Below are 143264 nucleotides of genomic sequence, written 5' to 3'. Positions count from 1 at the left end.
ATGTTTTTTGTCTCTTTGCAAAGAGCATCCATGTTTGGGAATGGATAGGGTCATTTCGCGTCGCCTTAGTGACCCCATGTGGAGAAGACTGTTCTGAGGGTGCTGCGTGAGTGGTCTTGATAGTTCTGAGATGTTAACTTGGTTTAACAAGGGTTGAGAGTCTTTTCTAAGGTCTATTGGCTGCCCAAGTCTGGCATCCATAGACCCAGACATTTGCTGTACAAGCTGGCCAGGAAAGTTGTTGAACCTGTTCTGCTTTCCATCTTTTGATGAGTGTCCTCTGTTGGCTTAGATGAGCAGTCATGTCTTTCATGTGCATCTGGGGATGTACTGCACAGGCATCAGCAACCAAGGAGTTCCGGTCCTGAGACTTGTACTCCAACGTTGGACCACATATCCTTGTGATGTTCTCCGAGAACAGTGTGAACCCAGTGGTCTAGCTGGGGTGTATGTGTGGGAGGGCCGGTCCCTCAAGAAAACTCATCTGGAGAGCCTTCAGACTTGACTCTTGCATGTGCCAGCTAGTGCAGGGTCAGATCTGGTCTGACACCTGCCCCAGCCGATGGACACACTGGTAGATGCAGCTGCCTGGTCAGTTCTGCCCCCGGTCCCATCTACCATGTGAATGAACCATTGGGTGCTGTGGTGTAGCCCAGCCCAGCCTGCCACATGCCTGGCTTTCACACACAGTGGCGGATTCCATGGGTTAATTGGGGTGAGTCCTGCCAGGCCCTCCCCCAGCCAGGACTTCTGCGTGCACTGGCAGGCGCTAGAGCCTAGCCTGTCCTGCCCTGCATCCTGTCCAGTTCTTGTGTGCACCCGTGGGTGTTGTAGGCTAGCTCAGCCTGGCCCGCTCCTAGACCCAGTTCTCATGCTCTCCAGTAGGAGCTGCAGCCTAGCAGAGGAGTCCCTTAAATTTCCCTCTCAAGCCTGCTCCCAAATTCAGATCTTGTGCATGCTGTTGAGTGTTGTGGCCCAGCCCGACCTGGCCTGCGCCAAGTCCCTGTGCTCATCAACAGGTGCTGCAGCCCAGATGGACATTATTTCTGATCTAGCCCCTTCCCTTACCACCCTTTCCCATAAAATCCATTATCTAATCCTATCCTTTGCAGTTCCCTTTCTCTTGTCATCACACTAAACCAAGTTACCTATCTGCCACCTAAACAATGACAGGAGCCTCTTCACGTGCCCCCGTAACCTCCTTCACACCCGCAGCCTACATCTCACTTAACTACCAGAGTGGACTCTTCCAGCAATTCCAGGGCACAGCACTCAAGTGCTATACTCTTATCTTGTATATGTCTCTCCCCACTGGGTGGTAGCACCATGGGAAGGGAATCCTGCTAAGTTTACTGTTGTATCTTTTTTGCCTAGCACAAAGTGAATAAATTCTTTTTTGGGGGGGGAGGGATGAATAACTTTAGAACTGAATCTAGCTGAGTAAGCAATGAGGAACTGTTGCACTTTGCAGAAAGACATCTGATTTAGCGTAGGGTTGGTTCCTGGTGAAAAAATGGAGGAGCTGGATTTAAGTCAAACTCTCAGTTGATAACAGCCTCAGTGGCATACAGTTCTGAAGGAAGGGCTGCAAATCTAGAGAAGGTTTATTCCTCTTAAAGATGTATTTATTTGTTATTTGAAAAGTGGAGATTGAAAACTGGTAGCTTTCTCAAATGGCCTCAGCAGTCAGAGTGAGTCCAGGCTGAATCCAGGAGCCTGAGATTATATCCAGGTCTTGTACATTGTGGCAGGGTGTCCAGGCATTTGGACCACCTTCTGCTGGGTTCCCAGGTGCATTCAGAAGAAGCTGGAATGCATGTGGGATGCCAGCATCACAGGCAGTGACTTAACAACACTGCTACCGAGAGAAGGTTTAAGGGAAGAATCAACAGATGGCTCAATCTTCTTGAATATCTGGAAGAGAAAGGGACATTGATACTGTAAGCCTGGTGGCCCAGAAACATTGCATTTTTTAATCTCTTCAGGAAAAAAAAATAACATGACTTGAAGAGCCTCAGATTTGAGTGGAAGGTGAGCTGAGTGTTTTTATTTGTTGAGTTTGAAATGACTGTACTATTTCCCCTGGGCCATAAAAAAAAAAAGCCAAGTTGGAAAATTTCCGTGACATTTTGGTCAGCCATAAAATAATCCTAGGGTTTATTTGTATTTCCTTTGTCTAGAGGAATAATTTCTGTACTTTTAGCAGAAAGCAAAGAGCTGGACGGGCTCTAAAATTTTTGAATTCTGGGGCTGGCCTGGTGGTGTAGCCCTGTGATGCCAGCATCCCATATGGGCACTGGTTTGTATCCTGGCTGCCCCATTTCTGATCCAATCCCTGCTACCGCACTGGGAAAGCAGTAGAGGATGGCTTAAGTCTTTGGGACCCTGCATCCTGTGGGAGACCTGGCTCCTGGCTTCAGAGTAGTCCAGATCTGACCATTGTGGCTATGTGGGGAGTGAACTGGCAGACAGAGGATCTCTCTCTCTCTCTCTCTAAATCTGCCTTCCGAATAAAAATAAGTAAATCATATAAAGAAATATCAAAATCCTGTCAAACAAATTTTAAAGACACAAAGTTCTTTTGGAATGATGGTATTTTTTTTCTTCCTTTAAATTTTATCTTCTGATATAGTCCCATAGGCTCTGAGATTTCCTTTGCCCTCTCCCCAAATTCTCTCCTCTCTCACTGATCTCCCACATATTACAATAGTACAGTCCTTCATCAAAGATGGCATTTTTTTATATCAGGTGCAACCATTAATGGCATTAATTTATATTGCTTATTGAATAATACTATTTCATGGTAGGAGTATGTGTCGTAACTGATTTAATTTCTATGTGTATTTTTCTGTTTCAAATGTTCTGTGATATGTATTTTTATAAATCAGGAAAATGTGAGACACTTTATAAGAAAAAAATTGAAGATGCACTGTACTGATTTAAAAAAGCATTTATTATTTGAGAATCAAAGTTACAGATAGAGAGGGGAGAGACAGCGTAAAGAAGTTCTTCCATCCGCTGATTCATTCCCCAGATGGCTACGACAGCCAGCACTGGTGGGACCCATCCGAAGCTACATTCAAGTCTTCCACATGCATGTCACGAGCCCAAACACTTACATGATCCTCCACTGTTTTTCCCAGGCCGTTAGCAGAGATCTGAGTCAGAAGCAGAGCAACCAGAACTTGAACCAGCCGGCGCCCATTGGAATGCTGGTGCTGCATGTGGGCTACAGCACTGGCCCCTCATTTCTGTGTCAGTATCTCCTTGGTGTAAGCACTTGCCTTATACTCTCTAAACATATGTAAGCTAAAAGTTGCTAAATGTTCTCAGAAATCCCTGGAAATTTCCCTCCAGGGAATACACACATGTTGCTGTTTCTTGGAATTCACTGCAGCTGGTTTCAGATGACCACAACTACTACACTGGTCCCCAAGATCTCTGGCTGGAATTAGACAGCAAACTCATTGTCCCAGGACTTCTCCCTGGAGGCACATGGAAGGATTTGTGTTGTTTTGTTATTACAACGCCAGACCTAACCATGATCCACTTTTGTCTATGTTGCTTCCAAAGTTGTCTTTTCTGGGCTAGATTTTCTGTGGAGGGATTCTTTTTCCCCCAGCGCCCAGCTTGGGAGACGCTGGAGTTGCAGAGAGCATGGGGAGTAGGTGTAATGCTGAGTTTTCTTGGTTATTAGGCCACACAGGTGGATGAATGAAAAAGAAAATGATTAGGAAGTAATGATGTTGAGAAACAATGCAGACTAGGCATATATTACCAGGAGAAGAGGTAAGATACACGGATGCTGTAGCAGGAGGGGTAAATTTACTTCCATGACCAAGAGTGCTGCAATGAAAAGAGGAGAGAAGACAACTTGAGCAATAAAGAAACACTTTTATGTAGTTCTCAAAAAAGCAAGCGTGTTGTTTCATGTGATGTAAGTCATCTGTCCTGGGTGTGTGTGTGTGTGTGTGTATGCGCGCGTATAGTGAGGCCCTGGGAAGCTAGTCCCTGGGTGTGGTATACAGTTAAGTTGTGAATTGAAAAAGAGTATTGAATCTGATCAACTCTAACATGTCTGGAGCTCTGAAAACCTGTGATCTCTGAATAACCGGTAATTGATATGAAAATTGATATGAATTCCATAGATTGCTCATACTGCGCTTCAGTTGGAGAATTATCACTTGTTATCTTTCGCCTGTCTTTCTCTGCACTGGATCTCAGCTCGCTGGGCAACCGGGTGATGTTGAATATACTTCGCCTTACTATTCAGGAAAGGCCATGTCATGTTATACTAACAAGCAACGCCCATGTTTCTGTAGCTCAAAAGAACTCCAATTTAACTTCTGGAGCTGGGGTTGTGGTACAGCAAGTTAAATCACTACCTGTGGTGACAGTATCCCATCTGGGTGCTGGTCTGAGTCCCAACTGCTCCACTTATGATCCATCTCTCTGCTAAGGTGCCTACAGAGCAGCAGGAGCTAGTCCAAGTGCCTAGGCCCCTGGTACCCATGGATTGAAATTACAGGTTCCTGGCTTCAGCCTGACTCTATTTGACCACTGTGGTCTTTTGGAGAATGAACTAACAGATGGAAGGTAATTCTTTCTCTGTAACTCTGCCTTTCGAATAAATATTTTTTTTCTAGAAAGATTTATCATATAAATAGCCCATTGTTTATAATTAAAAAAAAAGTGAGACTAGAACTTTTGAAATGTTTTCTTGGGCTTGGACATAATTTGGGTTTTGTTCTCTCAGTTACTTTCAACATTATTGCAGGTAGAGAATGGTCCCCTGAGAAGATACGGTTCTAATTCAATAACCACGGCTAGGAAAAGACAGCACTTCTGAGGCCCAAACTAACATAGCACCATGTGTCCAAGATGGAGTTGGTTCTCTAACACCAAGCTTTGCCACAGCATGGATTCCAGGTATGTGGAGATATTAAAGGCCTGATCCTTGGGCCTACAGAGGCTGGGCAGAGGCTTGGGATGTCCACATCAGTGAGCCTGCTGCCTTTAGTCATGAACAGTTCCACCCACTGACCCCAGAAAGCTTGTAAATCTGGTTATTTGATTATCAGTAGTAGAGGGTCATTGGTCAGGGCAATAGCTTCCATATTATGTAGACTGATGCTGGTCTGTGAGTCTTCATCAGCTTAGAGAAATATGAGAAAAACCAGAATATTTAGTGAGGTTTGTGGAGATCTGTTCAATTCAAAGGTCTGTGCTTCATTTCACAATTGTATCATTACTGGTTTTGAGAAGGAAAAAAAAATTGTACAATTACACAAATATATAGGGGCCAGCACTTTGGCCCATCGGTTAAGCTGCCACCTGCGACACAGGCATGCCATACAAGCATTGGTTTGGGTTCTTTCTGCTCCACTTCTGGTCCAGCTCCCCGTTACTAAGCCCGAGAAAGCAGCGGAAGTTGATAAAAGTGCTTGAGCCCCTGCCACCAATGAGAGGGACCTAGGTAGAGTTCCAGGCTCATGGACACTGCAGATATTTGGGGAGTAAACCAGCCGGTAGAGCTCTCTCTGCTCTCCCCCTTTCTCTCTGTAATTCTGCCTTTCAAATAAATCTTTAAAATAAATGAATAAGGGCCCAACATGGTAGCTCAATTGGCTAATCCTCCCTTTGCAAGCACAGGGCAGGGATCCCAAAGGGTGCTGGTTTGTTTCTTGGCTGCTCCACTTCTCATCCAGTTTTCTGCTTGTGGCCTGTGAATACAATAGAGGATGGCCCAAAGCCTTGGGATCCTGCATCCACGTTGAAGACCCAAGAGAAGTTTCAGGTTCCTGGCTTCAGCATTCCCTATGGGCGCCGGTTCTAATCCCGGCGGCCCCACTTCCCATCCAGCTCCCTGCCTGTGGCCTGGGAAAGCAGTTGAGGACAACCCAAGACTTTGGGACCCTGCACCTGCATGGGAGACCCATAAGAGGCTCCTGGCTTCTGATTGGCTCAGCTCTGGCTGTTGCGGCCACCTGGGGAGTGAATCATCGGATGGAAGATCTTCTTCTCTGTCTCTCCTCCTCTCTATAAATCTGACTTTCCAAAAAACCCATATAAATCTTAAAAAAATAGAAGAAGAGAAAAATGAAGGTACTTCTCAGATCTGACCACTGAGAAAGCCTTGAAATAAGGATGAAATAGCGAAGAGAGGGCCCGGCGGCGTGGCCTAGCAGCTAAAGTCCTCGCCTTGAACGCCCCGGGATCCCATATGGGCGCCGGTTCTAATCCCGGCAGCTCCACTTCCCATCCAGCTCCCTGCTTGTGGCCTGGGAAGGCAGTCGAGGACAGCCCAAAGCTTTGGGACCCTGCACCCGCGTGGGAGACCCGGAAGAGGTTCCTGGTTCCCGGCATCAGATCGACGTGCACCGGCCCGTTGCGGCTCACTTGGGGAGTGAAGCGTCGGATGGAGGATCTTCCTCTCTGTCTCTCCTCCTCTCTGTATATCCGGCTTTCCAATAACAACAAAATCTTTAAAGAAAAAGAAAAAGAAATAGCGAAGAGAGCCCAGATTGGACCGCTACCACCTCCCAACAAAAACAATGAAGACTCCTTGGAAATAGGACCGATTCCGGATCAGGGATGGAAAACATGCCTCCTGAGCCTGGAACATTTGTGTCCTCTAGAAGTGCAAAAGGGCTTTTAGGGTGTACTGGAGTCTCGCCAAAGGGCTCAGCAACAGTTTCTGGAGATTCGGAAGAAGCTCCTGGCTCCTGAGTTTGGATCGGCTCAGTTCCAGCCCTTGAGGTAATTTGGGGCGTGGACCAGTGAATGGAAGATCTTTCTGTCTGTAAGTCTGCCTTTCCAGTAAAAATAAATGAATCTTTAACAAATGATTTATTTTCTGTTTAGTTGGAGGGCAGACACATAACCACACACAGATCCAGGGAGGGAGCCATTGAACTTCTGTTTTCTGGTTTACTCCCCCCACAACAACCAGGAGTGGGCCCTCCCTCTCTTCTTCTGAGACTCGCATTACTCGTATATGTTGCTTTGTTGATACACCTTAAAAGAATACCTTTTTTCTCTTACAAAAGCTTTTTTTTTTTTTTACAGTTTTATTGGAAAGACAGATTTACAGAGAGAGAGAAAGAGAGAGAGAGACAAAGATCTTCCATGTGCTGGTTCACTCCCGGAAAGGCTTCAACGGCTAGAACTGAGCTGATTAGAAACCAGCAGCCAGGTCTCCCACATGGGTGCAGGGAGGCTTTGTGCATCCTCTGCTACCTTCCCAGGTCATCAGTAGGGAGCTAGGTAGGAAGTGGAGCAGCCAAAATATGAACCGGCACCGACACAGGGTTCTGGGAGCTTGCAAGATGAGCGTTTAGCCAACTGAGCCATCATACTGGGGTCCCATCTATATTCTTCATAATTCAAATTTTCCATGAACTTTGATGACCCTTCGTCCATACAAGCATACATATTGGTGTTGGTGGGGAGAGAGACTAAGAGAGACAGTTTCTATTCTGGTTCTGCCATTTCCTGGCTATGTCACTTTAAACAGGTTACATGTTTCTGAATCTCACTTCTCAATATTTAAAAGTCAGGATTTATTTTGCAGTTGCCTAGAAGAATACCCAGCGGCAAGAATCTGAGTGCAAGTGGTTTATTTGGAAGTTAATGCTTGCCTGGGACTTTATCAGAAGGAAGTGGGGAAGTGCCAGAGGGAAGGGACAGTTGCCAGAAAGATTCTTAAGCAAGTTCCCACCATGGGCTACCTCCTTGTCAGCCTTTCTTTCCTCAGGGTTTAGGGCAGCTGGAGTATTTGTATATCAATTCCCTTTAATCTCTGGGTTGAAGACTTTGGGGGCCTGAGCCTCCAGGCAGGTGGGAGGGACCCTCAGGTAAAAAGATGTTCCTGCTGGTGGGAGGCAAAGAAGGAGGTTTGCCCTACCAATAGTAACAGCAGAAAGGATACGGTCAGGGCACTGGCCGTGGCTGGGTCTTTAAGCCAACCCAGGCTCCCACTCCCCCACGTCTACCCGACTTCTAGAACTCAGGGTATGACAGCAAGCCTGTCCAAGAATGGCCACTAAGCTCCTGAGACTGTTAAATGTATAGCTGCTTGATAATTCACCGAGCATCTTCGAAGTTTTTTTTTTTTTCTTTATATAGAAGCACGAAATAATTCATCGTAAGGGCAGACGTTGGTGTACCGGGATGGGAAAGAGGGGGGAAAGTGCTGTGGATTGAGGCGCGCCAAGGAGGAGGGCAAACTCCTGGCCTGATGCGCAGACATTGGTCAGCCAGGGGGCAAAGCCAGATGTCTCATAATAAAGTCAACCTGGGTGGCCAAGATTCGGATTCCGCCACAGGCTGTCACTGCCGGCTTCGAGGATTTTTCCCGCTCGCAAGGATGCAGCGAGGCTAAGGGTGTCGCCCCGCTGGCAGCGCGCCTACCTGATGCCCAAGAAGCAGCGTGCGCGCCCACCTGCGTGCCGGCTACTTAGACGAAGGCCGGGGTCGCAGTCAGTGGTGATGCCAGTGCCTGCCCGGTGGGTGGGCACCTAATCGCAGCCGGTCGCCTCCTGCAGCTCCCAAGGCCTTGCGGTGAGGGAAAACCACCTCAGAAATCGGCCTGGAATTTAGCAACTCCCAGAGCTGCCCTCCCGCGGGCGCGCTGTTGCCAGGAAGGCCCGGGCACCGCCCAGCTCCACGACGGACCAATGGCAGCGCGGGGTGGGCACAGTCCAGTTACGGCTTGGGCCCTGGACAGCCCGCGGTGGGCTCCTCCCTCAGTCTGGGCTGACCAATCGCAGCGCGGCCCGGCGCAGGGGCCGCCCCCGAGTCGCGGCGGGGAGGCGGGGAGACAGCCGCAAGCTCCGCCCCGCTCCCCTCTGACCCGGTGTCTTGTCTCTCCGTCTTCCTGTTCCAAACCACGTGGACGCGCCGGGGCCGCGGGGGCCTCAGGACGGCCTCGCGGGCCACCCGCTGCCGCTGTCGCCGCTGCCACCAGGGTCGCGACCCCTTCCTCCTTCCCCTTACTCCCCCGCGCCGGCCTCAAGTCGCTCGCCCCGGGGTGTCTTTCGGCGTGTCTCTGGGAAGGGTGAGCACATGGCGACTCAGACGCACTCCCTCAGCTATGCGGGGTGCAACTTCTTGCGCCAGCGTCTGGTCCTGTCCACCCTGAGCGGGCGCCCCGTGAAAATCCGAAAGATACGGGCCAGAGATGACAACCCGGGCCTCAGAGGTAAGTTGGCGGGGTGGGGATGGGGGGTGTTGGGCAGACGGAGGTGGTGATGCCCCGAGGGCCGGCGCCCGCGCGCGCGAGCCCGGGGAGTTTGGGTGGCGGGGTCCTGAGGAGGGGTTCGGCCGCTCGTCGTCGCTTCCACCCGGGGCTCCGGAGCGCAGAGGGGTGTGTGTGTAGGGGGTGCGCTCGGCGCGCTGCTTGTAAACAGCTACACGTTTTCCAGCATCCCGTATTGGCACAGATGCCAGGCATTGCACCCCGCTCTTCCTCCCGAGCCTCGCTTTCCGAGAGGAAAGGGGTTGGTAGGACCAACTCGGGGGGCGTTTGCGCTCCCACGGGGAGATTTTTGAGGGGTGAAAAGTCCCCCTCAGGTAAGGGGTTCCCGGCACTGTTCTGAGACGCGGTCTCTCCGTCCGTCGCCAAGATTTCTTGGCAGCCCTTGCACCTCTCATTTGGTGTGAATTAGGTTTTTTTTTTTTTTTTTTTTGAAGAAATAATTTATGTGATTTCAGTCTTGGCGGTGGTTGACTTGTGCAGGACGGTCACCGTGGGCCTCAGTGGCTCTGGCCACCGTGGGCCTCAGTGGCTCTGGCTTTCGAAATAGGTTCATGACAAGTGCTAACAGCTATAAGTGTCCCACCTCACTCCTTTTTAATTTATTTATTTAATTTGGTCCCATAGAGGTAGACGGGTTTCATGGTAGGTCCCATGAAAACCCACGTTTAAATGGTGCTGGGTTTTCACCTGGTCCCCTGGCACCAGCCATGCGCTTGTCTTGAATTGGGAGACTCAGAGGAAAAAGGGGGGGGGGGGGGAAACAGCTTTTCTGCAAGTTGAGGGAGAGGGGCTCTAGCTAGTATGGGAAGTTCCTAAGGTCCTTTGGAAAAAGAATATTTGTTTTATTAAATGCAGAGTTAGAAAGGGAGAAAGAGAGCGCTTGAACTGTCTGGTGGTTCGCTCCCCACTTGGCCCAGACTGCTGCATCTGGATCTGTTGGAAGCTAGGAGTCAGGAGAAGCTTCTTCTGGTCTTCTGGGTGGGTGCAGGGGCCCCAGGCTCTCAAGCCTTCTGGGGCATGCGGGCAGGAGCAGGTGGGACATGGCATTGCAGGTGAGGGGTACTGTCACCACTACGGTGATTTCATTTGCACTGGCCCCTGTGTAGGTAGCTGGTCCATTTCATCAGCTGTCGGCATGCCTGCTGTGAACTTGCCTTAAGTGTCTGCCTCTCTTGCACATGTTGGTAGTCGGCAGTGTGATAATACCAAGCCACTGGCGACAGATTTGGATGGCAACACTCAGAAGATCTTACAGGTGCACGGGTAGGGAAAGCTGGCTTCCTTGGCCGCTGCTCTCATTGTCACGCCCAAATGCTGATCGAAGGAAGGGAAGACCACTGCATGCTGCCTGCTGGGGCCCCGCCTCTCAACATCTGTTGCTCTGATCTGGAGCCCAGCCCTTGGGCGATGCTGTTGTTTGGTGGTTCTGGTCTGTGGGGTCCCTCGGTTCTCCCCTTCTTGAAGCCCCAGGGGCGTCTAGGGAGTTTGTCACTAGCTGGCTATGATAAGAGGACGAGTGTCTACTTTTCTATGAACACAGGTCATCATGGTTTTTTTTTTTTTTTTATTTAATTTTCTTTTCTTTTTAAAAGAAAGGGACGCCCTGGAGCTAGGTTTGCTGTCAGTAATAGGAACCGTAAGATCCAGTTCAGATCTTACATCGACAGGATGTCCAAATGCTGCCCCCAGTGCCCCCGACTCCTCATTGGCAAACATTTGTCATTAGCACGACAAATATGAATTTTGTCCAAGAACAGGACTGGACCATCATGCGCTTTCCTGAAGTGGGGGTCGGATCTGGTACCCAGGCAGGGTGGGCTGGGGAAGTAGTGCTGTTTGGCAGATGTGTGGGATTGTATGAGAAGCCCTAGGAGTGTTTTAACCTTACCTCATTAGAATACTTTGTCAGGGCGGGTAGGCCTCCAGTTCAAATCTCCTTGTATGGGCTTGAGGGCCTCAGAAATTGTATAGATGTTCACCTGCTCAGTTCCTTAGGGAATGGAGGTAGATGCTTTTACGGGCATTGGTAGCTGTTTGAGAGGGCTTCCTAAGTGCACAGAAAATTCACGTCCTGCCCGGATTCCATCTTCATCAATTTTTGAAGCCCCTGTGGCCTATGTGAATATATTTTTCTATATATAAAATGTTGACCCATACACACACATACGTGGTCTCTGTGGCCCCTGATGTGTAATTAGCGTTTACTCTCAAGCAGGTGCTTGGCTGCTCTGTGGCAGATGTAGCCAGCAGGCTGTGATATCTATCCCTTATCGGCTGCTTCCTGACTCGGGTGGTGAGAGTTGGAAAAACTGAGTACAGCCAATAAAATCTTGAGCTCAAATGCGAGGAGCACCTTTCCGAAAGGGGCCTGCTTAGAGCTCGCTCCTAAGGTGGTAGGGGAGGCACTCTCCCTCAGGAACTGGATTCTCAAAAGATACAGGGAGCCGCCGTGTATGCATGCTTCTTGGGGCGTGTGACTGTGAGCAGCTGGTGGGCCCTGCTCGGAAGGGGCCTGCCTTATAACCATGAAGGGTTGAAGTGGGCAAGGGCTTGGGGCAGGAGACCTGCCCGAGAGCCGCCAAGACTTTCATGGTCTTCCAAACTGGATTGCTAGAATTTAACATTGGTGGCCATGGTCATCACTGCATGGGAGGGAACAGTTCTCAAATCAAATAAGTCTTCATTTTTTTTTTTATGTTGAGTTAACATTCTGTCTTTTTTGAAGATTATTTCTATTGGACAAACAGATTTATAGAGAGAAGGAGAAACAGAAAGATCTTCCATCCACTGATTCACTCCCCAAATGGCTGCAGTGGTCCCAGCTGAGCTGACGCAAAGTCAGGAGCCAGGAGCTTCTTGCGGGTCTCCCGCGTGGACGCAGGATTCTAAGGCTTTGGGTCAACTTCCACTGCCTTCCCAGGCCACAAGTAGAGAGCTGAGTAGAGCAGGCCACAAGTAGAGCAGCTGCGACATGAACTGGTGCTCTTACGGGATGCTGGTGCCTGCAGGTAGAGGATTAGCTAGTTGAGCCATTGCCTGCAGGGTGCCCCCCCCCCCCTTTTCTTTTTCTAAAAAATTTATTTATTTATTTATTTGCTTCAAGAACAGAGTAATAGGATGGGAGGGAGTTCATCTGCCCACTGGCTGACTCTCCCCAAATGACCACAGCAAGCAGTGCTGAGCCATACAGAACGTGGAGCTACAGACCTCAACCCGCCCTTCCCCGTGGGCGGCAGGGGCCCGAGTGTTGGGACCATCTTCACCTGCTTTCCCAGGCATGGTAGAAGGGTGCTGGGTCTGAAGTTAGAGCACACGGGGCTCTCAGACCATTGCTTTGAGAGGGGATGCTGGTGTCACAAACAGCAGCTCAAACCTGTTGTACCCTGGTGCCCATCCCAAGAGGCAAAATGCTTCCCTGGTCGTGGCTGTAGAAGCTTGGCTGGCTCAGAGTTAGGCCTGTGGTTATTACACCTGATTTCACCTTTTGCTGCTGCTAACTCTTGGGCTTTGGGAAAACTCTTTAACATTTCTGAGCCTCACTGTATTTATTTTGTTCAACTGTAACGTAGGATACCAACACCTGCCTACTAAGGGTTATTCTGAGGACTCTATGGAGTTCTTGAAATGCAATATGAAGCATAAATGTTGCTGTTTTTATTATTATGTGGCTTGAGAGCTGGGTATAGTTCTGCTTTCTGGCAGCCCCAATCTCTTCCTGGTTCTACGTGGACATGTTTCAGGTACTTACGGAGGATTCTGCCGCCTTTTCGTGTTTTCTTTTTGGCCTGAAGTTTTTCTTTGAGGTGATGCTGTCATATGGAGACATGTTTCATAGGTGTGTTTAATGTGGTTCTCATCCAGGGATAGTTTTGCCCTCCAGGGGACGGTGGCGATGTTTGGAGATGGCTTTAGTTGTCAAAACAGTATGGGGCGGGGATGGGCCTGGCATCTGGTGGGTGGGGTCTAAGCAAGCTCCTGACTTTCTGCCAGAAACCCCTGCCACAAAGTGTTACTGCATTCAGAATGTAACCAGTGCTGATGTTGAAAACACCGGTTGCCTTGACTTTAATCATACAACTTTTCCTTCCCCCGGCCTCCCCGAGTCCCTAATGGTTTGAAACAGCAGCGTGTATTTCTTGAGAAAACAGTATAGAGATTCTGAAGTGGATGAGGCATAGATCAGACTCTCTGACTCCAGGCAAATCCCGTCCATAAAATCGACCCTTTCCTTAAGCAGTGGGGCTGTAGAGAATAAGGATTTTAACTTGAGCAAAATACGAGCTGGAAATGGTTTTAATAATTAGGCAGTCACAAACTGTAATTGATGTTTCACTCTTAAGGAGCATGAACAATTCCATTGTCTTTTTCTTCCTCACAGTGAAAAGGAATTAAATTGTAAAAGCTGAGATAACAGCAGCTGGGGAACTTGAGCCTGGCTGAGTGACCGCCAGTTTCAGCCGGGAGGCCTTTCTGCTTCCTGCTGTCCCTAGGCGGACAGCTTTGAGTGTTCCCAAACCTGTGTTTCTGGATTTCGTGAGGGTTGGGACTTGCAGGGTCTGGTGTTTGAATAGCTTCTGCAGGATGGAAAAAGCATCCGAGAGTGAGGAGCCCGTGCAGGAGGACCGGCAGAAGCGAGGGACATTGGGAAGTGTGCTGCTTTAGTGGTGGGAGTGGACAGGATTGCCGTCACACAGGGTCACACGTGACTCAACCTGAGCTCTTGCTCCCTGCACGGTCGGAGTTCTGGTCCCACAAGGGGTTATTCATGGCCTCAGCAAGTTCAGATTCTAAACAGAGAGGGCTAGATGGAGTCTTGATCAAAATATATCCTTGCAGTGTGCGGAGGAAGCCTTCCAGATAGAGGTCCTTTGAAGAATTAACAGCGTGCTTTGGTAAGCAGGTGCATTGTTTGGGAAGGTAAATCTGGCTCTTGGCAAATTGGATCTTAAGGAGGTTGTACCTCCTCAGAATTGTTGATAGACAAATTGTTTTGGGGAAGGCCAGGTGTCTATAATAATGATAAATAGAGGCTGAGTATTGTTGATTAGGAGCCTACCCTCTTGTGCCACTATTCAATTTTTTAAAGTGATTATCTGATTTACTTGACATGAAGGGAGAGGTTTTACATCTGTGCATCTGCTAGCTCACTCCCCAAGTACCTATACCAGCCTGAAGCTGGGAGCTGGGCATTCAGTTGGGCCTCCCGGAGGGTGTCAGGGACCCAAGGGCTGTCATCTGCTGCTTCTCTCAGAGCACCTTACCAGGAGGCCGGATCGGAAGGGGAGCTGGAACCCTGGGGACTTTGGCTTGGCTGCCCCAAAACAAAACTTCCCTTTCTAAAACAAGTGCCAAGAATCCTGTGTCCTACTTTGAGCTCTGCCATTGCTTGAAAGTTGTGAAATATTGCTCCAGGTAGAATTACCCGCCATGTCTATTTTTAAACTGATTTTTCATTTTGAGATCATGGTAGGCTCACATAATACAGAGATCTCATCTCAGTTCTGTCAAGCTTCCTGCAGTGGAAACCCCTGCGAGAACCACAGGAAGTGTGCAGAAGTGTGGATACAGTGAAGACACACGGATGTTCCCAACCTTGCAGGATTCTTCCCACTGCCCTTTTCCAGTCATGCCTACTCTTCCCTTTCCCTGCTTCTCCTGAACTCTTGGCAGCCACTGGTCTGTTTGCTATGGCTGTAATTTGGTTACTTGAAAAAATATCTAATCGATTGGTTCCATATGTAACCTTTTGGGACTGGCTTTTCATTTAGTGTGCTTGATTCTCTGTCCGAGTTGCTTTTTTTTTTTTTTCCTCTTTAAATCAAGTTCATTCCTTTTTTCTTGCAGAGTAGTATTCTGGATATGAAAATACCATTTTTGGAAAGCCATGTAGCTGTTGAGGGATGCCTGGATTGTTTGCGGTTTTTGTCTGTTATTAATAAGGATGCTATAAACGTTTGTGTGCAGATTTTTATGGGAGCAAATCTTCCTTTTCTCTAGAATGAATGAGTGGCCAGAAGTGCCAGTGCAGGAGTGACGTCTTCTGGGATGTCATCTGCGTAGCTTTGCTGATTCGCTAACAGATTGTTTGGATTTTTTTTTTTAACAATCCTTTATGTATTTCAGTCCTCTGCAGGTGATGTGACTTTTAAGATATTTTCCCCTACTCCACAGCATGTCTTTTCATTTTCATGGTTTTTGCAAAGGAAAATAATTTCAGTGAAGTAGCAAGAATCAGTTTTTTATTTCCTGCCGGGAATTTGGTTTCGTATCCGAGAATTCTTGGCCTAGCCTGACAACCTGAAGCTTTTCTGCCATGCGTTCGGCCTCGCGAATCTGAAACCTGAAACACTTCAAAATTTGCAAGTTTTTAGCATTTCTGTGATACCACAAGGAGACAGTTATACAGCTAACTTCATGGCAGGCTGTGGTCATTACACTATTGTAAAATTGCCTTCAGGCTGTGCATAAAGGTGTACACTTATGACTCGAGTCTGCTCCCCAAGACACTTCCTTTTATAAATGTACACGTTCCAAAATCCAACATTATCTGAAACCCAAAGCATTTTGGCCTCCAATGTCTTGAATAAGATACACTGAATCTGTGTGTTTTTACTAAAAGCATTGTATTTTTCGCATTTCAGTTCATTTCTGTGTAAGGGGTGAGATTTAGAGCAAGATAATTTTTCTTCCCGTGGGTGGCTCATTGCTGCAGCATCACTGTACTGAAATTTCAGGCAGCATTTCTTCCATTAATTACTTTTGCACCTTTGTTAAAACAAAACAAAGCCCCCACATTTTTGGGGGGGATCTCTGTTCTCTGTTTTGTTCCAATGATCTCTGTTGTCTGCTGCTGCCATAAAGTCTGGGTTATTGTGGCTGTATAAGTCTTAAGACCAACTAAGCTAATTCCCCTAGTTTTATTCTAGTTTCTTAGATGCATTTCACCTGTTCTGGTTCCCTTGCCTTCCCATGTACGTGTAAGAATAAGCCTGTCTCATCCAAAAGAGAAATGTTGCTGAAATTTTTGCAACAATTATATACATGTATTTTTCTTAAAAGATTTATGTGTTTATTTTTACTTGAAAAATAGAGCAGCAGAGGTAAAAGCAGACAGATCTTCTGTCCACTGGTTCCTTCCCCAAACTGGCCGCAATGGCCGTAGTTGGGCCAGTTGGAAGCTGGAAGTCAGGAGCCAGGAGCTTCTTTCAGGTCTCTGCTGTGGCTGCTGGGACCCAGGGACCTGGACCAACCTCTGTTAACTTTCCCAGGCTACTAGCAGGGAACTAGATTGGAAGTAGAGCAGCTAGGACCTGAAACTGCCATCTATATAGGATGCTGGCACAGCAGGCAGAGGCTTAGCGGGCTATACCACAGTGCCAGCCCAGCACGAATGATGTTAGACCTGTATGTCAGCTTGTCATTATTATGTTGAGTCTTCCGGTTTATGAATATGGTCTGTTTCTTTATTTACTTAAACATTTTAGAGTTTTCTTTCATTAGTGTTACACAGTTTTCAACATATGAGCCCTATATGTTATGTTAAATTTACACCTAATTATGTCATTTTTGAAGCAGTTGAAATGATGTATGATTTTGGATTGTCTGGAGTTCATGTAGAAGTCCCTTGTATTACTTTATTTTTGGTGTATTTTTCTTATATCCTGCATCCTTGCTGAATTTGCTTGTTCATTTTACAAGGGTTTTTTGTTGTTGTTTTATTTTTTGGGATTTAAAGGCTGCAGTCAGAGTGCTGAGAGCATCCAGGCTTGCCTTGTCTTGGACCTTAGGGGAAAAATATCCAGGATTTCACCAACCAAGTGTGTGTGTGTGTGTGTGTGTGTGTGTGTGTTTAAATTATTTTCATTGTGTTTGAAAGAGAGGCAGATAAAAATTTTCCATTCTGACTGGTTCACTCCCCAGGTACCTGTAACAGCTGGGGCTGAGCCAGGCTAAAATCCAGACCCCAGAGCTCAGCCTGTGTCTCCTACTTGTCTGATAGGAACCAAAGCATTTGAGCTGCTACCTGCTGTCCCAGTGTGCGTGTCAGCAGGATGGAAGCCGAGTCAGGAGTTGATTTCAGGACCTCACTCCAGTATGGAGTGTGTGACATCTTTTTTTTTTTTTTTTGTAAGATTTATTTTATTTTTATTGGAAAGTCAGATATACAGAGAGGAGGCGAGACAGAGAGACAGAGAGGAAGATCTTCCGTCCGATGATTCACTCCCCAAGTGATCGCAATGGCTGGTGCTGTGCCGATCCAAAGCCAGGAGCCAGGAACTTCTTCCAGGTCTCCCACACAGGTGCAGGGTCCCAAGGTTTTGGGCCGTCCTGGTCTGCTTTCCCAGGCCACAAGCAGGGAGCTGGATGGGAAGTGGAGCTGCTGGGATTAGAACTGGCGCCCACATGGGATCCTGGCGCGCTCAAGGCAAGGACTCTAGCTGCTAGGTCACGGCGCCGGGCCCAGAAAGTGTGACATCTTAACCACCCTGGGGGATTATCCTCTGTGGGACCAGCATCCCATATGGGCACCAGTTTGAGTCCAGGCTGCTACACTTCTGGTTCAGCTCTCTGTTAATACACCTGGGAAAGCAGCAGAAGGTGGCCCAAGTGTTTGGGCTGTACACCCATGTGGAAGATCCAGAAAGAGCTCCTGGCTCCTGGCTTCTGTCTGGCCCACCCCTAGATATTGTAGCCATTGTGGGAGTGAACCAGTAAATGATAGCTCAACTAAATTGAATAAATCTTTTTTTTAAAAATAAGCAGTTACCCCTGGTTACCTCTGTATATTTCCTTGTATATCATTTTTATCAAGTTGAGAATTTTTTTGACTATTTTTCTAAAACATGCATTCTTTCATTACTTTTTTTAAAAAAGCTTTCATTCATGAATGCTGTATTTTATGATTTTTAAAATACTATTTGATGGTTTGTTTTTAGCTTAACCGGGTGTTTTGTAGATTTCCAGGTATTGAATTGAGTCTTGCATTCTTGGAATATACTTCAGTTGGTCTTTTTTTTTTTTTTTTCAGATTCAGTTATTTATTTGAAAGGTAGAATTATAGAGAGGCAGAGAAAGGAAGATAGACTGTTTAATGTTTTTCTTTTTTCTTTTTTAAGATTTATTTGTATTGGGAAGGCAGATTGATAGTGAGAAGACTTAAAGTAAGTCTTCAACACCCAGCAGCTCATATTGGTTGTTTTTGACTTGTCTCATGGAGTTCCTTTGACTTGTAGCCCAGTGCCCTTTGTTCAGGTTGCAGAATCTCCTCCAACAGGGACAGGCTTAAGTAACAGACCAGGTGGATTGGAATTGCTTGCTTGGTCCGCTCACCCCTTGGGATCGTTCTAGGTGATTGTTGGAGTCTGCGCCGGCCAGCTGTGCTGCTGGCAAGAAAGGAGTGGGGGTCGTGCAGGACGCGCGGACACGCCGGCCGCTTCCGGTGCCCTTCCCTGGCATCCCGGCACAAGGAAGGCTTTGGTGTCAATGCCTGCCCCTGCTTTCAGCTCTTTTTGCATTTGACGTGCTTTCTGGACGGCAGAAGCACAGACCTTTCACGGGCTTTGGGTTGCTGGGTGGAGATCCGTCTGCTGGTAGAGGTGCCGCTTGTGTGCAAGTTGTGTCTGATCATCCTGCTAAGCGTGTGGATCCATCCTTGTTGGATCTCTTTCAACTGCTCATCCCCCCGCCAACTCCGCACCCTTCGAGCCGCCGTCCTGCCTGTTCCTGAGGGAATCCCGGGTGTCAAACAGGAAATGTCCCACCCGTGTCCGCAGTCCCTTCAGCCGACGTGCTTGCTGGGGCTGGTGACCTGACTGGCAGCCAACCTGTTTTCTTTTTTTTCTCACAGATTTTGAAGCCAGCTTCATAAGGCTTTTGGACAAAATAACTAATGGTTCTCGAATTGAAATAAACCAGACAGGTAAGTGAAAGCGCCTACTCACACTGTTGAAATATTCCCGTTTGTCATTCTTTTCCATAGTGTAAATGCCAACGTGTGCTCAACACTACCTGGCAGATTGTGTTCCGTAGGCCTGCATTATGCCAGGGTTTTGGAGTGGTATCTTTGGGAATTACACGAAGAAGCTGACAGTAGAGGTTTAAGTTTGTCATTCTGTATCGTTAAAAAGAATACTACATTGAGTTTAAATGCCCAGTTTCTTGTCTGTGGTGTTGATTGTCCAGAGCTGTGTGTGGGATCACCCAAATGAAGGGGACACGCTTCAGCAAGTTGGAAGGCCGAAAATTTCAGACCAAGCAAGCACTTTTCTTTTTAAACCATAAAAACAGATCATTCCTAACATTTCTATGCACCCTTTCCGGGTCTGTTTACTTTCATTACCACATCAGAGTCTTCTGCCAGACTCTCTGAGGTCGTTTTGCGTAAACTGAATTCTGTTTTATTTTCTCTCTTACAATAAGTTGGCAGGTGGAGAGGCAGAGTGTGAAAATCCCTTCGCCTTTGTCCGTTGCCTCCTGCCCCTGGCGGCCGCGTGGCGGTGTCGACAGGGCCGCTTACACAGCTCAGAGCCACAGTTGTTTCTGTCGCTGTGTGCCATAGTTGCTCATCCATCAGTTGCTCCCCTACTGTAAGCCTGTAGCGGGTTTCTCATCTTCCTTTTTTTTTTCTTTTTTATTGCAAACTGTATCTCCATGGCAGAACTCCTTTGGCCCACCTCAGGCACTCTGCCTTTGCATACACATTTCACGAAGGATTTTGTCCTTTCCTGTGGGTTGGTACTTTACAAAACAAACAAACCCAAGACAGCGGGGCTGGCGCTGTGACAGAGTGAGCTAAGCTTCTGCATATAGTGCCAAGCAGGTGCCCTTCAAGTCCCAGCTGCTCCACTTGGCACCCAGCTCCCTGCTGATGCCTCTGGGAAGGCAGCAGAGCAAGTCCTTGGGCCCCTGCACCCACATGGGAGACCCAGAAGCGGCCCCTGGCTTCCACCTTCCGATCGACTGCGGCCATTGAGGCCATTTGTGGAGTGAACCAGTGGGGTGGAAGATCTCTCGTCTCTCCTTTTCTCTGTAAATGTGCCTTTCAAACAGACAAGCAAAGGAGATCATCGGAGCCATACTTCACCAAGAGCAGGTTTCAAACAACTGGGGAAAATGCCTTAGCCAGCTGGGGGTCCCTTCCTCTCCCATGGTTTGTTTGGTTAGAAATTGCTGCAGGGTTTTTTGTTTTTGAGTTTTTTTTTAAGATTTATTTATTTTTATTGGAAATGCAGATTTCCAGAAACAAGGAGAGACAGAGAGAAAGATCTTCCATCTGCTGGCTCACTCTTCAAGTGGCTGCCACCAGCAGAGCTGAACCGATCCAAAGCCTGGAGCCAGGAACTTCTTCTGGATCTCCCATGCAGGTGCAGAGTCCAAAGGCCTTGGGCCGTTCTTGACTGCTTTCCCAGGCCAGAAGCAGGGAACCGGAAGGGAAATGGAGCAGCCGGGATAGGAACTGGAGTCCATATGGAATCCTGGCGCATGTAAGGTGAGGACTTTAGCCACTAGGCTACAGCGCCGGGCCTGCCGCAGGTTTTTTTTTTGAAGACTTATTCATGTGTTTATGTGTCTCTTATTTGAAAGAGTGACACACACACATTCACACACACAGAGAAAGAGAGAGGAATCTTTTGTTCACTAGTTCATTTTCCACGTGGCCAGAACAGGAGCCAGGACCTCCGTTCGGGGGTCCCCGGCGGGTGCCATGAGCCCAGACACCTGAGCCATCATTTGCTGTCTCGCAGAACTCAACGACAGCAGGAGACTGGGTTGGGAGGAAGCAGAGCAGCTGGGACTCCCACTGGTGCCCCGCTGTGGGGTCGTGGACGTCCCGAGCTGAGCTTAACGCACTGCACCGCAAGCCCAGCTCCTTTCAGCAGCTTTGATCGCTGCTTCAGAGAGCAAATCATTGCTAAACATTTACACGACCCTGCTCCCCTCCCATGTCTTCCTTTTGTGTCTCATCAAAGAGGGATGAAAGCCTGAACAGTTTCACATTTGATCAGTTTGTAGGCGTAAGCAGATGGAATCCAGGATCTTAATGGATATATCATTGTGTTTTTTTTTTTTTAATTTTTATTTTTTTGCCTTTCTGTGCCAATGAGTAATTATAGAACTCAAAACTGTGTAAGAATAACTGACCCAGAGTAATTTGCTTTGACAAGTATTAGTTCTCTTTGATCAAAATACGATCAGGACTGTATTGTTTGGGTTTGGCTTTTCATATAATGAAACTTAAGTTATTTTATGAAACTCCCTAAAGCGGTTTCCCATTTGAAGTGATGGAAACATGTCTCATTCCTTTAAATTAAATTTGGTGTTGGTCAATTGTGCTGGAAGACTTTGCAGAAGATTTTGGGCAACAGATTTACATTAGGTCGTGCCTCCCACGGCGTGTCATGTAGGGGCTTTAACTTTGTTCATTTCCCAGTTTTTCAAGCCCATAAGGAAATCTCTGGAAAAGTATTAAAGAAATAAATAAAGATAATGCAGAGCTTTCACTGAAGACATAAAATAATGTGTATATTTCCATTTGATGGTATGAAAACAGCTACCGTGGACGGCGTTGAATGCCCCAGAGTCTCACCCACGTTGTTTTCAGCGTCTTTTGTGGTGCAGGTGCTGCGTGAGAGCTCTTTCTTCGGGCGATTCAGAGGCGCTGCCTCCTGGGGACATGATTGAAGAGTTGGTGCAGTCTCGGTGTCCCCCGGGGAGGGCAGGCCACCTCTCCTCTCTGCCCTGCTGTGACTTTGGCAACTTCGATGGTTTCGGGAGAGGTTTAATTTATTACGGTTTATTAAATTACACTCCACAGTTTATTATTATTCCGTGGGGCTTGACAGCCATGAGTCAGCGATTCGCAGTGACGTAGGGACTTTTGGAATGACACTTTGAATTGCCTCCCATTCCCGTGTCACATCTTCCCCCTTGGGACTCGACTGCCCTCCTGACACTTGGTGTCTTCCGTGCTGAGTGTGGTTCTGTTTTTCCTCCCCCCCCCCGGTTTAAGGCACAACCTTGTATTACCAGCCCGGCCTCCTGTACGGCGGCTCCCTGGAACATGACTGCAGTGTCCTGCGTGGCATTGGCTATTACCTGGAGAGCCTGCTCTGCCTGGCCCCTTTTATGAAGCACCCACTGAAAATAGTCCTGCGGGGAGTGACCAATGACCAGGTGGACCCTTCGGTGAGTATGAAGGCCAGAAACCTTGGCATGACTTTGCACATTTTGTCTCTTGTCTCGGCTAGGTTTCTGAGACAGAGAGAAAAAAAAAATCCGTCATGCAGTGCGAGTTTTGAGTTACGCCTCTGTGATTTACTTTGCAATTCAGAGGTTAATTCACTTCAGCAGGCAGATGAATCCACACTGGCGGGGATCACCATGGTTAGGACAGCGGCCAGCGTTCGTCAAGGTGACTTTCAGCGTTGTGTAAGCACCTTCAGAGCAGGTGCTTGCAGTGTCAGGGTGCAGTTGACATGTGTATCCTGATGGAGTATCACTCTGTTGGCTGAAGCATGAGTGCGTGGCCATGTGACCCCTGGAGCCAGAGGGCCGCAGGCTGGAATTTTAGGCAGGAAATAGTATCCTCTGGGCATGACCACAACACGATCCTCACTTAGACAGGCTTCAGGCCTACACAGGACGTCTTCCTTCATCTGCGGAGAGCTGGCAGGTTTAGACAAAACGGGCCCTGGGTGCGGAGAAGGAACGTGTGCGCCCCGATGGTTGGGGGATGCTAGCAGGCTCCTTGGGAAAGCATGCGTTTCCCCAAGTGTGTTTATATGAGGGGTGTGGGTTCACATCCAGCTAACACGTTCCTGGTGATCACCACCGGGGTCTTCGTGCCCCCCTTGGACATTCTACAAGGAGGGGAGAGTTCTCTGCTTTGGGCTGCTGTGCCATCTGGACTGTGTCCTCAAGTTGATGGCATGGAATCTTGCCGTGAGCATCCTCAGCTTTGCAGGTACAGTGTGTCAGCGAGCCGCAGCTGGTTGTGTGGTGAGCCGAGAAGTGGAGATTGGTGGTGTCCAGTAAGATGCCAGCCAGGGAATAATCATGGCTTTTGTGCTAGACAGCTGGAATTGCACCCCTCAGTTCTTAAAAACACTGCAGTTACAGAAACTCACTTCTCCTGGGATGCTGAAGAACAGCGCAAGATGTGAAATTCTTTAGTTGTAAAGGTGCAGTGTGTACTCTTTAGAATTTCCAGCCAGGTTAAGTGGTCACCGTTCCCCTTCATTTTCTGGAAGATGCTGGGGAGTGGGCCCTGTGGTCACCAGTGTAAGAGGAGACACTGCACTTTTACATCACCACGGGTAAGATGTCCAGAGATGGGCAAGTGTCCTTCATGTGTGTAGGACTCTGCATGCCTAAGTTTTCACTCTTTCTGTAACTGCTAATAATCTTAGAAGCTGTTCTCACTAGCAGTATTAGAAAAATTTTATACATTAGAAGTGTTCAAGATCAGTTGCTGAATTCTCCAAAAGTAGTACCTGACTCTTTCATGCTATAATATGCTGGGGGATTATCTGCCCCTGCCAGCTGACTAAAACGATGCTGGTTGGCTGGTGCCTGGCTGCGGGCCAGATAAAATAAATTCACTTAATCGTAAATAAAGAGTAACTTCTTCAGCCCATTTTTTTTTTCTTCGTCTTGAGCTTTCTCCTTTCTGTGTGGTTTCCTCGTCAGCTGGTGTTCACATCCATTCTCTGCGTACAAGGATGAATGACAGGCGTGGGCTCCTGGAGGCTGACATGATGGCTGCAGCGAGGGAGGACCGGGAGGCTTAACGCTCCCTCCATCCTATCCTGGTGGAGAGGTGCAAGCCACGTGCCGAGCACTCTGGCGTGTTGGCCTCCTTTACATTGCTATAACAAAACCCCCAAGGAAGGGTTCTTTACCAAGAGTGGACATTGGTTTCGAACTGACACAGAAGCTGTGAAACCTGTGACTGTGGCAGCAGCGTGCTTTTATCTATGTCATAGCATGATGACCTAAAGACATCACGTTCTGAGTCGCAGAGAGAAGTTGGGCCAAGCCTACACGTTCCCATAATGATGGCCTAAATCCATTCATGAGGGTGCGGATGTCGTGATCGGGTCAGGTCTTAAAGGCCTCAGGTTTACAGCGGCAGTTCAATTTCAACCTGAAGTTTGGAAGTTGAGATTCAAACCAGAACACTTGTTTGGGGGACCGTTTCCTTTTTTTTGTTTTGAGAGAAACAGAGATGAGGATAAATAGAGAGGAAGATCTTCCATTTGCTGATTCACTCCCCAAGCTGCCGAAACAGCCAGAGCTGAGTCAATCTGAAGCCAGGAGCCAGGAGCCTCTTCTGGATCTCCCATGTGGGTGCAGAGTCCTAAGGACTTGAGCCATCCTCCACTGCTTTCCCAGCTCACAAGCAGGGAGCTGGATGGGAAGTGGAGCAGCCAGGACACAAGCTGGTACCTATTTGGGATCCTTGGCCCCTGCAAGGTGAGGATTTTAGCCACTTGTCTACTGTGCCAGGCCCAGAAATGAGTTCTTTAGCTCAATATAAGCTTCAGTTGACCTCACTGTTAAAAATCCCTTTCTGATTTCCATAAGCATTAGTGTTTTGTTTGTTTTTTAACATTTGTTGTACTTGGAAGTCAGAGTCGGAGAGAAGGATGGAAGAGATCTTGCATTCATTGGTTCACTCCCCAGGTGACTGTAATAGCCAGGACTGGGCCTGTTGAAAGCTGGGGGCTAGGAGGTTTCTCTGGGTCGCCCATGTGGGTGCAGAGACCCAAGACCTTGGACCGTCCTCCACTGCTTTCCCAGACTATCAGCAGGGAGCTGGAAAGGAAGTTGGGCAGTGGAGACTAGCACTCGCTCCCAGACAGGATGCTGGCACTGCCAGAGGAGGATCAGCCATATGCACCATTGCACCAGCCCCACGTTAGTGTTTTTCTCCCTTGGCCAAAGGGACTGAGACTAGATTGAAGGGGAAGTGAGTGTTTAGGGTGTGAGTAGGAGAGGAGTCGTCAGAGGTATGAATATTCAGCAAAGCCAGGCCTATCCCCTGTGTCCGACGGAGAGGAATCGGGAGACAAGCCTGTGTGTGACGTTACACCTGGGCTCCTGGCTGAGGTTCAGAACAGATGAGAATGGATGAGCCACCAGGGCACAGGGAAATCTGTTTCCTTGTCTCCTCCATTTTTTTTTCAGAATTTGGTGTAGCCTGGTGCCCAGCTGCCCCGAGTTCTGGCCCAGCTAGAATTCCCCTCAGTTCCGGCAGTTGCAATATATCGGGTATTCACGGACTGTGTAACGAGGTTTTCACCTACGACAGAGAGCGTACACCACAGCGGTCTCGTAAAGCTGGAGTGGAACTGGAATATTCTTGGTGTCTCATGATTGTGTACATTGTCAGAAAGCCCCAGTGCAACACAGAGCTCCTAAGCGTGTAGTGATGGAGGTGTAAGAGAGGCTGCTACGCTGCCGGTTGTGCAAAAATGCAGTGATGCGACTGTGTGATGCAGTGAGAGACGGCTGTGTTAGTGCTGTATGTATTTACTTTTTTTTGTTTTAAAAGATTGATTTTACTTATTTGAACGACAGAGAGAGAGGTGGGGGAAGAAACAGAGATCTTCCTTCTGGTAGTTCACGTCCTCATTGGCTGCTCTGCCCAGTGCTAGGCCCACCTGAAGCCATGAGCTTCATCCGGGTCTCTCGTGTGGGTCCAGGGGCTCTGGTGCGTTAGCAGGGAGCTGGATCAGAAGTGGAGCAGTCGGGACTCGAGATGGCGCATTGTAAGGAGCTTGTGTTGTAAACGGCAGCTTAATCCCATTACTTCGTAACACTCGTCTCTTATGTGTTTGCTATCTATATTTTTGTTAAGTTTTTTCTGCTTGTATTTTTCAACCTCAGGTCCTTCAGGAGGCGTCAGAAGCCAGTGTGAGGACAACCCCATGTGGGTCCTTAGCTTTGAGGGTTGCTCAGTGGGTCAGGATGTGGGTGGTGGTAGAAAATAGAAATGTTGGTGATGATCCCAACCATGTGTTGGGCTAGGCTGATATGTGTGTGTCTTAGTTTTTAATAAATTCTATAAAGTAGGGCCCGACGGCGTGGCCTAATGGCTAACGTCCTTGCCTTGAACGCGCCAGGATCCCATATGGGCGCCGGTTCTAACCCCAGCAGCTCCACTTCCCATCCAGCTCCCTGCTTGTGGCCTGGGAAAGCAGACCAGGCCGGCCCAAAACCTTGGGACCCTGCACCCATGTGGGAGACCTGGAAGAAGTTCCTGGCTCTTGGCTCTGGATCGGCACAGCACCGGCCGTTGCAGCTCACTTGGAGAGTGAATCATCGGACGGAAGATCTTCCTCTCTCTCTCTTCTGCTCTCTGTATATCTGACTTTGTAATAAAAATAAATAAATTAAAAAAAATAAATTCTATAAAGTACCAACAGTAACAAAAGTATGCAGTGAACTATACCATATGCACTTCTGTACAGGTCTTTGTAAGTATACTCTGATTTTTGCACAAGCGGAATGACCTAATGTATTTCTCAGAACTGATCCCTGTTGTTATGTGATAGATGACTATATTAAGTTCCTTTTAGATATTTATTTATTTGGAGGCCAGCACAGTGGCTCGATAGGCTAATCCTCAGCCTACAAGTGCCGGCAACTCATATGGGTGCCGGTTCGTGTCCCAGCTGCTCTACCTCCCACTCAGCTCCCTGCTTGTGGCCCTGGAAGGCAGCGTAGGGTGGCTCAAATACTTGGGCCCCTGCACCCAGGAGACCTAGAGGAGGCTCCTGCTCCTGGCTTCAGGTTGGCTCAGCTTTGGCCATTGCAACCAGCGGATGGAAGATCTTTCTGTCTTTCCTTCTCTAAATCTGCCTTTCCAATGCAAAATAAAATACTTTTTAAAAAAAATGCTTTTTTCTTGGAAAGGTAAAGAGAGAAAGGGACAGGTAGGTGGATCTTGCACCTGTTAGTCACTCTGCAGATGTCTGCAACAGCGAGGACTGGGCCATGCCACCCTGGGTGCTTGGCCAACCTTTGCTGCCCTCGCCGATGCCTTCACAGAGAGCTGTGTCAGGGAGTGGAACAAACAGGACTGGCAGTCAGATGGAATCGCGGTTTTGCAGGCAGCGACTCGGCTTCCTGTACCACAACGCTAGCCCCAGCTGTATTTTTAGGTCTGTTTAGCTGTATTATTTAGTCGAAATTAGCTGGTCTTTACTAAAAGTTCTTAAGGTACTGCCCCTGTTGTAGCTGGCGCGTTCTGAACATCTTCTACTTCTGGGTGATTTTCAGGTGTCAGAATGTTTGCTTGGTCCCTGGGAGCCTGGTTAATGCTTTGTCTCTTGATTTGAATCAGCGGATGTTTGGAGACAAGCCTCCGAGAGACGCTCGTCTTAGAGACCAGGACAGTCAGAGAGTTGTGATTTTCTTGCCAGAGACCAGACAGCTGAGTAGGGCTGAGCTGGGACTAGAACTGATGTTTTCACTCCCTGCCATGGCTGTGTCTGCCCTCACTGTCTGCTGGCTCCTGGGTCGAGAAGGGCCTGTCTCTTGTCCTGTAAGATAACTAAGGCAGCATTCACCGACCTGCTAGGTCTGTGCGATGTGGATGTCATCCTGTTAGCTGTGGGGCATCCACAAGGGAGTAAGCGAGCCCTCCCCGCAGCAGCTCTGGGGTGGAGAGATCACAGTAACACTTTGCAAAATCTTGCTAAGCTGTGGATATTGTGGTATTTGCAGTCTGGTGTTGTTGCTGCTTGAGGTGATGATTCTCCAACACTCTACCCACATGGAAGAACCACCAGCATTGGGATTCCTTTGGCCTGCAGTGCCACCAGTTCTAACTCTTAAAAAAAAATCCATATTGGCACAAACTATATATATAGTTGTAACTAAGAGTGATTGTTTCTGCTGTCGTGTTTGTACCTGAGAGCATGGGTTTGTGTTCAGTTTCTCCGTCCCTGCTTTCTGCATGGTGGTAAGTGCTCCACACAATGATTGCCAGGTAGCAGAAGGTCACATTTACTGTACTGTAAGTGAGCATGGCCAAGCTCGGCAGAGTGGCTTATAAGACCCCCATCTGTGAGCCAGCAGCCCTGCTCCGCTTGGCTGACATCTGCAGGCTGCTGGGCCTCGCCTGCTCTGGGCCCTTCCTCCTATCTGCCATAGGCTAATTAAACCTCTTCTTCTCCTTCAAATAACATCTTAGGTTGATGTCCTCAAGGCAACAGCACTTCCCCTGTTGAAGCAGTTTGGAATTGATGGTGAATCATTTGAGCTAAAGGTAAGACTGCATGAACAGCAGCCTGCTGGAAGAGCTGTGTGTGTGTGTGTGTGTGTGTGTGTGTGTGTGCGCGCGCGTGTGTGTATTTGTGTGTGTCTAATCAGAACGTCGACAGGACTCAAGAAGCAACCACGCAGACTTGGAACCGAAAGGGGCCCTTTAGTGATGACAGAATTAGCCAGCACATTGTAGGAGGGGCCTTTGGAGGCAATTTACATAGATACTGGTGTCAACTCCTTTAGTCCTCCTACCAGCTCTGTCCAAGCGGCTAAGTAAGTAGAGCAGGAGTATGCTGGCCTGCAGCATCTCTGACCCAGAGATGCCTTGGAGAGATTTTGGGATTTCTGACATCAAGAAGTAATTCAGCCATCTGTTCCATTTTACTGTCAAAAGGAATTATTAGCAGTCCATTGCCTTAACACTGAATATATTAAACCACTTAGCATCTCTGCCTTGTAAATTAACGTTGTTAAACAGGAGGAAATAACCACATTTTGTTGACCCAGGAGGGAAAAAAGAAGTGGATGATAGTTAAGAAATGGCCAGTTCCTCATTTTGAGGATGAAGAGACGCATCCTGAGGGGGTGAAGAGGAAAGAACCTGCCCGTGGTGACACTGATGGGAGCAGATGCCCCTGGGCAGGTCACTTGGTCTTTGACTGTTGGTCCAGGGGCACCATTCTTCCCGACGCACCCTGGACTGGCTGCCCTGTTAGAGCCAGCAGGAGGTGCCACTGGTCTAGAGGGGTTGGCAGGCTGAGGATAAAGGGATGTCTGTGCTGTTGGCATAAATGCCCCGGGGTTGGACGTCCGGTGATCCAAGGCTTTGCTGCATCCTGGTCTCACTTTCCTCACCTTCTGTGCAGATCCTGCGGCGGGGCATGCCTCCTGGAGGAGGCGGCGAGGTGCTTTTCTCGTGTCCCGTGAAGAAGGTCCTGAAGCCCGTTCAGCTCACAGACCCGGGGAAAATCAAGCGTATCCGAGGGATGGCGTATCCTTTGCTTTGGTGTATGTTTGCTAGTTTTCCTTGCCTCACCGAGGTAAGAATGAGGCCGGAGGCTTCACGTCGTCCCACGTGGCCTTGCATTTCACACAGCCGTCTCAGGAAGGTCTTCGTTGTGAGACATGGTGTTTTATCATCTGCTTCACCATGATTAGATGGGCTGTCTTACTGGTTTTTTTTGTGAGTGATTTTTGGGGATGGGGCATACTATATATCCCTAAAAACGTAGCTCCCTAGCATGGATAGCGTTCCAAGGGCTTTGGTTTTGAGGCTGGGATTGTGCTGCAGCGCCTTCCTGAGACGAGCTCATCACCCAGTAAAGGAAACAAGTGTGCAAGCACATTCATCTTCCGTGTTAAGTTTGGCTTGAATGTGAAATGCGGAGACACAGGAAGGAGATCTTGCTTCCTCTGGTTGACTCCCGAAGTGCTTGGAAACAGCCCTAGTCTAGGCCAGATCAAAGCTAGGAGCCCAGGAAGTCAATCTAGTTTTCCATGTAGATGTCAGGGGGCCAAGCACTTGAGCCATGCCTTGCCCTCCAGAGTGCACGTTGGCTCATGGCCACAGGGTGGAGAGAGCAGTGGCTGAGGTGAGAGATTGAGCTAGGTGTGCTGCCTAAAGTCTGAGGAAGATAGAACAGAGCTTCCCTGGAGGATGGTCTGTGCCCTGCGTGGTTGTCCTGGGACCGTGAAAGGGCCAAGCCTTGTGTATATGAGAACATGTGCAGGCTGGTGAGGCATCCTAGGAGCCTCACTTGCTGATATTTAAGTTAACTAGGGGGTATTCAACTCTGAGGAGTTAGAACAAGGCTATACAGAGCAATGGCAATGCAGTATAACTAGGTTTTGTTGTTAAAACCAAACATGCAGGGTATGTGTTTAACACGGTTGTTAAGGTGTCAGTTGGCATACCCAATATCCACATCAGAGTTCCTGGATTTGAATCCCGGCTCTGCTTCCTGCTAATTCTAGCTTCCTGCTAATTTGCACCATAACCAAGCATCAGATAATGACCCAAGTAGTTGGGTTCTTGCTACTCACACAGGGGATCTGGATTGAATTCCTGATTCCTGGTTTTGTCTTGGCCCAGCTGTGACTGGTATAGACATTTCCGGAGTGAACCAATAGATAGAAGATCTCTATTTCTCTACCCTTGAAACACAATGGAAGTGGACAAATAAATAAAAAAAAATTTTAAAATCTCCATTATTAAAAAAAAAACCCTCCAAAATTTGGCTTTTCTAGTTGATCCCATGTCATTTACTTGGAGATTAATCTCGGTCACTTTGTATTCTGCCTTAGAGAGAACCTCACACATCTCCCTTGCCCTGTTGATGGCCGTCGGGTTGTAGCCTGTGAAATGGAACACACCTTGAGGCCAGGTTGAGGCATTTTCCCTGGTGGTTTGTTTCCCCATGGCTGGATTAGAGCAGGCAGCTCTGCAGGGAGCCCAGGCCCCATAGCTGGGCACTGTGAATCCCAGCAGTATGCTCTGCTTGGTGACACGATCCAGCCATAACAACGTTGAGTTTCCCCGCAGGGTTTCCTCCCTGGGTGCCCCTGGAAGTTTTGTACTGGGAGTGCAGAAGCGTGCTGTCATCCTCTGATGCTGCTAGGAAACACAGAAGGCTCCTGCCTGGGTCTTACAGAGACCTTGCTGCAAGTGCCTGGGGCGCCTTGAGTGTAAATTTTTTTTTCTTCTCTGGTTCCCTGTGTAGTGCTCTTAGAACTTTTCCTCTGTAGCATCTGAGCCAGGAAGATAACTTGTGAGGTCCCAAGTTCCTACTTTTCCATGTGGCAGAGGATGGGACCCCTTCATCATCATCCCGAATAGCTCTCTGTGGGTACAGAGACTCCCTCTGAACCCTGGGGAAAGTGGACACCCACCCCTGGCTCGGATTCCTGGCTGGAACCCTTGCAGCCACTGGGCTGCCAGTGCTGCCCAGTTAGCAAACACCGCAAAGGAATGTGGGTTGCAAAGATCACTTTTTTGCTTGCCAGCTTTGGAGCCTTGGTGGAGAAAGAGCCGCCTTCAGAAAAGGCTGTATTTGGTTTTGCAGTGTTTTACTTGTGAGGTTAGCTGCCTGGCTCGACTGAGCTAGGGGGCTCTGTTTCCCGTGGGAGGGCTCCAGCTGGGAGAACCAGTCCTGTTGTTGTGTGCGTTTGTGGTTTGTACTGGGTTACCTCCAGAGTGCATGTTGGGCCACTTGCTTCCTACACAGTGATGATGCCTGGCCAGGGTCTGGGAGGGAGCTGCTGGGACTCGGGCAGGCGTTACCTGTGCTGGCTGCATTGCCTCTGCTGGCCGGTGTGGTGGTAGACAAAGGGCCACTCCTGTGGTGCGGTCCCAGGGCTTAAACTGGGGTCGAGGTGGAAGAGGTGACTGATTTGGTATTTGTGAGCTGATACAGTCTCCTCTTGGTGACTGTGGGGATGCCCTTTCAGTGTCTGTCTGTCTGTCTGTCTGTCTGTCTCGCTTGCTACCGCACCTCCTGCCACGCACATCTCTGGTTTCTGACCTTGAACATCAGGGAAGGCAAAAGCTGGAGTCCCATATGGCCTGTAGCTATGGACTTGTCTCGAATATTAGGCCTTGCTATGGCGTTCCTAAATGGATTTCAGGATGCCTGCAGAGCTGAATGTGCACCTGTTTCTTGGGAGAGAGGCTGTAGTTTTTCTCAGATCCTCAGAGAGGGCCCGGCTTCCTGAAAAGAGAATCTGTGTTTTAGGATGTGAAGGTTGCAGTCACATAACAGGGCAAGCAGTAACTGACGCTTGACAGTCCAGCCACCAAGCGCTTCACGTGCAGTGTTTCATTTAGGTCTGTAAACTCCAAGGGACGGGTCTTATGGTTCTTCCTTTCCTGGTGAATTGGGAGCCCAGGGAAAGTTCAGGCACTTCAGGCAGCATGTCGGCCCCGGGGGGACCTTGGACTCAGTCTGATTCCACAAGTTGGCACTGGACCATCCCTTAGGAGGGCCTCCCTGTCCAGCCGCACACCCCTAAGTAACTCGGTGCTGCCAGCCTTCATTCTCCTTTGCCCTTTTGTTTTACCGCTCTGACTTTTAGGGTTATCTTCTGTCGGCCCTGAAGTAGTCCATTACCCTCCCATTTTTCTTATCTTTCGAGCTGCAGAGTGAAGCTGTGTCAGTTCTCTGTCCTGGTTGTCCTCCTGGAAGACCCGGAGCTGAGAATTGAGATCCCAGGCACAGGGCTGCTGTGTTGAGAAGGTGTTGGAGGAGACAACTGCAGCCAGTGGCAGATCCCATCCCGTGCCTTCCCCGAGGAGAGTGTGCAGCCTCGGCCCTCAAAGGATGGCACCCATGGGTCCCCAGGCTAGGAGAGCCAGGACTGTTTGTCTGGGCTGCCCGGGGTTAGAATTACATTCTGCACAGGCAACTTGTGATGTCATTGGGCTGTGTGTGTGTGTAATTGAAATCCCTCTTTGCTCCTTCCTCACTTCAGGTTTGTCCTTTGCGTCAAGTCAAATATTTATCGAGCATTTCTGTGTACCAAAGTAGTGTGTTAAAGAGTCGTGAGGGGCAAAGGAAGGAAATGTCTGCCGCTGTGGAGTGTGCAGGCTCACCAGCGAGCAAGAACCACGCGTGTGTATGTCGGAGGGGCGGGGGGCAGCACAGGTGGGTGCTGGCGGCAGGCTGCCTGAGAGCCGGGGAGCTGGGGGCTGGGAGGGTGAGGCCAGGCTGTCCAGGGTGAAGCTTGCGTGGGTAGAGGGTGTCATGGTGCCAGCTGGGGAGGTTGATCGTGGGGTCTGGGATGTTCAGGAATCCCTGGGAGACACGGCTGTGTGAGGCGGAGGTGGTCATCTGGTTTAATGTCCACGTTGGGTCCTAGAGCGGGGACCAGCTGCCAAGTCGAATTCCTTGCAAAATCTCTGAGCGTTTCACTTCTGTTTCTTTCTCACTGATACAGCCTGTTCTTGGTTGTGCATTGGTACGTGGGAAATGCTCAGTATGTATTTACTTTTTCTTTGTGCTGTGGGGTTGGAGAGAAACCCATTTCTGTGGCCAAGTCAACTAACGCGTATCTTCTTTGATTTCCGGGTTCCATGTTGTAGGAATGCAGATTGACAGTATTTTAACCGTAATGTGGGAAATGTGAGGGGTCTCTCACCCACACAGGCAGTGAGTCTTAAATGAAAGAGAGGGTGCTCTGAAAGGTAGAAAGACCTGTTTGGGTCTTGGTTGAATAGCGGCCGTTGTGGGCTTTCACTTAACTTCTCCTGCCAATGTTCCAGGAGGTGGGATCGCCCTTGGCCCGCGTCAGTCCCTGCGCAGTGTCTGTTCTGGACAGGGTCTTAGTGAAAAGCTCATTGTTTGCAGCAGTGGGAATGACAAGGAAATAGAAGGTCCCCCCGGTGTTGCATCTCAGAGGAGCCTGGCGTGTGGCCCTAAGAGGGCAGGTGTTGGGGTTCGGGGCTGGGAGCAGGGTTCAAGGGTTTTAATCTGCTTTTCACTCCGTGTGCTGTTTAGATTTTTTTTGCCCCCTTCTGTCCAACCTTGACTACTTAAGCCTTCAATAATAATAGGTTGAGTTATGGTGCTATGAAATGAAGTAACTGGAGTTAGGAAATTGAACAACTGTGTGTTGGGACAGTTGCACGTGCGGAGCCCCAGCCAGGTGGTGATGTCCTTAACTCGGAGTCGCAGATACTCTGTCCGCGTGTCTCCTCAGATGGCCAACCGGATCGTGGACTCGGCCAGGAGCATCCTCAACAAGTTCATACCTGACATCTACATCTACACGGACCACATGAAAGGAGTCAGCTCGGGCAAGTGAGTGCTCAGGAGGCTGCTGCTGCGGCTGCCCCAGCGGTGTGTCCTCTGTGCCTTTTCTGGTTAAACTTCAGACTGCCAGCTCGGAGGTCAGGCAGCTGGAGGAGGAATGGTTTTGGCTCATGGCAGTTAGGGGTACAAGGTTTAGGGGCCCCATCTGGCAGTGTCCTCTGGCTGGCAGAGTCCCAAGGAGGTGTATAGTATGATGATGGGAAATGGGGAACAAGTATGTTGGTCAGTGTTACATCCCCTTCAAAAGCCACTAGGACTCATTCCTAATGACCAGTTCTAATCCTGATCACTTCCACAATCCTGTTCAAAACCGTAACACACCTCAAAAAAGCTATATGGATGGCAAGAGGGTGAGGTGACAGGCACGTGGAGGGAAGTGGCAGTGGTGGTGGCCCGTGTCCGGGTCTCCCTGCCCTCGTTTTCTGATCTTCGTTAGTGTGTACCACTGCCAACACTGCTGGGCTGGGTGTCCCTTGTTGCCTCCTGACCAGCGACTCAGTGGCAGCTTGGGTTTATGGTGAAGTTTTCCATGTGGTACCATGTCAGTTTATTCCTTATGACTCAGAGTGTCTGGAAAGTTTGCCTGAATGGGCCATGTTGCATGCAACCCTTCCCTTGGTACACACATAGCAAGTAAGGCCACTGCCTGAGATGCCAGCATCAGTTTGTGTCCCTCCCTGCTCTGCTTGCCTTCTAATCCCCTGCTGATGGCCTAGGAAAAGCGCTGTAAGATGGCCCAAGTACTTGGGACCCTGTTACTGCAGTGGAGACCCAGATGGAGCCCCTGCTTCCCTGTTGCGGCCTGATCCAGTTCTGGCCATCGTGGCCACCTGGGGAGTGAAAGCAGTGGGTGGAAAATCTCTCACCTCTCTCTCTCTGTCACTTCCACTTTCAAATATATACTTAAAAAAGAAAAAGATAGGGCCCGGCGGCGTGGCCTAGCGGCTAAAGTCCTCGCCTTGAAAGCCCCGGGATCCCATATGGGCGCCGGTTCTAATCCTGGCAGCTCCACTTCCCATCCAGCTCCCTGCTTGTGGCCTGGGAAAGCAGTTGAGGATGGCCCAATGCGTTGGGACCCTGCACCCGCGTGGGAGACCCGGAAGAGGTTCCAGGTTCCCGGCATCGGATCGGCGCGCATCGGCCCGTTGTGGCTCACTTGGAGAGTGAATCATCGGATGGAAGATCTTCCTCTCTGTCTCTCCTCCTCTGTGTATATCTGGCTGTAATAAAAATGAATAAATCTTTAAAAAAAAAAAAAAAAGAAAAAGATACATTCCATCCTGACTAGATGTAGGATTGAAACATGAGCTTAAAAGAAAGAAGCAAGGACAGACTGATTGCTGTCATTCATCTTGCACAGTGTTTCTCATACAGTGGTTGGGTTAGTCTCCTAGTGGATGCCTGGAAGGTGTTCTCTAAGCACAGCTTGTGTTCGTGGTGACAGGTCTGTGTCACAGTTGCGTGCACAGTGTATTGTCGAAAAGGCTGCCACATCTGATGACATTTCCTTAAGAGAAAACTGAGCCAAGTAGATTTGAATTTTACGGAGAAGTGCATGTTTTTATTTATTTTTTTGTTTGTTTGTGTGTGTGTTTAGTCAGCCTGGTTGACACTAAGCCCCGTGAGGGTAGAAATTCCTGTGCTTACCCACGGCACACCGAAGTTTCTGAGTCCTGCATGCTTTCCCCTAGATGTTGGATGTGTGAGCAAATGAGGCCTTCGTGGTCCTGGTCAAGAAGGGTCTTAAGTTGTGGTTGTTGGGTAATGGAAACACCCTGGGACAAAACACGATGCCATCTGCTTTGTTATATTAATGAAATTCTGAGCTTGGAGCTGTCCCTCAGGTATAAAAATGTCAAGGTTTTTGTTCTCTAGATCGCTTTGGCTTGTGCAGGAAAAAGGCTGCTGTTTCTCCAGAAGATTTAATCCGATGCTCTGTAGGGCCACGTGCCTCTGGGTGTGGTGTGGCGAAGGACTGAGTGAGCACTGGGGTGGAGAACTTGCAAAGGTTTTGGAGTCCAGAAGACCCATGTTTGCAGCTCACCTCTGTGTGTCACTTCCTAGCCCTGTGGCCTCAGCGCAGTTGCTTAATCTCTGCATTCCCTCATTTGTGAAATGAAGATAGTAATATCTGCATTGCAGAGTTGTCGTATCACAGCGTACTGTTTGCAAAACTCCCACCTCGGTAACTTCCAGAAAGCAGGTGCCCAACATGGTCTCGGTAGCTCTTGTTCATGTTATCACATCCTGTTGGTTATTGCCGGCTCCACAGGAGGAGCCTTTTTAGGGCAGGAGGGGAGGGAGAAGAGAAGGGGTAGGACGGCTAATAGGAAAAGCAGCGGGACTTTGTGTGTCTCTTAGGTTCTGTTTGTGAGCCCTCACCACATCGTCTCGCTATGCATCAGTGAGTGGAAACTCCAGTCAGCCTAATGGGACAGGAAGGAAGCCTTAGGACATAGTGCCACCCAGAAGGCTTTCATCTTCTCTGTGTCCTGGAGAGCATGGGCCCCTCGCCATTCGCCCCACTCAGTGTCTGTGCCTTAAATCCCCAGGTCACCAGGCTTTGGCTTGTCTCTGGTTGCCGAGACCACCAACGGGACCTTCCTCGGTGCTGAACTGGCCTCCAACCCCCAGGGCCAGGGGGCAGCTGTGCTTCCGGAGGACCTTGGCAAGAACTGCGCCCGGCTGCTGCTGGAAGAAATCTACAGGGTAAGCCCTCGGCCTGAAGGCTTCTGGGAGAGCAGTGGTCATGAAGCAGTGGGTTGCCATGCTCTCATCCTTGCTCCCTAGAAACATCTCTTCCTCTTCCAAGGGCTGAAGCCAAGAATTAACCAGTTCCCACTGATGGAACGGTTTCCTGTTAACTAGGTGAAACAAGATGAACATGGATCCAGTCCCAGAGCACACTTTCTCCTATGTGTTTGTGAAGGAGCCGGGGGCAGGGCACAGAGAGACAGATGGACCAGTAGAACTTCTGGCTACTGGCTCGCTGTCCAGATGCCTGGACATCCACAACCAGGAAGGAGCTGGGAACTCAGTTAAGATTTGTCAAGTGGTATGGATCCAAGAACTGGAATGATTCTTTCCAGATTCTTCCAGACACAAACTGGTGTCCATATAGGATCCCAGCACTTTCAAGGTGAGGATTTAGCCACTAGGCCATCACACCAGGCCTGGTTGGCAACTTTTAGCTGTGGGTTGAGGAAGCAGCTGGACAGAGTCATAAAAGGGAAAAGGTAAAAGTGAATGATTTCCATAAGATAATGTAGGGACTGGTATGCTACCCTGGCCAAGGAGGATGCTGCCCTCGTGAAAACTGAGGCTGTTGTTTTCAGGTTCTTCATGAGAAGCTGGAAATCTGGATTTGCATACAATAATTAGTTCAAACATGAAGTCGTGCCAGCAGACTAGATTTCTCAGTGTATTCCTGAACACAGAAGTACATTTCAGGAAGGCAGGCCTATGTTACAGCATGGTAGGGAAAACATGGGAACACAGGGTGTTGCAGGATGCGAGCGAGATCACACCAGACATGTCTAAGGTTTATTAAGGAGTCTTTATTAATCAAGCTTGAAGACAACAGAGCACAATAGCAAATTACAAGTCCATACAGCAATCCACCTAATCATAATCCCAAAAGAAACAAATGGTCATCATCCTTAAGTCCATCCATTAAGCTGAAGACCTATGTCGCAGCTTCCCCAACAATATATGTTATCCTAAGAGACATGCAACAAATAACCTGGTCACACACACAAAGAACCTGGACACACTTACAAAGCTGCAGACATTCACCTTTCCCTGGCTTCTCTGCCCACATTCCATCACTGCTAGGCCTCACCTCTCCTGGAACTCCAGATAGTACACATACCATAAACAACATCATTATAACCATTGCCTCACCTAAGCAGCACACAGGGACCATGCTCAGGGGATTACCTGTCCTGGGCCAGCCAAGAGACGAGGTGGCAGAGTAACAGAAGCACCTGGCCAGAAAGAGTGAGAACCCCTGCTTCACAGGCCTTTTAAAGGGGCTTGTGAGGGGAGTGGTTGGTTACACACAACACAATACCGTCCCCTCTCAGTTGATAGGTGAGTCACAGGTGGGCTGGAGGGAATAGCTAAGGGTTGTGGGCTAAAGAGTTGATTAGTGCTCGTTAGGATGGGCAGGAACAGGAACTGGGCTTAGAGCTAAAAACACCTAGACTAATTGGACTTCCAATATCCTGGCTCATTTAGGATGTGGGGGAAGTGGTTGAGGATGCAGTTACTATCCCATTGCTGTTAGGACCCACCTTCAGGACAGAGGTTGGGGGACACAGCCAAATTTCATTTGCCCACTGTCAGTGGGTGCTGGCTATCACAGGCTGCACCCCATAACAAGGGCAGAGAAAGGACGCCCCAGAGCACAGGACACTTGAACCAGCTGCCATTTTACGGGTGCAGCTCTGCTAATGGGATGGGGTGCCACAGCTCACACCAATGCAGCCCGTCGGTTGAACTGTCCGGGAATGTGTGTGCATAGTACACGTGCTTGTGCCGACACACTGATGCTCCCAGTGTGGACGGGACCGAAAGTAAGGAAGAGGGAGAGGGCGGCCAAAGGAATAAGGTCGGTTGCCTGGAGGTGCATGCTCTCAGATCCCACATACGCGCGGGAAGAGGAATGCCCCGCATGTGGTTCTGAGATGTCCGTTTTGCCTGGGACACACACACACATACAAACACACATGCGCGCACGCGGTGGTGAAATCTTCTCCACACACAGATGTTGAGCCAGTCCTGGGGAGGTGGGAATGTCTGCTGTGTGTGTGCCAGGCCGCGTGTGGTGGAACTGAGTGCTGGCCAGCACTGTGCCCCGGATGGGTTGCTGCTGAAGGATGCGGAGTGTTTGTGAAATCTCTCTCTTCTGCCCCAAAGGACACGCGAGGCTTCTCTCTTTGCATTCATCTGGATGTTTCTTCTGAGTTCTTTGTCATCTCTGTGGTCTCCAAGGACATTTTGCACTGTATCAAATCACGAAAATTCTCACTGAGCCCAGGGAAAGGATGTTAGTAATACAGGCAGAGGGATGATTTTTTGTTTTTCTTTTGAAATTTTTTTTTTTTTTTTTTTTTTGCCATTGGGCCAGTCTGTTCGTCACGTGGTAGGTGAAGCTGAGGTCATGGACAGTGCTCCCCACGGTTGACTTAAGCACAGAAGGCAGCTTAGGGGTACCGACTGCTCCCGTTCTGAAACACAGCTCCTCAGCCCTAAATGAGAATCAGCTGTTTCTCAATCCCAAACAACCTGCAGTGACCTCATCCCTGGGGAAATTGTGCAGGTAGGAGCTGGAATCCCGAAGGAGCAGGTTCCCTTTTTGTCAGTCTCCCGCAGCCCCAGTCTGGCCTCCAGTATTTGGTGCGCACTGAATCATTTCAAAGCTTGATGCTAAATTTAGTGGACCCTTGAAAGATGAGTACTGAGTACAAGTGGAGGACTAAGTGATCCCGGAGTTAACCTGCCGGTTACTGCATGCTCCCGTTCAGCCATCTCCTCACGGGGGCTGGAGAAAAAGGCGGCTGTGTCCTCTGTGTGCCCCAGTCCCTTGCTGGCCTCTGCAGGTTTCCCATCCTTTGTCCTGTGGTGGCCTCAAGGCCCTCTTCTGCCCAGAGAGGTACTTTGGGTCCCTTCCTAATAGACCCTTGGGGGGATTGGAAGCATCATGTTACAGAAGGGTCCTGTGGAGCCCACGGGCACAGCTGGAGTGTGGGTTTCTGTCCCTATAAATAGAGTGTAAGCTTCAGGGGCAAAGGGCAGCCCACCAGTCCACCAGATGAAAAACTGCAGCCTGGTTAAGCTATTTTTTTTTCCTTTCCTCTAATTGAGATCTACTTTAGACCATTTTATAGTATCTGGACCAAATTTGTTTGTTTCATTTTAGTCTATTAAGAGAACTTCCTTTGTGTATCTATCATGTTTAATTATTGAAAGGGTGGAATGACTTCATGGTTTTTTTTTGTTTTTTTTTGTTTGAGCAGTTCTGTGCAGATCCGGGATGTGACACGATTTCAAAGAGCATTCAACATGTGTTCCTTTTGGAGAAGCTCTGCCATCTTACTGATCTCATCCCTGCTGTTGGCATTTGTTCCCCACGGGTTGCCAGGCCCTCCTGCTTCTCTCCCCGACGGCTGGAGCTGCCCTCTCTGTGGCTTCCGCCCGACCCGCTCCGTCCACTGCCTCTGCCCTGACTCTTCAAGTCCTCCAACCTCCTTGTCACTCGCAGTCTCGGCTCTTTAACACCTGTCTAACCTCCTAGTTCCTGACCCTCACCACTTCCTCACTGTCCTGAGAGAGGAACCTTGACCTTGTTAGAATGGTGCTACTGCTCTGGCCAACCCACCTCCTTCCTCTGCCTGTCAAATCCCTTTCAGACCTGCCTGCTGGCTGATCCTTACTGGACCCTGGGGTGTTGCTTCCCCTCTTCCTGGTCTTCCCTCCTCTCTCCTGGGCCAATTCCAGCCCCACCCTGCAAAGTCTTCCTTTAGTGTCAGGTGGTCATACCCTCCCCCACTCCCCCTTGGCAGTCATATGGAACGTAGCAAGACCTGTGACACAGGATCCTCATATTTCCCATGGGGATCAAGTTTTTCCTTTTTGTGTGGGGAAAACATTGTTATCTTAAAATCTGCTAATGAGAAAGCTCCTTGTATTCAGCCATTAAGGAAGAGCCAGCAGGAGGCTCACACCCTAAGTTAGGGTAGGGATGTCCTGACTACCACTGTTGGGCCTACTGCGTACAGCCTGACAACCAGAAAACAGGATTGGTGTATTTCCCATCTTGGAGCCATCAAACGGGAGGGAGTGGGGATGCCCACTGACTGGCCTTCTTGTGAGCTCTGCACAAAACAGACAGAAGGTCCTTTTGATTTCCTGTGTAAATGCAAGTCTGCATCACTATAAGTCAGATTATCCTAGAACGATCAGAAGACATTTGTGAAGGCGCGGACATCCGTGTCAGCAGTGTGTGTGAGAAGCCAGAGGGCCGAGTCAGTTGAGAAACTCCAAGAAGGATAGAGGAAGGGCAGCCGCAGCAGGTTGCTGTCCATCACGAGGATGTCGCAGAAGAGGTTTCTGTTGCGCTTACTGAGGAAAAAGGAAGGAGAGAGGCGGAGGATGGGGATGATAACATAGAAGTCTCAAGAATGGAGGGATCTGACCCTACCACGGTGGGGTTTAAGTCATACGGGAAGCGAGCAGGTGGAGGAGGGGGTTCATGTGTCAAGTTGGATTTCAATAGGTTGGTGTAAGACTCTTTTGGGGATTAGTGGTGGTTCAGTTGTGTTAAGTAAATATGAGCACTGTTGGGCCCAGCGCAGTAGCCTAGCAGCTGAAGTCCTCGCCTTGCACTTGCCCGGATCCCATATGGGTGCCAGTTCTAATCCTGGTAGCCCCGCTCCCATCCAGCTCCCTGCTTGTGGCCTGGGAAAGCAGTCAAGGATGGCCCAAAGCCTTGGGATCATATACCCATGGGAAGAAGCCCCTGTTCCTGGCATTGGATCAGCTAAGCTTCGGCCATGGTGGCCACTTGGGGAATGAATTGACGGATGGAAGATCTTCTTCTCTGTCTCTCCTCCTCTCTGTATTATTTGCCTTTCCTATAAAAATAAAGAAATCTTTAAAAATATATATGAACACTGTCTGACCCCTGGGGTAGACTAGCATCTCCCAGGGTGTTCACTGCTTACACTTGATCAAATGCTCTGATTCCGTGGGAGTCACTGGCTTTCCACCACCTCGTCTTGAGGAACTGTGACCGTCTGTGCCTCGTGTCAGCTGCTACGGCTGCTCTGCCTGTCGGTTGTCACGAGGCCTCATCTTCTAGGCTTGTCTTGTTCCATCACCACTCGCCTCTTGACATCTGTTGCTTCTGAGTATGTGTTTCTGATTCTTTTTTTTTCCCCTTCCTGTCTTTTGTTGCTTTGCCCCTTGCAGCTTCTGCAGTGTTTTTAATCATTAAAGTGTTTGTGTTTGCAGGGTGGATGTGTGGATTCGACCAACCAGAGCCTGGCCCTGCTGCTCATGACCCTTGGACAGCAGGATGTTTCCAAAGTCCTCTTGGGGCCACTGTCTCCTTACACGTGAGTCTTCTTCCTTCTCTCTTGTCACCCTGTCCACTTGAATGGCCTGATCGCACAGAGTGACACCGTGTTGCGTGCAGTCAGGCTACGCGATGGCTTGCAGCTGTCACTGTTAATCTAGTATTTTTTTTTTTTATGCAGAAGGAGTTTTTGCCTGCCTTTCTTCCTTCATTCCCACCTCGATTCCCATGCAATAAACATTGCTGCTTATTTCTTGGGCAGTCTTTTTTTTTCCCCTCCTGTCTATGCTTTAGATGTCGTTTCCTTTTGGAGGTAAACTCCTAGTTCTGTACAGCTTGTATTTTATCCCTACCCCCCCTTTTGTTTTAATTCTTCCTTTGTCAGTCTTACTTGCTGTGGAGAAACGGATTTTTTTGTCTGGGATGGTAAGACATGAGTTGGCTAGAAAAGATGAGGCAAGGTAAGGTTGATGGTAATGTTACTGTGCCTGTAGGGAGACTGTGGGGGTGAGTTTGCGTTGTGTCTGTTAGGCAGAAGTTGTCTGCTTAGGTGTGAGAGTAAGCAGTCTGCAAAGCACAGCTCCATCAGAGGATGGGAAGTAGGAACAGGCAGCACAGTGAAAGAAGCTTCCCTCTAGCTGAAACGGACTGCCAAGATCCCCCTTTTGGAGCACCGACATGAGTCCTGTGTGGACACGTGTGCTTCCGTCCGTCCAGATGGCTCTGCAGTCATCTGTGGGTGATCAGCTGGCCGGTAAGAAACACTTGGAGGGATACGGGACTGAACTGTCCTTTTTCGGTTATCATGGTACCGATGCTGTATATCTGAAAGGTACAGTACTGTGATAACTGAAGAATGGTGGTGCCATCACATGGAGAGAGGGACCGGGAGTGCTGGCGCAGCAGTGCAGCTTTTAGCCTGGCTTCCGGGCATGAAAACTAGGAGCCGTAAAGACTCTGCTCCTGGAGGCTTCTTCTTACTCTTACCCCTACCCTCTCCCTCCTACTCCCTGCCCCTTGAGTTGGTAGTGGAAGGTTATTTTGCAACAGGAAAGTGAAAGAGAATCTGTTGTTAGCAGTACAGGAAGGCAGATAAGCCAGAACTTGGTAAGGAACATTGTCTCTTGACGACTTGTGGACAGTGTTCCCCAGGCCAGAAAACCCGGAATTGCATAATCCCTAAGAGGCATGCTGACATCGGTAGCCGACTTGGCTGATACTTCACTTGGTGGTTGGTGAAGCCTTTGGAGAGGCACTAAGAGCTGGGAGTATAGCACCGCAAAACTGCAGAGATGGGCTTCCCGTAGAAGTGGCTGGAAGTGGCTGCCAGCTGTGGGTCTACCTTGGCCCTGCAAGCTCTTCAAGTCCTTTCAATGCTGTTGCTTTCGCCAGCAGCTACTCCAGAGCAGCAGACTGCCTGATCACTCACACAGCAGGAGGCCTTGCTGCTGAATGTGTGTGGTCCTGGGACACAACTTGGGCAGAACATTATGTGAAAAATGGGATATGTGTTTTTATTTTTTAACATTTTTTTTTTTTTAAATTTCAAGTTTCTGGGAAATTTTTCAATTTGGTTCCAAGGTCTTTTATAATCTTTTCCAACCAGCAGCCTTGTTGGAGATGGTGACTGGACATTTTGTAAAGTCCTGTGTTTTCCATAGCAAATCCCTCACCGAACAGTCACTGCTTACCTTACCTAAACTGCCTGCATCGCCCGAGAAAGCAGAATCGTTCACTCTGAATGGAACTTTTAAGGAGTAGGACAGACTGAAGATAATGTGTTTGGCACTGGGGTTCAGAGACCTTCTCCGCCTTCTAGATGACCTGCCCTGCCAGGGCTTTCTTGCTGAGGGACCTGCCCTGAAGTGGGCTTCCCTTCTTTTGGGTTAGCTAACACCAACAGAGGGAGGGGAGTTGTTATTCTCCAGAAAGCTGTATCTATGTCTGAGCAGCCTACAGAAGCAAATGTTGAAGGTGGGCTCCAATTGACAAAGTTCCCGTTGTATTTAGGGGTTCCATCAGTGCTGAAAGGGGACACAGTTATAGCCAGGGTCATCGTGGTGTGTATGGGGGGAGAGCTGGGAGGCTGACAGCTTATTCTAGTTGGATTCAAGAGCTCTGGCAAGCAAACCATCACATTTATTTTTATGAGCATTTAGAATCATAGAAATGTTTTTGTGAAACCTCAAATGTCTAAAGAAAACCAGAAACAAGACCGTCTCTTTTTTTTTTCTTTTTTTCTTTTTTTTTTAATATGTTTCTTCTGGCAATTTGCACATGTGTTGACTTGCATAAATAGCTTTTTTGAATGTCTATTTCCAGAGTTCTGGGATTAAGAGGAAATTGCTGTCCAAGCCCTTTTGGAAAGTAAGAACGTCGAGTTCCTCGCTGTTCTCTTGCCTGGTCTCGCCTCAGTAGGTGGTCGCTGGTGCTCACTTTCAGAAGTGAGTCCCTGTGAAACTCCCCAGCAAAATCAGACTTTTTTTTTTCAGTAGAGTAAATTGCATTGGATAACCTGCTGGTATATGGAGAGTCTATTTCTGTTAAATATCTTTTCTTAAGAGGTTTACGGTTGGTGACGATGGTTCAGTCTTTCCTTCATAAAGCTTAAATTTTCTGCTTGCGAAGTGTTTGCACTTAATTTTTTTGAAGTTGAACTTACAACAAGAAAACGGTCTCTGTTATTAGCTGGCAGCTCCCTTAGCAGGTGCAGAAGTTGTGAAAGGATCCTCTAATGATCAGGGTTCGCTGGGTTCTGCCAGGACACAGACCTTGGGGTCCACGTCTGCCTGGCCCTATCATGGAGCCACCAGGAAGGAGGTCGTGGACTTGACATTTTATGTCTCTGAGCCTTGGTCTCACCTAGAGGACGAGTGAATGCCCTGGAAGTCGTGCTCTTGGCCAAGGTGCAGCCATGCTCGTGAGGCCCTTGGGAAACCAAGTTAGTGTCAGGTGTCCCGGATGCTTTCTGGACACTCCCTTGTTCCCTACTGTAGTCCGCTCTCCCAGACAGATCTCTGACCACCAGGAGGCGTGTTGAACTCACCTAGAGAGATCTTAGGCCTGAGTGAAGAGATGACTAGCTGCTTCTTAGTTCTACAGAAACGACTTGTGTGTGTGTTATGCCCATCGATTCTGTACGAAGAGTGATGTTAGATGCCTCCAGCTTTTCAGCCCTTCAGTGGGTGGACATTGGCATTGTCAGGATGGAGGCCCAGAGTGCTTCAGCCATGTGGGCAGAGAGTAAGTGGGGTTCAGTCACTGATGGTTTCCCAGCAGAGCTTCTGCTTCCCATCACCGTACGAACAGGAATTCCCAGCGACCTTGCCCAAGGCAGGATGCCATGCTACTCTCTGCAGGAGAGCCGGAAGTACCCCATACCGCTGGTTTGTTTTCTAACTCTAGGAAGCTGGAAGCTGCTTGCTTATCACCCGCAGCGCAGGACTTCTGGGCCAGTGGAAGTACAGTCCCATGAAGACGGGACAAGATAACGAACGCTCGGGAGGTTGGTGCTGCTTGTGCACAGATGTCAGTGAGTCCTCCCAGCCTCCCAGCTTGACCTTCAAATCCAGAGCGTGCTGCCAATGCTGCACAGCCCTGTCATCTTTGTTGCGTGTGACCCCAGCATAGACAAGGACACTTCAGAGAGTCCACAGGAAAACTACGGTGAAAGGAAAGTGCCATTTGGGAGCAAGCACATTTTTGTAATCCGCACGTAGTTTTTGCAGAAGGCACATCTTCCAGGCACTTTTTGAAGATGCCTCATATTTGGCATAATCTGGCATGAAGGTGTTACCCAGCTTCTCAGCTGAGGAAGCTCGGTGTGCTGCCTGCAGTGACTTGCTGCTGCAATTGAGCTGGGATTTCCATCTCGCAGGGTTATGACCAGTCTGGTTCCCAGTTTCCAGCTGTCTCTGAAAACGAGTTTAGCAACTGTGAATCAACAGGGCTTTGGGAAAGCACCACCGATGTATTTTAGAGCTGTCAGGTGATGGCTCCAGGGGTCAGAATTGGGGAAGTTCTTCTCTTACCTCGACATATTTACCCTCAAATTCTGGGGGAATCTTGGTGGGGGAAGGAAGTGTAGAACCCTTTGCTGTGGTTTGTATCTGCGGGATTGGCCGCAAGTTATTGCCTCTGTAGTCACTCTCACCCTGCTCTCTAACACGGTGAGAACCTGGTGAGAGGGGCTAGGTCCGGGGGCTGGGGCTCGGCAGTCTCGCCATCAGGAACCCCTGGGCTGCTGGAGTTCGTTGGCCATGAGGCTGATGGTCAGCAGCAGCTAGAACAACCCACCTTTTGAAAATCAAAAGGAAAAATGATCATAGTTGTGCCGCAATTCTCTGAAAACTCCTTGTCAGAGGGACTGGAGGCTTTCATACAAAAGTCAATTGTCGATGTTTTTAATTTGTTTTCTCAAATAAATGACTGTCCTGAAACACAAAGAAGGGTGGGAAGCTCCCTACAAATGCAGTTCTCTAAGTGAGGAGTTACAAATTCTGCATAGGGCATGCGTGGAGCGCCCCCATGGCCTACCTTCAAGCATGCTTGCCTGCCGTGGGTGGAGTCGCCCTCACTGCACCACGCCCTCTGTCCTGGCTGTTTGGTTGTGTGGTCTTACCCAGAAAGTGGGAACTTGCAGACTGTGAAAGAGAAAGGCAAGGATTGTGCACTTAGGAGGTGGTCCCCTGGAGGAGCTGCAGCCATGCGGAACTCTGGGGCTGGAGAGGGTGTGACCTACACTGAGTGAGGCTTCTGTTCAACTCCGCTGGTTCAGCCACCATTCAGGACTCGCATTTGGCAGTGCCTGGGTTCAAGTCCTTCCTCCACTTCTGATCCAGCTTCCCACTCATGTGCATCCTGGGAAACAGCAGGTGGCGGCTCAAGTGCTGGGGTCCCTGCCAATCATTTGGTGGACTCAGATAAAGCTCCTAGCTTCTGACTTTGGCGTGGCCCAGCCCTACTTGAGGTGGGCATATGGGGGACTGCATCAATAGATGGGAGATCTCTCTCTTTCTCTGCCTTTCAAATAAATATATTTAGCAGTTCATTGTAAAACAATTAAAAGATAAGGTTGGGGGCAACTGTTTGGCCTAGTGCTTACAATATGCCCAAGGTGATCACATCCCACATCAGTTGGTATGGGTTTGAGTTCAGGCTCCTCCCTGAATTCTACTTTCCCACTAATATGCACCCTGGCAGGCAAACAGGTGGTAGTTTGAGAAGTTGGATCTCTGTCACTCAACGTGGGAAACCTGGGTTGAATTTCCAGCTCCCAGCTGTGCCCTGGCCATGTGCAGGCGTTCGAGAGTGAATTCGTAAAAGAGAGCTCACTACCTCTCAAATAAATATATATGTTAGTTTGTGGAGAATGCATATTATGAAAAAATGCATGCATTGAAATTTTTCCTGTACCGTAATAAACTTAGCTGCTAGTTTTTTTGTGAACTTTTGAAGCACCCTTGCAGGTATGGGGAGAGTCTTCGGTTTTCATTTTCCTAAAAAGTTGCTCACTGGGATTTTAATACCCATCTGTGGTTATTTCTCAGCTTCTGAGCATTTCTGCTTCTTAATAGCCTTAGCGCCCAGCCACATGGGGAGCGTGACAGCAGGGAAAGGCATTCTGAAATGTACCTTAAGCTCCAGGCTTGTGTACAGCCTTCCACCAGACAACACCGAACGGCTGGCAGAACATTGTGTGCAAAGTGGCCCCGAGTTTGCTTTTTCTGGCTGTTGCAAAGACTACAAACACCCAACAGCTGCAAATATGTAGGCCTGTACACTCACGCCTGTGCTTTTGCCCTTCTGCTTTCTCCACGCGATCACAAGCCAGCCGAGGCCCCTCAGGAGCCCTGCCAGCTGGGAGGGTGTCTGCGTTTCCAGCATAGTGGAGTGATTCAGAAGGAAGTCGCCTGGGTGAAGTTTGGGGGGGGGGCAGAGCGTGCCCGAGGCCTGTGTGAGTTCTAGGCAGCAGCGCCAGGGAACAAACTGTTTCCTCCTCGGAATACAGATGAGTGGGTGAGACGACTGGCTGCTGCTAGCTGCGAGTCTTGCTCACAGATGTGGGCTGTTGATCAAGGGGTTTGATGTGTTTGCTTTCTTCTTTCCTTAAGACAGGTTCTGGGAGGTAGGGGGACAGATGGAGAGAAAAGAAAAAACAAAAAACCAGCAACGGAGCGATTGGTGTATGAGAGTGGAAAGTCAGCAGGGGCAGAAACAACTGACTTCCCTTCATTGCCAAGAGTGTAGGAGCCTCTCCTCCAGCTTACGCCCAGCGCCGAGGCTGATTCAGTGTGTGGTTCCTGAGGGCCTCATAAAGGGCCTCGGGTGCTGAAGGTCACTGCCCTTGAGGTGCTCAGGACTTGCCCATGTGAGGAGTGACAGTGACAAGCATTTACCAGAAGCAGAGGAGGCCATGCAGACCCTTAAGGGAGAGGACTGTCCTGTGGGGTGGGGGATTGGTTGGAAAGGCTCTGAAGAGCTGGCAGATGGGGTGCTGCTCTAAAGGTGAAGTGAAAGAGACGCAGCGCCGGGCCGAGTGCGTGCTGCCCAGGTGGCCCCTGCTAACCTCACAGCCCCAAGAGCCAAGGTGTCAGCCACGCAGGCATGGCACTGGCCTTGCCCGCTGTCGCCCTGCCCCTCCTCTGACTAGCTTAGTACTCTCAGGGCCGAGGGCTGGAGCTTTCAATGCAGGAGACTTTGAGTTTAATAAACAGGGGGAATGCATAGGAACCAGCATCAGGATGTCCTCATTAAGGTCACAAACGCATTGTTAAAATGGTTTTATTGAGCTACAGTTCACATGCCACATCAGTTTATCAGTTTAAGCTAGCACACACGGTTTATCGGTGTATAGTATATCATTTCATGATTTTTTTTTTTTTTTTTTTTGCATCTTCACAGAGTTGTCTGACCAGAGTCGCAAAACAGTTTCTTTACCTTAGAGAGAACTGCCCCCTGCCCATTTTCAGTGGGCATTCCTCCCACAGCCCAAAGCTCCAGGCTCCCACTGACTGGCTTCTGTCACCTCTGCGGTGGATGGCCCATTTTGTGTGATGGGTAAAGCCGTGCAGCACACGGCCCTGACTGGCTCCTGTCACCCAGCATGAACGGCCTCCTTGTTGGCCCATGCTGAGGTTCCATAGTGCTTCCATTGCTTTTATTGCCTGGAGAATCCTTCCTGTACCCGACACACCGCATTTAATTTATCCATCCATCAACTGGTGGTCATTTGGGTTGTTTCTACATTTTTTTTTTAAAAGGTTTATTTATTTATTTGAAAGGCACATTTACAGAGAGAAGGAGAAGCACACACAGAGAGATCTTCTATCCTTTGGTTCACTCTCCAAGTGGCTGTTCTGTTCTTTGGGAACTACCTCATTGGCAGTTGCAGTGGGTCTCCGTTTGGGGGTCGCAGTGGGATTAGTTGGAATGATGCGGAGTCTGGCGGGGCAAGCCAGCGGAAGCCTGTCAACCACCACCTCGGTCCAGAGCATTGCCGTTCCCAAGAGACTCTTGGAAGGATGCCGTCACTGTGAGGAGGGTGGTCAGAAACTGCTAGGTCCACAGTTCTTTCTCATCTGTGCTGTTGGCTTCCTTCACATTTCCAAAGTGTCCTTCAAGAATGTTTAACTTTCAGGTCTTGTTTATACCTCTAGATTGAAATCTTCCTGCGGGCAAGACATTTTAATGATTTTTCTTATCTTTTTGGTTGGCTGCAACACCAAGAGGGATTGGCTGCATGAACAGTGCCTGGCATATACAATAGACACTCAGCAAATATTTGTTGAGTCAATGGAAGATTATTGTTGAAGAGGGCAGGGAGATGCTTTATCAGTTTTGGCCTCAAAACTATCGTTCTGCTGGTTATCTTTGGCTCACACTTTGAGTCATCAGTTATGTTTGTTTGCGCATGGCTACTCAAAAATTACCACTTTAATGAGTGCATAGACTAACCTGTCCCACTAACCTGTAACCTGTTTTTCCTGCTTAAGGAATCTTTCCATATTATATGCATCTCCACAAGCTGTCTGAATCCTCTCCAGCTGGCTGTGAATGAGTGCCGTCTAATCCAATTTAATGAGAGAAATTCTAATTTCAAAATCAGGGTCCTGGGTGGGAGAGGGGGATTTTTTTTTTTGTATAAATGAATTCTTTGTTTGTTTGTTTGCTTCTTTTTTGTTTGTTTGTTTTCTTTTAGGATAGAATTTTTGCGGCATTTGAAGAGCTTTTTCCAGATCATGTTTAAAATTGAAACCAAGGCCTGCGGTGAAGAACTCAAGGGCGGGGATAAAGTACTGCTCACTTGTGTCGGCATTGGCTTCTCCAACCTTAGCAAGACCCTCAAGTGATACTGTCATGAGCTCAGACTCCCTTGCCTGCAGACCAGGCCGAAGCTGCCAAGACCTCAGAAGGGACCAGGCGGGAATGTGCTCATCCAGGACAAGCTAACCACTGCTATTAAGGACTTCCTTAAATTTCCCACCAGGAGGAGAAGCTGTCAGTCTCTACAAATCAGAAGTCTCCATATCCTGTCGTTGCCATTTCTTCAGTCACCATGAGAGCTCCCTGGATTCTCCTGGAGGAGGAGTGTGCCTTCAGGGCAGCCGCTGCTGTTCCAACGGAAACAGGCATGCTCCCGCCGCCGGCAGCCCTGGGCTTCCGTCGCATGGGAATTTTCCAGCTCCATGCAGTCTGTGTCTGTTCTCTCCGCAAGGACTTAACTTATGAAGTCTCCGTGTCTGTTACAAAGATGGAAAGAGATATAATACGTGTGGGAAGCTCTTCATGAGTGGCGCAGTGCAGTGGCAGTGGCAGAAGCTGGGATGTTGAATTACTGGCATTCCAATGAAAGGCTCACAGTCATGGAATAAACACCGTTCCTCTGCACTGTTGACGTCACACATGGGGGATGGTTGGGGGATGGCGATATGGATCCAATTAAAGTTTCTGGACGTTTTCCAGATCCCAGGTGTATTCTGTATTTCCTTTGTTCTCAGTGGCTCTGGTGCAAATGTTACTCTTTGCACAAGAAAATTCAGAAAGTGATATTTTGTTCCTTTGAAGCTTCATAATGCAGAGATATATTAGATCTTCTGATTTAAAGATATAAATTTAGTACAGTTAGGTACTGGGATTTTTTACCCACATTAAACTAAGAAGTTAGATTATTATTGTTTTTCCAGATGCCAGCAGAAAGCATAGGAGTCCTGCCACAGAGGCAGAGCTTAGCAGGCGGCGTGAACTCCATGATGCATTGGTATTTCCTGTTCCCAGGTCCCATGGTGGACGTGGGGGTGCCATTCATGCCATGGATTTGTGGCACAGCCAAGGACCACGGGTGCTGGATGACTCACCTCTTTCATTTTTCAAGATTGTCTACTGCAAGCACAGTTCTGAGAAAGGCCTGCTCAGCTGGTTGCCCCATCAACTAGCGGAGTCTACACTTACCGTGTGAATGGGGTTGGAGTTGTTAGGAGGGGACTGTCTGCTTCGATGTGCCAGGATTCTAAATGGTGTCCCTCGCCCTGGGTAGGCTTTGGAAGTAAGGAGAGGCCTGCTCACCAATCCCTTTTGATACCTTTTCCCTCCCACTGATGTGGGGGTGGGCAGAAAAGGCTGTGCTCTGGTGAGTGAGGGGTGTGAGAGGATTTGGAGTTAGCACATGCACAGGAAAGCCAGGCCACTGTGAACCATGGAGGGTTTATCTCTTACTTGGTGCAAAAGAAATGACCACAACCAAAGCAGCCTGAAACAATATCTGTGAATCACTCCACAGTTCTGTCTATCAGAAGTCCGGGAGGAACTGGGATTGTGTGCTCAGGGACATAGAAGGTTGGTGTCGAGGTGTCAGCTTGTCTGGGCTGTCATCTGAAGCCTGTGGAAAAGAACATGCTTCCAGCTCCTTGGGGTTGTTGACAAAGCTGCCATAGGACTGATAATTCCATGTTCTTGCTTTCAGTGTAGAGATTATGCCCACATTGCCATTCACTTGGTTCCCTGCATCTTGTCAGCCCAGCAATGGTGCTTTGATTCCTTTTCCTGCTTAAAGTCTGACTTCTTATGATGCCCCCTGGGAAACCATTGCGTTTAACTGGGTCGTGTAGCAGTTGTGTGCCCTGGATAATCTCCCTGTCTTCTGAGGTGCTGATGGTAGGAATTCCTAGATTTTGGTGAGGTATCAGGGACTGGGGACTGTGGCTAGCCGTCTTGGATGGTCTGCTGTACATACTGCAGTCTTAGGGTCTCTGAGATCCTTGAATCCATAAGTAAAGGTTCACATTGCTTTGGACGTGCCAAGTACTGTTGGAGGTCTTCACTGTCCTTTAGGACCAGCTCTGGAAAGGGTACTGTGGGTAAAGTTAGAGTGGCAGGTAGAGGCCAGGCAGATTGTTGCAGGCGAGAGAGGCCACGCGCTGTTGTCTGCTGCAAGCCTGGTCGTATCTGCTAAGGTTCCAGCCCTCCATCTGGCACAGCTGTTTCAGGAATGGGAACATCTGGCTGGCAGTAGGGGGGTGATGATATTGCTGAAAGAGGGTACAGATCTATTATTTTAACAGCCTGCTCCCAGTCCCATCTCCAGTTCCCAGGAGAGAGAGACATGCCATACCATTCCTTGGGCACAAGTCACCCTTTTCTGGTTGCTAGAACAACTTGTGTTAGTGACACATGCATTCAACTCTTGCAAGCTCAACCTCTTTCCCAGCTCTGCTTCTGTGTGGTCCGGCTACTGTCTGGGATGGGTGGTGAGGGATTCTGGCATCTTGAGGCTTAGTTTTCTGACTTGTCCTGTTTGTTCTTCTCTGCTGACAGACTACTCTTGTGCCAGTGGGACAAGTGAATTTTGTAGGCAGATAACCTGGTGAATGCCATGGCAGAGTCATCATCTGCCTTGGTGCCATCTTCCAAGTCCCGCTTCTGCCTTTAACACACGTCAGCTATGCTCGGATGACTCACCAAAGCTGTTGGAAAAGACCACAGAGCCACCTGCTGACTCCAGGTTGTCCTCACAGGGCAGGTAATCCTTGAAGACTCTGATTTGCATTGTTTTTGCGTCATCACTGATAACAAAGCAGTGAAAGACAATCCAATGACAGTTGTTACCTAAAAAGTCAGAAACAGAGACCTGGGTTGCACCGTGGAGCCTGTCCTAACCATCATGCCTACCGGTTTGAGACCATGATGTGGATGCTTCCCTCAGGACCTTATTGCTAGGAAGCCCCATGTGTGGCAGTTCCTGAGTGTAAGAGTTGATGGTACTGAGGGCAGAGAAGGAAGTAAGCAGGGTAGATTGGAAAAGGCCCTAAAGCAATGGGGAAACAGACTACAGAGATTCTGCAGTGCCTTAACTGGAGGTGGGGAATCAAGGGGGGCTGAAGAAATGGCTTGCTGGGGGCTTTGGTGAAGGGTGTGGAGATTGGAATGTGGGGTTCCATTGCCTTATCTTGTTGACATTGGGTTGGTGACCCAGGCAGGTTTAAGGGGGTAGCTCTGGTTATTTTGAGATGATTAGGAATGTAGCACTTGGGCTACATTCCTGCATCTCCAAAGTGGAACAGAAGTAACTTGCATTTAGAGACCCTACAAGTGACTCAGTATTAGTGGGAATGTCAACAGGCCTTCCCCTATCCTTATCAACCACATGTGAGAATCCATTTGAGTTGAACAGTTTACCAAGGCCTGGCAACGACAGAGGCCAAACCATATCACTTCTTTAGTCAAGCAAATAAAGGCTGTCGTTTTGTGGGGGTCATCTGTCACCCATTTTTTGTCATCTGTCAACCATGCCTGGTAGATAATTTGGTCCCCAACCCTAAACACAGCTCTTGGGGACAGAAACTGCTCTAAAACATCCTAAGTGGTTTTTTCTTTTTCTTTCTCTCTCTCTTTTTTTTATTACAATTTTGAATTTCTGAGTTTCAGTGTTCATTCTTCTGCATTTTCTCCCCATTCCCAACCCTCTAAACTTGGAGGAACCTTGCATCCAGAACTACTTAGATCAGTTTATTGATAATCTCCCTCTGGGGCAGTTTGGGAAGTAATGTATTCAAACAGATGAAGGTAGGTGAATGTATAGAAATCAGAGGCTGGCTTAAGAACAGAAGATAACGGACCAGCCCAAGAATGACACCTGTGGTGACCGGGTATGTCTGTTCTTCGAACTTCCTGGCACCCCCAACTCTGATATTGGGGTGCACTGTTGCCAGACACACGGTCGCCATCTGGGCTGCAGGGCTGCACGTTGTGAGCACGTGTGGTTCAGAGGGAAGTGGTGGAGGCAACTGCCTCTTCCTACTCCATCCAGGGATGTGGAAGCATTACTATTGTCAAGGTAAGTGGGGAGAGGTACATCTGTTTTGAAATGGGGCCTGGCTTACCACCTGGAAAGCTCCAACTTGGGCTGCCATAAGTGCCAACCGCACCTCGCATCTGGCCCCTCCCTTGTCCTCCTCCTTAGATCCCACATCTGTGTGATTCCCTTCCATTTTATCTTATCTGCTGGAATTAGCTAGTGGCATCACACCTCTGCTCTGTAAGCTTTGAAGGACCTATGAGAGTGTTTGCAAGGAACCAGGCAAAACAGTACTGGCTGCAAATTATGCAAGAAGAGAGTAAACATGGTTAAATAACCACAAAGTGAAATGTGTTCCAGTTTAACTATTATATTGAAAATTTGTTTTCTTTTTTTCTTTTTATATTCTCTACCTCCCCAATGGTAAACAAGGTAAGACAGCAAGGTTTAGTAAGTCTTTCCTAGGAACTGAGGCACACACCGTGATTGCCAAAGAGTCATGGCTAATTGTTGGCCGATTTCCTGTTTGAGACTGCCTAGCATAGAAAGAACTCTAGTTTATTTAGTTCAGTTTTGGGGATTCAAGGGTGATTGTGATGAAAGAGGGTGTGTGTATCACCTCTGATCTCTTTTCTTTTAAGCATCAGCATTCAACCAGGGCTCATCCGCTTTGATGCCTTTAATCCAGTCCTAATCATAACCCATCACCTCCCCACCCTAGATGCTCTCCCTCTAAACATCATGCTTAGACTCACCTCTTAATACAAATGCCATCTGTGAGGCCTAAAAAGTAAAATTGCCTGGGACCCGGCATGATAGCTCAGTGGCTAAATTCTCACCTTGCAAGCACCAGAAACCCATGTGGACACTGGTTCATGTCCTGGCTGCTCCACTTCCCATCCAGCTCCCTGCTTGTGGCCTGGGAAAGCAGTAGAGGATGACGTAAAGCCTTAGGACCCTGCATCCGTGTGGGAGACCCGGAACAAGCTCCTGGCTGCTGGCTTTGGATTGGCTCATTTCTGACCATTGTGGCCACCTGGGGAGAGTGAACCAGTGAATCAAAGATCTCTCTGTCCTCTCCGTAAATCGGCCTTTTCAATAGAAATAAATAAATCTTGGGAAAAAAATAAAATCGTCTATCATTGGTAGTAAGGACCAGCTCCATCATTGAAGAAACCTTCAAGATCCTACAACATTAAAGGCTTTCTTTTCTTTGTTTCTTTTTCTTTCTTTTCTTTTTTTTTTTTTTTTTACATATTTTAGTATGTTTTTGAGGACTTACATACTTGGCTGAATTGGAGTGTTCTATTTGTAGCAGAGGCTGTAGCTGCATCATTTTCATTCTTTGATGGTCTACATGGCTGCATTATTTCTATGACAAATGGGCTCAGTCATGGGCAGAGTGACCCACCCATCTGTGCAAGCAGCAGTGATTGCATTACACTCCTCTAGCTAGGCTGCTTCCATTCAAACCTCTGATTTCACAGATCACTAACTGGACGAGGAACCAAGCCAGTGTGGCCTCTGACATCTGTGTGAGCCGTTCTGTACAGTTGCTATCTTAGTGGACCCTCTGAAAAGGTCACTGTGGAGGAGCACCATCTGTTGTGACTTTTAACCAGACAGCTTTCCCCAAAACCCTTTGGCCAAGAACTCTTCACTTGTGAAAGGCCCCAGTGAGCCATCAGAATCTGTCCTGTCACAGCTTGGCAGTCACAGAGGCAGGCCCGTGTCATCCTTGAATTCTGCTGTGTTGTGCAGCTCACAGACAGTTTTGAAATTGTAATGTTTACTGCCATGCTTAAGAACCTGGGGGCAGGCAGGATGCCAGCTGGAACACAGGGGAAGCCAGGTGGGAAAAGGAGTTGGCTGCATGAAAAGCTGAGCTGCCCTGTTCTGCACCAATGCTTTATCGAATGAACTTGGGGAGCCCATCTGCAACAGACCTGTGCAATTCTCTTTCCAAATCCGAACCAAGCCCCACAAGCTCAGGCTGAGTTGTCTTCTGTGCATAGGTTCAGCTCATACATAGGATCTGGACTTCCTCTGCATCTCATGAAGTGTGTGTACAGCATGGCTGGCAGGTGACTGGCTAGCACCTCCCCACAGCACACAACAGCACACAGCGTGATCTCATAGCTTCTTCACACTCAGCGCCTCACAGCCCTCGGCGGTGGACCAGACATCCGTTCCAGCTGCTGGCACTTGTGCAGGAGCTGAGAGGGACACACTGGGTGTTGGCTTTTCTTTGAACCCATCTGTGTTTTCGCTGCCTGAGTACCTGCACATTCCACAGTAGTGCAGCTGTCTGTGTATAATTACTAGTTGGGCCAGCAGTGCCAGACTTTTCCCATTCTAGGTCCATGCAGTTCTTGAATGCTGTTGTCCACCTCGCTTTTTGCCTTTGCTGTGTAAACATCTCCCCAAACCAATACAACAAGCTCTGTGACAAGGACCAAGTCTAGGATGAGGACAGACGTGGTGGTGTCTGGCAACTCCCCCAGATGATAACAGGAAGGTCTACTACAGCCATGATCCCCACCGTATTGAGCGTACATATCTTCAAGACAGTGGTTGTAGTCCTCATAGATGAAGACATAGGCTCCCAACGAGGCAGAGGATACCAGCCAGCTATACCCTGGAACAAGAGGTTGAGGAAGACCGGCACCACCTTGGAGGAAGCGATGTAGATGCAGCTCTGGCTCAAAGCACCTGTTGAGGCCCTGCTTGATGAACATTTTTTTTAAAGCTTTTATCTATTTTCAAAAATTCATCATGGTTTTGTGATACAGTGGGCTAAGCCTCTACTTGCAACAACAGCATCCTGTGTCGAGGTATAGCTTAAGGTTCTGGCTGCTCCATTTTCTGATCCAGCTTTCTACTAATGCACTTGGAAAGGCAATGGAGGATGCCCAAGTGCTCGGGTCCGTGCCACCCCTGTGGGAGACTGTGATGGAGTATGGCTCCTGGCTTCAGCCTGGACCAGCCCATTTAGGAAGTGAGCTGGGAGATGGAAGACATCCATCCATCCCCCCTCCAATCTAGAGCTCTGCTTTTCAAACAAATGAATCTTACAAAACAATCATGTGTGAGCAAAGTTGTTTTCCTAAATTTAGCATAACATTATGGAAAACTCTCATTAGGAATTGGATCCATGTTGGATCCTGGCAACATCGGTCGCACTGAGTCAGTGCTCTGTCCTTCTGACTCGTGGTGTCCTGATGTGAAAGGAAAAGTATCTGCCTCACACTCATCTTGGCGTGGAGAACTCATTAAATCTGACGGTTGTGATGAGGATACTTTTTTAGTTGTTCAATCCTTGGGAAAGATTCAGACAGCAGTCCCACTAACAGGTTCCTGTCAGCATGAGTCACAGGGCTTCTCTTTACATCTCAGCTGGAAGACAGAGACAAGTTTATGGCACCTGTGCATGCCTTGAGGTCAAACTGCCCTATGACAGATGTTAGAGTTAAAAAGAGCCTGCAGTCATCTCGGTGGAGTTCACTGTGTTCCAACACAAAGTGCCAGGATCCGTCTGGTCTTGGCAGAGTAAAAAAGCCAGGCCAACGTAACATAGCCACTGTCAGATCCTCAGGCTACTGTGCGCTGACCGCTTGAGTCAGAGATGGCATTCTTTCCTGTCCCACCAGGAAAGAGGAGTCCCAATTCTAGTAGCCAGTTCTCAGAGTCTGTGTGTCACTCTGATACACCCAGAGCCAGTCTGGTGCTGCCTGGAACACTGTAATAGGAGTCATGGAAGTTGTAGGTTCTAGGGACTTCTGCTTAAGGCTCACCTTTGAGTGTGTTCCTCCTCGCTAAAGATATAAACAACCTATTTCAAAAGGCTTTGGAAGACTAAGCATGCACCATGCGTAAGCCATGGCATCTACTACAACTTTAAACTATGAATTTCCTTTGTTTCAAAAATTTTATTTTTAATATTGTTTACATAGTTTAGAGGAATGAATGTCCATGTGGGCTTCCAATTAGGCGGAAGAAGATAAGGCATTTAGGAAGGTGGGCAGGACACATGTTTCGGTTTTGTTTGTTTTTTCTGTGTCCACAGGGATGAAAGGGGGGGAGGGCTGCTCCTTTCTGTCAAACCATATCAGTTCCTAGGATTCTTTTGTGATGCCTTAGAGATCCCATTGTGGAGAAGAATGTTCTGAGGGTGTTACTTGAGTGGTTTTGATATCCCTCAGATGTCAGTTTTGTTTGCACCAGGGTTGAGAAAAATCTTTTCAAGGTCTACTGGTTGATGTAGTCCACCTTGGAGTATCCACAGACTCAGAAACACACTGCAAAGCTTGTCCAGGAGAGTTGTCCAACCTGTTCTGCTTTCCATCCTCTGATGTGGCATTGACATTCCCTGTTTGCCTAGATGAGCTGACCATGTCCCCCATGTGCATCTGGACATGCTGTCCACTGCACAAGCATTAGCAAATAAGGAAGTCCAGTCTCCATGCAAGCACTCCAAGTCAGACTGTATAACCTGTGGTTTTCTCTGTGGTCAGAGTCTGAGTCTAGTGGTCTAATTGCAGAGTCCCCCAGGAAACCTCACCTGGGTGACCTCAGACTTGACTCTTATGTGTACCAGCCATTATGGGATCAAGTGTCATCTGTCACCTGCACCAGCCAACACACCTACCAGTAGTGCAATTTGGTCAGTTCTGCCTTAGCTCTACCTCTTACATGAATCAACCAGTGTTGTGGCTTAGCTCAGCCAGCCCACCACAGACCCCAGTCCTCATGCACACCTCAGCATTTGTGTGGGCTGGGTCTGGGGACAGACTGACCTGGGCCAGGCCTTAGCACCTGCTGGCATGTGCAAGAGCCAGGACAAGGGGTGGACCACACTTGACTGAGCTGGGCTGCAGTGTGTGATGCGGGAGCCAAGTGTCTCAAGTGGAGTCTTCTCCTATCTATCTTTTTAAGAGATTAGCAAGTCTTATTTATTTGAAAGGGCAGAGTTACAGAGAGGGAGAGACACACAGAAACCTTCCATCGCTGGTACGCTCCCTAAATGGCCTTAACAGCAAAGGCTGAGCTGGCCAAAGCCAGGAGCCAAGAGCTTCATCTGGGTCACTCATAGTGGGTGCCAGGGCCCAAGGACTTGAACCATTTTATGCTGCTTTTTCAGGCACATTAGCAGGGAGCTGGATTGAAAGTGGAGCAGCCAGGACTCAAACTAGCACCCATATGGGAGGCCAGCATTGCAGGAGGTGGCTTAACCGGCTTTTTTTTTTTTTTTAAGTATTAAAAGGGAGATCAGTACCCTGTTTGATAACCTCAAGGGAGAAGTGACAGAGGTCAGTTCTGAGTGTAGGAGCAGTGTGTGAGCATAGTCTAGGAGGGAAGGGGGAAAGGCTTAAAGAAGAGTAGGGAGGAAGGGGTGACTTTGCCACATTGACAAGCATGTAAGAATGGACATGATGACGATATAAAGGGCAGCCTGTGATAACAGGGTACTGCAATGAGGAGGTGAGAGGTCTTGCTCTGATTTCCAAATATTTTTCACTTTTTTTAAAAAAAGATTTATTTTTATTGGAAAGGCAGATATACAGAGAGGAAGAGAGAGAAGATCTTCCATCTGCTGATTCACTCCCCAAGTGGCTGCCATGGCCGGAGCTGAGCTGATTTGAAGCCAGGAGCCAGGATTCTCTTCTGGGTTTCCCATGTGGGTACAGGATCCCAAGGCTTTGGGCCATTCTCAGCTGGTTTCCCAGGCTACTAGCCGGGAGCTGGATGGGAAGCAGGGCTGCCAGGATTAGAGCTGGTACCCATATGAGATCCCAATGTATGCAAGGCAAGGACTTTAGGTTCTAGGCCACCATGCCAGGCCCTGTTTTTAGTATATATGCTGCTGACGCAAACGTTATTTTGTTACATACACACACTTTATATATGTATGGAGTACTTCAGAAGGTTCATGGAAAGTAGAGTTAAGAGATAAATTTATTTTGTTGGAGAAAGATTTTTTAACACCCATGCATACAAGAGATCTTAAAAAAGATCATGGAAAATGTGTGTATGAAAAATAAATTCATCTAATTCTGAATTTATTTTGCACCTCAGTGTTTTAATTCCATTTTCCATGACTTTTTTTTGAAGTTTCATTTCGTATGTTAAGAATCTCAGGAACCATCTGTAATTTTCTGTTACTTCCAAGGAAAGTAACACTTAGAATTTTCCTGGAGTGGGCATTTGTACTCCGTGATTGAGACCACCTGGTGTGGGGGGCAGGTGTTGTAGTTCAGGGTTGAGGTTGCCACTTGGGATTCTGACATCCTATATCCAAGTGGCATTTGGAGTCCTGGTTACTCTGCGCTTTGGTCCAGCTTCCTGTTAATGCTGCCTGGGAGACCATGCATGGTAGTTCAAGCCTCCCGCTCCTTCGGTCACTCTGCCTTTTAAAGTAAGTCAGTAAAAGCTCCTCCTAGGCCACCTGCACCCCATTCCAGAGTGCCTGGATTCAAGTCCCACACTGACTTCTGATTCCAGCTTCCTGCTGGTGTGGATCATGAGAGGAAGCAGGTGATGGGTCAAGTGTTTGGCTCCCTGGCACCCACGTGGGAGACCCAGATTGAGTTCCCAGCTCCTAACTTCAGCCGGGCCTAGCCCCATCTGTTGCAGGAATTGGGGAAGTGAATCAGCAAATGGGAAATCTCTCATCTCTGCTTCTCCAAAAGGAAGTGAGTAAATAAATGTTTCAGGAGACGATTGGAAATCCTGTGTGTCCTGCTTCTCTAACCCTAACCCTGCAAAACTGTGTGAAGGACTTGGGGAAACTCAAAACTGTGAACTCCGCCATTCTTGTTGGGACGTTGTGAGAAGCCAAGGAATCTGAGTGGTGATCCACATGCAGGTCTAGCCCTTGCCTGTTCTGTGCAACTTGCTCCCTCACATGCGTTTCCTACCAGGGCTATAGCTCTACCTGCTCCCACATCATCTGCCTTTACTATCTGCACCTGTAGCAATTGGGGTGTCTCAGGCATGTGGACAGGATGGGGTATTCCCGTCCCTAGTGTGTGGTTGCTACGATGTCCCCAGTTTGTTAGGAGTTGTTCTGACTGTCCTCAACTCAGAATGAGCCTCTGAACTCTCAGCAAGAAGAGGTTGGGAGAGTTCAAGGAGAGCTCTTTGCGGGGAGGGACCCATGTTGAAACAGAAGGTTCTTGGACATCTCCTGGGTGGTGTACCCCTTAAACTAAGCCTGAACTATGACACTTCTGGATTTGCAGGTCCAATTGAATCCCCACCTGCTGTCAGCTGTGACTGAGGTGCAGAAACAACCTTTGCAGCAGCGGCCCAGGCCAATGGGGATGAAGAAAAGGCCTGGGCTTTTTAAAAAAGATGTAGTTGTACTTGAAACAAGCTCCCTCCTGTCTGGTGTTGCTGCCAGCCCTGTGTCTGCCTGTTGATGGCTGTCCAGGAAAGAAGCTGGCGGGACGCTCTTTGAGTGTCCTCTTCAAAATGTAGGGTTGACCTGGGTGCTTTGAAAGGCTGTCGATCCCACATACCAGTGATAAACATTGGCAGCTCTTGACAGCCCAAGTGAGTATTGTGTGCAGTCCTGGAATTCGTCTTTTGGGATTCCTGGAGGTGAAAAGAAAGCCGCAGAAATTTGATCAGAACCCTAAAATATTCAAAGGAGAACGAATGACACAAAGAACAGGAAAGAACATGTCTAATCTGTTTGCTAGGACTCAGTGTATCCCCAAAGGGCTGTCCCTGCCCTGATGTGCCTTGTCCCTTCCCATTGGTTGAGAATTGTCATCAGCCAGGCTGCTCCAGCAGCAGGGAGTAAGTATTGGTAAGTCTAATACTTACCAATCAGAAAGCACCAAACCTTTGAGGTGGAGAGAGCAAGAGAGTGAGCAAGCTGATGCTCTGTTTACTGGCTCATCTCCCAAATGCCTGCAGTGCCAAAACTGAGCCAGGGCTGACTGGCTGGAGCTCCTGTTGGTCTCCATGGATGGCAGAAACCTCAACGAAGCCGTCATTGAAGCCTGCCAGGGCTTGTATTAGTAGGTAGAGTTAAGACTCAAAGGTACTCTGATGTCAGACCTGGGCATCTTTAACCACTAGGCAAAATCACCCTGCCCTTTCTTATTTTCGACCCTCTTGGTCAGTCTTAGTGTGGACTTACTGCCACTACCTCTGCGGTGTCTCATTATACCCAGTTTCTCTGTATTCATGCACACTTTTTTAAACCATTGACTTAGGCATGCAGTCTTGTCATCGTTGTCTGTTAGTCATTCTCACTGCAAATCAACCTTCACCCTGCTCTCTGCATTTGTTTGAGAAAACAAAACCCCCAGACCCACAAATCATATTAGACCCTTTTCCTGCCCGTATGATTTTGTTGTGAAGGGGAGAGGGAGTTTGCGTCAGAATTTGTGAAATTCTTAAAAACGTTTGATGGGTATAATTCCCTGGCTGGGAACTGATCCTGCTTGTGTAAAAGATGATCGCAAGAAATAGCCAAGCTTTTTGATGTCCGTGGAGACCAGTGCTGTGATTTAGTGTGTTAAGCTACTCCTTGCAGTGCCAACATCCCATCCGGGCACAAGTTCAAGTCCTGGTTGCTCCACTTCTGACCCAGCTCCCTGCACATCTGCCAAGAAAAACAGGGAAAGATGGCCCAAGTGCTTGGGCCTCTGCCACCCGTGTAGGAGACCCCAGGGAAGCCCCTGGCTTTAATTAATTAATGCATCTTCTTATAAAAAAATGTGTCCATAGGGCAAACATATGATGACAACCTATATAGCCATTTAATGTCCACGGAGAGTTTAAGACTGTGTGGGACAGCTTGGCTCAGGCACTGTGCTTCACTGGTTGCCCTGGGGCATCCTGGTCCCATCTCTCAGAGCATCACAATATTTCTCCCAATGTGATGACTCCTTGGTTCTTCTCCAGCAAGTTAGGAGCTCCTGAAAGGACCTGTGTTGTATTTGTCTCTTTACTCCCAGGGTCCAATAGCAGTGCTGACCTGTAGTTTGGGGTGGCAGTGACATGTCTATAAGGATAATCCCAGCTTCAAGATGTGTCAGAAGTCCTTAGACTCAGTCTCCATGAAAGTGGTCTTGGGGACAGCAGCCTTCAGACTATAGAAGCACTGAGTGGTATGATCATATCCCTCAGTGCCTTCATCTTACCTGTACTCTGGCCCTCGGAGGTTCAAAAGCAGAGGTTCAGTCTGGCTGTGAAGTAAACCAAGAATGAAGTGGAGGCTGCCTAGGTCCAAGACGCACAGAGCAGGTGATGGGGTGCAGGAGGATATGACGTAGAAGTAGAAACACAAGACTGCTGGTCCCTACAGTGCCTGAGTGAGACATTCACACGTCGTCTCTAGTCAGTGCCTATAGGATCCCTGTCATCAAGGCCATCTGGCCTACAGCACAGTGTGATCTGCTCCTTGGTGCCAACCTCACTTAAACATTAAATGCAAGTCTTTTATGGAATGGGGCTGTTGCTGGGAAACCCAGGAGTGTCGAGTATCTGGCATCTTCAAGGAGGAGGTGGTTTTTGTCTTGACAAATCTACAAGTTGCTTCTGGTGCTATTTCTGCTCTTCCTGTGCGGTAGGAAAGTGGCTGCCACAGCGGCCCCTTCACTGGTTTTCCTGTTGATGAGCCTTGAAAATGCATGCACTAAGCACTCATCTCCCAGTTGCCTGGAAGGCTTGCCCTGTCCAGGTGGGCAGCCCCTTCCAACGGGTGTGGTGAGGAGTTGGTGAATGGGACAGATCACGGTCTTTTCAGAAGAAAGACGCTTGAGGAAAAATACTTGACTGACAACTAGCAGCTCATCTTTTAGTCTCTTGCACCTCCTTGCCTCTTTACCCTGGACTGGTGCCGTACCCATCATTGCCCTCTTCTGTGGTTTGAGGAGAACAGGCAGTCAAACTGGAGTCTCTTGAGTGTCTCCCCTACGGACAGAAAGTTGAGGTGTGATGCCTGTTTCACTTCTTAGCCATCCTTCTCATCTCCTTGGTCTGGCCATTCCAGGGGACTGTGTGAGGGGGTGGCACTGGCTATCGGGGAAAGCGAAGATCCATTCCCATTGTCTTCAGTGTAGCTGCCACCAAACATGGCTCAGACAGAAGCTGAGAGTGAGGCCTTGGATAACAGCTGTTTGGGGCCCTGCCAGAGCATATGGTTCCCATTGTCTCCTTTCTCTGTTCTTGCAGCTAGCTAGTCATGACAGCTGTCGTTCTCAGATGCCCAAGTCCCTTGGAAACTGGGCTCTGAACTCAGTTCCACTGGAGTTGACCATAGGCTATCTTACCATAGTTTCCATCTAGCCCTCCAGTTCCCTTAGAGCAAAAGGAAAACAAATTGTGAAAGGAGGGTAGTGGAGTGGGAAGGTGGTCTAAGGATAGCTGTTCTGACGTAAATAAAGTTGCACCCTTGAGGAGAGGCAGTTGAGTGTAGCCTGAATGTGCTACATGGCCTGGTCACTATCTGTGTTTCCCAGAGCCATCACAGCACAATGCTGCAAACCAGGGGGACTCAAACAGCAGGAGCGTATCGTGTCAGAGTTGTGAAAGCTTCTGAGTCCAGAATCGAAGTCTCTGCAGGATTGATTCCACCTGGGAATTCTGAAGGAGACTCTGTGACATGCCTCTTTCTTAGCTCCCGATAACCCCAGGGAACCCTTGGCTTGTGGATGTTCCTTGGATTGCAGATGCGCACCTTCGTTTTTGCATCGTGATCCCCTTGAGTATGTGTCTGCTTCTGGCCATCTTGCAGAGTAGGTGGGCCCTTGTTAACCTCTTCTAATGACGTCTTCAATGCCCTCTGTTCAAGTACAAACATTTGCTTCTTAAGTGACAGACAATTCAATGGAAGATGGAGACTAAAGGCTGAGGACTAGCAGTGAGAAGGTCTGGTAGGTGATTTAGAAGCCCATGTGAAACAATGGTCTGTTTAATTCTATAAGGCAAACTGCCTAAGACTCTTAGATGTAATAATATTCATTATGATTTTAGTAACAGATGATAGAAAATAACTTAGGGGTGTTTGAGTTGTGTTTGAAAGAAACTCATTTCCAGCTGACTTAAGGAAAAAAAATCGTGAAAGTAATGCTTTAACTTATGTAACTAAAAAAAAAAAAAAAAAAAAACCGGTAGTACACCTGTTACCCACATGGTGTGCCAGGTTCTGTTACTGGCTTCAACCCTGGGCATTGTGGACATTTAGAAAGTGACCAGCAGATGGGAGCTCTCCATCTTCCCCATCTGTCTATCAAATAAGTAAGTAGAAATTTAAAAATGAAACAGTGATCATTAGAGGCTGGGAAGGATGGGGAGTTAGGTAACAAAACACAGTTGGGTAAAGCTAATGGATTTTGGTGTTCCAGGAACAGTAGGTAATTACAGGCTGTGACAAAGGATATGGAAGGGCTCATTGCCTAATACAATTGATTCATGCTGTGCATGTCTGTTGAATATTGTTCCATATGGATAAAATATACAGTTCCTTCATGTTAACCTCAAATATAAAAGCTAATTTTATTTTCAAAAATGGAATTTCAAGCGCTATGAGACTAAAGCTGTTTAATAATATCACCCTTAGACAGCATGATGCCCCATATATGGTTGGTCCATAGTGAGCATGTGTCAGGAAAACCAAAAGGAATGAAATGTAGGAGACCAATAAAATAAAGAGCAATTTACCTTTTTGTTCTTGTGGATTCCAAGAGATTAGGAGAATCAGAAACTTCTGAGCTGAAGGTTATTTCAGAAATCAGTTCCAGGGCAGAACTTCCAGAGTTTATAGCCTCAGTAATGACAGTAATGGCTAACATTTCGGAAGAGCTGCCATCTGCCAGGCTCGAGGCTAAATGCACTGTTGCTTTCCATCCTCACATGAACTCTTTGGGGCTGGTCCTGTGGGCACTGAGGCTGGCTGGCCAGAGCAGTGACGGTCCCATCTAGGAACTGGACCCTTGCGAACAGTGTTGGCTATCTTTCTTTGTGCCTTCCCAGAAGCTGGGACTTGCATAGGAAATGGGGGGTTCACGAGTAAGAGGCTCTTACTGGAAACAAAGGGCATCACTCAGTTTCCTGTTTCCAGAGGAATGATGGAGCTTGCCACAGGAGACATGTAGTAGAGGTTGATATGATCTCATTTGCACGGGAAGAGAAGGTACTTCGCCTGCTGTGTGGGCAGTCCGAAGGTGTACAGTCAGTTCTTCCCATCTCCCGCTTAAAGGACAGTCACTAACTGATATCGTGAGTTTATTTTGACTAATAACCACTAATCAATATTGCCAATTGTAGGATTTCAAGTGACTAGAACCATGCAGTGTGTCCTTTTTCTTTTTTTGTGTTTTTTTTTTTTATTTTTGGTGCGTGTGTGTGAGAGTGACAGCGAGACAGACATAGAGAGCTCCCATCCTCTCATTTCACTACTGAAATGCCAGCCTAGGCAAGGACTGGACCACACATGGCAACAGGAGCCAAGAAAAGGCAGTTTGGGTTTCTATGTGGGAGGCAGCCATGCTGTGGTCTCACTGGCAGAGCAGACCTCCGAAGCCTTACAAACATGTGTTTCATGATCAATCGCCCTGCCTGAGCGATTCTTTCAATGGTGTCACCTGGATTCTCATGTGGCCACGTTTTAACCAGCAGGTCCTCTGGACAGTGGACTCAGCTGGGATGGCTGGTACAGCTGGACTTCTTTTTCCGTATGCTTTCATTTCTAAGGATCTCTGCCTCCCCTCGTGAGAGTGGCTCTAGGAGTCCAAGAGAGAAACCTGCAGCTCAATGGTTTTCCAGCCCTTTCTTGCCTTGTGTTGTTAACATCTTATTGGCCAAAACGCATCACATGGCTACGCCCATGCTCAGTGAAGGAGAAAAGTGTTGTAGCGAATGGCCTCATTCACTGGGCACAAAGTTCACTTGGTGCTGTTGATGTAAAAATCTGTATTAGCCAGGGAGTCTACACTTTAAAACCATGAAGGAGCTGGAGAGCCAGAGAGTTATCTAGTGTAGGGGATCTGGAAGTCTGCCTATCCCAGCCGGGGGTAGCAGATATACTCTCTGCCCTAACCACCCTCCTTCCCCCTATCACTTCAGTGCAGGATAGAATATGTAACTGCCAGCACCTGAATGTCATGTTTGGGGGCATTCTCCAGCCTTTTATTTAATGTAGGCCTCAGCCAAAGACTGATGGAGGGTTGGTGCAGAATATTAAAGCCAAGTCAATGATTAAAAACCCAGAGACAGAGAGTGTCCATTATCCCACTAATCAAAATGCAAAGAGTTCTGCTTGGAAAAATGCAGAAATTGACAGTTTCACCAATGCCCTTCTCATCAAAATTGTTACTGAAGATTAAGCACTAAGCCCTTCCTTGCAAAGTTCTACAGCTGGGCTCCTGGCTCCACTGTGTTTCACTCTAAACTCATTTCTAAGTAACATTTGAAATGCAAATATGATCCTTAAGCTTCGCGAGGATAGAGATGTCCCTTAGTCTCCATTCTGTCTTCAGCAACTAGTTGACACTTAGTAAATATCTATTGGCATAATATGGGAAACTTCCAGCTCATAAGCCAGGTGATAGCCCAAAGCTTCTCATAGGAGATCTTTTGGGAATTGGAACACATTTGGCCATCACAGTGGTAGGTGATTTAATGAAGCTCGCCAGGGGAGGCATTTGGCACTGCGGTTAATACCTCACTTGGGATAGCTGCATCCCATTTCAGAGTGTCCGGCTCTGCTCTCTGCCAACGTACACACCGGGAAGAGACAGATGATGGCTCGTACTTGGTCCTTGCCACCTTACATGGGAGACCTGGATTGAAATCTTGGCTTCTGGTTTTGACACAGTCCAGCCTTGGCTGTGGCAGGCATTTGCAAAGAGAATCAGTGAATGGGATTATCTCTAAGTTTCAAATAGCTAAAATCAGTAAAAAACAAAAACAAAAACCAAAGATGAAATGAATACCTTAAAAGAAAGTTCAAGGCCAGCTATGTGATGTAGTGGGCAAGCTACCTGTGATGGTAGCATCACATATGGGCACTAGTTCATATCCCGTCTGTCCCAATTCCTGTTAGGCTCCTTGCTGAAGAGTTTGGGAAAACGGGGGATGATGGTTTAAGTGCTTGGGCCCCTGCACTGTTGTGGGAGACCCGCATGAAATTCCAGGCTACTGTCCATTGCAGACATTTGGGGAGTGAATTGGAAGATGAAAAAGTCTGTGTCTCCCTCTCTGTGCTACTCTGCCTTTCAAATTAGATAGATAGATCGCTCTTCTCAAAAAGGAGAATATTCAACCAATGATGTAGCCTAGTCCCAGCTTTCCAGTGACCTTGAGAATGGGAGAAGGAAGAATGGACAGCAGGAACGAGTTGAGTAATTCACCTCTTCCTTATGTCTGAGTCTCTTCACACCTGCTCCTCACCATCCACTGGAGCAGCACCCCCCCAGCCTAACCCCCAGGCTCCTCTTACTGTCCCTATCCTGCCAACCACAGCTCCAATTTCCCGAATTCAAATCATTTTGAGTATTAAACTATGTTTGCCAATTAAGCACATTCATACTCCATATGAATGCATGATAGCGCTTCAGCCTTCCTGCAGGTGCATCTGTCACAGATAAAATGAAAAAAAAAAGTACAATGAAAGATATTTTAGGACAGATAGTCTCGCCAATCAGATATCCTTACCCTCTTTTTCATACTGTCTGATCATCTGGACTTTTCTGGATTTGTGTAACTACCATTTCTTTGAATGTCTCTCTGCGCTTCCTTTGCCTCTCAACGAATCCTGCGGCCCTGATTGAGACAGGACAGGTGAGTGAATGTGGCCATGGGTGGACGAACCTCCAAGGTGATCTCCATTGATGTCCACTGTTTACTGCGTGCCTGTTGGCTTGTCCCAGTAGGTGTCGACCTTTGACCTTACTCTGCCTTTGGGAACACTTGAACCAAGTCCAACAGCAAAATGTGATCGGTACTCAAAAAACAAGAACCAGGAAAACTGGAGGGAATTTCTAAGTGGACAGTCTGGGGATTTCCAGCCTGATGTAGTATTTTCTTGAGTTGTGTGTGATTCACATGCCTTTGGGCTTGGCAATCAGAAAGAACTCTGAAGAGGGGATTTCTGCTTTTACAGATGTAGGAAAGAAACTGGCTTAGAAAAGATGAAAGTGCTACTTGTCCAAGGTCACATTACTGCTTGGAGGAGGCTTATAACCCTTTATTCTTTAAAAAAAAAAAAAAAAGATGTTTTGTATTATTTAAAATATGAGGCTTGTCCTAATAAACTTGAAGATTACCTCTCTTAGTGAAAAAGAATGAATTTATAGCAATTTTCTATTGGCTCAATAACATTTCTGAAAGTCTGTTGTGCTTTGAATACTAATTATTCTTAAGGCTTTCTTTTTTTTTAAGATTTATTTATTTTATTACAAAGTCAGATATACAGAGAGGAGGAGAGACAGAGAGGAAGATCCTCCGTCCGATGATTCACTCCCCAAGTGAGCACAATGGCCAGTGCTGTGCCGATCCGAAGCCAGGAACCAGGAGCTTCTTCCAGGTCTCCCACGCGGGTGCAGGGTCCCAAAGTTTTGGGCCGTCTTCGACTGCTTTCCCAGGCCACAAGCAGGGAGCTGGATGGGAAGCAGAGCTGCCGGGATTAGAATTGGCTCCCATATGGGATCCAGGGGCGTGTTCAAGGCGAGGACTTTAGCTGCTAGGCCGCGCCGCCTGGCCCTTTTAAGGCTTTCTTGACTTTAGAATTTTTATATATATACACACACACACACACACGTTAGTGGTCCTGGCACAGTAGCCTAGCAGCTAAAGTGTTTGCTTTGCATGTACTGGGATCCCATGTGGATGCTAGTTTGTATCCCAGTGGCCCTGCTTCCTGTCCAGCTCCCTGCTTGTGGCCTGGGAAAGCAGTCAAAGACGGCCCAAAGCCTTGGGACCCCTGCACCCAAATGGGAGACCCGGAAGAGGCTTCAGGCTCCTGGCTTCAGATCGACGCAGCTCCAGACATTGTGGCCACTTGGGGAGTGAATCATCGGACGGAAGATCTTCCTCTCTGTCTCTCCTTCTCTCTGTATATCTGACTTTCCAATAAAAATAAAGAAAACTTAAAAAAAAAGTTTGAGAACTTAGAGGGCAGGCTCTGGGGTGCAGAGGGTTGAGCTGCTGCTTGGAATACGCACAGAAGAAAGCCAGTTCAAGTGCCATTTGCTCCGTTTCTGATCCAGCCTCCTACCAACAGGAGGCAGCTGACACTTGCTGAAGTCTGTGGGCCCCTGTCACCCTGTGGGAGACCCTACTGGGTTTTTTCCTGGGTTCCCGGCCTGGCCCAACCCTGGCTGTTGCAGATATTTGAGGAGTGAAGCAGCGGATAGAAGATCTCTCTCAGTCACTCTGCTTTTCAAGTAAATGAAAATGGTAAATGCTTTTAAGAAAAACTCACAAACACGGGCTTCTCACGGTGAAAGGTTTTCACTGATGGAGAGCCATTGTTCGCAACACATCTTTTACTGCAAATCTAAGTCCATCTACGGCGAACAAGCCAACTGCAGCGGGCATGCTGCTGCAAAGAATGACACTTTCCTACTCGGTGCCTTAGGCAGGCCATCCGGAAGGTGACCAGAAGACACTTGTCATAGGTGATGACAGCTCCATGTGTCACTGCCCCTGGAGACCTTCTAATGGGACAAAGTGTGGAGAGGAGGACAGTGACGCTGGCGATCCCAGCCTTGTGTGGGGCTGCGCTGCTGTGTGTGTGTGTGTTTCTAACAAACACAGTTAAAAAGTCATTACAGTTTGTTTCTTCTTAATAGAAAAGCATCTCCTGTGAAAGTGTTTTGGTTGAGATACAAGGGAAGAGGCTTGCTAAATGTTCCACACCCGAGTGCCTGGTTTGACGTTGTGCCTCTGTGTGATTGCGGCTTCCTGTCAGTGTGGCCCCTGGGAAGCAGCGGTGATGACTCAAGGGCTTGCTACCCTGCCATCCACCTGCGAGACGTGGATGAAGTTCCTGGCTCCTGCCTTGGGCCCCTATGGGGGCCATCGTGCCATTACAGAAATTTAGGAAATAAGCCGAGTGTTCTCCTGATGTCTGTGTTGCTCTCTCTGTCTCTAAATTTGAACTGAAAAGGAAAAAGAAAAAAGCTAATAGAAAATAAATTTAAAAATAAGCTTATTTTAGTGCAAAAAGTTTCATAAATTCATGCATCGAAGGGGTCTTGTAATAGTTCATGCAAAATGTGTGTTTTGAAAACACTATGCTAAATTTCATGTTTTTGCACCACGACAAGCCTATATCTCATTTTGGTTTTGAAAAGCTTTATTTTGTTTGAAAGGCAGGGTTACAGAGAGAGAGAGAGAGATCGTCCATGTGTTGATTCTCTCCCCAAATGGTTGCTGTGGATAGGACTGGGCTGGTTCAAAGCCAGGATTCCAGCAGCCGGGAGGCTCATCTGGGTCTCCTCCATGCTTGTGGAGGCCCAGAGCTTTGAGCCATCTCCACTTCTTTCCCAGGCTTGTTGGCAGGGCACTGTATCAGAAGTTGAGCAGCCTGGGCTCCAACCTGCACCTGTACGGGGTGCCAACATTGCAGATATTGGTTAAACCTACTGTGCTACAGTGCCTGCTCCTAAGCCCATCTTTTCAATACATCTTCTCATAAATTACGCCCTGCAATTATCTTTACTTCTCAGTAAGCTCGTCTCTATTGTGAAGTTCCTCTCAATGAATATATGTACTTGCATGTTTACCTATGTATCTACTGATCTGATACTTAGTATGGAAGTTGCCTTATATCAGAAAGAACATGTAATATTTGTCCTTCTGGCATTGGCTTAGTTCACAGAGTATAATGCTAATTGGGACCATTCTGTTGCAAACAGTAGAATATCCTTCTTTTTAATGGCTGAGTCCCATAAACTTTTTAAAGTGTTCTTGTAGAATATGGATATAAAGCAAGAAGATGCTTTCCTGCAATTACACTATGTGTTATATTTCTTATAAGATAAGCATTAAATCCAGTTTTTTAAAGTTATTTATTTTTATTGCAAAGTCAGATACACAGAGAGGAGGAGAGATGGAAACGAAGATCTTTCGTCTGATGATTCACTCCCCAGGCGGCTACAACAGCTGGAGCTGAGCTGACCTGAAATCAGGAACCAAGAACTTCTTCTAGGTCTCCCAAGCAGATGCAGGGTCCCAAGGCTTTGGGCCGTCCTCAACTGCTTTCTCAGGTCACAAGCAGGGAGCTGAATGGGAAGTGGAGCTGCTAGGATTAGAACTAGCACCCGTGTGATATTCTGGCACATTCAAAGTGAGGACTTTAACCACTAGGTTACCACGCAGGGCCGCATCCAGTTGTTTTTTTTGTTTGTTTGTTTTTAAATTAAAAAGTTGACAAGTAAACAAGTTACAGTAAGATTACCTTATTATGAAAGGAAAGATTCTTCTGAATTTAGTGTAGCCTAAGAGTAGAGTGGACAGTGTCTACTTTACGTGCCAAAGTACGTGCCACTCACCGACTCACCCAAAGCAAGCGCCAGTCTATTCTTAGGGAGTGAGCACTGCTTTGTGTGTCTTTTATACTGTATTTTTTACTGTGCATTCCCCATATCTAGCTATAACAGCATTTCGCGTGATGTGGCCGTTGCCTGCGATGTTGAGGAGAGTCCCAGGCTTGAAGCCTTTGGGCAGTAAGCTATAGCATAGAGTACAGATGGAGAGCAGGTGACCCCACCTGGGGATGTGCTTGTGCGCTCTGTGATGTTCACACAACTAGGAACTCACCCGGTCACCCATTTCCCGAGCATGTGCCCAGCAAGCGATGACACTGGCAGACACTTCCTGCGCTGCACTCACTTCACTGTTTATACATTTTACCCGAGATTAGGAGCCATACGTGGATATTGAACTCTGCTTAGTAGTATTCCTATTGAAGTGTTTAAGGGTGAAATAAGCCCATTGGCATGCATTGGATATCAATAACATGGAATAATATGTGATGAAATATAGTGACATTAATTGTATAACTGGATGTCAAGCATATGAAGATAAACTATATAATTCCTTGTACTTTTTTACATACTTAAATGTTTTCATAGTAAAGTGTTAGAAAAATGAATGCACTGCAAAGTAAACTCACTATCACTTCCTACTTCCCTTTGAGCCTACTCTTATTGTACTGGTATCTTTTAAATTAAAGATCAACACTTTTCAAAAAACATTTATTTATTTTTATTTAAAAGAGTTACCGAGGGCCCAGCGCGATAGCGAAGCGGTTAAAGTCTTCGCCTTGAATGCACCAGGCTCCCATATGGGCGCCAATTCTAATCCCAGTGGCTCCGCTTCCCATCCAGCTCCCTGCCTGTGGCCTGGGAAGGCAGTCAAGGACGGCCCAAAGCTTTGGGACCCTGCACCCGCGTGGGAGACCTGGAGGAAGCTCCTGGCTCCTGGCTTCAGATTGGCTGAGTTCTGGCCGTTGCGGCCACTTGGGGAGTGAATCAATGGATGGAAGATCTTCCTCTCTGTCTCTCCTCCTGTCTGTATATCTGCCTTTCCAGTAAAAATAAAGAATAAATCTTTAAAAAAAAAAGAGAGAGCGAGAGAAGGAAGGGAAGGGAGGGGGGAGGAGAAGGAGAAGGATTACTGAGAGTGAGGAAGAGGCAGAGAGACCTCCCATGCTGGCTCACTCCGCAAGGCCCCAGCAGCCTGAGCTGTGCTGGTGTGAAGCCAGGAGCCGAGAGTGTCTTCCAGATCTCACGTAACTGCAGGGACCTGAGGTCTTGGGCTATACTCCTATGCTTTCCCAGGCCGTAAGCCAGGAAGCTGGAGTGCCAAGTGGAGCAGCCAGGACTAGAACTGGTGCCGTTATGGGATGCCAGCATCTCAGGCAAATTATCTTGCTAAGACACCATCCCAAATGGCACCAAGTTTTGTTCAGCTGTACAAGTTTTCAAACCTGGTGCTAGTTCTTTGTTCCTCTCATTTCCTCTTTCATATCTGAATTATCACCAAGTATTGTAGATTACATTTCGTAAACATTTTTTTTTTCTAGTCAGTGCGTTATCTAATTCAAACCATCATTTTTTTTGTCACCATGACTACTGCGTAAATCTCTGAACTCAGCTGCCTGAATCCCCTGCGAATCCTTTCTGTTTCTCGTCAGGATAATGTTTTTAAAATGCAAATACATTATCTCAGCCCTGATTAAAACTCATCTAAACTATCCCCTTGCTATGAGGATAAAACTGCAGATCCTGCATGTGGCCTTGATTTCACCTTCATCTTGTTTTGCGTTTCAGTATTTCAGCTCCAGCTCTATTGGGCTATTTTCTGGTTTTGTTGTTGTTATTTTTTTAATTAAAAAAAAACTTTGTTAGAAAGGTGCACACACACACACGAGAGAATCCTATCTATGCACTGGCTCATTCCCCAGATGTTCACAACAGCTGGGACTAGTGCAGGCTGAAGCCAGAAGTTGGAAGCTCAATCCAAATCTTTTAGATTGAAGGATGGACTCAATCCGGTGAGCCATCAGTTGCCGCATCTCAGTTCTTTCGCTTTGGAAAATGCCTCCTCAGCCTTCATTTCTCTGTTTTAAATGGAGCTTTCCAGGGGGCTTCCTGCCTCCCAGAATAGGTTGAATCCCATCCCAGCGGTGTGAAGTATTGCTTGATAACACTTAATATATCACCACTGCATGTCTCCATTTCCAGAACTTACCACAATGGGCTCATACGTAATGTATGCTCAAGAGAGGTTTGTGATATAGAGTTGAATGGGCTAGGGTGTGCTGTTACACAACGCTAGCCTGACATTCATAACGTTGTTCTACATTGTTCTACAATGTTAGGATTATCTGGTGAGAGGCAAATGTGTTTTCATAAGACATGCACCAGCATGTTTTAGATTGCATATATTAGAGGACACAATGAAATTGCTCATGTGGAAACTATCTAGTATGGAAGATTCCAGGTGTCATATGAACAGCCCTTTCAATTCATTTCTGCAGCTGTCTTGGTTGGTTTCTCCTCCTATGTTTTGTCTGTTCTCAAGCTGGTTCTTAGAAAAAGAAACATTTTTTTTGGGCATGATACCATTTAAGCAAACACGGGTGACAAATAGTAGTTTACACCTATTGAGGGAAAGCTAAGTGCTGGGCCAAGAACCTAGGACTGGGGTTATCTCATTTTTATCTGAACATCAATATCGTTATCAATAATCCATGTTGTTATCACCATTTTATGAATGAGAAAATTAAGGCACAGGAGAATTCACTACTTTACTCAAGGCAGCACTAAGCAGAAGTGTTGGGATTGGAATCCCGGTTGTCCAGTTCCCATACCCGAAAACTCACTGAATATGATGAAAAAAAAAATGTAAGTGTGCTTCAGAAAATTTACAGAAAAATGTGACTAAAAGACGGTTTTATTTGGGTGCATTTTAAATCCATGTATCCAAGGGATCCTCAGAGAGTTCATGAAAAACGTGTATTTTGAAACACAAATATGCATGTATTTAAATGTTGTCTTGCACCAAGACAAATTTACCTTTTAATTTTCCATTAACTTTTGACGTGCTCTCATAACATTTACTGTGAACGCTTTCTAGTTCTTCATCGTGGGGATTTCTGAGAAAGGCAGGTGGGTTACTATAGCCACAAGCGCCTGGTAAATCTGAAAGAACTACCTACCGTTAGTAAGCAGGATTTACCCCATTGCCCTATTGCTTTCTGGTAGACAAGTATGGTGACCCTTTCAGCTTGCTTGGAGTTGAGTATAGAGATGGATGTTTAGATCATTGTAAAGTTTAGCCAACTTTTAGTTCAAAACTTCAGGAAAGGAAATGAAATCCTGTCTTTTGTGACAAAATGGGTGCATCTATGCTTAGTGAAATAACCCAGGTCCCAAAAGACAAATACCATGTGTTTTATCAGTGGTAACTAATACAGAGTACAAGCAACGTAATCTATATGAGCGAGGTTGGCATTTTGAGTTTTGGTTATTGTTGACAGTCTTTGTCTACACACTGAGAGACTGTAGGCTTTTTCCTGCTTTCCAATAGTTGAATCCTTTACGTAATGGAGTGTTAGAGCTATTGTTGTGAAGTAAAATGAAAGCATGCCATTGTAAACTTAAAAAAAAAGAGAGAGAAAAGAGAGGACGAGGAAGGCGGGTGAGAAGTATCACTATGCTTCTTAATCTGTATTGGGAAATGTGTGTAGTTTGTCCACATAAATAAGTTAAAATATAAAATAATCAGTCACTCTCCATTAAAAAAAAACACGTGCCACAGAAAGAATGCCTGCCAGTTACTAAAAGTAATGGTAACTCACAGTGGGTCATTGACAGGACTTGACATGGTAAAGAAATGAGATTTCCAAATCTACATTGCAGTGGGTAAGCGAGTCGCCAGGAGTTGAGTGGCTCCTCAACTGCAAGAGAATGATTGCAATTGCTCACCACAAACAGAAACATGTCAAAACTTCCAGTATTTCTTACTTTACGTGGCTTTCCATCTCTGGGAAATTTATGTTACTGGTACTTCCAGGGAAAAAGAGAGAAGAAAAAAAAAAGAAAGAAAGAAAATGCCACCTTAGAAGACTTCATCCTTCAGAAAGCTATCTGCCACAATTTCCTCATTTGGAAGTACCTCAGGTGTTTGCTTACACCCCGACTGGAAGTCTCTTGGGGTGTAGACTTGAAAACCACCACTTACTGTTGTTGGCTTTTGTGGACCCCAAAGAAAAGTTGCCTGAATTTGCGAGTTTGAGTTTAATGGCTGTTTTTGAGTTCCAGATCCTGAAGCTTGGGAGGGAAGCATTGGAGTTACTTGAAGTTACAGCTAATTTATTCTCTCATCTTTTACACATTTCTCTCAGGTGGTTTCATAGTGCTGTAGGACTATTTAGTTGATGACGATCCTATGCATATCTTGGAAGAAGTAGTGTGGACCCAGTGTAATACCCTGGCAGTTAAGTTTTTGCCTTGCATGCTCCAGGATTCCATATGGGTGTCGGTTCTAATCCTGATAGCCCCGCTTCCCACCCAGCTCCCTGCTTGTGGTGTGGGAAAGCAGTCGAGGCTGGCCCAAAGCCTCGGGACCCAGCAACCACGTGGGAGACCTGGAAGAGGCTCCAGGCTCCTGGCTTTGGATCAGCGCAGCTCCGGCCATGGCGGCCGCTTGGGGAATGAATCAATAGATGGAAGATATCCCTCTCTGTTTCTCCTCTTCTCTCTATATGACTTACAATAAAATTAAAATAGATCTTTAAAATTTTTTTTAAAAGGATAAAACAAGTAGTGTATTAATACATAGAATGGTATCATTATTAATGTTGAAATTTAGACTTCCTACTTAAAAATTGAATAAATTAAGAAAAAGTATGCAATTTACAGCATTGGAGTAATGTTAGTGTTGATTTAAAAAGAATTTCTGGTTTGACTAATTATTGGAGAAACTACTAAATTAAAATTAAGACTAAATTTAATTTACTGTTGGAATCTGGACAATTCTGCTTTCATCCCCTGAAAATGGCACGTCCTCTCTGAGTGACCACATGTATGAAGTATCTTGATTCTAGGCAAACAGTTGTGGATTTTATAAGATCATTAGCAAGTTCCAGAGGTTTGAAAAGTATATCTATTTTCCAGGCTGTTGAAGCTTTAATGTTTACTTATTACATCAAAAGACTAGTCTTTTCTTAGTCTCTTAATTAGAACATAATGCATGCTCATTGGAGTCTAAGAAACACTGAGAAACACCAAAGAACAGTAAGGATCACATAGCCCAGTGGGATAGTCTAGTGGCTAAAGTCCTCGCCTTGCATACCCCGGGATCCTATGGGCACTGGTTCATGTCCCGGCTGTTCCATTTCCCATCCAGCTCCCTGCTTGTGACCGGGGAAAGCAATGGAGGACAACCCAAAGCCTTGGGACCCTTGCACCTGCATGCAAGACCTGGAGGTGCTTGCTGGCTTCAGGTCAGCTCAGCTCCAGCCATTGTGGCCACTGGAGGAGTGAACCAGCAGATGGAAGATCTCTCCCTCTCACTCCTTTTGTCTCTCTGTAAATCTGCCTTTCAAATAAAAAGTAAATAAACCTTAAAAAAAATTCTCCCAGGTTAGAATCTCTGCATCATTCAACTATTTATGTGCAGGGCTCAGGGAATGCGAAGACAGCATTCCCTAGACCTCGTCCCTGCCTTCCTTCGGGGGAACGACCTTGTAGAAGACTTAGTGCATTACAGGTTCGTTATATTACTATTCAGAGAAAACCACTGGCAGCCTACTACACATACTTCCATGGTTTCTGCACTTGGGATGTCTGATCTGACAGCTATTCCTTCGGAGACAAGATTCAAGTTAAGATTTTAAATGCATGGGGAGGGGTGGGGAACCCAACTACTTATGAAACTGTGTCACATAATACAATGTAATTAATGAATTAAAAATAATAATAAAAAAATAAAAAAAAGATTTTAAATGCAGTTGTCATATTGGAGCAAATATGAAGAGTGCAGATGTGAAGCCCAAAGGACGAGAAGAACATACCAAGAATTCCATGAGGATTTTACCCAAGTACTGACAAATTATGACAGACAAATCTGGTGCAAGATTATGCTTTACGCTGATTTCTTATTATGTATGAAATCAAACCGCACAAAGAAATGAACAGATGTTGCTTTGGTTGGGATGGAGAAAAATGTGATTGTACTGGGGAATCAAAGAGGAAAAACATGTCCTGAGAGATCATGATAAAGAAGAAAGAGAACCACACTCAGCTTTACTCGCGGAAACCCACTACCTGACAATAGAAGAAGCAGATAGCCCCATTGTCTCAACCTCAGCATGGGACAAAAGCAAAGCAGAAACGAAAAAACAAGACAAAATGAATCCAGCTCTGACCTGGCTGGGAAGTAGAGCAAGTTTAGTGGTCAGTGACGTGACTGCAGCGCCCACCTTTTTTTTTTTTTCCTGTACTCCAAACCATATTGTCACTGCTCCTGGTAGCAGCAATGGACTTGACAGGTGGTGCTGGCCCCAAGACCTGGGAGCTGGATTCTACAACAGAAGAATGTGTTGCCGTCCTTCCCTCTCTCTTCCCTCCATTCCTTCTCATAGAACAATGAACGTGCTTTGGGGTCTCGTTTCAAGGGCAGTCTGGGAGGTTTGGTGACTGTCTGGGAGCAAACATGGTCATGGTCAAACTTGGCATGATGAAGCCCACAAGCAGTCAGTGGGCTGCAGGTAGCTGGTATGCAGAGCCCAGTTCCACTCTTGTTAGTTCAACACTTGTGAATTCAACATTCCCTGTCTGTAGCAAGGAGGTCCTGATAGTTTCCACCTCAAGGCATCGATCATACAAGATGGGGCATCCAAGTCACAGGCATGGATTTGGCACCTGGAAATGTTCTCTTTCAACATTCACTATCCTCCTAGGGCTTCCTCCTTTGGGACTGGGCACATCATGTTCTGAAATAAAATATTCTAATATTTATTCCAGAGAAAAATAAGCTCATTATAGACTTAGCAAGAATTGCTTTTATTTGGGTCACTTGAAATTGCCTTCTGATCATATACAATCCCTCCCCTCTATGAACAGGTGAAAAGATCAATCAGTTTGTACCAAGAAGATGTTTTGCGCTGCTACCTTCCCGTTGGTTCATATGGTCACTCCCCTGACAGCGGGACTCACAGTGTTGGCTGGTATAATGGAAAATTTGGGTTGCAGCATGAGTTCAGCGATTCTGATGAATGTGAGGCATAATTAATAGGGAGGTCAAGAGGCCTTGTCCAACAGAAGACTTAGATCTTTTAAAACATTAGTTTTTAGGGGCCGGGCATGGTGGCTTTCAGACCCAGAAGAAGCTCCAGGCTCCTGACTTCGGATCAGCTCAGCTCTGGCTATTGTGGCTACTTTGGGAGTGAACCAGCAGATGGAAGACCTTTCTCTCCTCTCAGTAAATCTGCCTTTCCAATAAGAATAAATAAATCTTCAAAAAAGTTTTATTTTTAGGGGCTGGTGCTATGGCTCAGCAGGCTAATCCTCCAAGCACTTGCATGGTTCATGTCCTGGATGCTCCACTTCCCATCCAGCTCTCTGCTTGTGGAATGGGAGAGCAGTAGAGGATGGCCCAAATCCTTGGGACCCTGCACCACGTGGGAGATCCAGAAGAAGTTCCTGGTTCCTGGTTTCATAATCAGATCAGCTCAGTCCTTTTGGCTTTCTGGGGAATGAAGCCATTGGATGTAAGATCTCCGTTTCTGTCTGTCCTCTGTAAAAACTAAATTTTTAAAAACGAGTTTTATTGCATCTATTTTCATTTTATTTAAAAGGTAGAATGACAATGGGGGAAAAAAATCTCATCCCCTAGTTCACTCCCACTGGTGTAGTCAGTGGAGGCTGACCAAACTCAGAAGCCTGGAACCTCAAACTGAGCCTTGCAGGTGCAGAGCAGGCCCCCAGGTATCCAGGCCATTATCTGTTGCCTCTCTAAGTGTTCCTTAGCAGGAAGTTGAGCTGGAAGGGAGGAGTTGGCTTGGAAAGCCAGGCATTCAAATACGGGAATGCCAGCCTTCCCAGGAGTATCTTAACTGCCAAATGCCCACTCCAAAAATCCAGTCCTGACGTTGGATTTCACTGGTTTTCACAGCATATTTGGGTGACTACGGATCCTTCAAGGTCACGATGGTGAACCCCTCCCTGAAGTGAGAGTGTCTGCACAGCTCAGTCAGCAGACAAAAGAGCTGTCTGGACAGACCTCTTAACTCTCGGAGACTAGAGCTTCTTCTCTTTGCCAAGTGTCTGCTGTAACTCACACCCGTAGCTCTTCTGTGGATGTGTGATATGTGTAGGCACTTGTTGCAGGCTCTGGTGGGGGTGGCACATAGCTTTGAAAAAAAAATCAAACTTCTTGTGGTCAAGCACATCGGAAGGCTTGGAGCTGGTGAAATTTGGATATCTTTGTCCAAAAGGTGAATGAAGATTGAGTTATTTGGGATTTTTACACAACAAGGTCTCAGCATCAGCGAACTGGTAAAAAAAAAAAAAGAATGCTACTTTTCTTGTAAAGAAATCTACAGGTTAAACACGCTTCCAGGCTAGGCATCCTAGTCTGTTTGATTTTACTAGGATTGGTAAAGGCTAGACTAGTTCTAGTACATAAAGAGAATTCAGGAGTAAAATTTCTTGCTGAGTCCAGTCTCTGGTTGCAGAAAAGCCTACAGTTCTTATTAATGGGCTGTGGTTTCTTCTTGCCCTGCTTCAGATTTTTTCTCTGCTATGACTCATATTCACAGGAAGACTGCTGAAAAGAAATTTCAGCAAAGTAATTTCAGAAAAGTAATTGGAATGTGTTCATTTCTTTATTAGTCAAAAACGCTGAATTCAGATATGGCCAAGGCCAATCAATGGAGGGAAGTGAAACATTTTCTTAGGGGACTGTGATGAAACTTGCCCCCTTTGAACTTTATTTATTTGTGTAATTTTTTTTTTTTGGTCAGAGAAGTGGATAAGAAGTGAAGCCATAATTGCCTAATGGGCTGGTGTTCCCGAAAAATGCATGTGCGTGCTTTGAGCCACTTGCCGAATGAGTTGCGGTTCCTCATCACTAGGAATAAATGAACTACCGAAGATATTCTTAGTTTCATGCAAAATGGATATCAAAAACTGGAAATTCACAAGTTAAATAAAATTGCCCCTTCTCCCCCATCCCTATTCTCCACCATAGTTTCTGAGGAAAGAACTTCTGATACTTGGTGAGAATTTGAAAGTTTATTGATCCTGGGATAAGGGAGGGGAGGAATGACATCATGAAATGTTCATTTCTCTCGAGGCACCAGTGAGTAATGTGGGTGTGTTTCCTAAACATTTTCCTCTTTGAGATTTGCACTCCAACCCGTTGTTGTTGCTCAGTGACTCTGGAACAAGTGACAATAACAGGCATGTGAGATAAAAGTGTCCCATTACTGTCCTTGTCTTGAAGCTGGTCGTTTCATTGGGTGTTAGGATTAACACTAAGTATGGTATCCCATTGTCCTGTGCCTCTCCCCTGCCCTTCCTTCATCTTTCCACTTTTCTTTTAGGCTAGAGGTGGGTGGGATCAAAGAAGTTGCTAGAACAGGCTTTTGTATTACATTCCATTTTTTAAGAAAAAAAAAAAAATTAAAGCAGAGAGAGAGAGAGGGATATCTCCCACCTGCTAGTTTCAGCTCCACCAAACTCCTAACACAGCCACATCTGGGCTGGGCCAGAGAGAAGCCGGGACCCAGGAACCTCAGCCAGGTTTCACACGGAGGTAGCAGGTACACAACAATGGAGTCATGGATTCCCGGGCTGAGCCTCAGCAGGAGGGTGGACTGGAAACAAGCCGGGGCTTGAACCAAGGCTTGAAAAGCATGCCAAGTGGCATCTGTGTATTTCTTTTTCTTTTTTATAAGATTTTTATTGGAAAGGCAGATATACACAGAGGAGGAGAGACAGAGAGGAAGATCTTCCGTCCGATGATTCACTCCCCAAGTGAGCTGCAATGGCCGGTGCTGTTCCGATCCGAAGCCAGGAACCAGGAACCTCTTCCAGGTCTCCCACGCGGGTGGGAGGCTTTGGGCCGTCCTCTGCTGCTTTCCCAGGCCACAAGCAGGGAGCTGGATGGGAAGTGGAGCTGCGGGATTAGAACCGGCGCCCTATGGGATCCAGCACATGCAAGGCGAGGACTTTAGCCATTAGGCTACCATGTAGGGCCTAGGTCTCTAATCTTTTTGAGTCAAATATTTGTAAACAACACATTTTTTCTTCCAGTTGTCACATGCATGGATTTCAAACTCTTACATAAAGTCTTGTAATTCAATTTTCTATAAGTTTCTTTAAATACCTTATGTTTTGCTTCATGCACTGTGGGGATTTGGGCTTGGAATCAGCCTACGGAGATTGAAATTTCATTTCAATTGCTTCCGACCTGTACTGCCTCGAGTAAAGCACTAACTTCCCTCTACTTCATATTCTTATTCATAAGACAGCAACAGTAATAACATGTGTGTATTGTTTCATGGGTATTTTTCACAAAGAAGGCGCCTTCTTTGATGAGATATCTTCAGATCTTTTGACCATTTTATTCCACTTTTTAAAAATGTTTGAGATAGCATTTGAAATTACATAATGTTGGCCACTGAACTTGTGGCTTTGGACATTTTTCGCATGTTGTCCTCTTTGGAGAGCTGTTTATGAGAAAGTCCTTTTCTGAGTTGGGTTGATTCTTTTTTTAATGTTCACTTGCTTGTTTTTTAGTTCCTGACGTATGCTGGATGTTAATCTTTTTTCAGGTAAACAGCTTTTTTTTTAGTTTTTCAGCTACTTATTTATTTTTTTTAATAGTTCCCATGCCCTCTCCCCACCCACATAATTCCCCTTTATTATGACTATAACATAGCTCTTCATATACAGTCATGTCAGATGTGTGCTCTATTGATTGCTTCATTTGATGATTTTTGCCCATTTCTTGATTTTTTTTTGGTTTTGGTCTTCTTTTGGGGTTTTAGGTGTTCTTTGTAAAATCTGATTTAGATCCTTTATCAGATATATGTTTTTGCAATAATTTTTCCTAACCTGTGGCTTGACTTTTGACTCTGTTAATGTGTTTCATAGAGAAATAGTTTGCAATTTTAATTAAAATCTAATTCTCATTTTTTTTATTCCAAGGATTGTGTTTCTGTTGTTTTATCTAAAAACTCATGACTGAGCCTAAAGATGTGTGAACTTTTGTGATTTTTTTAAGTCAAAATTTCAAAATTGTCAGCTTCAGATTTAGGTCTGTGCTTCATTTTGAGTTTATTTCTGTGCCTGGTATGCGACCTGTGTGAAGACTTCTCTTTCTGCCTCTCTTCCTTTTCCTTTCATCTCTTCTTCTCCTTTCTTTCTCTCCATTTTCCACCTGTTCCTCCTTTTTTTCTGACTATGGACGTCAAAATGTTCCAGCACCATTTGTTGAAGATGCTATTCTTTCATTATCAGGCTGCATTTTCTTCAGTTGACTGTATTTGGGTGGGTCTATTTCTTTTTACGTTTTAGTCTTTATTCAGGTGTGAGGAACTGTTTTTCTAACAAGAGACTTTGGATATTTATGACATCATTTGCAGATCATAAAGATTATCTTGCTAGGACTCGTCGTGATCATTCAGCGGCTAACTCCTCGCCTTGCATGCACCAGGATCCCACATAGGTGCCGGTTCATGTCCTGGCTGCTCCTGGCTTTGAACTGGCTCAGCTCTTGCCTTTGCAGCCACTTGGGGAGTGAAGCAGCAGATGGAAGATCTTTCTCTTTCTGTCCTTTTTCTCTGTGAATCTGTCTTTCCAATCTGAAAAATACTAAAAAATTAGGTTGCTCTAGTTTTATTGAATCTCAAGTCTCACCTGTGGGTTGCCTTGGCAGAGTCATGCCAGATGATTTCATGGGTCTTCCATGGCCAGTGGGCCAGATGTTCCCCACTACTGTTTAAAGCATGTTATGATTTTATAGAATGTCTTCTCACACCTGTTCTTTTATGTGGTCCTCACCACACCCCAATGAGGTAGACACCAGCTTTTTTACAGGGGAGGGGAATGGGAATGAGGAGATACGCACAGATGTACTATTTAGAACAGTACTAGAACATTCATGGTGTGAACCTTGGGGCTATGTGATAAAGCTTTCAGGGAAAGAGAGTTGTGAAAAATATGATGTGTTAATGACAAGAGATGCTTGGAAATGACGTGGACTCCCATAACTTTCCTCTCCTTTTCTTTCACGTTTTGTCTACATCTTTTCAGAAAATACCTCTATTTCTCAGGATCCCAGAGAGCTTTACAGAGTAATAACCTATCAACATTTTTTTTTTATAATCAGAATGTTTTGTTGCAAATGACATGGAGAATTTAGAAAAGAAGTTTTATTCTTGGTTCTGATGTTTTAAATGCATTATCCAAGCCTCACTTTATCTCATTGTTTTAAAGATTTATTTTATTTTTATTTGAAAGACAGAGGTATATAAAGAGAAGGAGAGACATAGGTCTTAATCAAATGGTTCACTCCCCAAATGGCTGCAGTGGCTGGAGCTGAGCCGATCCAAAGCCAGAAACCATGAGCCTCATCCGGGTTCCTTACACATGTGCAGGGGTCCAAGGACTTGAGCTAACCTTTGCTATTTTCCCAGGCTATTAGGGAGGGAGCTGGATGGGAAGTATAGCAGCCAGAGCTCACACTGGCACCCAAATGGGATCCTGGCTTTGCAAGTAGAGACTTAGCTTGTAATACCATGGTGCTGGCCCCATTTTATCTCATTTGAAAATATATATATTTTTTAAAAAGCCACAATTTGTTGAATAAGACAGGAAGATAACCAAAGTAAGTGAAAGTCATTTTTCAAAAATATTCCTAAGGAGTTAAAAAATCTCTCTCCTGTTAGCACTGGTACAGCCCTGTTCTTGCTCTAATGTGGTTCTGAGATACTACATTTGCTTTTTAAAAATATTTTATTTATGTTATGTATTTAGAGGAAAGGCAGAGATACAGAGAGAAGAAAGCAAATGAGAGGAAGACCTTCCTTCTTCTGGTTCACTCCCTAAAGGGTTGCAGTGCCTGGAGCTGGAACGGTGGAAGCCCGGAGCTCCTATCATGCTGGAGGCAGGCACCCAAACATTTAAGTCATCTTCTGTTGTCTTCCCAGGCACTTTAGCAGGGAGCTGGATTGGAAGCAGTACAGCGTGTACTTGAACTGGCACTAAGAGGACAATGCCAGCACCTCAGGTTGCAGTTTAACCCTGTCTGCTGCAACACTGGCCACTTACATGCTCCTCTACCTTTTCTGATTTCCTGTTACTCAAGTGTGTTCTCCTTGACTTCTCCCTTTCACGTCTCTCTGTTGAGCTGAAAGTCAAGGGATGAGAAGTTCAGACTTACCAAGTGCTCCCAGATGTCACTTATCCGCTTTCCACATCCCTGGGCTGAGAAATCCAGGGTCCTAAGTGGGAGAAGAACATCAGTAATTCCAGAGGCCTCATTGAAATTATTTCTCTGAATCAACGGAATCTGCTTCATTTAAAATAAGTTACTTATTTGAAAGGCAGAGTTTCGGGGTCAGAGATCTTCCATCAACTAGCCAACTCCCCAGATGGCTGCAATAGCTGGAGCTGGGGCAGGATATAACCAGGAGTCAATATGGGTGTGGTCTCCTGTATGGGTGGCAGGGACCCAAATACCCAAGGCATCTTTTGCCGCCTTCCCAGGATCATTAGCAAGGAGCTAGGTTGGAAGTAGAACCAGGTGAGGTTTCTTGTTTCATAAATATAAAATGTGTTAGATACTGCCTTCTGTTCTTCGTGTTACTCACGTCCCACCTCATCATTCTGAAATCTTATTTCACCTTCACTGTTTTTCTCTGCCCAGGAGACTAGGAGATAGATCACAAAAGCTACGCTACATCTGTTGCTATAATAGGTCTGAAAAGTGAAAACACATACAATCAGTGCCACTTTGGAGGACTGTGGTTCCTCTTGTGGGGTTTTTAGGATTTGAAAGAAGCAAAATTTTCATTGAGTGAGCACCAAATTTCACATATTCCGAGCTGTTATCAGGGTCACTTGGTGATCAGGAAAGCTATCCCACCACTTTGTTTTTCTGGGATGAGAGTCACTGGAGACACAAATCGGTAGGAACAGGCAGTTTTGATGATGGACAAGATTTTGGCTGTGAACCAGCATGGTAAGTGTAAGCTGCTGGGGGCTTGGGTCTTAAGGGGACTCCCAAGCATTCATGGGCTTAGGAATCCTACCAGATTCTCACAGAGTGGAACCAAGAAAAACCATCTGATGTCTCCGGCAGAGCTGTATGGGCCTATTTCTGTGTTCCCTATCCTGTTCCTTTGATTTCTGTATTTATTTCACCTGGATTATTGTAACCTCACAGGAAATCCTCAAGGTGGTTAGTGTCTGTTCTGCAATTTTTTCTTCTTCTAAACATAAACTTGGCCATTTTGATTCTTTGGCTTTTCCATATGAACTTTAGAAATCTCTTGGTATCTCTTAAATACTTTGATTATGATTGCCTTGAGCCTCCAGTTAAAATTGGAACCAACTGGGGTGAATATTGTTGTGCAGTGGGTTGAACCTCATTGCATACTGGAATGCTGGTTCAAGTCCTGGCTACTCTGCTCTAATTCATCTTCCTGATGTATTGTGGGAAGTAGCAGTTGACAAAGCAGGTGCGTGTGCTTCGTGCTTCTGCCATCCACAAGGGAGACTCAGTTTCTGAGTTCAGACCACCCCGGCCCCAGCTGGTAAAAGCATTTTGGGGAGTGGGCTAGCAAATTGAGTATCTCTCCTCATCACCTTCTCTCTCCCTCTCTCCCTCCTTGCTCTGCCACTTGGATTTCAAATAGATAAACACTCCAGAAAGTGGAAGAAATTGATATCCTAAATCCATGAACATGGAATATTTTCCCATTTATTTAGCTCTGCATTTTTAAAAATCAGAGCATTATAGTTTTCTGTATATGTTTTGTTAGATTTGTGTTTTCACTTGGGAACATGCTTCTTTAAATGCTTTACATTTTTTAATTGCAAATTCCCATTGTTTTTGTATAGGAAGACAGCTGAGTTTACATATATATTTATAGTTGGTGACTCTGAGATTTTCCGCAGTCATTCATGTCCTCTGTAAGTAAGGGCAGCTTTATTTCTTTCTTCCAGTGTGTGTATCTTTTAATTTTTTTTATTTCACTACCTAGTTGAGTAAAGATTCCAGAATATTATTGTTGAATTGACTGGTGAGCTACCTTTAGCTTTGTGAGAAAGACTTCCAGTTGTAACGTGAACAGAATTGGTGAGAGTGAACATTCTGGCCTATTCCCTATCTTAGCAGAAAGGCATGTGGTTTCTCAACTTTAAGTATGTAGTATTTGTAGGGTTTTTGGTGTATATTGTTGATCAGGTTGAAAACGTTCCCCTATTTCTAGTTTGCTGAGTTCTTCTCATGGATATGTATTGGGTTTTGTCAGATACTTTTGTTGTATAACTTTTTGCTTTGCCTTTTGGCGTGGTCTATGACATCCACTGAATTTTGCAATTTTTTTGAAGTTTTTTTTTTTCAGAGCTAACAGTGAAGTGTGGAGATGTTATCTTCACAGGAAGATTCGTTTTATTAATGGACACAATGTGTGACTAACACACTAGCACGTTTCCATCAATCTGAGAAGTTCCTTTTAACCAATAACCACCTTCCTATTAGCAACTGCTATTCTGATTTCTATGACTTGAAACTCATAGAAATGCACAAGACAGTGTGTAGTGCGTGGCTTTTATTGTTTAACCTGTTGGTGAGACTCAGTCAGGTATTGTATGTTTGAGTAGCTTGTCATTTTTATTGCTGAGCAATATCCCATTATTTAAATATACTATAATTTGTTTATTTATCCTCTTGTGGATGCTCATTTAAATTATTTCCAGTCCTCATCTGTTTTCATTCAAGCCGCTTTTATTACCATTTTTAACTTCATTTTTTTTGGTTGGCATATGCTTTCATTTCTCTTAAGTAAATAACTAGAGGTTCTGTTGAGTAGATACATGTCTACTTGTGCAAAAATGTATTTGTTTCTTTTTGTTGCTATGTTGATTTTCAGTTGATTTTCTGGGGATGAGAGTAGATGCATTCAAATACCCCCAATGGGTGCCTGAATACTGAATCATATATATGTGTGTGTGTGTGTATATGTGTGTGTGTGTATGCACACATGTGTGTGCATGCATGTGTGTGTATACTGTGCGCTTTTTTAGTGTACCCAAATATCTGTGACAGTAAACATCTCCTAAAATATCTAAATTTCCAGCATCATAACTTTTGCTCCATAGCGATATTTATAAGGAAAGCAAAGAGTGTATTTGAGGGACAGGTGTTTGGAATAGCCATCAAGATGCCTCCTGGGATGCATATTGCCATATGTGTTCTACTTCCAGCTCTTCTCCCTATTGTAGCTTCATGTCGATGTGCACCCTAAGAGATAGCAGATGGGAAAGATCTCTGTCTCTCTCTCTTTGCTTTTTAAATTAAGTAATTAGTTAGCTGGCAGTTATTGGACTCAAACACTGCTCCAAGCTGCAACTGGTGGTCTGATCATCAAGATGGCTGCCAAGTCACTAACATGCAGGTGGCCTAGTCACAGACTGTGGACCCCACTGGAGACAAACATGGTTCACTTCCCAAAGCAGCAGAGCAGAGAAGATCAAGATTTCATCATGCTATTGAGAATAAAGACAGGCCATGCAGACAATGGGCTGTTAATTTATGCAATTTTCCATTTAAGATCTTCCAGGCTGAAGTTGACCATGGATAACTGGAATTGACAAAAGTGAAACCATAGCTAATGAGGAGCCTCTTTGTTTCTTTGTATTGTTTCTTTTAAAAAAAGAAATCTGTTATTTTTTTTTTTATTTTTATTGTTTTGAGAGCCAGAGAAAGAGAGGGAGTTCCCATCCAAATACTTGCAACATCCATAACCAGGCTGGACCAAAGCCAGGAACCAAGAACTCAATCAGGATCTGCCACATGAGTGGCCGGGACCCAAAGTACTCCAACCGTCACTGCCACCTTCCAGGTTCTACAACAGCAGGAAGCTGGAGGCAGGAACTGGAGGCAGGTCTCCAGCCTAAGAACATTGAAATGGGATGCAGATCCTTTAACCAGTATTATAACTGCTAGGCTAAAGGCGTTCCTCTGTACAATTGTTAAATATCTGCCTATGGATAAAATATACATCCTTGGGGCTGGCATTCCAGTGCAATGGGTTAAGCCATTTGTTGTAGTGCTGACATCCCATATTGGGGGTGTCAGTTCAAGTCCCAGCTGCTCTACTTCCTACACAGTTCTCTGTTAATGCACCTGGGAAAGTAGCAGATTATGGCCTGGGTACTAGGGCTCCTGCTGCCAATATGAGAAACTCTAATGGAGTTTCCTGGCTCCTGGCTTCCACCTGGCTCAACACTGACCATTGTGACCAACCAGCAGATGGAAAACTTCTGCCAGTCTTTCTGCCTCTTCATGGTTGGTCTTTCTCTCTCTCTCTCTGTCACTTCTGCCTTTCTAAGTACTAACTAAATGCATCTTTAACATATACGCCCTTGGAGCAGGCCTTGTGGCACAGTGGGCTAGGCCTGAGACTCCAGCATCCCACATGAGCACCAGTTCAAGTCCAGGCTGCCTCACTTTCTGTTCAGCTCCCGGCTACTGTGTCTGAGAAAGTGGTGGAAGGTGGCTCCCACAACTCACGTGACACCCCAAAGGAGTTCCAGGTTCATACCTGGAGCTTGGCTCTTCTCTAACCATTGCAGTCAATTGGGGAGTGAACCAGTGGATATAAGATCTCTCTTTCCTTCTGTCTGTAACTCGGTCTTTCAGATATATGAAATAGATCTTAAGCTATAGGAAGAAAATCACTGTTGCACATCTGCTCAGGGACAACGTAATACCACTCCTCAGAATAGCAGTACTGTCATAGTGAGTCCTCAAACCTCTGTGCTATTGTTCACCTTGCATTTTTGGTACTCCAGTGCAAATTCTATGTTGTAACTTTGTTATTTCTGCCTTAGAACATCAGTGATCTTTCACAGAATTCAATATAAGATGTCATTGTTTTCAGGGACCCACTGTGTATCTTTCAAGTAAACCTCCTTACTATGCCTGGCAGTGGTAACATTTCCTCCAGCCTGAACTGCTGCCTTCATTCTATTGCGTAGTACAAGCATCCTCACAGTTTGTAATTTATTATTATTATCATCATCATCATTAGGAACTGTTTTTATGTAGCCCTCAGTTTTTAAGCAAATTCACCTGACTCTCACATGTTAAGTGGCAATCAGTGCCTTTCTCATAGCAATTTCAGCATGCTTTCCCATTGTTCACTGAACTTCATTGTTTCTGATGAATCCAGCCATTGTTTGCATCATTGTTTCTCCCCGTGCATTTTATTTCCTCGGAGTGCTCTATTTTGATGGTGTTTGATTGTGATGTGGTTAGAGTGCTTCTTCTTGGATTTTTAGAAAAGATGTATTTATGTTTCATTGACGTGAAAGACAGAGTGACAGAGGGAGGTGTTGAAACCATCTTCCACGTGTTGCTTCACTCACCAGATGGCCGCAGTGGAAGTCAGGGGCCTGCAGCTTCACCAAGCTCTTCTGCCTGTGTCGCAGGTCATCTTCCCAAACACAAAAGCAGCAAGCTGGATGCTAACCAGAGCCAGTACTTGAATGAGTATCTCAGTATGGGGTGTTGGTATTTCATCTGGAGGCTCAATTCACTGCACCACAGTGCTGGCCCCTTCTTTTTCTGTTTGTCCTACCTGGGTTTATTGTTCTGCTTAGTTCTATAAATTGTTTTTCACCAAATTAAAAAAAAAAATTATTGGAGGCCAAGTGCAATGGCTCAATTGGCTAATCCTTCACTTCCAAGCACATGCTGGAACCCCATCTAGGTGCCGGTTCGTGTCCTGGCTGCTCTACTTCCCATCCAGCTCCCTGTTTGTGGCCTTGGAAAGCAATAGAGCATGGCCCAAAGCCCTGGGAAGTTCCACCTGTGTGGGAGCTCTGGAAGAAGCTCCTGGGTTCGGATCGGTCCAGCTCTGCCTGTTGAGGCTATCCTCAATTCATCCTTACTGTGCAGTGAACCAGCAGGTGCAAGATCTTTCTATCTTTCCTTCTCTCTGTAAATTTGCCTTTCCAATAAAAGTAAATACATCTTAAAAAATTATAAGCCATTATTACTTCAGTTACTTTTCCCTGCCTATTGTATGTTTGATTCTTCTGTGACTTAATTTAATATATGTTCCAAATATAACTGAGTGTATTAATTTTTGCAGTCTTTTTCTATTCTCAATTTGGATGATTGCTATTTATTTATTTTTTGGACTTTTAAAGTAGAGTGCATACACCTCATTTGTAACCTAATCATCATTTGAGAGGCATTTGAGAATTCTCTCTCGACTATTTTGAACCATGCGGTGTGAGCTTTTCTGTCCAGGCCTTTGTATGGACTTAACATTTCCATTTCTCTTGAATGTGTATCTGTATGAGTCATAGCTTTGCAGGTAGACACAATGAACAGGATGGGTCTATGTAGAGAGAGAAGGAGAAAGGTTGGTTTTGAGGAGCTGGGTCCCACAACTGTGGAGGCTTGGTAAGCCTTGACCCTGAAGAACTGGGAAGTCCAACTGGAGTCCAACAGCAGTGTGCCAGAACTGCTTTTTGCTTAAGGAAGGTGAGGTTTGTTCCTAGTTTGTTCCCCTGATTCAATGGGGCTCACCCACATTGCGAAAACCAGTGTACTTAACTCAAAGTCCACAGATTCAATTGTTAATAGCATCATAAAAAAAAACAAACATTCATAGAAACATCCAGACTAATATTTGAGCAGATAGATATCTGGGCACCATGATCAGGATAAGCTGACTTGTAAAATTAGTCATCATCTACCTGACGTGGCATCGCTGGACCGTGAGGTTGTTCTCTGTATAGTCTGGGAGGAACTGTCAGGCTGTTTTCCAAAGTGGCTGGGCCATTTTACAGGTTCATTGACAGTGGTTTCGAGTTCTCGTTTCTCCCCATCTTCCCTTAATGTTTGATATTTTACTAGCTTTTGAATTCTTGAGTGGTTAGTTTGTAAGAGAGGCCTTTTAAGTTCCTCCATTGCAGTTCAGCACATCAGAGAACTGTGGTCATCGTAGGTGCTGGCTGGAGAACTGTGCAGATAACCACTGCTGCTTTCCGCACAAGCCTAACAAACATGAAGTCAACAGTTTTGCGATGAATAGCTTAAAAAGAAAGAAAGTTGGCGAAGTGATGGAATGTAAGTTGCCGGGTTTTCAATGTTCCTTGGAACAGCAAAGTCAGCTTTGAGAGTTTTAAGATAAGTAGTTGTTTAAAAAAACAGAGAGAAAGATTAGTGGCTTAAGCCTCCAACTGCAGTGCTGGTATCCTGTAAGGATACCTTCTTGAGTCCTGTCTACTCCACTTCGTTTTTTTTTTTTTTATTATTAATTTATTTTTTGTTGCAAAGTCAGATATACAGAGAGGAGGAGAGATAGAGAGGAAAATCTTCGTCTGGTGATTCACTCCCCAAGTGACCACAACAGCCAGAGCTGCGCCGAACTGAAGCCAGGAGCCAGGAAATTCCTCCAAGTCCCCCAGGGTCCCAAGGCTTTGGGCTGTCCTTAACTGCTTTCCCAGGCCACAAGCAGGGAGCTGGATGGGAAGTAGAGCTGCTGGGATTAGAACCAGTGCCCACATGGGATCCTAGCATGTTCAAGGTGAGGACTTTAGCTGCTAGGCCACCGTGCTGGGCCCTGTCTGCTCCACTTGTAATTGGTTGGGAAGTTAGTGGAGCATGGGTCAAGTGCTTGGGTCCCTGCACCCACATGAAAGACCCAGAAGAAACTCCCCGTTCCTGGCTTCTGATCAGCCCAGTTCTGGCCATTGAAGCCATTGAGACTGTCTCCTTGTCTCTCTATGGGTCTGTTTTTCAAATAAAAATAAATATTTTTTTAAAGTTTTTTTTTTTTTTTATGTTATCTGAAACAGTCACAGAGAGTGAGAGGAAAAAATTTGGTTCACTTCCTAAATGGCCACAATGACCGGGGCTGGGTCAGGTCAAAGTCAGAAACCAGAATACTTAATCCAGGTCTGTGTCATAGATGATGGCTTAGCATATTTATTCAAGAATTATACCTTAAAAATTACCCTTTTATCTATTTGGAAGGCAGAGTTACAGAAAAAGGGAGATGCCAAGCATCTGAACCTTGAAGTGTTACTCCCCAAGAGCTGGATTAGGGGTGAAACAGGAACTTGAACTAAGATCTGGCAGGGTTGTGAGAATCTTATCTGCTGACCTAATAAATTCCCCCAAGAACTATTTTTAGGGGCCAAAGTACTCGCTAGCATGCACCAGAATCAGGGCTGGGAAGGGCCTTGTAGGGGAACTTTCGGGACTCCCCTGTTAGGCTGCAGATCCCACTGATGAACTCAAGAGCCGAGGCTGGGGGTAGACAGGACTGGGCAACGTTGTAGCACCACCGGAGCTTGCTAGAGACAGGATTGGTGTGAAACAGGCTAGGCTAGATTGTAGCATCTGCTAGTTCACACGAGAGCTGGATCAGGGGGTGGGCCAAGCTGGGTTAGGCTTTAGCACCCACTGACAAGAGCCAGAATGGGTGCAGGGTAGTCAGACTAGGCTGTAGTATCTGCTGGTGAATGCCAGGACTGAAGGTGAGCCATATCAGTTGGACCACAGCACAGGCCAGCACATGTGAGATCCAGGGCTGGGAAGGGTCTGGTAGGGGAACTTGGAGAACTCCCCATCTAGACCACAGCTCCCACTGGTGAGTGCAAGAACCATGTGGCTGGGAGTGGTCAGAGCAGGTTGGGCTGCAGTAACTGTCAGCATATGCATGAGCCGGGTCTGGGACTGGGCTAGTTCATAGCACACACTGGCATGAGCAAGAGGCTGGATGGGGCACAGGCCAGTTTGGGTTGAAGCTGGGGATAAGCCAAGCCAGGCTCAGCTACAATGCTCATCAGCATATGTGTGAGCCACATCTGAGTACAAGCTGGGTTAAGCTAGTTCACACCACACACTGGCATAAGTGAGAGCCAGGATGGGGTACGGGTCTGGCCAGGTTGGCCGGCAACACCCACCAGTTCACTGAGGGCTGGGAGTGGGGCAGGCTGGGGTAGGCTGCTACCCTTGTCAGTGAGAGCTGGAACTGGTGGCAGGCTGGGCTGCACCTACTGGCAAATGCCAAGACGGAGTTGGGCATCTCAGACTGGGGGCCAGCCATGTCAGGTTGGGCCACAGCACCTGCTGGCATATGCCAGACCTGCTGCTGTAAGTGGACCTGGTAGGTGAACTTCAGGGACTCCCTTGCTGTGCTGCTGTTTACACTGGTGAGCATGACATTTGGGACTGGGAACAAGCCAGGCTGGGCTAGTCTACCTCACCTACTGGCAAGTGTCAGGTGCGAGTTATATTAAACTAGATAGCAGTACCTCTGGAAGTCACAAGATACGGGGCTGGGAACAGGCTTGGAAGAGGAACTATGAGCACTCGCTTGCTGGGCTGCAGCTTCTACTGGTGAACATGAGAGACAGGACTGGGGGCAGGCCAGGCTGATCAAGGCAGCAGGACCCGTTGGCATGCACATGGGCTGGGTTGGAGGGTGGGGCGGGTGAGCTAAGTTGTATCACCCACAGGAGTGTACAAAAGCCAGATGGTATGTGGAACAGACTGGGCGAGGCTGCAGCTCATGCCAGAACAAGTATAAACTCGGGCTGGGGGAAGGTCTGGTGACCATAAGGTCTGGTATGTGTGTGAAGATCGCGCCTGTTTTGGGCTGGGCTGGGCTAGGCTAAGCTGCAGCACCCATTAGTTTGTGTGAGTGATGGAGCTGGAGGTGGAACTGACCTGGTGATGGCTGCATGCACTGGTATGTGTGTTGGCTGGTACAGGTGACAGGCCACACCTGACTCTCCATTGGCTGGCACACACAAGAGTCATTTGAGGTCATCCCAGGTGAGGTTTCTTGGGGTTTCTCCAACCAGACTGCTGGGCTTAAACCATGGCCACAAGGAAGATCACAATGTTTATGGTCTCCCTTTGGAATACATGTGTTGGGACTGGCTTCTTCAGCTGCTGATGTTTATGCAGTGGACAGTATGCCCATATGCATCAGGGGGACACGATAGCCAGTTCATGGAGGCCAGCCAAGGATGTTGAGTGCCTCATCAGAAGGGAAAGCAGAATTGGTTTTACAGCATGTTCCCGGGTCTGTGGCTGCATTGAAGTGGACTCTGTCAGCCAATAGACCTTGAAAAGATTGTCTCAACTCTGGTGCAATCAAGTCAACATCTCAGAACTATCCAAACTGCTCAAGGAACACCCTCGGAACAGTCTTCCCACACTGGGGTCTCAGAGGCATCATCCAAGGACCAGCCTTTATCCCTGGGTGTTGATGTGGTTGGACAGCAAGGACTGGTCCCCTCCTCTTCCCCCTCCGTGGACATAGGGAAAAAAATCAAGGCATTTTCCCCACCCACCTTCCTCCACACCTTAACCCTCCCCACCCTAATTGGAAACCCACATGAGTGTGCTTCCCTCTCAACTATGTAAACAACATTAAAAACAGAATAAAAAAACCTGTTTTCGGAAGTTCCTGATGCCTAAGACTTGACATCTTGATATTTTTTCTCCCCCCCCCCCAAAGTATTTATCTATTTGAAGAGAGAGAGAGAGAGAGAGAGAGAGAGAGAGAGAGAGAGAGAGAGAGAGAGAGAGAGAAATAGGATTGAAAAGCATTTGGAGGCAGTAGAGGATGGAGGTGAGTTTGTAGTTATTAGCAGTCCTTATAAAGTAAGACTTCGGTAACTGTGAGCAGGAATTTAGACTTTATTCTCAGTGCAGTGGGAAATCTTCAAAAATGTGAACAGAATTGTCCCATAAGTTGATACTCATTTCAGTACAACTCCTAACCATGCAGTTGTACTAAAGAGTTGTGTACTTTATATAGTTATCTCTACAATATATTTTAAATGGAAGGGAAAAAAAAGAAATGTATACTAGGCCGATCATTATAAAAAAGGGAGGTGCAGTTCTGCATGCTTTAAGTTGTCCAAGTGGTAGAAATACATATTTTCAAAATCTAATAAGAATGCGTGCCAGTGGGGAAGGGGAGGCAGTTTTGGGTAGAGGGAAGGCAGGGGTGAAGCAAGATTTTTTGTCAAGTCATATTGTTGTATCATTTTGACTTCACAAGCATGGAACTGTTTTACCGAAAAAAAATTAAATTAAAAATGAAATTAAATTAGCCTTAATGTAATTTAAAAATTAAGTTAAAAAGAAATCTCTTGAAACTAAAAGCAAATGGGCACAAATGGGCATGACCGTATATCAAGTTGATGCCAAAGCCACACAAAGAAAATCGTTACTTGAAGTGCCTTTTAAGTGCAGTATTATTTTGAATTTACATCCCTAGTGGGATATATCCCAAAGAACAAAAGCCCACAAAGAAATATTAAATTGTATTCTGTTTCATTGTTTTAAACAATCTTAGCTATTGCTATTTTGAAACTATTTTAGGTATGTCGTAGGCAAAGAAGGACTTCTCTTCATGTGAGATTTGAAAGCTTTGAGCGTAGGAGAAAAGAGACACAAAGTAAGAGAAGTTAGGCAAGCATCCTGCCATATTACCAGCATTGGTCTAATTGCATGATGTTCTTTTTCCTTCCAAAATGGGTATGTGCTTACTAAAGCTGACCACTGAAAAAAGCTGAACGCAGCTGCGGTGGGCACCGTGGCAGCCAAGCTGTGGTTACTATTTCCCGCTGAAAGGAACCCAGGCTCCAAGGATAGGACATGGATCAGGTGAACCTGTCACCAGCTGGCGAGGGGCAGTTGTGGGGCACAGAGGTTGAAAGTGGTTGTGGATGTACATCTTTTGTTTCCGGTCATAACTTCTGTGGATGTGTACGCCGGGAGGCAGGTGGCGGGAGACGGTCCAGCGGTTGAGTGGCAGAGACTAAATTGAGTTCTTGGCTTCCAACTTCAGCAGATGGAAGGTCTCTCTCTATGTCTCCACCTTGCTGATAGAGTGAAAATAAATAAAAGTGTAAAAGAAAAAAAGTGAGAAAAAAATATCAGAGAAGAAATTCATTGGATTATATCAAGTATTTATCATTTCATAATCATTCAATATAATAGTAAAGTCAGGCACCCCTGGAGCTTGTTAGACACTCATTTACCTACCAACAAACAAATAAAATAAAGGAGCAAGCATTTATGTTATCAAATAATTGGGGTAACCAAGTAATGGATCAAAGTTCCTGATGGAAGTAGTCCAACTAATAAATGAAGAAGGAGTAATAGAAATGAAAAATCACCAGTTTGCAACCCTAACGGACTTATACAACATGTTTGTCAGTACATGTTTAAAACCATAAAGTGAAAACCGGTGGCCAAGTGGCTCAGAATCTATTTGGGATGATAACTATAATGTTCTGAAATTGATTGTGGCAATAATTATGCAACTTTATGAGTATGTTAGCAACCATTGAATTGTACGTTTTAAATAGAAAAATAATCACAAGAGGACTGTTAAGAACAAAAAAGGGCTTGAGGTGGGCACCATGCCATAGTAGGTTAAGCCTCCACCTGTGTAGTTGGCATCCCATCGGGGCAGCGGTTTGGGTCCTAGCTGCTCCACTGGGAATGCAGCAGAGAATGGCCCAGGTCTTTGGACCACTGTACCCATGAAAAAAGCCCAGAGGAGGAGGCCACTGGCTTTGGACCAGCACAGCTCTACGTGTTGTGGCCACTTAAGGAGTGAACCAGCAGACAAAAGATCTTTCTGTGTCTGTTTTTTCTTCTCTCTCTGAAGCTTTGTCTTTCAAATAAACAAGCATTTTTTTTTTAAAGAAGAGCAAAACAGCTTAAGAAACAACATAATAAGAAGTGAGTTGATTAAGTCATCAAAGGCGGAAATATGTCTTTGAAACTATTCACAAGATGTGGTATGAACTAAGCATTAGCTGTTAAATGCTTATTTTACAATGCTTGTTGATCATGTAAAGTGTGGTAAGGTTACCATGGCTATGAAAAAAGCGTTGCTAGGTAACATGCGTTCTAAAGTGTTTACAGGTGACATAATGTCTAGGGTTTGAGTAGTCAGAGGACTGAATCGGGATTAGATGAAAAGCTGAAATAGTAAGAGCTGCTTAAACTGCATGGCAAGCATAGAGAACTAATGATTCCTCTTTCTCCATTTTTATATGATTTTAATTTTCCATAGGAAAACAATTTTAGGGACAGGTATTATGGCTTTAGCAGGTAAAGACACCACTTCCAACTCGCTGGCAAATCATATGGGTGCCAGTTCAAGTCCTGGCTATTCCACTTCCTATCCAGTTCTCTGCTAATGCGTCTGGGAAAGCAGAGGAAGATGGCCAAAGTGCCCGGGTCCCCGCTGTCCACAGGGCATACCTGGATGACACGCCTGGCACCTGACTTTGGCCTGGCCCAACCCTGGCTCTTGAGACCATCTGGGAAGTGACCTGGGGACGCAGTATCTCTGCCTATCTCTTTCTATCTCATGCTATCTCTCTGCAGCAATTTTCTTGATTTATTTGAAAGCCAAAGTTACAGAGAGACAGAGAGAAATCAAGTTTTTCCATCTACTGGTTCACTCTCCAAATGACTTTAACAGTTAGAGGACTGGGCCAGGCCAAAGTCAGGATCCTAGAACTTCTGCTGGGTCTCCTCAAGTGGGTTCAGGAGCCAAAACAACGGGGCCATCCTTCACTGCTTTCCCACGCACACTAGCAAAAAATCTGATCAAAAGTGGAGCTATGGGGACTTGAACCAGCACTCATATGAATTGCCAGTGCTGCAGGGGGTGGTTTAATATACTGTGCTGCAGCAGCCCCTGGACATTCGAAACAAATAGATAAATAAATCTTTAGCAATGACCACTTTGTTACATAATCATCTTGCTTATATGTTGCCAGTGGTTTGGGATTTATGTATTTTAATTCCATACCAAACAGTCCATAAACTTGTGTAAATATTTTAATTTATTGGTAGATAAGACTATCAATGTGAGGCCTCCTCCTTTTCTCATTTAAGGATTTTTTTTTCCCCCTTGCATTCTGCTCACTCTCAATTTCTCCACTTTTCTTCTTTTACTGTCATCTGCTTGTGTTTATTTTTGTCCCTTGCTTCCAACATTTGTGTCATTTTATATGAGTTTTAACTCTTGTAAACATTATAGCTGGATTTAATTTTTTTTAAGATTTATTTTTATTAGAAAGTCAGATATAGAGAGGAGGAGAGACAGAGAGGAAGATCTTCCATCCATTGATTCACTCCCCAAGCAGCTGCAACAGCCAGAGCTGAGCCAACCCGAAGCCAGGAGCCAGGAGCCTCTTCCAGGTCTCCCATGTGAGTGCAGGGTCCCAAGGTTTTGGGCCATCCTTGACTGTCTTCCCAGGTCGCTGGATGGGAAGGTGCCAGGATTAGAACCGGTGCCCATAGGGGATCCAGGTGTGTGCAAGGTGAGAACTTTAGCTGCTAGGCTACTGCGCCGGGCTCTGGATTTAACATTTTTAAAAAATTTTGTCAATTGATAGATATGAAAGGCAGAGTTAGTTACAAAGAGAAAAAGATGGAGAGAGAGAGACAGAGATCTTTCTTTGGTTGACTAACTCCCTGCAAGTCCACAGTCAGGGCGGGGCCAGGCTGAAGGCAGAGCCAGGAACTTCTTGCAGGTCTCCCACTCGGGTAGCAGGGGCCCAAGCACTTGCTCCATGTTCTGCTGCTTTTCCACATAAGCAGCGAGCTGGATCGGAAGTGAAGCAGATGGGTCCCACTGGTGCCCATCTGGGATGCAAGCATTGGGGGGCAGCAGCTTTTCCCTACTGTACAACACCGGCCCATGGGTTTGATTTCTTTCTAAAAATATATTTATTTGAATGACAACGTGACAGCCGTTAGTATTTTTACTAACTTATTAGTATTTTTGGGTTTGGAGGCTGTGCACGCTCTCATTTCCATCCAGAAAATACCTTCTTATCTATTTGCTAGTCATGAGTCACTGCAGGTGCCTGAACAGACCACCTGTAAGGGGACATGAGACCCCGCTTCGACCAGAGTCCCAGCCTCGGAGCTGGGAGTGTTGGTACCCTGAAAGGCACCTGCTCTGTCTTGGGGAGCAGAAGAAAAGTGAAATTTTCATTAGGAAGAACAGATGAGTACTCATTACTCCACTCTGAAATTATCAAGCAGATAGCTCTAAGCCCACTCTTTCCCCTGTGTTTTGTCGCCTCTGATCTTGAAGTATTCTAAGTTCTTTAAGGAAGTTCATTTGAGGAGGTGTGTGTGGGGGGGGGTATCCTTTCTTCTGTCCTGTGGGCTCAGTAGGTTGCTTTATTCATAAATGATGCATTTTAGAATTGTTTACAACTTCTGGGAGTCTGATAGCACTCACTTTGGCTTTCCATGTTTGCTGTAAAATGATTTTTTGCGTTTACATTTCTTGTGTCATCCTACCGGGACTCAAAGTGAGGGAAAAGCAAGCGTTTGTACAGTCCTATTGAACTGAGGGTTCTAAAGGTCCATGCTACAGAATTGTCTCTATTTTCCTGTCCATTATGCCCGACCCAATTATTTGACTTAGATTCTTCATAACAACATCTCCTCAGACTGGTCCTGGTTGGTGAGCTGCTTGTTACCGGTCCACAACAACGTAGGAATGGAAAAGTTGGGGGGCATCTGGAATATTTATTTTAGAGGGGACGTTCAAGTGCGTGATCTTGTGGACTCTTTGAACAGAGAAGCCCTAAATTCAGGAGTCATTCACTTTATAAGTTGGGTATGATATGGACTGTTTACTGGTTACATGTAGTGGGGTTACATAACGGCCCACGACTGTATGGGAACACAAAGCAACAAGCAAAGTAAATACAGTTTGGTCATGCCAGCAGATGTTGTTAGCTATTTCTGAATGTAAGCCAACCTTCCTGGAGTTAGATGGAACCTCAGTGGGGTTTTTATTTGCGTTTTCCTAATAGCTAGGAAGCCTGAGCACTTTTTTATATGTCTATTAGTGATTTGAATTTGTTCTTTTGAAAAATATCTGCTTATTTCCTTCACCATTTCTTAACAGGGTGGTTTGCTTAGCTGTTGTCGAATTCCTGAAGCTCTTTGTCTATCCTGGATTAGTCCCCTATCTGTTGTGTACTGTGCAAAGGTTTTCCCCCATTCTGTTGGCAGCCTCCTTGTTGATCACTCCTTTGCTGTACAGAAGCTTCTTAGTCTGATGAACTCCCATTTGCTAAATAACCACTTTCATCTCATGATAAGAAGGTAGCCTCATGAAGGACCCTGAGAGGGGTCTCTTTAGACTATGTAATGTCCTTGTGTTGTCTGGGAATACAGTTGATGGCTGTGCTGCCTAGAGAGAGTTTCTGACACAGTCTAAGCATTTTCCAGCTAATTCTAGCCCAGGGATCTTGACTTCTGATCTGTGGTGGTCTACTTGTAGTTGTTCCTGAAATAAGGCCAGAGGCCTAGGGCATCTGTCGGTTATTGTAAAAGCTAATCAGACTCAGGACCAAATTATGACAGTTCAAAGACTTTAATGGGCTTTATTTTCAACTGTAGAATTGGGCAATGCTTCATCCACAGAACAGTGTTCCTAGGGCTGAGCCAAAGAGATTGGTTTTACATAAACAGGGTGAAAAAAAAACCCAGAAACAAAAACTATGAAGGCAGTTCTATCACTTCAAAGTTGTGAAGTGTCTCAGAAAGACAGAAAAATAGGTGGAGGATTAGCCAATATCAAGTTATTCTAGGTTATTTTTGTGTGTGTGTGAGGATTAAAGCAAAGAGAACTTTAGTACCACACCATTTGAAATTGGCTTATTTGGGAAACTGGGTTGTTATGTCTATCCTAACTTATCAGGTCATACTAAACAGCTTAATTTCAGCTTAGTGTTATGGAACGGTAGTATAAGTGACTCCATTTTGGTTTTTAGCTTGTTCTGTTGGAGCCTCAAACAAGGGTATAGTGCAAACCAATGACTTCTACAATGTTTATTTAGCAAGACAGAGGTTTAGTGATGATGACGTGTGTGTGTGTGTGTGCACTTCCTTGTAAGCATTGCTGTTGACAAAACAGTTTCCCATGCCATCTCTTTGCTTTTCAGTAAATCACCCAACATCTGCTGTGTACCTACTTTGCCCTGGGGTCCGTGCATGGTACTTAGGTTATAAAATAAATAAGACATGGTCCCTTCCCTCTCTAGGAGTTTCGAGTCTGGGAAGCTGAACCCAAAGGGCGGAGGAGCCAGGACCCAAACCAGACACTTCGATATGGAAACAGGGGCCCTCCAAGTGGTGGCACTCTGCTGCACTGCAGAGCCCATTCATATTTCTGTATCTTTCTGAAAGAATTTTTACGCTTGTTCTACTGCCACAATACATTTGCATTAACTATCACACAGCGTCAGCGGTTTAAGACAGCAATAAATATTCACTTAGTCCACCCTGCCATGGGATGCTGCCGTTCCAGACTGGATCCACTTGTCCTTGTCTGGGTTTGATGATGTTTCTAGGGGTTAGTTGCTGTTGAAAGCTCTGTTATATCTTAGTTGGGGTGATTAAGATTACTAAGGTGACTTAGGTCAGCAAGGCACAAGAGGAGTCATTTGCTTATGTCACATTTGTTGTCATCTCATTACCAAGTCAAGTCACATGACCAACTCTGGAGTGGTGTGAGAGAACATTCCAAAGTTACAAGGCAAAAGGTGTAAGTGTGGTTTAGGCTATTACTTTAGATGTCCCCCAAAGGGACATGTCTTACAGGCTTATTCCCTTAGGATGACATATAAATAGTATGAACAGAGTGGAAACTTAATCCAATTGTGATGTTGACAGAACTGGCCTTGGGGGAATAATTAGGTTGGATTGTCTTGCTAGGGTGGTTGGAGCTTCTGTTGCTGAAACATGGTGGTTTTCTAAGGGGAGATGTGGGCAGACATATTTCCTCTTGTGCTGTAATGCTCTGCCTTTGCTTGGGACTGTCTGCCCTGCCATCTTCAGATGCTGAACTTCTGGGGTGCCTACAAAACCCGGAGCTGACACGATCCTTGATAAGTGTTGTCTTGTGGCAACCAAAAGTTGACTGATGTAGAAAAGTAATGGCAAGGAGCAGGACCATTATTATAACTGTACCTTAGAATGTGGAGGAGCCTTAGGAATTGGTTTAGAAGAAAAATTTGGAGGAGTACAATAGAGAAAGACTAGAATGTTGTAAGCAGAACATAACAGGTGATGCTGGTGAGAGCTTAGAAGACCGAAATGTTGATACAGATGTGGCTGGTAACATCACATTGATGAGGTCTCGAAGGCAGTGAGGATTCTTTCAGGTGACTTCTTAACTCGCTGGGCTGCAGTATCATGCTATTGACCTCTTACTGTAAGAATTAGGCAGCAAAAGAGAGCAAAGTGGAAAGATGTAGGACATTTGCTCTGTGGACAGAGAAGGAGTGATAGGACAGGAGAGTATTGTAGAGAAACTGCTTTTTCAAGAGATTAAGACAAGTAAGGGTTGTGTATACTAACAGGCAAGATGATGAGAGAAAGACTCCGAAGGCATTTGAGGAATACTCAAGGCTTCCCCTCCTGTCTGTCCTAGGCTCAGAGTCTTAACAGAGCAGAATAATTTTGTGAAAGTCCAGGACATTTTACCAGAACTGTCGAAGACTGCCTTGCCATTAATTTCCCTGTGTTCAGTTGGCAGAGGACTCAAAGGCAGCAGCCGTGGTTCAGGGGGATCCATGTGCAGTTAGTGCTTGAGGAAGACCTGGGTGTAGGCAACCAGGCAATACTCATTTTGCAGGTATGTTCAATGCAAAAGTTATGGGGTCATGGTGGACTCCATAACTTCAAATGAAAGGCAGAGTTGTATGACAGGGTTGAAACCTGGGTGGAGCGTCTAATGAAGCCGTGGGAGACCCCAGGAGGGCAGAGGGTCCAGCAATGTGAGATATCCCTTGGGGAAGGTGTCATACAAGCACTGGCAAGTCAGTGACATTGGTGTGTGGCCTCAGAGAGCAGCCAGGTGAGTATAGAGCAGTAGAGCATGGAAACCTGAAGGGCTCCATCTTCATTTCTTAGGACAGGTCAGACAATGTGAGGGCCCAGACAGACCCTGTTGCAGGGGGTGAACTATTGTTGAGACCAGGATCCTTGCTTGGGCTGGGGGAGACTTCTAGTATATGTTCCTGTCTTCCCGTATATAGGAATACAATTGATTTGAACAGGAAAACATGAGTTATTGAGAGGCAAGTGGACAGTACTATACTCAGTGGTGTCTGCAGGCAACCTCTGCAGGAAGAATTGTCCCCATGTCACCTCAGGTCATTCTTTCATAGGACAAATGGTGGGACTCTGGTCAGGACCATTGAAGATTCAAGGGAGGCATGGTTGGGCTGGTGATCTAGAGATTTTGGTTGAGAAGCTTGTGGTTTTTAAAGAAGTTATTTATTTTTATTACGAAGGCAGATCAGATTGAAGAAGAGACAGACAGACAGAAAGATCTATCAATCGGTTCACTCCCCAAATGGCCACAATGGCCAGAGCTGAGTCGATCCAAAGCCAGGAGCCAGGAGCTTCTTCCGGGTCTCCCACGTGGCTGCAGTGTTTCCAAGGCTTTGGGCTGTCCTTGACTGCTTTCCCAGACTAGAATCAGGAAGCTGAATGGGAAGTGGAGCAGCTGGGACATGAGCCAGTGCCCATACGGGATCCTGGCTCTTGCAAGGTGAGGATTTAGCCGTTGAGCCATCACGCCGGGCCATGAGAAGCTTGTGGCTTTTCAACAGTCATTGGCAATGGTTGGAATCCCTACATGATCATAAATTTTGCATGGATCTACTGAATTCTGGAAGATATAGTTTTAACAATCAGGGCGACTATGCTTGGGCCAAAAAGAAGGAATCAGAGAAAGGAGAGCATTTTTTACTGCTTCCTAGATGGAAGAGGCTGAGGGATCCACTTACCAAAATCATAGGGCTACTTGGATTGATCACATATCCTTTTGATATACTTTTGTGCTTGACAACTGTTATTAGTGAAAGTGCAGCAGGTTTTATTTGCTATTGCACGTGTTCCCACTTCTTCCAGTAGACAAACCTAGAGCTAGCTGGTTGGTTGTGGCTACTTCAGCTAAGAAATCTAAGTTATGTAGTTGTAATTCCTGGTCAGCCAGCTGGGTTGCATCACCCAGGGCAGTAGAAAGATTCTGTAAGGCAACTTCATGGCTTTAACTTCATATAATCAGATTTCCTCCCATCCTGGTGGAAAAGTTTACTGGGATGTGGTTGGGGGTTCCTGTCAACAGTAGTTTCCCCAAGAGAAACAGGAGAAAGGCGTATGCAAAATTTGATGGGTAGTATAACATCCTTAATACTTATCTTTCTGCTTCTTGGAGATCTTTTTGAGGTCCTCCTTTGGTTCACAGGGATAAGCAGAATAATTGTGGGTGTACTGGTGAAGAATCAAGACATAGGAAGGATAGCAAGTCCCTGCTCAATAGAGGAATTCCATATGCTGGCATTAACAAAACAAACAAAACAAAACAAACAAACAAAAACCTGGTGGGAGATGAGGACACTTATTATCTGGCAGTTGAGCCAAAGCACACTTTCAGGAGTGAGGCTTGCCATCAACTCCTGTAACGATACAGCCCTTGGAGGTTAGAAGCCCAGTGTGGCAATTCAGGATAGAATAAATGGCTCTTGTATCCGTTAGGAAAGTAGTGTTCTCACCTGCAACACTCAACATCAGCCAAGGCTCCAGGAGTGTGATGTCTAGGGATTGAGGGGGCCACCTGAGTCCCCAGACGAAGACATGAAGGAGCTGGGAGAACTCGCTTCCTCTCACAGGTAAGAGTGATCCATTTCTAGTGCCCTCCCCATCACCCTCCTTTTTTTCTGTAACACTGAGAGTGGGAGCCAGGTAGGTTTTGCAGGTGGGGACATGCATTGCGCTAAGGTTCCAACTCCCCACACAGAACATTCCTTCTTGGGTTTTACAGCCATGGTGGGACCCTCTAAGGTCTCAGGGCACTAGCTAGAACAGATACTATGATACGAGTTTATTGCCTGCATGCCATCTCTGCCGTTTCCCACACTGGAATGCCCTTTCCTCTATAGCCTTGTCTTTATTATCAAACACCACAAGTGATAAATCCAGCTCCTCCTTCCTGGGAATTTGGGAGTGCCAAGGCCAGTTTCTGTGGAAGCTTCCGTGATCTCCTAACTCGAGTTTCCTGCATATCTCCCAAACTAGCCACATGGGCAATGCCAACAGGGGGGTGAGGCCAGAGGGCATTTGTGGAAGGACTGAAAGATCTTTGAAAACAAACGTGCATTTCTGTGCCTCTGGTGAGCCCTTGATGAGCCGAGGCAGTGTGCCAGTTCTTCCAGATGGCGTCACTGTTTTTGTCCTGCTGATCACCACACAGCTACCTTCTTCCTGGCTGTATCTCTCTGTGTTCTGCTTTCGTCTGCTCTGATGCTCAGTGTAAAACTTCTTAACAGCAGGCACTCATTTACCTGGCCCCCTCACTGCTTCGAGATCTCCTCTGTCAGACAACCCAGGAAGGTTTGAGATGAGATCTCATCCCACCTGAGGAGCAGGTAGCAATTGCTTTTGAGGGTTGCCTGTCAGGGATGGTCATGCAGATGAACAGAATACCACATCGCCCACAATAAAGTGGACTCACACTCGCAGAAAGCTCCATTGGCAGCTTTTAGCGGAAGCCACTGGTTTACCCTGTGTCACTCTGGGATCTGATATGACCTGGGAGAGGCACTTGTAAAAGCTGATGCTAGGCTGGTGGAATGCCTCAAGGTGACATAACATCAGGGTGTAGGGTTATCTAGTTGTTCAGCTTTACCAGGTTTTTGGAATTGACCATTTGTAACCCCCCCCCCCAGTGGTCTAGGAGATTCTAACAAATAGTGAGAGAGGTAGTTCATTCCTCCACTGTCTGCCAAAGCTAGGAGCCAGGAGCTTCTTCCAGCATTCCCATATTAGTGAAGGAATTCAAAACCTTGGGTTTTTTCAATTGTTTTCTGAGACACATTGGCCAGGAGCAGGATTAAAAGTTGAAGAGCTGGGGACCTGGCGCCATGGCCTATCGGCTAAAGCCCTCGCCTTAAACGCGCCCTGGGATCCCATATGGGTGCCAGTTCTAATCCCAGTGGCCCCGCTTCCCATCCAGCTCCCTGCTTGTGGCCTGGGAAAGCAGTCAAGGACAGTCCAAAGCCTTGGGACCCTGCACCCATGTGGGAGACCCGGAAGAGCTCCTGGCTCCCGGCTTCAGATCAGCGCAGCACCGGCCATTGCAGTCACTTGGAGAGTGAATCGTCGGACAGAAGATCTTCCTCTCTGTCTCTCCTCCTCTGTGTATATCTGACTTTGCAATAAAAATAAATAAATCTTTTTTTTTTTTTTTAAGTTGAACAGCTGGGACTGAAACCAGCACCTGTATGGGATACCAACGCACGGGCTGTAACCCGGTGTCACACAATGCTGGCCCCAGTGAATGGCTGCATTTTTACCATCTCCCAAGACAGTACCAGAATTGCCTGAAGCACTCAGCTTGTAACATGCTCAGCTTTTCCAGCCCGCTCCTCCAAACTGTTCTGAACTTTCCCAGCAACGCAATTCCAAATGCTACTACGCATGTTCTGGTATGGTTAATAGTAATGACTCCATTCCTGAGTACCAGTTTTCTATTTTAGTCTCCCTTTTTTATTTCTATTATCATTATTTGACTAAATACACTAGATGAGCTCCTTTGGTAAAACACCTGGGTGTGCATCTTAGAATCAAAGGTTATGTTATCTGGTGGCGCTGATAGTCTGGCATCTGGTGGAATCTAGTTATGGTGTGTATGATGGCAGTGATCATATGCCAGAAGAGAGAGGAGCTAAGCTGAACTTGAACTGCAATAGTTAAACCACTCTCTGATGGCACACCCCAATGATCCAAAGATCTCTCAACCACACACGTTGGGCTCATCTTAAATGTGGACTTGGACAGTACAATGCGTGTTTACAGGAGAACTGGTTTTGCTGGCCTGCTAGAGAGAGTGCCCTCCCCATTGCAAGGCTTCTTACGTGCCTAAAAGTTAGGGAGTGGTTACCTAATATCACCCTCAGGTCCCAAGACTGGAAAGTACTTCCTGGGGAATGCGTCATTTATCTGACCCATAGACAGAAAGGATTACCTGGAGGGGGTGTGACTTCCAGCTCCTGACTCTCAGATTACCAATCCCTAATCTTAAGGGTTGCTTAAGGATACAGATTCATCTAATCTTCTGTATCTACTTTCTGCTGAGTAGAGATGTAAGCCTTGTCTATCCTGGGTTTAGAAAGAATTCCCTACTTCATATAGTGGGTCCGTCTCACGTCTTATGTCTGTGTCCCCCATTATTCTGAGGGGTTGCTGGGATCTATTCGCCTTTTGGGTTGCTATTTGAAATCTTTCCTTGGTTCACTGAGTAGGTAGTTATCTTTCTGTGGGATCTAGAGCCCGGGAGGCACAGCTGATCAGCGTCCTGGTGTGGAGGGGATACGGGCAGCAGTAGCCCTCTTGGCCATGGCAATCCTCCCTCTGGCTCCTCCTTGGCCTGGGGCACTGTTTCCTAGGTGGGATAGCTGGCAGCTGCGGGAAGGAAGCCTTGACCACCCCTTTTCATGTGGCTCCAAGCGCCCCAGGCAAAAAGACCATTTAAAAATGAATAAACAAGCAGAGAAAGTGCCACAAACAAAATTGAACTAATAGCTGTGTTTCAATAAAGCTTCATTTATTTGGGGAGGGTGGGAGGAAGGAATAAACGAGCTAAATCCAGGAAAAAAATATTTGCAGTATAGAAATCTGATAGGACTTACATCTTACGTGTAATGAACTGTAAATCCACAATAAAGGCAAACAATTCTGTAAAAGATGATCAAGCCATAGTCAGGTTTCTGCAGAAGAACATGTACATGGAAATGATTGGAAAGCACCTGAGAAAATGCTCAGCTTCATTCTATCAGAGAGAAATACATGTGAAAATACATTGGCAAAATATTGGCACGGGCATCCTAGTTGTTAAAGTCCTTGCCTTTCATGCACTAAATCTCATATGGGCACCAGTTCATATCCTGGCTGTTCCACTTCCCTTCCAGCTCCCTGCTTGTAGCCTGTAGGCAGCAGGGAATGGCCCAAAGCCTTGGGACACTGCACCCATGCAGGAGACCTGGAAGGAGCTAGCTCCTGGCTCCTGGCTTCAGATCGGCTCAGCTCCAGCCGTTGCAGCCACTTGGGGAGTGAACTAGTGCATGGAAGATCTTTCTCTCTGTTTCCCCTTCTCCCTGTAAATCTGACTTCCCAATAAAATAATTGAATAAATCTTTTTTAAAAATTGGCATAATGTTGGAATCGGTGGAACACTCATTTTTTAATGTAAAGTGGCATAACTATTGTTTGGAGAATTGTTCAACAACTTGGAGTACAGTTACCAACGAACATTACCCTTTGGTCCAGCAGTTCCAATCTCAGATGTTTGCCAAAAAGAAATAAAGACCTCGTGAGAATATTTATAGAAGCTTTGTATAATGTCGACTCAAACGGAAAACCACCTAAGTACCCTTTGGATGAAAGGAGATAAATGGATTTCGATGTGTCTATATTTAAATGGATCTCCAGTGCCTTATGTTAAGCAAAACAAGCCGGGCATGATGAGCACATCCTCTATGCTTTGATCTGTATGAAATAGAAATGTAGGTCTAACTAATCCTCGGGCATGGAAATGGCCTTGCTTTGTGTTATATTAACACAGCCTACATTCCCTTGTCAAAACTTTATCACACTGGGGATTTTAGATCTATGCATTATATGTGTTTTTTTTTTAAATATTTATTTTGTTTATTTGACAGAGAGTGTGAAGGGAGAGAGAGAGAAAAAGAGAGAGAACTTAGATCTTATTCTCCTTGGACGCCACAGGGTGTTGGGTCTGAGCCAGGTCAGGAACTGTGTCTGAGTCTCCCACATGGCTGGCAGATTTGGGCCACCTTGCGCTGCCTTCCCACGTATATTAGTGGTGAGCCACATAGGAAGGATAGCAAGGATTGGAACTTCAACACAGGATGCTGGCATAACAGCTGACAGCTTGGCCAGTTGGGATAGAATGCCAGCCTCGGATATGTATATTTTACTGTATGTGAATTGTAACTTGATTTTAAAACATAAAGAAGAAAAAAAATTGTACAGTCGCTTTTCGGTTTCATTTGTGTATCACATTTGCTAGCATCCTATTGGCTAAAACAAGTCACATGACCAACTCCAGTGTCAGAATGGGAAAGTCTTAAAAATGACACGAGAAAGGGCAATATTGGAGGTACACATGCCTATGGCAAGTTATTCTGCATTCCACCATGGAATCCCAACAGGGAGCTCCACAGGAGTACCATAACCGAGACGTTTTATGAAGAGTCTCCAAAAAAAAAAAATAAGGTCATGGAAAATATGAATTACAGAAAAACCACACAGGTGTATTTCATTTTTTGGCACCAAAATAAACACCTTTAAAAAAAAGATTTATTTATTTCAAGTGCTGGCTCATTCCCCCAATGGCTGCAATAGCCATCTGGAGCTGGGCTAGTCGTAAGCCAGGAGCCAGGACCCCCCCTTTGGGTTTCCCATGTGGGTGCAGTGAGCCAAACACCTGGGCCATCCTCTGGGCCACATCAGCAGGGAGCTGGGTCCCAAGTGGAGCAGCTGGGACTCAAACCGGTGTCCATATGGGATGCTGGCATTGCAGACAGTGGTTTTACCGGCTGTGCTGCAGTGTCTATCCCCAAATAAGCATCTTAATTCAAATTTTTCCTGAAGTTTTTGTAGCCCCCCCTTGTCCTCTTTGTGGCACTGGAAGCCTGTAAACTCTGAAGAAACCAATTCAGTAGTAGCACTGGTCTCCCACAGAATTGTGGCTGAGGTTATGGTCCTCTCTGAAGATGGTGTGTTGGGACCACGAGCAGCTGTGTTTTAGACAGCTGTGTCTCTGGTTCCTCCTCTTTCCACAGTACAATTCACAGCTTCCGGAACAAGGCAACCACCACCGTCCCTTCCCTTGATTTTCTTAGTTAAGCAAAATAATATGTTTCTTTAAATATGAATACAAATGTGTTCATTTGTTTCATCATACTTGATAAATACATATTTTTTAACACAATTTGGAACTTCCCATGCGTCCACTGGCTGACCTCAGAGTTGCAGGAACTGTGATAAACTGCCCTGGTTTACCAAGTTTTGCGAAGCCTTAGATAACGTGCAGAGGAAAGGTTATATATACCTCTGTTGCCACTTTTAGCTTCAGTCAGAAACACTGCCAGGAGGCTTTGCCTGTGCTGTCATTTCTACTTTTGCTAAGTGACAGTCTGCAGGCCAGGAGTTGGTGGGGGAGAGGGGAGCTTGTGTTGTTCCAATCTCTGGTCCAGGAACAAGCGTGATTAACAACTGTTGGCCCTTCTTTAATACCTGTGATATAGTTAACTCTCATGATTTGCAGGAGTTATGTACCACAGGGTGGCTGTGAACACTGAATTATCTATGGGCATTGATTCTAGGGTTCCCAACAGATATCAGAATCCACAGATTCTCAAGCCACACACGCGCGTGTGTGTGTGTGTGTGTGTGTAACGCACATCCTCTTAGGTACTTTATAAATAATCTCTAGGTTATTTGCAAAACCTAACACATTTTAAGTGCTATTGAATAGTTGCCATTTTGTATTGTTGAAAATACCATGTCTGTACAATGAAGTATAGAAATGATATTTAGAAGAGAATGTTTTCAATATATATAATCTCTTCAGAGGCAGTAAGTTTCAATCTGTACTTCATTGACTGTATAGATGTGGGACATGAGCTGAGGGCCAACTGGATGGAATAGTTGCTCCTGGGGGCAATTCAGGTAAACAGAGCATGGCCCGGGGAGAAGCCACAAACCACCTCAAATTAACTCCAATCCTGATAAGGCACGCACTGCTAAATTCTCCCAGAGTACTTTAAAGCCTTGGGACCCTGCATCTGTGTGGGAGATGCGGAGGAGGCTCCTGGCTCCTGACTTCGGATCAACTCAGCTCTGGCCGTTGCAGTCACTTGGGGAATGAATCATCGGATGGAAGATCTTTCTCTCTGTCTCTCCTCCTCTCTGTACATCTGATGTTGCAATAAAAAAAAAATCTTTAAATAAAAAAATACAACTTGTCAATGAATTGCAGCTCTGTGTGCCTGCATTGGCTTTGTTCTCTCGAGTATACCTGCAGTCTGTGTCTCTAAAGTACTACTGCGTTGTCCCCAGTGTCGTTTTTCTTTTTTAGGCATAACTGGTCTGCTTTGGGTGTGACCTTATTGTTCCTTATTTGCACTACATCTACATACATATTAACAAAAATCAAATATGTAACTAACATCCATTTTTAAATCGATGTCACATTTTATAGCACTAAAAAGTACATGTTGTCCTGACTGTAAGATCAGCTGTTTCTTCTTTGCTAAGGCACTTTATTTTTCCAAGTCTCTATGTATCTGTGAAATGAAGTTGTTGGAAGGACAATGTATTTTAAGATTTTATGACTTTGTTTTTTACGCATCTTTGTACGGAACTAAGTGTATTTTGAAATTAATTAGAGGGGCTCCAAAGATCAGAATGCTATGGTAAGAGCTGAAAACTTTAAAAACCCATTGCATGTTCCAAAGATGCCACAATGAATTTCTTGGAGAGAGGGAGGGATAAAAAAATGCTTCCACTGCTCCAGGATCCCGAGTAATTTGCATGTGTTATCTTTTGTGGTTCTCTCAAAGCAACTCTGAATTCCATTCTGCATTGTCTCTGTTCCGTTAGTGATGGAAGCTGACTTCCATAAATCATTGCAAGTCATTGCCCAAACGAGTCCTCAGTCTAGGCTTGCTGAATCCCAGAGCCCCCATTTTTAACCTCTATGCTAAACCGCTTTCAAAACTTTAGAACAAAGTTGTATTTGTATCTAAAGAGAGAGAGACACTTCTTAGAGCTGCGGATAATGAGAAGGATGGAATTTCAGACTCGTGGAGGTCTCTGTTTCGTACACCGAATTTGGTTTTCCCTTTTGTCTGCTCTTCAGTACTTTGCAAATCTTCTGTGTTGCATTGGTAATGTTTTTTAAGTTGAAAAAAAAGTGATGAATTTGTTTTTTATTTATTCTCACTTAGGTGGCTGTTCTTCCTCTAAGGCAAGTGCTGCTCTGATTTTGACAAAAGACAAAAAGAGATGTCAAACTAGAGCCGACCCGTAAGAGCAAATCCCCTCTGAAAGAAGTTTGAAATATGTTCCTGGGAGAAAGCAAGCCGAAGGGGGAGAATCGTGCCTGCTGGTAAATGAGAAAGAGCGTGTAATCAGGCGTACTTCACAAGATTTATTTTTAGAAGAGTTCAGCTCTCTCAAGAAAACTGAACGAATGATGATGCTTTCTTTTTTGAGAATACTAACAGAAGCAGCATGACAGGCCCCTGGGGGGAAGACTTCTGGGATTCCGAGTCCCTCCAGCAGAGCAGATGGTACGCTCTGAGCATCTTACTCTATAATCTATTGCAGCACTTGCACCGTAGTTATCTCGGGCTGCTCCGGAAAGTTGTAGGTGAGGGGTTGTGTTATAGGAGGCTTTGTGGTATTCTGGTTTTTAACCGGCAGCAGGGTTAGATCAGGCAAAGGGAAGATTAGGTATTCCTATGTACCTCTCCCAAAATCTTTAAAGAACTAGACATTAACTCGTCATGTCGCTGGGATCCTTTTGAGTTTCTAGAAAGCTGCTAAGTCGGTGGCTTGCATCTTTGGTCACTTGGGCTACCAACTCCCAGGCTCTCCTGCGTTATTTTGTCTCTTCCCCTGCAATGTTCTTCCACACCAAGTCATGTCTGTCTCCCTCCACTCTCCACATCCCACAGGCAGGGGTCAAAGTGGGTGCTTTGATCTCACCGCCACTCAAAGGAGAAGCAAGTACGTTTAGAGGTACCCTCTGATAGTTATTGATCACTCAGCTTCAAAATTAAAGTGTAGATAAAGAGGGTTTAGTGAAAAAGTGGGGTAGAGACAAGAGCAGATAGAATAAAACAGAAAGAAAGGTTACTCCGCGTTACAAAAGCTCTTTGCGCCCTCTGAATTGCATCGGATTTATTGTGTTCTGCAGAAAAGCAGCGGTTTTCCACTGGGGGAACGTCTGGCAATGTCTGGAGACACCCTGTGTTATTTGAACTGTTAACTGAAGGCAGGGGAAGGGAGTGCCATACATGTCCAATGAGTAGAGGCAAGGGAAACTCCTCAACATCTTATTATCCTTGGGAGCTCGACATCTTCGGTAAAGCAGTAGCCACAGCCAGTCGAGTGACCTTGACTTAAACAGTTCCAAGAAAGCTAGAATGTGAGCCTTTGAAACAATTAGAGATCAGCTGCCCATAGGATCACTTGGGTAACGTTCAAATAGCAATGCTTGGATCCCATTCTTGTAGATTCTGATTTAATTTTATTTCTGATTTGAGGTATAGTATGGGCACGGGGGGGGGGGGGGGGGAACTTCCCAATCTGTATCTCACCTGGTGATTCTTAGGTTTAGCCAAAACTGAGACTAGTCTTGTCTTTTGGTTAGGGAGTGAGGCCTTAGGAGATAAGGTGTTGTAGATGCAGAGCAGCCAACCTGGGACTGATTCCGGGTTTCTTAAAGGAAAGAAGCTATGTGGCCCTTGCTTGACTGTGCACCACGTTTCAAAAGCAGAAACTGTGAAGTCATCTTCTTTTGACTTAAAAAAAAAATACTTTGAATTTAGCTTCGTGCTCTGTTTTCTATCTAAGTAATCATTTCCATAATTTCTTCTTGAAAAATGGCACTTTAAAAATTGAAACTTGGGGAATGCAAATTAAAACATTATTACCCACCTATTAGTATAACTAAATGCATTTTCAAACATTGACAATAGTGAGTGATGATGAGGGCAGAGAATGGAAATCTTAGCATTGCTAATGGGAGTGCAAAATGGTACAGCCCTTTAGGAAAACAGCTTCGAAGTTTCTTACAAAACTAAGCATTCACTGAACATGTGAACTAACAACAGTGTTTATTGAAATACCAATAACAAAGGGTGTTCATTTAAAGATTTGCACATAAAACCTGCACGTAAGTATTTGTGATATCTTACTTTGTAATCACAAAAATGGGAACAACTCAAGTATCGTTGAATTGTTGAATGTGCTGACAGCCTGTGGAGCATCATGAACAAACTACAATACACGTAACATGAATGCATTTTAGATGGATTATGCTAAGTGAAAGAAGCCAAAATGAAAAGCCTGGTGGTTAAGACACCTTCATCACACCTGGTATTACCCGTGTTCAACTCCCGCCTCTGGCTCTGACTCCAGTGCCCTGTGTATGGAGACCCTGGGAGACAGTGATGATGGCTCAGACCCTGTTACACATGGGAGAGACCTGGGCTGCATTCCCAGCTCAATTCCTGGAGACCTCAGCCACCAGCCACAGTGGATGTCTGGGGAGGGAACCAATGGGCGGGAGTATTTCTTTCCTTCTCTCTCCTTCTCAAATAAACACAAATCAAATTTAAATTCACCTTATGTGGAAAATATCATTAAAGGACTGTACACTATATTATTTCGTTTTCTACCTGTGAAATTCTAAAGAAGGTAAAATGATAGGAGAAAATGAATGGTTAGTTGGACTGTTTGGAAGTGGGTGGGCTGTGTACAAAGGAGCAGGATAAGGAAAGGTTGTGAGGTGACGAAGTTGTCTTCTTTTGGTGGTAGTCGTATCACTGTGCATTTGTCTAAACACAACTTCCTAACAAAATGAGTGAATTTATTGTATGGAAATTTCAAAAGTGACTAAACAATTCATACAAATTAAAAAATATCTTTAATAAAACATCAGAAAAAAAGCCACAAATAACCCAAAGTCTCATAACTCAAAATAATGAAAATGTGATATTTGGTTTACATAGTGACAAATGTCTATGCATGCCAAGAGATGAACAACTTGGATAGTTAGAAATAAAGACTGTACCCTAGGATTTAACTATAGAGTTTGTTATACAATGTTGTGTTTAATTTTGCTTGTATTCATGCATAAAATTGCACTATGAATAATATTTTAAAATTTGTATTTGAGTTAAAACAGAAGCTGAAGAGAAAGGGAAAAGCTTGGTAAACTTTAAATAATCTTTTTTTAACATATGAAGTATTTTCTAAAATATTCTTCTAGGGTGAAGGAAATACATTATGAAAAATCAGGAATTAGTAACCTTTTAAAAATACACTTTTAACTTTAGATAGTACGAGATCTACTCGCTTTTAGAAAAAAAGCAGGCAGTATGAATTCTTACCTTTGCTGCTACTCCTCTTTGTACTCATTTTCTGCCTTCATGGCTCTCAGGTTTCAGCTTTTCCCTGAATCATAGCCCTTGGACATGGGGCTACAATTACAATTTTCCTGGTTGTTCAGTTTCAATTGAGTATTTGAAAGATTTCGTTAATTACTGTTAGCACTTTCACCATGACATTTCCAGTTCCTGAGGACCATTTCATAGTTGAACAGTTTTACCAAGAAGGGTTTCTTGGGTGTTGGCTAGGGTGTGAATCAGATTTGACTTCTGGACTCGTGGGATGTTAGAACCTAAAGTCATGATTGAATAGTTCTCAGAGCAGAAAGGGCCCAAATGTGACACAGGAAGTAGGTGCTTAGGCCGTTGGAGCCATACCTTCGGAAGGGAGTTCTTGATTATGAAAGCTTGTATCAAGACCAGTGGGTATAATTCTCCTTGTTGGCATCCCATGAGATCCTCCCTTCCCATGTGGTCCACCATGCCACCACCATCCCAGTCAGATGCTGAAACAGCGAGGTGGCCTGATCACAGATTGTGGAAATCATGAGCCGAAATAGACTGCCTTGTTTCCCAGGGAGCCTGTTTCGTATTTTGTAATAAAACTAACCTACATACAAGACCCAAGTTCTCGACAGTCTTGGGAAATATCTGCCTGAAGGGTTTACACACCCACAGCACATTCTACAGTATTTTAGAGATGCAATTTTCCTGAGAATATTATAAGGTATTCTAGCATTAAACGTTGCTTAGGAATTATTTAAGGCAAACTTGATTATTCTTCCTGGTAAAAAATGTCTCATTATTTTTTTCTGTCTGTGTATTCATACTGGCAGCCCAGTAACTCAGAATATAAATCCTGTTTCAATCTTGTATGTTAAATTCCCACATAACAAAAGCACCATGAGTACCTATTTTTTTTAAAAAGTTTTATTTATTTGAAAGATGTAGAGACAGAAAAAACTCTTCCATCTACTGTTTCACTTCCCCAAAGCACAAAGAGCTAGACTAAACCAAATCCAGGAGTCTGGAATCCAGGGAGTCAGGGACCCCAGGACTGCAACCATCACCACTGCCTCCCGGGGTATGCATTAGCAGGAAGCTGGATCAGAAATGGAGTAGAGACTCAAATTCAGATACTGCAATAAGGGATGTGGCTTTCCCCACTGGCATCTTAACCACTGGATCACACCATAGACCTCAGTCTGAGTGCATTTAAGCAATTCATCATTTACAGTAAAGGAGATTTTCTGTTATGTTTCTGAGTAGTCTATCCCACTAGTTTGTCCAAGAGCACAATAACTTTTGTACAGAATCGCTTTCATTGCTGTCTTCATCTGTCTTTCCTATTAACTGCCTTAACTTCTTTATCTGCTGCATTTTCCTTCTCATCAGCAATTTGAATTGTCATTGTTTCCACCGTCCCTGGAACTAGGTCATCTACTTTCACTGTAACCCATTTCAGGCACCAAGTGCTACTTTCCACCTACTTTTTTCTGCAAACTTGGAGTACCACTTTGAGGGGAGGAATTCAGCTAGGCTGGGCAGAAGGCTAGGTTCTGCTGTATCTGCTGAGGTTTTTGTGGCACCTCAGATGAGGGGCACGAAAAAGCTGGCTCTGCCCTGCCAATGGAAATCTCCCATTCCAAAGGTTTTCATTCATGATTGCAACTCTGCACAGGGCCATGGAAAGCAACAACCCTTGCCGTCTTTGCCAATTCTGTCTTTGGCTGGTTCCGGGACCGCACACCCATTTCCCAATCTTGTTTGCAAATTGTGGGGAAATTAATGAGAGTCATTGCTGACCTACTTTTTCTACATGCTGCTTCTGCTTTTCCCGTGGTTAGCATCCAAGTTTTGAAACTCAGCCTTTCCCCTTTGGGTCAAGTTTTTGGATTTCCTTCTGTTTTCCATTTACTTCAGTAACAATGAGAAAGTCTGCAGCGCTGCTTGGTTGTAGCATGTTTACCTGGAAGTCGTGTGTGTCTTATGACCACTTACATCTTTGGTCAGTCTTCTCATCTATAGAGTAGGGGTAAAACATATCTTTGAATGTTAAAATATTCAATGAGACTTCGTGAAGAAAATTCTGGAAGCTTCTCTAAATTATTTTGGGTCCAGGAATTTCAGACTAATGCTCACTAGGAAATCCTGTCATTTGGTTGTCTAATTCTAAGAACTGAAAGGTCCTTTGTTGATCAGGCATGTATTCCTTATGTTGACAAATGTTTTCTGTAAAGGGGGTCTCTCAGTAAGTACTACTTTGCAAGCCATACTCTGTTGCAGTTATTGGGCTGTGTGTTATGTGGTGAAAGAATTCATAGAAAACTGTGAATGTGGCTGTTTCCACTAAACTTTTCTTTTACAAAGTTTGCAAACACTGAAATTTAAATTTCATATAATTTGTACATGTTACAAACCTTTTTTGATTTTTAACATAATTCCTGAGTTTTTCTTTAAAAATGTTTATTTTTATTGGGAAGGTACATCAGAGAGAAGGAGAGACAAAGATCTTATAGCTGCTTCATTCACCAAATGACCACAATGGCCAGAGCAGAGCTGATCTGAAACCAGGAACCAGGAGCTGCCTCTGAGTCTCCCACACTGGCGCAGAGTCCCAAGGCTTTGGACCATCCTCTGCTGCCACAAGCAGGGACCTGCATGGGAAGTGGAGCAGCCAGGACATGATCCTGGTGCACTTGCAAGGGGAGGACTTAGCCATCGAGTGATCATGTCAGGCTCAAAAAGACGTTCTAAAAAATTCTTACCTTATGGACTCTGCAAAACAGGTAAATGTGCTAGATTTGTCTTCTTGGCTATGATGTATTCATTCTTGGTATATGTCATCAATACTCCAGGCCTTTCCTCGTAAGAATAAACTGAACCTGTACCGTGCCTGTTAACATTCCCTTAGAGAAAAACTATAATTTAGAGGCTATCAATCGTCAATAACTTACGTTCTTTTATCGATTTTAGGTTCTATCTTTGGTAAGACTGAATATTAGAGCACTGCTCTCTTGGACCAACTTAGCCAAACTCTGGACAGAATCTGCCTTGCCGAACTAAAGTTTAATCTTTTGTTTCTGTTTTATCAATGATCACTGCAAGAAAAAACCATTTTATTTCAATGTATGTGCTTTCAAAACAACTGGCATTGGAAGCATTTTCCTATACATCAGTGAGCCCAGGGACTAGATTTTTCTATGAAAATCTGCAAGGATTTTTCTATGAAAATTCAGTACGTAGAAAATCTATGCTTTGTTCAGACATTTTCAGAGTTCTTTCAATTAACTGCAAATGATTTCATTTTTATTTTAAGGGTTTGTTTATTTATTTGGTAGTCAGCGTTACACCAGAGAGAGGGAAAGACAGAGTTATTTTCCACCTGCCCGTTCATTCTCCAAATGGTTGTAATAACCATAAATGGGCCAGGCTGAAACCAAGAGCCAGAAGCTTCATCTGGGTCTCCAAATGGGTCTTAGGGGCCCATGCACTTGGGCCATCACCTATCTCTTTCCCAGCATATTAGGAGGTAGCTGGATTGGGCGTGAAGCATATGGGACACAAACTAGCACCCACTTACATGAAATGCTGGCGTCAGATGGTGGCTTTACCCATTAATCCACAACACTTGCTCCCTACATAAAATTCATTCTTAACACATTTTCCTGTTTACACTGGCAGTGCACAGGAAAGCTTTGATTTAGATTGTATTCTCAGTCACAGCAACAATATTCACTGTATTATGTGACCCAGTGGGAACCAAATGATGCCAACAGTACAGACTTATAAATGATAAAATGTGAACTCTGTTTGAATTGAGATTGGCTTATAGTGATCTCTATCCCATTCCTTGTGAAAATGGATCATAATTTTATCTCAGGGGAAGATGGCAAAAGATGCTGTCTCTGAGCAAGTTAATAACTGCATTCAGGTTCTTTCTGGAGACTCAGCCTGGCAGGACTGTGTTTGGTTAACTACACATTCCCTAATGGATTAAAACAGGTTTTAGGGGCCTGGCGCAGTGGCCTAGCGGCTCAAGTCCTCACCTTGAATGCAGCACTGGTTCTAATCCCAGCAGCTCCACTTCCCATCCAGCTCCCTGCTTGTGGCCTGGGAAAGCAGTCAAGGATGGCCCAAGGCCTTGGGACTCTGCACCCGCGTGGGAGACCTGGAGGAGGTTCCTGGTTGCAGGCTTCAGCTCGGCTCAGCACCGGCCGTTGGGGAGTGAATCATCGGATGGAAGATCTTCCTCTTTGTCTCTCCTCCTCTCTGTATATCTGACTTTGCAATAAAAATAAATAAATACTTTTTAAAGAAACAGGTGTCAGGAGGGAAAAATTGAATAAGAAGAACTTGTCAGAACCTGGCAAGCTATTCCTCTCCTTCCCTACGCCAATTGTCAGTCAGGGCACACTTGTGACTTACAGATGGATCTGCACATATCTACCCTTCCTGTCCCTTCTGGTCCCACAGAGGGTGTGGCTAAGATTGTGCAAGACCTGACAGCTTACACAAAGATGCTCTATGCCTTTCCTTAAGAAACGGCACTCAGTGACTCTCAAAACAGTGTCAATTCAAACCTTCCTGTGTTTAGAATAATTCTTCAATCCAGGATGTAGATTTCAGAAGGTGATATTGTGAGTGTGTGTATGGCATTGGAAAGCGTGTTTCTATAAGCTCGTCTACTTTGAATGTCTACTTTGCCTCCAGCGTCTACATCTTTCTCTTCTTTCTCTCAAGGAACTTTTCATAGTGGGACTCTGGTCACTCTGAGTTAGGTGGCAGGTTTTGCAAACTTCAAACTTCACTGGCTGGTGGTTCATGTATTGGAGGCGCGGTCCTCAGAGAGGCAGGACCTTGGAGAGAGGCATCTCACAGGGGGTCCTTAGATCACTGGGGGAAATCCCTCAGAAGGGGCTAAGTTACTTCTCGGGGATACTACGTTCTTTTGAAAGTGAGTTCTTGCAGAATGAACCTGACCCTGCGTCACTTTTGGGTTCTTTGACCTGAGAAGATCTGTCACCTGAGAAATACTGTCACTGTTGTGGCCCCATTTCTTGGGAACTCCCCGACCCAAGGCACAACGATGCTGAGGCCATATCCTCCAAGCCCCAGAGCTGTGAACTAAAGGAACCTCTTTCCTTTCAAACTTTGCCAAGCCCATGGTATTGTGCTACTAGTAGCAGAAAATGGATCAACACGAGGGGACTTTAAGAAATTCATAGAGAATTCACATTAAAAAAAAATTCCATATATCCCACAGCCTGACTTGCTGCACACAGGTCATAAATAGAAATATGACTGGGACTTCTATGATCTGAGCATTTTGTTGTTTTGCCACAAAAATCAAATGTACCAGGAAAGAGTTTAGATTTGAAGGACTTTACCTGAAGTAAAGTGCTGTTCTCCCTGTTTTCCCTGTCATCTTTTCTCCCTGTCGCTATACTGAAAAGGGCAAGAACCTGTTACTTCGCAGTCCCAGCACCCTCTAAATACCATTAGACAGTCAAATGGGAGGGGCAGGCATTTGGCTCAGTGGCTAAGACGTCACTTGGGACATTTGTGTCCCATCTTGGAGTGCTCTGTTCAAGTCCCTGGGTCCTCTCTCCAGCCCAGTTTCCTGCTGCTGCACACCCTTGGGAGGCAAGGCGTTGGGTTCATGCCACCTGTGTGAGAGACCCGGATTAAACTCTAGGTTCCTGGTTTCAACCTGGTCCAGCTCTGGCTATTGCTGGCATCTGGAGAGTGTATAAGCAGGTGGAATAACTCTCTCTGTCTCTGGTCTGACTTTCTGCCTTTCAAATAAATTAAGTAATTGAGTAAATGAATAAAGATTCCTACAGGAATAAGACCAAAGAGACCTTGACACTTAAGGGCTTCTGGAAGATATCCCTCCTCCCCAAAACTGTACCTTCTTTTCTTGGGTTCTTACGTGTTCTTTTTGTGACTATAGGGCCAAGGAAAGAGGGCCAAGAAAATGGCTTTGCCAAGGTTGCTCCGAGTCACTCAACTTGTTTATAGCCTATTCAAGTGGAATGTTTCCAGTTCACATGCCATCTGGGCCAGGTCTTTGAACTTCAAAGAGCTACGGGAAAACAGAATTAAAAGGTAAGTTTATTTTGGTGCAGCTTTTTTTTTTTTAAATCCTAGTGAATTTTTTTTTTTTTGAAAGTTCATGGGAAATGGCCTACTATGAAACATGCATGAATTTTGAAAATTTCATATCAAAATAAACTTGACTTTTTAAAAAAGATTTACTTTACTTTTTTTAATTGGAAAGACAGATATACAGAGAGAAGGAGATACAAAGATCTTCTGTCTGCTGGTTCACTGCCCACATAGCCGCAACAGCTGGAGCTGAGCCAATCCGAAGCCACTAGCCAGGAGCTTCTTCCATGTCTCCCACGTGGGTGCAGGGTCCCAAGGCTTTGGGCCATCCTCCACTGCTTTCCCAGGCCACAAGCAGGGAGCTGGATGGGAAGTGGGGTAGTCAAGACAGGAACCAGTGTCCGTATGGGATTCCGGTGGGTGTAAGGCAAGGACTTAGCAACTAAGCTATCACGCCAGGCCCTAAACTTGCCTTTAAAACAAAACAAAATGTATTTTCAGGGCAAAGATACAGGGAGTGAGAAGGCACCCCCGCCTTTCATTTACTCCCCCAAGTGGCTGCAGTAGCTAGGATGGGCCAGAGGAAGCTGTCGGCTGTCTCCTCCTCTCCCAGGCCTGCCCCTACTCCTGGTTCTCCACTGCCTGTCACAGTGAATGGCATTTTCCTTCTGCCTTTGAGTGCTTGATGAATGAGTGAATGAGGTGCCCAAAGGAAACTTGAGAATGTATGCATGTAATACAGAAGAGATACACAATTAACCTGTAATATTGACTTTGCATATCTTTTTTTCATGATCATGTAACTGATAAAAAGAAATGGTGATATTTTTATGATTGTTTTTCATTCTGTAAGGTTCACTATATTGAAAGAAGGCACATGCTTTGAGTTTTCCCAAACTGAATGAAAATGTGCCAGAACCAAAGCAGGTCTGGTTAGATGTGGGCATAGGAGGAGAATTGGCTCTTGGAGAATCAGCTTGCTGGTTTCTCTACATAAGAATAGTTTGGTTTTTTTTTTTTTTTTTTCTTTCTTTTTTTTAAGCTGCAATGCCAGTAAACATTGGGAAAAGATCAGTACTGAGGAAGCCAATCAGTAGACATGTCAGCCAGGAACTTGGAAGAAAACACCGGGCTTACCAAAGAAGCTGATGAGAATCAGGGGATTTGAGACTGCAAGACAGGGTCAGTGGGCCAAAGGATCTCACATCTGAATTGTCTGGAGCAGGCTATTTTATTGCTTTTAAAATGCAAATTAGAGGGCTTCTCAAAGGCCTTGGCTCAGCTCTGGGATGCCTGTCTGGTCCTGTCCCAACTGAAAGAAGCCTGCCTGGAGACGGCCGAGAATGTCTAACAGGTCTGAACACTGTCTGCCATCTTGTTGGGTATATCCATAATTTACCTCTCATGTATACTTTAGAAAGGATTTAAGATGACTTAAACATAAAAGCAGACATGCCAGAATCGACACCCTTTACGCAGAATAGCAGGCAGAAGCCCAAACCGAGAAAAGAACCCATGTATTTAAAACCCCTGACTGGAGTTGAGTGATAATCAGTGGGCTAGGAGTGGGACTTAGAACTTTGTAGCAGTTTCCGCAAAGCAGGAATGACATGGATTCATTGTTTTGATTTCTTAGGAAATGTTTTTACAGTCTCGTATAGCTTAGAGAGTACCTATTGACTGGGAGATGAAACTCCTCCTTGGCTCTGAGCTCTGGGGGAAATTTTCCATGAGAATATTTATGTAAGAGGCACTGAGCAGTACAATGCATTATTCAAACATGTAGCTTCTTTATTAATGCTTTATCTTTTTAAGTAGATGGTGTTCTGAAAACACAGGATTAAAGCATCTGACTCGTGGTTGTCCTTATAAAATGCTTTATTTCTGTGAGTTTTTGCTTTATGTTCCCATGGCTGTATTTGAAACATAAATTCATGATTATTGCTTTTTGTGTTATTATGGTATCCATGAACACAGTGTCCTTATTTATGCCTCTAAAGGCTTATATCAGTGCTTTTACTATAAAATTGACATCAGTTAAAATATCTGTAACCTTAAATTGTCATCATCAGTTTGCTTGGATTAGCTGTGTTTTGACTAATCATTATCAGAAATTGCTCATTTGGTTTCCATTTTTCCTCAGTGGTTTATAGATTTACAGATTCTGCTATCTTTACAGGTGCCTTGCTGTCATTCCTAACTACTGCACATTGCAGGTTTAATAACATTTTTTCTGGCATTTGAGCCATATATTTTCCAAATATGTTTTGCTAAACTGGGCATTGAACCTGTTAGCCTAAGATTAGTTTATAATGAAGCACTAAGCTTCCATTCTACTCCCCTTGGTTTATATTGAAGATGACAAATTGATGCTGAAAATTAGATGTCTTTTGTCATAACATCCATTTACCAAGCTTTTGAACTACCCCACCAATGAGTTTTTCAAACCTCTGGCTATTAATATTTAAATTCCTAATCAACATCTTTACTGGAGATCTCTCGCCCATCTTTGTTAACAAAATTATGCAGTGAATAATTTAATATATAAATAATCTTCATTTCATTTTGAAGTATATTTCCTTGGAATCCTATGTATATATTTTTCAACTTTATTATTGGTTGATCTTGGATAAAAAAGAATGGTTTGGCATCACAGGCAAAGCTGATGAGAAGTTGTATGATTTTTTTTCCTGAATTATCTGGCAGAAAGTTTCATGGAAATTTTGATAATTATATTTTATGTTCTGTAGACAATTTGCGGAAGTAACTCCGTGAGTGGGTATTTTTGGATCTATTCTTGGATCTCGAGGAATATCTGACGTCACACAAAAGTAGAATCAACAAGAATATTCAGAAATCCAAAGCAGCTGACGCTAACATGTGGGCCTTTGGAGGAAAGGCTTAGAGTTTTATAATGGAGTAAAGAAATATGACTAATAACAATGTGGCTGGGCATGAAGACTTTTCTTTATTTTTACATTTTTATTTTTATGTTTGATGATGTATACACAGTGCATTGGGGTGGGAAGTATCAAGGGTTAGGGAAAAATGGGTGTGATCGTTGTTTTCAAATTTCTCTTTCTTTTTCTTGTATCTGGGGAGAAGGAGGAGAGAAGGGGAGAAGGCCCACTCAGCCTCCCAGCAGCTCCAGTGCCCGGGGAGGGGGAGCAGCCAACCAATATCAACCCAGGGTCCCCAGTTTGGCACATGCTCCAAGGCTTCTGCCCAGCTGGATTGGGTAGTTCTGAAATGCTGTTGATCTTGTCAATCCAAGGATGAGGAATCCCTTTCAATTTCCTTTGGATGTCAGGGTCCACCTTAGAGTCTCCATTTTCCCAGATGTTTGCTGTCATCGTTTGTCTGGGGTAGTTATCCAATTTGTTCTGTCCTCCTTCCTCTGCCACGGCACCCAATGGGGTGCCACATCCTTCATGTTCATCTGGGCCAGCCATCCACTGCTTTGTCTTTTCCATTAAGGATGCCCAGCTCTGACATATACACTCCATGGTCAGACCATCAATCCTGGATGTGAGACCCCAGGCCCCCACATTCCTAATCTGTACCAGGTGTCCCTGGCCCCATCAGACCCCCTGACCAGTAGCTTACAGACCCAGCACCCACTGGCATGGGTGCCCAGACTGGCATGGCTTAGCATCCACCAGTGGGTGCTATAGCCTAGTCCGGTTCAGCCAGCCCCCAGTCCTGGCTCAAGTGTGAACTGGCTGCTGTTGAGGACCCACTCAGCCCCTCCTGTGCCCCATGCTAGTTCTCAGATCTGCCAATGGATGTTTTGAACTGGCCCAGCCTGGCCAGTACTACAACTAACCCACATGTATGCCAGTGTGTACTGTAACCTGGGCTGGTCTGGGCTACTCCTTGCTTTGGTTTTTGTGCTCACCTGCTGGGACTATGTTCTCACAAAGGTGTTCCCTAAGTTCTTCCATCAAGTCTCCTCCCAGTGGTAGATCTCGAACACACTGATGGGTCCTTGGCCCAGGTTGACTTGGTTCACCTCCTTTCCTGGCAGGAACAGTGGCCTTACCCAACTAGCTTACACCCATTCTGGTTCTTACTGTTGGGTGTTACGGCCCAGCCATACCTGGTCCATGCCCAGACACAGTTCTCACATGGTTCAGCAGGAGCTGAAATCTAACCCAGCCCATTCTACACCTACCCTGGCTCTCACGAGTATCAGTGGGTCCTGGAGTCTAGCCCAGTCTGTCGCTCCCAATACCCAGTCCACACCCATGCTGAGGGAGACCAGCCATGTTGATCCCCTATTCCAGCTCTCCCACTCACCAGTGGGAACCCCAATCCAGTTTGCACATCTCCTTTAACTTCCCAAACAGGCCTGTTTCCAGCCACAGATCTTGTGTATTCCAGCAGAAATTGCAATTACACAGGGATGGGCCCACATACCACCCCACAGATTCTGCCCCCAGCCTGATTCTCTCGTGTATTGGTTAGTGTCATGGACCAGCCTAACATTACTCATCCCCTGTTCTGACTCTGGCCCCCAGCCCTAGCTTTAGTGGTATTTAGCCCTAGCAGTGAGTGGTATTTGGTGATGGTCAATACTAAGTAGCCCGGCTCAGGTTTCCCATGTGTGCTGATGCATTGGTCTGACTCTTAAAGGTCTTCCTGTTCCACCCTCCAAACCTCTCAATCCCAGCCCCTTGCTTACCTGTAAGTACATTGACCTTGTCAATGGAACTAGTCTTTCCTCACCTGGACATGAACCCTCAGGCTCCTGCTCACTCCCACCTGCACCATCCCCCATACTTCCTGCAAGCCTACACCCCACGTCCCCAGAGCACGCCTCTGGCTGCCTGCATACAGGACTGTACAAGGAGGACCCAGGCTGGGCTGGCCCATGTCCCGCCAGGTTCCCCGCCGCTGGGGGATAAGCTGCCCGGAGAACATTTTTTTTTTTTTTTAGATAAAGTAAGTCGTTTCGTGTTAGAATAGTTTCTCAGGTGTTGATGGACTTTTCATTCTTAAGAACACACACAGAGAACAGCAGAGAATAGACCTAGATGGCCAAAAAAAAAAAAGAAACAAAAAACCCTTAGGGCTTTGCTACTCAAATCAACGACATCAGTGTCAATTGGGAGCTGGTCAGAACTGTTCTGACACCACCGGAGGAGTGTCTGTCGGAGCTGACATTTTAATAAGAGAGCTAAGTTATTTGCATACGACGAGAAACAGGCTAATTTGGAGCACTGTTCCGACAGTTGACTGTGTGTTGGAATAGAATGGGGAGACATCAGAGCTTTGAAAAATACCGATGTCTACTTTAGAGCATCTGCTTGAGTAGGTCTGAAGTGCGGTCCTCATACAGGATTTTAAAAAGATGTATTTATTTATTTACAAGGGTTACGGAGATTGAAGGAGAGACAGACATACAGAGAAAGAAAGATCTTCTGTTTGCTGGTTCACTCCCAAGATGGTTGCATCAGCTGGAGCTGAGTCAGGCTGGTGCCAGTAACCTAGATTTCCAGCCCAGTCTCCCAGGTGAGTGCAGGGGCCCAAGCACTTGAACCAACCTCTGCTGCTTTCCCAGATCTGTGAGCAGGGAGCTGGATCAAAAGAGAAGTCACTGGGACCCAAACCAGTCCCCATATGAGATGTCCGCGATACAGCTTGTAACTTTACAAGCTATGCCACAGCACTGACCCTTGTCCATTCCTCTGTTGAAGGATATTTACATTGTCCCACTTTTTGCCTATTATGAATAATGCTGGTTTGTTAATAAGTATCTGTTTAACACTGCTTTCAGTTCTTTGGGGCATGTGCCCGGGAGTAGAGCTGCTTTAGACATTATTGCAATCCTGTTATTAGGGTTTGTATTTTAAGGTTCCAAAAAGTAGGCAAGGAGGTAGCTAGTTAAAACAGAAAAAAGCCGAATTTGACCTGGAGGAATGGGAGATTAGCCTTCCCAGCCACATGGAGGCCGCTCAGAGGACCCAGCATGAGTTAGGTTCAATGTGTGACACCACCGCCAGATGGTGGGCAAGTCCTGGGCTTGTCTAATCTGAGAGATTTCTCCTTCCACAGTAATTACACTGGGGGTGGGGGGAAGGAATCTCGGGCAGCTTTGGGCAGTCATGGCACCCTGACTCCACCTTCCACTATCATCTTGGTGGGAGGAGCTCAGGTGAGTTTGGCCTGGATGTACTGGTGCTCGACCCTCCCAGCCATGTGGTGGCTGCTGGAGGGTGAAGCTTGAGGGTTTTGCCCAGCAATGCACTCTGGGATCTTGGGGATGTGGACTTAAAGGGAGTCTGAGAGATGAAGAACCAGGTTATGTGGCTATAGTGATATATTTCTGCCACAATTGCCCCAAGCTGGTTACGGAAGGGGACTAGGAGGAAAGCATGAAGAGCAGTGCTGCCCACTCCTCCCTGAGGAGTTGTGGTTAGAAACCCCTAAAAGCTTGGCTACCAACAGAATGGATTGTTCCCTTTATCCCAGGCCTTTGTCTCACTTTCCTGGTGCCAGGGCTCTGAACTTGCATGAGGGCTAAAGTTGCATTTAAGTTTTGTCAAGATTGGAGCTGCCACACCTGTTTGGGTTCCAGCAGCCCAGGGTGTAGCTCAGGATGCTTGTTTTGGGTTTTTGATCACAGAGACTTCACTGAATTACCCCAAGGAAGGAGGTGGGTCCTTTAAGACTACTGAGAGAGTTCCCAGTATGCAGGTGTGCTGGAAATTCACATAGAGTATGTGGAGAGGAGAATGGAAGAAGCCCAACTAAAGACAGACCTTTTCAGGTGTCTTATAGGGACCCCACGTAGCCTTGCAGAAGTCCTATGAAGAAAGCCATTTCATTGCTCCCTTTTACAGGTGTGTTAAAGGATTAGTGAACCTCAACAACTGGTTCAAGGTAATAGCTTGTAAATAGTGTTAGACTCCATAACTACATATTGTCATCAGAGGATATCAATAGTTCATGTAGAGTGAAGATCTGAAGCCACTTTCCCATTCTCCTTCGTTAATATTTATTGTTGTTAATGTTATTTGAATGGCTGAGTTGAGACAGAGGGAGAGAGAATCATCCATTTGCTGGTTCACTCCCTAAATGCCCACAAACAGCTAGGATTCCAGAACTCAATCCAGGCTTCCCATTTGGGCAGCATGCACCCAAATACTTGAGCCATCACCTGCCACTTCCTAGATGTTATAAACAGGCGCCTAGAATTAAAAGTATAGCCAGCACTTGAACCCAGGCAGGTGTCCCAAGCAGCATCCTGCCTGCTGTGCCTTTGTCAGTACTTGTTGCTTTTCTGCTTGATTCTTGGCTTGGGTCAGCAGCAGTAGCAAGAAGTCCAGGCTGTGAAACCAGTCATCCAACTATTTCCCTGCAGAGAAGCAGATAGAAGATGGTACCTGATTCAGAATACATAGTTCGTCTGGCACAGAGAAAGCCCAGGAAACAAATCCTAAAGAATTGTAATTTTGTAGAATCTTGGACCTGGCCATGGAGATTCGGAATACTAATATTCAGACAGTTGAAAAATTTAATTTTATTTTTAATATTGTGCACATAGTTGAGAGGGATGCAGGCACATGTGGGTCTCCCACTAAGGTGGAGAGGGTTGAGGTGTGGAGAAAGGTGGGTGGGACACATGTTTCAATTCTTTTTTTTCTCCTGTATCAAATTATATCAGCACCCAGGGATGGGGGCAGTCATTTGATGACGCATTCAAGACCCTGAAGTGGGGAAGAGTATTCCGAGGGTGTTACTTGAATGGTCTTAAGCGTTCTGAAATGTCATGAGTGTCGTTGCACCAGGATTGAAAAAATTTTTTCAAGGTCTATGGGCTGGCCACATCCACCGTAGTGAATCCACCCATTTAGGAACATGTTGCAAAGCTTGGCCAGGAGAGTGGTCCAGCCGGCTCTACTCTCCATCCTCTGGCCAAGGCACATGGCACAGGCATCAGAAATGGAGAAGGCCCAGTCTTGATACCTGCATTCCAAGGTCAGATCACACATATTGTGATTTTCAATGTGGCTGGGGTTTGAGTTCAGCAGTCAAGCTGGAGAGTCCCCCAGAGAACCCTCACCTGGAGTGACCTTGGTCTTGGCTCTTGTCTGTATCAGCCAGTGCAGTGCCCTGTGTGGTCTGTCACCTGCACAGTCAATGACATACTGGTGGATGCAGCTGCCTAGTTAGTTCAGCCCCTTGCTCCATCTCTCATGTGAACTGGTGGGTACTAAGCCTCGTCTAGCCCAGTTTGCCACAGGCCCAATCCTCACACACACCAACAGATGACACAGCTGGCAAGTGCTACAGCCTAGCTCAGCCTAGCTCAACCTTGCCCACATTCATTCTGACTCTTCTTAGTGCTAACAGGTACTGGAGTCTGGCCCAATTTGGCATGCCCCCCAAACCCAGCCCACTTGCACGCTGATGGATGCTGCAGTCTTGCCCAAATTGGTCTACTGTCAGCCCCAGCTCTCGCACTCACCAGTGAGAGCTGAAGTTTCAGAGTTCCCCTAAAAGGCCAGTTCAGAGCCCTGGATCTTGCATGTGCTGGTGCCTGCTTCAAACTAGCCCGGAATGGCCCACCTGCAGTCTCAGCTATTGTAGCTTAGCCCATCGGGTGCTGCCCACACCTTGTGTTATATGCCAGTGTAGCCACTGTGGCCTTGCCTGGCCTAGCCTGCCCCCAGCCCCGGCTGTGGTGCTCCCTAGCAAGAGCTGCAGCCATGCAGGTAAGTTTCCTGAGCCACACCCAGACCTAAGTTCCATACGTGCCAGCAGGTGCTGCAGCTCTGCTTTGCATGGACTGCCTTCAGTCTTGATTTTTGCATGTGTCAGAGGGTGCTGCAGCCTGACCCTGCCTGACCTCTTCCCAGTCCCAGCTCCTGCAAGTGTCAGGTGATTTCCGTGGTCCAGCATTTATCAGCCATTACCACTGCCAGCTCTTTGTGCAAACTGGTAGATAGTGCAGTCACACAAAAGCAAGCCCACAAGCCCCTTACAGAATTTGCGCCCAGATTCAGTTCTCTAGTGTTGTGGTGGGTGCTGCAACCGAGTTTAATGTGGCTCTTTTATGACAGTCATGGGTGGGTTCCTTGGCCTGGCCTAACCAGGCATAACCTCCAGCCTCAGCTTTTGTGTGTGCCAACATGCAGGAGACAATGCTATTTAGCCCAGCCATGTCTCCCATGTGGGCAGGTGCCTTGGACTAACCCAGACATATCTTCAGTTTTTGTTGTTGTTGTTGTTTGTTTGTTTTTACCTCCAAAGCACTGGTCTAAACTCCCTGGCTTATTTTGCAAATGCAGTGATCTGGCCCATGAAAGACCCCAGAAGTCATTCTTCCCCTATCAAACATGTCCTCAGCTGCTCCCACTTCAATACATCCCCAGGCCTCCTGCCCTTGGGGAATCTGCAATGTTCCCATCTGGCAGCTGGAGTGGTGTGTCCCAACTGGGAATTCCCTCACTTCCCAACTTACCTAAAAACAAAACATAGAAAACATGCTGACACACTGGTATTGTTAACACAAATTTGGCATTAACCAGGCTCAGAATTCTTGCCAAACGTTGGCTGCTTTTTTCCCAGCAGTGTAACACTTGTCTTGGTACAAGGCAACATAGGCAGTTGCCTACACCTGGGGAGTGCAGTATTTTAAAATGTCAATAAGTGGAAAACCTAAAAACAAAAAGCAAAAAAACCAACCCAGCTCACTTTTAGTATCAGCTTATCAGATTAAATATAAACCAAGGGGAGCTGGTGTTGTGACACAGTCAGTTAAGCTGCTGACACCATGTCAGAGCGCTGGTCAAGTCCTAGCTGTTTGACTTCCAATCCAGCTCATTACTAATGGGCCGCTACCACCCAGGTGGCCTAAACCAGCCGTTGGCCACAGTGTCACTTGGGGTAGAGAAACAACAGATGTAAGATTTTTTTTCTCTCTCGCTCTCTGACTCTCCTGTTTAAATAAATAAGTACTTATTTTTTTTTTCTAAGCCAAGGAGAATAGGAGTGGAATTCCAGGGCTTCATTGTTTCTATTTCTTTTAAGACTTATTTTTTATTCATTTAAAATGTGAGGAGAGAGAGAGAGGGAGACTTTCCATCTGCTGGTTCACTCTCCAAATGGCTGCAATATCCGGAGCTGAGCTGATCCAAAGCCAGGAGCCAGGAGCTTTTTCCAGGTTTCCTACATGGGTGCAGGACCCCAAAGCTCTGGGCCATCCTCTGTTGCTTTCCCAGGCCACAAGCAGGGACCTTGTATGGAAAGTGGAGCAGCTGGGACATGGATCGACACCCATATGTGATCCGGGTGCTTACACAGGGAGGATTAGCCAATTGAGCCATTGCACTGCGCCCTGTCCAGTGGTTTCTTAATTGTGAAATAATTACCACATCATCTTGTTCAGAGTGACATTTGGCACGCAAATAGCTGTAACTGTCTTTCTCTGATGTTTGGTAAGTTTATTTTAGATTGAGGCTTGTATGAAGTTTTGTGGATTGCAAGGTGGGGAAAAGAGAAAGATTGGGAATGGCACCCACATGGGATTCTGGAGTCGCAGTGAGCAGCTTAACTTGCTCTGCCACAATGCTAGTCCCTAGAACTTCATTCTAAATGAGCTTTACCTGTTGCTGATTCCCATGTGTTCAAAAAGTTCATTGAAAAGGTGTACTATGAAAAAAAAAATACCTAGGCATGGATTAAAAAAATTTTTTTTTTCACCAGGATAAACATCTTTATTTTACTTTTCCATGAGCTTTTCGAAGTACCCTCTTTCAGGGCTGGTGTCCAGTGTAACTGGTTTAGCCTCTTTGGGAAGTATATGAGTGATTCAAATGTCATGAAGTGTGCATACACCTCCATGTTCACCTCCATGTAGTGAGTGGTACAGTGTACCAGTATAGATCTAAAAACATTGAAGACAGACAGAAATAAATCAAGTCCTGGAACAAAGATTTTATAATAAGCACTATATGCCAACACTCTATAACTAATCCATCACTTGCTCTTGTAAATAAACGTAGTAAGAGAGAGCTTGACCAAGAGACTTAGGGAAGATCCTTGAGTTGCCTGGACTGATTCTTTTGCGACCTATGAATTTCATGTCCATCTAATGCCAGACCTTAATTTTCCCACAGATGACATGGAGGTGGTCCATGTGACATGCGTCCTTTCCCACGCTGTCCTGCTGAACTTTGCCATGCTTCTCTAGGAAGGCACCTGTTTGGAATGTTGGAATAAGCAGGAGCAAATGCAGAACCAGAACTGATTGCGTAGATTTTTGATGGATAAGGCAGGAGGGAGGGAGGGGTGTGTGGGCTGGAAACTTTGGTTGTGAGGCAAAGGATAAAAGATGATTCATTTCGCATGTAATGTAATTTGGAGAGTAGAAATCATAGAATAGAAACTGTTTTTATTTCTGGGAAATTAAACAGAAGAGATAAAAGCCAAGTAAGAAGCAGCAAGCAGGACCACAACAAAGCCAGGCCCCGTTACCCACCAAAGCTGACGTCATCTTTTTAAAAGTTTTTGAATCATCATTCCTCAGAAAAAAAATCGTTTTAATTTAGTTTCAAGTTGCCTTAGAATTGCACCAGTTTTTTTTTCCTTTTAAAAAATATTTATTTATTTTTATTTTTCATGATACAGTTCTATAGGCTCTGAGATTTCCCCTTCCATCTTTCCCGTTTACCAACCCCCCCAACAGCTTTTCCCCATATTATTACAAAAGTGTAGCCCGTTAGCAACGGTCACAACTCCATCATTCTGCTATTTAAATGTATCATGACACTGCAGGCATAGACAACGATAGAAAGTCCAGCATCCCATTGTCAAGATAGATTTAACAGTTTCATTGGGAGTCCACCTTTTACTCAGGAGTGGCGATGCATGCGGCATTATATTGTCTCTTCTCGGTATGTTGGTTTCCCTTGCACAGTTCCTCTAGATGAATTTACCTGCATATCTAATTATCCTTATTTTGAACCCAGTTGCCTTGTACCAGAGGGAGCATATGATATTTGTCCTTTTGGGATTGGCTTATTTTGCTGAGCATAATGTTGTCTAGTTGGGGCCATTTTGTTGCAAATGGTAGACTTTTGTTCTTTTTAATGGCTGATTAGTATTCCATAGTGATGTGCCACAGTTTCTTTATGCATTCTTTTTTGATGAGCATCTGGGTTGTCTTCATGTCTTTGCTAAAAATTGCACAAGTTTTTAATATTATTAATATTGACTTTAATTTTCAGTTTTTAATATTTATACTAAGTATATGTAATTTATCTATGGGGAATCTCCAAAAAGTTCATGGAAAATGCCTATTATATGTTTCAAAAATGTTTGTACCAAAATAGCTAGCTTTTAACTGCATTCCCATGAACTTTTTACAGTGCTCTATTTTACTCTTCCAACATTTGAGAATTTTTTAACAAGTATTGACTGATTTTTTTGTACAGGAAGCAGTAGATAGAAGACCATTTTTTTTTCTTTCTCTAAAATATGCCTTCCAAATACAAACAAATAAGTCTTTAAAAACTAGACGTGTCTATTTCTAATTATCAATTCTGTTTTTTTACTTGTTTATTTATCGTCCATCCGCTGATTCACTTCTCAAGGGCCCCTGACAGCCAAGGCTGGGCGAAACAAAAATCAGGAGCCAGAAATTCCACCTGGGTTTTCCACATGAGTGGCAGGGACCCAACTCCCCGAAGCTGCCAGCCTGCCTCCCAAGGAGTGCATGAAGCAGGCATGCTCCATTCCTTTGACTTCAGACAAACCAAACGTAACGGATGTATCACTCCCACTTGAAATGTAAACACCCTTTGAAGAAGTCACCCTGTAAACTTTATGAAGGTTTAAACAGCATTCTGAACATTACACTTTAGTTTGCATGTGTTGTCACCTTCTGTTTGCTATGAAGAGGGAGGAAGAATGGGGATGCCATTGGGCTGAAGGAGAGGGCTAGTCAGGAGTTAACGATGGGAACCTAGGGAAATCTGGCCTCCTCTGTCCTCCTTAGCCTGGCCTTTCTTGCTTCCCAGTAAGTTTTTAAAGCTGCTTTTCTAGATTTGGGGTCTGTGACAAAGGCCTAAAGATAATTGCTGATGTGGCTGATGTTGCGGCAGGTCGCAGTAAGCCTCCATCTGCCCTCCTTATGGGCCCTAGTTGGACACCTGGCTGTTCCACTTTGGATCCAACTCCTTGCTAGTGTGCCTAGGGAAATAGCAGAGGATGACCTAAGTCCTTGGGCTTCTGCATCCTGCTAGGAGACCCAGAAGTTTCTGGCTCCTGATTTGGGTGTGATCTGGCCTCCTACTGTGCTCATTTGGGGAGTGAATTTCTTTCTCTGAGTCTCTCCTCTCTTTGTAACTGGCTTTAACAAATAAATTCAACAAATCTTTACAAGTTAAAAAAAAAAAGAAAACGAATTTTGAAAGGTAATGACAGAGTCATTGATGAGTAATTCTAGATAAACAGAAATGTTAAGTAAAGACTCTAATGATGGAAATTAAAGATCTAGAAAGTTGACAGTGTGGGTAACTTGGGAGACAGAAAAGACTTATTTTTAAAACTTGGTTTATTTTTACTTGAAAGAATCACAGAGAGCAGGGGAACAGAGAGGTCTTCCATCTGCTGGGTCACCCCCCAAATAGTTGTGATGGCCAAAGCCAGGAACCAGGAGCTTCCTCTGGATCTCCCGTGTGGCTCCCGTGTGGTCCCAAGGACTTGAGCCATCCTCTGCTGCTGCCCTAAGCCATAAACAGAAAGCTGGATTGGAAGTGGAGCCGTCAAGACTTCAACCAGTGTCTGTAAGGGATGCTGTTACCACAGGCCTGCTAAGCCAGTCTGCCAGCCCCAGGAAAGTCGTTGAGGTAGCTCTTACATCTTGTCAGTGAGAGTTCAGTTTGTCTGCTGGTAAGGTGTACGCAGGGTGATGCTATGACTTATTGTTGGAAATTACGGAGAGTGATGAAGTGGCTCAGCTTGTCCAGGACTGCTCTTAACACTGGAAGTTCCAACCCTCATAAGCTCTTCTTAATTTTCACATTACTAAGGCTGCTAACGTTCACTCTTTTGGTGGGGGGTGAGGGGAAAGATAATCTTTTACATTTGTAAATAACAAGCCCAGCTTGTAAGGATGTCAGCTCTGTTCTCGTAGTAAGATAAGGCAATCTTATCATCGAGAGATGACCAGAAAAAGAACAACAGTTACATAATCAAACTTCCGTTGCTTAAACCACTAAGAAGACATTGAAAAATTTAGCTTACCTTGTGATAATAGATGTATTTTATCTGCACACACACACACACACAGGTTTTTACTTTTTCTGGCTTACCTGGCTTTTGACTATGAATTACTTTGCATGTGAACACAATAGTCGGTTTATCATTCCAGAATTGCTAGTTATGTGGACAGCTGTTGCCATGGTTTACTGAAAGCACTGGAGCTTATTATTTATTTTAAAAATACATTTTATGAAAGATCTTTTCATGTACCTGCACTTTGTATAAACTCTTGCGTGTGAATCTCATTTATGGAGATGAGAGAGATTTTGATGTCGTTGGGTGGTTGCTCGCCTTCTAACGCTTAACATGTTGCATTTATTTAATTAAAAAAATAGAGAGTAAAATCATTCATGAATCACAAATCTAGAATTAGGTCCCCTTAACATCACACGTTTGAGGAAAATTTAAAACACATTACTAAGTAACTCTTGGGTCAAGAAGAAAAACAGGGCCCAGCGCAGTGGCCTAGCAGTTAAATTCCTCACCTTGATTACGCTGGGATCCGATATGGGCACCGGTTCTAATCCCGGTAGCTGCGCTTCCCATCCAGCTCCTGCTTGTGACCTGGGAAGGCAGTGGAGAACAGCCCAAAGCCTTGGGAACCTGCACCCGCATGGGACACCTGGAGGAAGTTCTTGGTTCCAGGCTTCAGATTGCCACAGCACTGGCTGTTGTGGCGGTCACTTGGGGAGTGAATCACCGGACGGAAGATCCTCTCTGTCTCTCCTTCTCTCTGTATATCTGATTTTGCAATAAAAATAAATAAATTTAAAAAAAGAAGAAGAAAAACAAACAAGAAACTGAGTGTCAAGATGAAGGGACAAAGAAGCATTCACTTGGTACAATCTGTTGGCTATAATTAAAATGCTCCTTACAGGGAAATCCGGAGTATTTATTCGAGAAGATTAGAGACATTGGAAATAAGTTAACCAGCATTTCCAATGAAAACTGAACCCTTCAGTTCAACAACCAAAGCCAGTGAAATGAAGTGAAGGAAAAATGCAGTGGGAAAAAATAATGCCATTGACAAAGGCCGAAGAGCAACTGAAGTTGAAGCAATACATAAGGATCTTAGCTGCCCAGATGTTGGGTCAGCTGTTTCCCCCGCAGTATAGGGAGCATGGGTCATGGATGTTGAAGCAGAGACAGAGGAGAAAGAAATAGACATTTGACACACCTCCGAAAGAAGGACTACAGAGGGGTGAGCACCCGTTGTCAGGCGTCCTAGGCAGGTCAGATTAATGTTCTGGTTAAATGACGTATCTCTTCCTTATTTGCAGATGAGAATGTTAAAAATACCTGGCTTAGGAATTTGCCCATGATCACCATGCGGTAATTAGTGGAACTGAACCTGAACTTGAGAAAGGCGATTGGAGTTTCACTTGACCACTTATTTTCCATGTTCCTGGATAATTGGCTGATTTGAAATTGCTCTGCTGCTATTTCAGGACTCTTGGGCTCAGGTAAAAGCCTCATGTTGGGATGGAGTTTGCTTTACAATGCCGTTTGCTCATTCAAGCACTGGGAGGCTCAAACTGCTTATTGAGTGATGTCAGGCTTGTATTAGTCCAATGGCCAAATCAAGTCTCAGGGGAGAGATTTTTAAAAAGTTTGTAAGAAAGTGGAGTTTCAGGATAAGTTTATTTTGGGTACAAAACAAAACTTGAAACTCATGAGTTTTTTTTTTCGTAAATCACAGGTCCCACACATTGTAATATACCCTCACAGATAATCATGCCAAACTTGCAGAAGGCAGGGGAATAACTCTTTAGAAGTTCATTTGGGTGAAGAATTGCAAATATTGTTTTCATTTACTATGGAGCCAATGTACAAAAAGATTAACTCAAATAATTCAGAAGAAATACCCACCGACTTGTGAAATAAGTAGCATTCTATCCGTCTGTAAAAAAAAAAATCCTGTTTTTCCAGGTTCACCAGTGAAAATTTAATACATTAGTTCAGTTACCATAAAGTTTTTTTTAAAGATTTATTTATTTTTGTTACAAAGTCAGATATACAGAGAGGAGGGGAGACAGAAAGGAAGATCTTCCGTCCAATGATTCACTCCCCAAGTGAGCGCAACGGCCGGTGCTGTGCTGAACCGAAGCCAGGAACCAGGAACCTCTTCTGGGTCTCCCACGCGGGTGAAGGCTTTGGGCCGTCCTCGATGACTTTCCCAGGCTACAAGCAGGGAGCTGGAAGGGAAGTGGAGCTGCCGGGATTAGAACTGGTGCCCATATGGGATCCCAGGGCATTCAAGGTGAGGACTTAAACTGCTAGGCCACGCCGCCGGGCCCTGTTTTATTTTAAAGGATATTTTATTGATAGCTACTGAGGCTTTACTATTATCCATCCAATTAGGATAGAATTATAGGTAAATTTATGATATAAGTTTATATGGACGTATTTTTATGAATTTGCAACGAGGGAGCACAGTGTGCCCTATTAAGGAAATCACTGGGTAGGAACTGTTGTCTTGTAAGAAAAAAAATGACTCGAGAAGAAGTTCCTTGTGGTTTTAAAGTTTATTTTGTGTCTCTCAAAAATGGCTTCTTTAAAAAAAAATAGAGAAGTTGACTTAAAGCAAAATTTTAAACAAGAAATTTCTGTTTTTCGTTTTTTAAAATGAAAACACTTCCCTAGAATATTTAAAATTTCTCTGTTCTGGTTAAAAAGCAAAATCAAGGAACAAAGAAAGTTTAAGTTTGTTTGCATTGGAAGAATGAGGGTAAATCCTCAAAAGAACAGCTGATAGGTTAGGGACCAAAGTGAGTAATGGGTACAAAGCAAGCCACTTGAGGAGTTTGAGTTTTAAATTAGTAGAAAGCTTTGTCCAAAATTTTTAAGAATCAGGTTAAATTTTGGATAGGCGTAAGACACCAGGGGATTGGTATCAGACAAAAAAGCGGTGACCAACAATTTTTCTTAACCAATGAATGAAAGCAAAGTTTTTCTCAATGTTACTACTTGATACTTCAGATTTCAAGCAAATGAGGTAAAATCTCTACACTCACAAAAGCTCTTTTTTTTTTATCTTTGGAAATAGAAAAGGTAGGGGAGTTTTACAATATATCCGTTCATTCTTCCCATCAAGTTGAAGTCAGCGGATTTAATTGTTTGACAAATGCATACAATAATTATGATTTTCCAAAGGCCATAAGCTACGAGTTCAATGTTTTGATACCATCTTAACAGAGTTTAGATCATAAGCTTCAGCTTTTCAAGAACATAACATGTTTCCTGTTGAGATGGTGGACAGTCCTCCTCTGGACATTGGTGACAATGTAGGAATCGGAGTGAACCCACAGAGGAAAGCGCTCTGCCTCTTCCCTTCTGCGTGTAGCTCTGCCCTTCAGATAAGTAATGAAATATTTTTTAATCCCTATTTTTAGTTTTTTTTTTTTTTTTAAAAAGACTTAGCTTGTTTATTTGAAATGCAGAGACCAACCGGGGTTTTCTACAGGGGTGCAGGGACTGAGAACTTAGGCCATCTTCCATGCTTTCCCAGGTGTGCTAGCAGGAAGCTGGATTGAAAGTGAAGTAGCTGGCCCTGACATAGGTTCCTTGTATGGGATACTGGCTTTGGCAGGCAACTGCTTAACCCATTAAACCACAATACCAGCCCAGAATTTTAAGTTTTCTTTTTTTTTTTAACAGAACAATGCATGCACAATAAACCATGAAAATGAAAACCAGAATCTATCCTTCTGTCACTTTCTCACACTCATCAATGCATGATAAATTAGCTGTGGCATTTTGCTAGGCTGTACTGTATTACGATGAGTGACTAAGGAATTGTAATAAAAAGGCCAAAAACAGAGTGACACAAAGAATTAAAATACCGTAATATGTGAAGTTCCTAAAAGCACTATGTGATAAAGTCAGAAATGGAGAGTTCAAGGGCAGCGGGGGCTCTTCCCTGGGAGGACTTGAGTTCCTGCCTTCTCGTATCCATTCCAGCTCCTAAATTCATCTTCTTTTACCTATTTGCAGGTTATTTGAAGTTTGGACAGTTTGAAAGGACTCACAGTTTTGTCCAGGTTCAAGTTCCCAGGAAGGAGATAGTGTGAGGAAGACTTTTATGGTCTGGTCATGTTACCTCTGCTTAATATTCTCTTGACAAAAATTGCATCACGTGTAAATACCTACTGCATGAAGGTATAAAGTCTTTAGCTCGAAGGCCACATGTCTATACTCAGTTATGAAAGAAGAGGTGATTTGAATAGACAAAAAGTGATTCCTACGTCTTTATTTTTTCTTAACATTTGTTTATAACATGTAAGTATCTCAAAAATAGAATTTTTCAATCAATTAAAGTACCTGTACCTGTATGGTTTTTTTATGTGTATTATCATTTAATTAACCAATTTCCCTTTAAGATTTATTTACCTCTATTGGAAAGGCAGAGTTACATAGAAGGAGACAGAGAAAAACATCTCCCATCAGCCTGAAATATAATTTCATCCTGTTGAAGTGATTAGTAGTGTTATTTTTCTTAAACTGTGAAGTTTTTCTTACATTAAAACACTGAAAATTAACTATCAGCAAAATGTATTGTGAGCATTTTGTGTATGTGTTTTGTATTTGTGACTTTATGAAGATTAACTTTTAATCTGACATTGTATTTTATTTCCTTTCAAGTAGGGATAGTAACAGGTCTGTCTGTTTGGGGATTAGCTGTCTTTTTAGTCAGAAATGAAATTTTTCTTGAGATAGGAATTGTGATAAAGAGGGAAAATGCCTTGCCCATTTCACTGTATTATAGACATGCATCTCTCTCTTTTATTTAAAGGATTCATTTATTTATTTGAAAGTTAAGGTTACAAAGAAAGAAAGAAGGAGAGAGTGAATTCTTTGACCTGCTGGTTCACTCTCCATATGGCCGAAACAGCTGGGGCTTTGCCAATCCTAAATCAGGAGCCCAGAGCGACTTCTTGGTCTCCCATGTGGTAACACTCCCACGAATGTCTTCTGGGTCTTCTGTTGCTTTCCCAAGAATGTCATCAGGGAGCTGGATTGGAATTGGAGCACCCAGGACTTGAACTGGCACCCATAGGGGATGCTGGTGCTGTAGGCAGCAGACTTAATGTATGTATTTCTTAACAGTCAGATGTGTTCTGGGAAATCCATCAGGAAG

At 45.6% G+C, this 143264-nt stretch overlaps 1 protein-coding gene and 1 long non-coding RNA gene across 3 annotated transcripts; both read left to right on the top strand.

The window, feature by feature from the left end:
• The first annotated feature begins 8765 nt into the window (after window positions 1-8765).
• Window positions 8766-51226, top strand: RCL1 (RNA terminal phosphate cyclase like 1). Of its 2 annotated transcripts, XM_004591820.4 has the most exons (9): window positions 8774-9202; window positions 19107-19178; window positions 22269-22444; window positions 28461-28535; window positions 29401-29525; window positions 34204-34329; window positions 36894-37050; window positions 42358-42461; window positions 50622-51226. In XM_004591820.4, the coding sequence occupies exons 1-9, from the start codon at window positions 9067-9069 to the stop codon at window positions 50770-50772; spliced, it is 1122 nt and encodes a 373-aa protein (XP_004591877.2). In that variant the 5' UTR covers window positions 8774-9066; the 3' UTR covers window positions 50773-51226. The 2 variants fall into 2 exon arrangements, with proteins under 2 accessions (XP_058513356.1, XP_004591877.2); XM_058657373.1 differs by lacking the exon at window positions 42358-42461 and having other exon boundaries at window positions 8766-9202.
• Window positions 51227-53136: 1910 nt separating this feature from the next.
• Window positions 53137-143051, top strand: LOC131478372 (uncharacterized). Its single transcript, XR_009244436.1, has 4 exons — window positions 53137-53438; window positions 114572-114916; window positions 123699-123853; window positions 142920-143051. It is a non-coding gene; the product is annotated as an uncharacterized LOC131478372 (long non-coding RNA).
• Window positions 143052-143264: the final 213 nt, after the last annotated feature.

This window comes from Ochotona princeps, chromosome 31 (assembly GCF_030435755.1).
Source record: "Ochotona princeps isolate mOchPri1 chromosome 31, mOchPri1.hap1, whole genome shotgun sequence".
NCBI lineage: Eukaryota > Metazoa > Chordata > Mammalia > Lagomorpha > Ochotonidae > Ochotona > Ochotona princeps.
Note: the sequence above shows the minus strand (reverse complement) of the source record. Positions and strands in the feature narration are given on the sequence as shown.

Excerpts from the sequence above, each read along its gene's own strand:
- RCL1 (XM_004591820.4), top strand. The coding sequence starts at position 9,067 with ATGGCGACTCAGACGCACTCCCTCAGCTATGCGGGGTGCAACTTCTTG. Across the intron at positions 28,536-29,400 it reads GTGAATCATTTGAGCTAAAG|ATCCTGCGGCGGGGCATGCC; the intron begins GTAAGACTGCAT and ends CCTTCTGTGCAG. Across the intron at positions 42,462-50,621 it reads GGGCCACTGTCTCCTTACAC|GATAGAATTTTTGCGGCATT; the intron begins GTGAGTCTTCTT and ends GTTTTCTTTTAG.